Below are 144,179 nucleotides of genomic sequence, written 5' to 3'. Positions count from 1 at the left end.
GGAATGAGTTGATCTTCTTATCAATTTCTATTGTGGATTTCTATTACTTTGGTGATTTTTGTAGTTGGTGCAGGGGAGGTCATGACTTGGGACAAATCAGTGCAGCAACATATTTGTCCCAAATCATACACTTCACACACTGGCTTTATACTCTTGTGAATTTCACCATTAGTGATTTGGCTATTAGCCAGCAGTCAGCCTACTGGAGTAAAAGCTTAGCTCATCAATATTATATGGCCACTTTGCAAAGCAGCCATGTAGCGTTTCAAGAAATGCTCTCAGCACAAGAGGCCCTCTCAGGAAACTGAAAATCTGTTTCTTCCTGCTCACTTTCTCTTTGTCCTGGCAGGATGCCCCAGCTCAGTGAACATTTGGGAGCAGGCTGGAGGCATATGGAGAATAGGAAGGGAGTGTCCTGGGCAATCTTATGTATTGGCAACTTTGTACTGCTGCAAAGACCCACAAGAACCATTGCAGCAGGAGCACAAGTTACAGCAACCTATATGGCTGCTCCCACAGGTGCTCAAGCCAAGCCCCAGCAACCCTGAACAGGGGAGACACAAACTCCTTGATTCCAGTTTCAGACTCAGCATCTTCACAGCAATGCATTCCTCCATCCCCAAGTGCTGGTGCCTGTTTCAATTGTTTGTATTTTTAACAACCTTGTTATTGACTATCCCCAGATCAGTGCACTGGAAGACTTAATCCCATTTAACTAAAGAAAAAAGTAATGTCTGATCCAACATATTTCATGTGCTTAAAATAATTAGAAAAAGAATAGATGAGCCATGTTCCAATCTGGTATCAATTCACACTCAAGATATGGATTAGCTATTTAACATAGTCAAATTAATTAGGGTTAACTTGTTGCTTGCTGTCTTTTGTTAGGAGGGCCCCTTTGAGAATAACATTTGCTGTTTATATTTTATATTGGCATATCATTATGCATCTTTATAGATTCAGAGTGAAATTCTATGTCAGCTGACTTCAGTGGGGCCAAGATTTCACCCTCATTCTTGTTGTATTTGTGGCTTTGACTAGAGGATACAGTGTATAATATTTACATTTACAGAACCCCTTTCATTCTGAGGGATCCCAAAGTTCTTCATAAACATGTACCTACAGTTCGGCACTACAGGTAGTCCCCGGTTTACATGGATCCGACTTACAAACGGATCCCTACTTACAAACGGGGTGAGACAACCCCGCACTAGCTGCTTCCCCCCAGCAGACTAGGGAGATGTGAAGCTAGCGCCCCCCCCCCCCCCAGCAGACCAGGGAGAGGCGGAGCGGCTTTTCTCAGAAGACACCTCAGCTTGAGAATAAAGGACTGAGGGAAGTGAGGTGTGGGAGAATAAAACTGAGCTCTGGAGAAATGTTTGGCTAGAGTTTCCCCTACAATATGTACCAGTTCCGACTTACATACAAATTCAACTTAAGAACAAACCTACAGTCCCTATCTTGTACGTAACCCGGGGACTGCCTGTACTGAAATGGAGCTGCTTCTGGGATGTGGGGCAGCTGCCAGCAGACAAATGAGACACAGTACAACACTGTGAGTGGAAAATACCTGGACTAATTCAGTGCTGTAGGAGTTGATGAAATCCACATGAAACAGACAAGACCTAGGTTTATAAACATCTCTGTAAAATACCCACACACAGTAAGCTTTCAGACACTATTTATCCACTGCAGAAGGATGACAGACTGTGTACCTGCTGCTGAGATTTGAATTGGATGATTAAAGAGAGTCTGTTTCAAAACTGGCCACCAGGTCTTACCTTGTGCTTGACACAGAGAGTGCAATGGATATGTCATTAGTAGATCAACATCCTTTACCTTGAAGTATTAGCTAGCAGTATGCAGAGAGTTTAATATTTTTGTCCTTGCATCGGTTTTTTATTGTATGTCATATTCTGAATATTAAAGGGAGGTTGAGGAGTCCCAGTGAAAAGCAGTAAAATTATGATTTAATATATTTACTCCTGACTGGAACAGCATGGAGTTATAAACCAGGAAGATGATGCACAACAATAATTCCCACATTCAACAAAGATGTTTGAAAAAAACCCAACAAAACCTTCTGGCTCTGTTCCTGTTGCCAGCCAATGCCAGTATAAATGATAATGAACATTTCTATTGTCAGGAAGAAGAAAACATTTACAAATCCTTCTAGGAGAAGGATTTGTGAGGAGCAGACACATGACAAGACTCTTCCGTCTTGTCAGCTGAATACTCAAACTGCTGCTGGTAGCTATGAATAAAAAACAAACATTCCAGAATCTACCACTGTGCTGTGCCAATGAAATCAAGTGTGTACATCACTGCATGTGACACAGGTGCATAAATCTAGTTCACTCACCAAGCAGCTCGGCATCCTGTGCCGAGGGCTCACTGTCGCTGCTCCCTGACTATACACAGGTTTTACTTGCCTGGATATGATGAATTAGAGAAAAGTCACTACTAAACCAGCTGTGGTCAAACGATCCGCATTTGAGTCCTGCCACATTACTTCCTTTTCATAATTGCCCGCATTGGGTTGTAGGAGCTCATCAAATTAGTTCGTCTACTCCCCTTTTCATAGAGCAGATGCCAAGCACTTCTTGCAGAGAGGGGCTCTGCATCAAAGCAATAACCATTCACTTTAAACATTTCTCTAGTAGGAGCAGTTCCAAGGGTACTTCTACACAGCAGGGCTAAAGTCGAATTAAGCTAGGCAACACAGCAGAGGGAGCCACATCAATTATGTAGCTTAAGTCGAAATAGCTTAATTTGGCTTTTGGAACTGTCTACACAGCAGGAAATCGAAGAAAGAACATTCTTCCTTTGACTTCCCTTACTCCTTGTGATATGAGGGTTACCATGAGTCAGAGTGAGAAGTCCTCCAGCTCACCATTATTTTGAAATAACTACCTGCAGTGTAAACATGCTCTTTGTTATTTCGGAATAATGTCAGTTATTCTGAAATGCCACTGCTGTGTAGACATAGCCCAAAAGTTTACAAGCATGGGCCACTTCCACACTGCATTCTTCTTGGAGCTGTGCAGAAACTGTGAGCTCCCTGTTGGGCCTGAGGTAACAATGTCTTGTGGTCTGCATTGGCAGGTATAGGGTGAGACTGTTTGAGAAGTCTCTGCTTATGAAGAAAAGGCCTGTGTTGGCTGTAAACAGACACACATTAGTCCTAGAGTTGGACTGGTATCATCCAGGCTGCCTATGCTTGTCATGACTCTAGTCATATCTGTTTTAATTCAGAAGCTTTCATTTCAATTCCCTTCAAAACACAGACAAATCAGTGACTGCCTCCACACCAAAGGTCAACACTATGAGGAAAAATACTTTGAAGCTTAAAAGTTATTTGTGAACGGGAAGTACTAGTCAAATTTTAAAACGTTTGAAGGACAATAATCTTGTGCCACATTTTCATATAGGCCCATAAGTGAATATCTAAACAGAAGGCTTTTTTAAAAAATAACAGTTAACCCATATGTATTTTTCAGCCAGCATTTGGCTGCTCCCCAACCATTCAAACAAGAATTTGTTCATACAAATATTCTAGCTCCACTAAGATCTATAAAGTCAATATTATTTACTCCATTTCAGGCCAACCTTCAGTACTAAGTTACATCATTGTGTTTGTGAATTCCACTTAGTATGATTTACTGATGGTGATTACCTTAAGCCACTTCAAAGCAGTTCTCTTATCTTAACAGTAATATGTCAGCACTCTCCTTTTTAGATGGAAAAATGCCTTCTGAATATGAGGCAATGCTCAGTAGTGCAGCTGGGTGGATAAAGCAGCAGTAACATATCGAATCATTTTATCCCAAATGTGAACTACCATAAAACTGTAATAACTTGATGGGAAATGGCCATTGAAATCTAAATGAATATATTTTAACATGCCCATCTCTAACTAGAGTATTTTGAGACAGCATGTTACTTATTCCTGTGGGGACATAGATGGTCTAAGTACCGTGCCGGAGACACCAATGGCTTGGCTCTCTCTTTCTGCCTCTTTCCATGGCTTCCTGGTGTATGTGAAACTCTGTGGGCAGGGACTGTCTCTTCCTCTGTGTCTGCATGGTGCCTAACACAGTGAGTCCCCCTTCTCCATTGGCCCCATTCTCATCACTACACTGATAAATAATAAAGATAAATATTCCTTACACCCAGAATCCTTTCCCAACAAACTGCTGTCCCTACCAACATTTCTTTGGATCTGTTGCTGCTCAGAGTAGAGAGAATGATCACATGCCTGAGACTATGTGCAATGGCTGGGGTCATATACCACTGTGCACCAAATCAATGTTTTCGTATGTCTTCTCTCCACATAGTGCAGTACCAGTTAACTAATACATACTAGCATCAGGCCTGAGTTATTGAGTTTATCACTGATGTTTACACACAGAATATGACACATAAAAGAAATTAATTAATTGCCACAAATGACTAGGAGCTTTGAATGTTTGAGCATCAGTTAATAAATGAACCAAGTCAATAAAAATGTGGCACTACAAAATGTACTTTGTACTTTCAGAGCTGGATCCTACTGACTCAGATTATGGAACATCCATTGACTTTCAAAGGGATTTTTTCATATGTGATGTTATTTTGATGAATGCCATTTAGGTTTATTTATTTTTGTATTACTTGCATTATGGTAGCATCTTGGAACTCCAACTGAGCTCAAGGTGCCATTGTGCTAGGTGCCACACAAACCTAGAGTAAGAGGCAGTCCTTGCCCTGAAGAGTTTGCACAGTGTAAACAGGCAAGACTGACAACGGACTGGGGAAAAGGATACATTCAGTGATCAATGGGACGATGGCAAGTAGCATGCAATGGAGCTATGATTTCTTCTTGGTTTGTTACTCCTGCTGATTTTTGGATGGTTCCTCCCAACACCCGCTTTTTTTTTCCTCAAATGCCCATGACCAGGGTGCTCAAATTGGGAGTGAGCCTGCTATGTTCTGGGACTGGGGATGCCCATGGTTTCCTCCAGTTGTATCACAGTTCACTCCTCTTCTAAACACACCCCACATTGGTGTGGCTGTGCTGCTATAGCTGCTTATTTTGGTATTCAGCATTTCCTAGTACACCAGGAAAAACACTTGGGTATATTGTGTGAGAGAAAAAGATCTGAGAAGGAAAGCATGCAGCAGTGCTTTTGTACACCTTTGCTAAGAAGAAACAAGGGGAAAGTATAACGGGGGTAGGAGTAATAGGAATTATTGCGCTTCCAGCACAGTGAAGAGAGTTATTAATGTGAATGGAGACCAGTGTTCATTTCACACATCACTAGAAACAGAATTGTTTAATGTGCAGGCATTTGGGGCAAGATGGCCATTTACTGTACCTAATTTGCTTTCTGTTCTAAGACCAAGTCAGCTAAGCTTGTAAGCCCATGCTTGATTTTAAACTGTTAAACACAATGTTAAACACATGCTTAAAGTGAAGCTCCTGTTTCGACTTGGCTGAATCAGGGACCTGTTGCTGAAAGTTACCACAAATAATTGTTTTATTTCCCTGCTCCCACCCCAACACTCCATCTCTTGTCTCCTTCCTGCCACAGCTGATAGTGGCTGCTGCTCTTTTCAGTTTTCTTTCCCTGCTTCCTTTATTTCCTTTCTCCCTAGCTCTGATCCTCCACTACCTTGCCTTACCTTATCTTTTACTTGCCACACTTGCTCCAGTGTCCCTGTTCTCTCTGCCATCTGTATCTTATCTGATTTCTCCAATGCCTCATTTCCTCCTTTTCCAGAACTGCCTCCTTCCCTACCCCCCTTTTCTGTTCCCTATGCTCCTTCTGACCATGTTTTAATTGCCACCTGAGCTCCAGAAGGGCCACCTGGAGGGACATAGTGGAAAATGTCTGCGGAGCCACAGAGTACACAGCTTTTGAGATTTACAGATCGATTAGCAAACATTTACAAATTCAGATGGTATGAATAAAGATGGGTCTTAACTAAAAGCCTTCATCTGAGCACCCCCAAGCCAGGAAGAAGTTTGGCTCAGGACCTGGTTCCAAATTTGTCATCTGTGCCCAGCGTGCTAAACCAAATCTTCAACCTGAGCACTCCTACACTTTGAGATACTGTTCTCTAATCCAAATCATAACTTTGCCTGGTGGACTTATCCCTACTTAAGTGATGACGGCTGTGGTGTTTACAGTAGTTACGTTTCCTGCAGTCCAGCTGCATGTTCGATGGGTTGTTTGAAAAAACACATTTTAGCCTCTTTAGAATTTGTAAGTACAGTGGTTATGTAAGGAGGACAAAAATGTTTCCTTTACAGATTAGCTTTAGCCAAGTTTTGACTTCAAAAAGAATTTTAAACAAAGCAGTCCTCATAAACATGTGTGTAATGACAGAGATGATAGAACTATGGTAACACTTAATCCACCTTATGTCTTGTTTCCTTTACATATACTGGCAAACTGTATTTCTTGAACTTCTGCTTCAGCCAGTGTAATTGTACTGCCCCATACTTTTCCAGTTACAAGCAAATTACATTAAAAATGCGTATACAGATCGAATCTCTCTAGCCTGTCATTCTTTAGTCCAACAACATCTGTAGTCTGGCATGATTTGGGTTGGCTGAATGTCCATTTATCATGGGTATGGCCAAGTATCCCACAGTCCTGTAAAGTTTTTTACAGCCACCAGTTCTGGTTCCCGTGTTCTGTGCTGTTATTTAGCTCTAATTTACCCTAAGGCTATGTCTAGACTGGCATGATTTTCCGCAAATGCTTTTAATGGAAAAATTTTCCGTTAAAAGCATTTGCGGAAAAGAGCATCTAGATTGGCATGGATGCTTTTCCGCAAAAGCACTTTTTGCGGAAAAGCGTCCATGCCAATCTAGACGTGCTTTTGCGCAAAAAAGCCCCGATCGCCATTTTCGTGATCGGAGCTTTTTTGTGCAAAACAAATCTGAGCTGTCTATACTGGCCCTTTTGCGCAAAAGTATTGCGCAAAAGGACTTTTGCCTGAATGGGAGCAACATAGTATTTCCACAAGAAGCACTGATTTCTTACATGAGATCATCAGTGTTCTTGTGGAAATTCAAGCGGCCAGTGTAGACAGCTAGCAAGTATTTCCACAAAAGCAACTGCTTTTGCGGAAAATCTTGCCAGTCTAGACACAGCCTAAATGTCTTCTAAGAGCACTGGAAGTATTGATAATGCTGCTAGACAATATTGACCCCCCATAGTTTGGCAAATTCTCTGATTCAGCACCAGTCAGGACCCAAGGATGCCGGACTAGAGAGGTTCAACCTGTAGTTTATTGCTTTATTATGTTTACTCCACATGTAAATCTAATGTTTGTGTAACTCAAATGGAAGATGGTAACCACGATCTCCTTGCATGAACCTAATACTGCGGCATCCATAGCAAAAGACAAGTCTGTTGTCAGCTGAGGGAATGGGCAAGACCAAACAATGGGATAGAATATCAGGAAACTTTGTGCTCAAGTACAACAAAGAAGGGTGAAGTATCAATACATTGCAGGTGGATGGATATGGACAGTCTGACTCTCACTATGATGGAAGGACTGCGTTGTTTTCATTAAAACAAGCCCAGACTGTTTCTGACACCGTTGGCTGTGGAAGATAAAGCTGCTTCTGCTTTCTGTGTATTGAATGCACAATTCAAGGTCTAGGTGACATGGGTTAATTGCTGGGCATTCATCATGCAAAGCCAATTTGTTGCTGTACATCAGACATGCCCTGGCATTGCATTAGAATCACAAGCATGTCTTCCCTTTCCACCTCTCTTGAACACACGTTTCTTACCTAATCAGTGTTCTGCACTGGCTCCCTCTCCTGCCTGCAGCCAATGTGCTGTAGTGAATTGTTGTAGGGCGATGACTACTCAAACATTGCTGGTAGTCACCTAGTGGCAGTAAGGTAGCACTGGGAATATGGTGTTTGGGGTTCATGAGGGGGCTCCAGGCTTGGGCTAAGGGGTTAGAGAGCAGGATCATGATCAGGACAGGGTTGGGGTGGGGGGGTTGAGAAGGAGCAAGGCCAGTTAATCTGGCCCTGATAGGGAGTTAAAGACTTAAGTATAGGAGAGGGCTGAGAATAGAGATGAGGATGGGGTGCAAGGTCTGGAAGAGAGTTAAACACTTAGGGTATGTCTACACTACCCCGCTAGTTCGAACTAGCAGGGGTAATGTAGTCATCCGCACTTGCAAATGAAGCCCGGGATTTGAATTTCCCGGGCTTCATTTGCATAAAGCCGGCCGGCGCCATTTTTAAATGCTGGCTAGTTCGAACCCCATGCCGCGCGGCTATATGCGGCATGGAGTAGCTAGTTCAGATTAGGCTTCTAATCCAAACTAGCTGTACTCCTCGTGTAGCCGCGCGGCACGGGGTTCAAACTAGACGGCATTTAAAAATGGCGCCAGCCGGCTTCATGCAAATGAAGCCCGGGAAATTCAAATCCCGGGCTTCATTTGCAATTGCGGATGACTACATTACCCCCGCTAGTTCGAACTAGCGGGGTAGTGTAGACATACCCTTAGAGTGTGAGGTGTGGTCTCAGGGCTGGGCAGGGAGTTGGGCTGCAGGACTCTCACCTGGAACAGCTCTTATTTGGTGGGGAGGACTGGTAGATTCATGCTGTCCCATGCTTGCCTGCAGGCACCATCCCCCACAGCTCCCGTTGGTCGTGATTTTGGGCCAATGGGAGCAGTGGGGGAAGAGCTTCCAGGAGAGGGCAGCACTGGGTCAGAGTTTCCTGGCTCTCACAGCAACACAATTCCAGTCTGGGGGGAGGAATGGCAGCATGTGGAGCCACCTCCCTCCAACACCCAGGCAGGGCTGTCAGGAATGCAGGGGCTTTAATGGCTGCAGCCCAGGGCACTCCTTAGTCCAGGGTCCTGGGCTGCAGTCCCCTAAAACTGCTTTCTTAATCCAGCCCTGTTAAGTCCCACCAGGTTTCCCATGGTGGTAGACTACATCATGCAGTGTAGTTATCATGCTTTAGACACAACACAATGGAGCTCAATCAAGGCTGCCCCTGAGGCCGCTGTAAATTGGCTGTGAACCTGGCAGATTCTAAGATTCAGCAAATTAGCAAATTCCCAGGGCAGCCCAAGACTGCAGATAATTGTGTGTTATTTGTAGGGCAGCTGATAGACCATCGGGTGCTGAGAGCACAACCTTTTTCAGTCCCGCCATGGACAGGTATATGCTCCTTGTAGTTACTAGGTCCTTTGCATAGGTGCTGGAATTACGGTGTTGGAGTGCTGCCCCACTTCCTGGCTTGAAGAGGTTTCCTTCAAATACAAGGTTTACAGTTTGGTTCAATAGCTCTCGGCACCCCCACTATGCCAATTGTTCCAGCCCTCCTGGTCATTTGGTGCTCTGGAACTAGTCAGGGAAAGATAAAGCTTGCTCATTCATTGTGCATGTTTAAGGCAAATTCCTGACTACATATATCAACATGGCACTAGTCTGTAGGGATATTTTGTACTTGTGTTATGGGCAATGTGCAATACAATTGGATCAACATGCTGGATAGCTTACAGCTTGTCATTACAGAAACTATCTTTTGGAACATTTAATTACAGTCAGACTCTTGTCTCTACATTTGTGGGGGCCTTCAGAATATCTTTGGGAAGTACTTAGGTGTCATTTAGTCCCACTGCGAAGTGATCTGAAATTACATGCTTTTGGTGTCTCCTTTGGAGGGTGAAATAGTGTTTCTTTGATAATATGCCACAAATATCTCCAATGGGGTTGTTTGCAAGAATTCCATTTTCAGGCAAATATTCTGAATGGGTGCTGTGGTGATCGTGGTGATTTTAGAGGTGAAACAATAGAGATGACTGTGGGAAGAAAATCTCTGACCAATTATAAGTAGCAGCTGGTATGCAGCACAGAACAAAACTGATGTATTTTTAAGGCTCTGTCCATGACCATGGAAATTACTGACAGTGCCTGGCCAAGAGAGGCATTCTAGCAGAAAATGAAGACACTGCAAAATGAAATGACTGTGCTTTGTGTGAGCACAAACATCAAAGGCAGTCTGGGTGACATGCCACTGCAAATTAAATAAAAACTCCAGAATTTGCTAATATAAATCCTAGTGATAAGGTACATATTTCTATATTATCTCTCACCCCACAGAAATGCAAGAAGCTCTAAGTGCTAGGAGTCGGAGATTACACATCTCTGTCCCAGTGAACTCCAGAAAGGCAGGCATTGGCACAGTCACGTTCCTTTGGTTCATCCATTGGAACAAGAATCAGCTTCGCATCCATCCAGAGGCTCCAAGGGTACTTCTACAGTCTGTTATCCCAAAATAGCATTCTGTGCATCTTAACAGCACGTCCTTTATTTCAAAATACATTCAAAATAACTACCTTGTTATTCTGGTTTCCTGTAGATCTCCTTGACAAGGAAGATGCCAAAATAGCGATTTATTTCAAAATAAGTGCTGTGTTGACAGTGCTAAATTTTGAAATACCGTAAAATCTCAAGTATAATGCACACTTTTTTTCCAAATTTTTCTGGGTCACAGTCGGGGTGCGCATTATACATAGAAGTTATTTGTAAAGTTTTATTTTGGCTCCCAAACAAGGCGAGGAGCTGGCGGTGCCACCAGGCTGCAGTGCCCTGGCTCCTTCAGGCTGTGCCCAGGGGCCCCCGCAGCAGGCTGGGAGTGGAGAGAGAGCCGCAGAGAGTGCCATCCCCCAGCCACAGCAAGGCATGGGAGGAGAAGGCGGTGAGGCACTCTGCTGAGAGGCCGCCAACTGCCCTGGCCTGGGGTGTCCTGGTCGGGCCATCCTCCTACTCTCGGCTGCAGCTGTCAATGATGGCCAGGTCCAGGCTGTGGGTCTGGCGGAGCCCCCACACCCTAATCTCCTGCCCTGACTCCTGCAATCCCAACACCCTAATCTCCTGCCCTGACTCCTGCAATCCTCTACACTACAAGCCCTACACTGAGCTTGTGCATCGCTTCATTTGCTGCCCCATAAGATCACCTTTTTAATAAAGCCTAATCAGAATGAAACTATTCTAGTAGCAGAAAATCAGATTTATCGCTTTAATTCCGTATATTTTACATTCACTAGAAACAAAACAATCCCCTTTTCCATTTTTACTTCTTGTAGTGGGGCTGTGATTTGACAGTATCAGAAATTTAAGGTACTTTCACCCCATAAAGTCTGCCCTCAATCTTCTCTTCTCCAGGGTGAAGAAATTCAGTTTTTTCAGTCTTCCCTCATAGTGGAAGCTTTTTTTCTGGACATGTTTTCTAGACATTTAATATTTTTTGTTGCTCTCCTCTCCAATTTGTCCACATCTTTTCTGAAATGTGGTGCCCAGAGATGGACACAATACTCATCTGGGACTTACTCAGCATGGAGTAGAGTGGAAAAATTATTTCTTGTAAACTAGGATTTATTTACACTTGCTGTGGTGTCCAAGCAGTTCTGAAGCAGTAGCCACTATAATGGCTATTGCTATAGTAAGCTAGCCACACTCACCTGGCCAAATAGTTACACTGTTCAAGCCAACTAGTCACACTCAACCAGCCACGTGTGGCTAGTGGCTAGAGTATTGGACACCATGGCTCTATAGCATCTTTGTTCCAGTCAGATGGGTACTGTTACACTAGTTCATTCTATCAAAATAAAAATAATCTCTCAGTTAAGGATTTAGTTAGTACAAAGGACTAGGCAGTAGGATCTGCCATAAAGTCATGGCCTGATTAAGCAGATTTGCATTGAAATATGCCAGACAGGCCCTGGCAGCCTGCCAGAGAAAGCAAACTCCACACTTAGAGCCCTCTCTCACTGCTTATGAGCAATGAAATTCCAGGAATTTACATCAAAAGCTGCCTATCAAATCTTAATTGTGTGACTGGAGACATACGTTATAGGAAGAGAAAATCTCCAAAGCAACCAGGACCTAAACCATTTACAGATTTGAAAATCATGGGCTCATACCTAAAAGCAAATAAGTAATCCATGCAGAATAATGGACGACTGGTGATATGAGTTTGCAGTGATCCATACAATTTAGGCAGGAAACCATTGTATTATGCCCCCTCTGAATCTTTAAGGCAGGGATGGGGAGCCTAAGGCCTGCAAGCTGGATCTGCTATGGGGAGGGAGAGCCTGGAGCCTCACAGGCTGGATTCCTGCCGGCTCTGCCTGTCAGGAGGGAGGAAGCAGCTTTGTGCATTGCTGTTTCCCCTCTCCCACTCCTGACTGAGGGAACAGCAGTACAGGGAAACAGTCCCTGCATTTGCTTGCAGACTCCATCCCCGTTACTGACCACTGGCCTGAAATCATGGCTAATTGGAGAGGCAGGGGAGCAGTGCCTGCAAATGCAGGGTGGTGTGAGCCACTTTGCTTCCCTGGGAGATGTGCCAGATAGGCACCCTAATCCCCTGTCCCTTCCCACACCCCCAGCCCACTCCTGCACCCTTCTTCCTCCCAGATCTCACACACCCACCCCCAGCCTTTTTCTGCATCCTTCCTCCCACCCTACGCCCTCTCCCCCATCCCACCCAGACCCCTCCACGGCAGCCTCCTCCCATACACCAGATCCTTCATTTTTGGCCCTATTATATCGTTTGGAGTTCCACAGTTTAGAAAGAAATCACTGGAAACAGAGAGCTTGAGCAGTTGCAAGTGCCCATTTATTTCATAATACAGAACTAACTAGAACCAGCCCAAATCGGCTGGGCTGACCTCTATTGACCTAACTCACTTACTATAACAACAAGATCTATATCTACAACCCCAATACATGACAGGCCCTACCCCATAACCTATGGGGCCCCACAAAATCTACTAACCCAGGACCCCAGAAGAGTTAATCCAGTCCTTGGAGAGGAAGCCCTAAGACTCAAGCTCCCAACCCACTCACGAAGCTGGAGCATGAGGTCATGTGAGGTGAACGGTTTCTCTTTTTTTTTTTCTGCCTCTCAGTTGGGGGGGGGGCACATCTGTGAAGGTGGGGTTTTTTCTTCTCACGTGTGTGGCCCCCGACTGATTTTTCTGTGGGTGAATGGCCCTCAACCTATAAAAGGTCCCCACCCCTACTTTAAGGGTATCGCCAAGCACTTATATAGCCAGGAGCTGACACAAGTGAGAATTCATGTAGTAAACTCTGAATTGCAGAGGAGAAGCCAGTCTCCTTGATAAACTTGGATGAAAGACTGCACTAAGAGCCACTGCCATCCTCTGGGTTTCCAGGACCAGAAAGGACTGAATATAGCTCCTATTATGCAGACAATATCGCTAAAGAGTGCCCAAACGTACCCCACAAAGAATATAAGCAAAGCCCCTACCAATTGCTTCCAGTGTTTCTGCTTCTGACTTCCATTTTGCCCTGACTGGCCTTCATCCAGTTTGCTGTCAGCTGCTGCCTCACTGATGTCAGTCACTGGGGTACCTCAAAGATGTCAGTATTCAGCTGCAGCAAGGAAGAAGAGTAGAACTGTGTGCCCCCAGTGTCTCATTTCTGTAGATGAGGGATGGTGTCCAGTCACATTTAGGGGGATGCACTAATTGTAGTATTTTGTACTGATACATGCTCAGACCACTTACCCATGCTTAGTATTGTCATCCTCATTTAAAAGGCAGACACTGAGGCATTAATGGGGTAACTGATTTGCCCAAGCTAATGGCAAAGCCTAAATCAGAATAATGTTCCCTGTAATCTGTGCATGTGTGCAGCTGCTCAGGAAAGATTCAGATGCCACCCAGCTGAATAGCAGAGCACCCACAGCTAAGATGTTTTTCAACTGATGCCTCAGTGCACATACAAAATTTATCCCACACGTGGATGGAAAAGATTAGAAGGAACATTGATCAGAACTACAGGTCTCCCACTTCTCACTCCTGCGCCCTATCTGCTGAGCCACGTTGACTGTCTTTTTCTGCATCTATAAGAAAATGCTATTGACTTTACTTTTCTTGAAAGAATTGCATTGTGCATAATGGAAAAAAAGGAGTCCAGTGAAACATGTATGAATAGGGCCTAAGACAATAAATATAAGGCTCTAAAAATTAGATTTGGCAAAATACATAACAGATAAGTCATTTAAAAAAAGATAAGCACAGCATTTCCTCAGGAAATGGAAAAAGTTTCATAAGAGTAATATTTAACAGGACACGGTTATCTGAAGGGCAAGGAAATATCAGAAATCTCTAACATTGTCCAAAAATGGAAAGAAAAAAAATGGTAATTGCTAAATCAGTTCTGGAAGTAGCTGGAAAGAATTTGTAGTGGAAATCCCCAGGCATCAGAAATCCTGGTCCAAAGCAGTCAGCATCACCTGCCTCTCAGCCTTACTTCCAAAACAAGACCTAGAAAGATGTAATTAAGGCACTAGGTCCCAAGGCCTCCTCCAGGATGGGGAATAACAGCAGCCTCTCATCGTAGTTCATGTGCTCCAGCCCCCTAATTATTTTGGTTGCCTTCCGCTGGACCCTCTCCAATGCATCCACATCCTTTCTACATGGAGGGGGTCCAGAACTGGACACAATACTCCAGATGTGGCCTCACCAGTGCCAAATAAAGGGGGATAATAACTTCTCTGAATCTGCTGAAAATGCTCCTCCTAATGCTTCCCAATATGCCATTAGCCTTCTTGGCTACAAGGGCACACTGTTGACTCATATCCAGCATCTCATCCACTGTAATCCCCAGGTCCTTTTCTGCCTAACTACTACTTAGCCAGTTAGTTCCCAGCCTGTAACAATGCTTAGGATTCTTCCATCCCAAGTGCAGGACTCTACACTTGTCCTTGTTGAATCTCCTCAGATTTCTTTTGTTCCAATCCTTCAATTTGCCTAGGTCACTCAGTGTCATCACAAACTTGCTGAGGGTGCAAAGATAGGGGGAGAGGTAGATACGTTGGAGGGCAGGGATAGAGTCCAATCCATTCCTTCATCCAGGTCATTATAAAGATGTTGAACAAAACTGGCCCTAGAACCAATCCTTGGTACACTCTGCTTGAAAATGAATATGTTTAGCTTATGGCAGTGCAAAGAACCATAGGATATGTATTCAGAAATGTTACCACTACCCATAAGTGAATTCAGGGTTAGTGTGGATACTGCAGCTCACATTTGTTTCACAGTGTGGGTGCACTCACTTAAACAAAGCTAACATGAGCGATATAACTGAAGCATAGATAACAAGCTAACTGTGAAGACATACCTTTATGCTATAAGCTCTTCAGGGCAGAGTCTCTGTTTTCTTCTGTTAGGAATAGTGGTTACTGTGTATTTATATTACTATGTGCCACTTTCCATACATTGCCAACATTCACTCTTTCTCTTATTCCTTTGCCCGCAACCATATGTTATTAGTGATGCCAATGCATTTACACCAGTTTTACTCTAGAACAATTCTTCACACACTTCCAATATGAGTTGAAGATGAAAGTTACGTGGCTTGACCACACCTTTGTAGACTGCATCCATATTCAGCTTCCAGATTAATCCAGTGTAATGCCATTAACGTCTATGGATTTAGTCTGGATTTCATCATCATCATGGCTTGACTTTGCGAATGAAGATTTAGGAAGGGGTTTGTCCACGTCTGATGCAAGCTCGCTGGTGACTAACCAGTCCAATGTGGGACAGGCAGATTCGGCCGCAGTGGCAGCAAGGGAAATTCTGTTCTGAGTTTAGTGCTGCGGTGTCATGATTTTTCCTCCATGTCCTTTTGTCCTCAAGACCAGCCCTACATGTATTCTCGATAGAGGAGACAGCCTGGTGAATGGTGTGTCTCCAGGCCTCTCGTTTCGAGGCTAAAGCAAACCAATGGCGGTGGTCAATATGACAGACGCCAAAGGATTTCTTCAGAGAGTCCTTGTACCTCTTCTTCGGTGCTCCTCTGTCACGGTGGCCAGTGGCGAGTTCGCCATACAGCACAATCTTGGGGAGGCAATGATCCTCCATTCTGGAGATGTGCCCTCCCCAACGCAGCTGTGTCTTCAATAGGATGGCCTCGATGCTGGTAACCTCCGCCTGTTCGAGGACTTCAATGTTGGTGATGAAGTCATTCCAGTGGATGTTTAGGATGGTGCGGAGGCAGCGTTTATGGAAGCGCTCAAGAGACGCAGATGATGCCGGTAGGTGACCCATGACTCAGAACCGTACAAGAGGGTACTCAGTACAACAGCTCTGTACACACCAACCTTGGTGCATTTCTTCAAATGCTTGTTGTTCCAGACTATTTTATAGCCTACCAAATGCACAGTTTGCCTTTGCCAGTCTGTTATCAATCTCTTTATCGACCTCAGTGTCCGAGGAGATGATACACCCCAAATAGCTGAACTGATGAACTTTCTTCAGCTCTGACTCGCCAATGGTGATGCAGGGAGGGTGGTAATCTTCCCGAGGTGCAGGCTGATAGAGAACTTCTGTTTTCTTCAGGCTGACTTCTAGTCCGAAGAGTTTGGCAGCCTCTGCAAAACAGGATGTTATGCGCTGCAGCGCTGTCACCGTGTGAGAAACAAGGGCAGCATCGTCAGTGAAGAGTAATTCTCGGATGAGTTGCTGCACTGTGGGTATGTGTACACTACAGCGCTAATTCAAACTAACTTAATTCGAATTAGTTAATTCGAACTAAGCTAATTCGAACTAACGCATCCAGACTAAAAAACTAGTTCGAATTAGCGTTTTGCTAATTCGAACTAGCATGTCCACATTAAGTGCACCCTGAACAGGGGTTAAGGCTGGCCGGAAGCAGTGCTGGCAGGGCATCAGATGAGGACTTAGAGTGTGGAGCTGCTGTCTCAGGCTAGCCGAGGGCTGTGCTTAAAGGGACCCGACCCCCACCCCGGACAGACAGTTCTCAGGGTTCCTGGCTTGCAAAGCAGTCCTGGCTTGGAGTGCCCTGAGTGCCCACACTGCCATCAGACCGGCTGCACTTGCCGCAGGCTGCCATCTGGGGAGAGGAGGCAATTGGGGGGCTGCAAGAGAGCTTCCATCCCCAGAAGCCAGCAGAGCCAGCCCAGTCCTCCCCATCGGGGGCTCGTGCCCCATTCCTCCCTCACCTTCTTCCACTTACCCTTCCCTAGCCCCCCTTCCTGATGTACAAAATAAAGGACACGTGTGGTCAAAAATAGAATCTCTCTTTATTGAACAAAACTCGGGGAGACTGGGAAAAGGAGATGGGAGAGGGGAAGAGAGAAGGTGGGAGAGGGGAGGGCAACTACAATGATCAGAGGTTTGGAACAGGTCCCATATGAAGAGAGGCTAAAGAGACTGGGACTTTTCAGTTTAGAAAAGAGGAGACTGAGGGGGGATAGGATAGAGGTCTATAAAAGCATCAGTGGGATGGAGAGGGTGCATACAGAAAAGTTCTTCATTAGTTCCCATAATAGAAGGACTAGAGGACACCAAAGGAAAGGAATGGGTAGCAGGCTTCAGACTAGTAACAGAAAGTTGTTCTTCACAAAGCAAAGAGTCAACCTGTGGAACTCCTTGCTGCAGGAGGCGGTGAAGGCTAAAACTAGAACAGAGTTTAAAGAGAAGTGAGATAAAGTGATGGAGGTTGGGTCCATGGAGTGGTATTAGCCAGGGGGTAGGAGTGGTGTCCCTGCCCAAAGTTTGTGGAAGACTGGAGAGGGATGGCACGAGACAAATGGCTTGGTCACTGTCTTCGGTCCATCCCCTCCAGGGTCCCTAGGATTGGCCACTGTCGGCAGACAGGCTACTGGGCTAGATGGACCTTTGGTCTGACCCAGTACGGACATTCTAAGCTCAGGGTCGGGGGTTTCAGTGGACCACCTTGATTTTCATGCACACCTGCTCCCGGGTGGCCATGCTGGCAGCTCTCCTGCCCTAGACGGCCACTTTCCTGTGTCTAGTGCGGAGGTCATGGACGAGGTCCACGATGTCCGCACTAGACCAGGCGGGTGCCCGCCTCTTGAGGTTCCGGGCAAGCTCCCGGGAGCCGCCAGCCTGGTCCCGGGAAGAGGGGGTGGTCTGGGGGGCATCAGGTGGCTGGCTCGAGCCGTGCCAGGTGCAGGGTCTGCTGGCTTGCACCTGGCATGGGCACCGTAGCCAGCCCGTGCCCCTTTAAGGGGTCCGGGGCCAGGAGGGGGGCAATAGAGTTTCCCTGGTGGTGCCCAGAGTGGCCACCAGGGAAAGCTGGGGAGGGCTAGCCTCCCACTAGTTCAAATTAAGGGGCTACACAGCCCTTAATTCGAACTAGTAAGTTCGAACTAGGCTTAGTCCTCGTAGAATGAGGTTTACCTAGTTCGAACTAAGCGCTCCGCTAGTTCAAATTAAGTTCGAACTAGCGGAGCACTAGTGTAGCGCCTATCAAAGTTAATTCGTACTAACATATGTTAGTTCGAATTAACTTTGTAGTGTAGACATAACCTGTCTTAGTATGAGCCTTTAGTCGCCTCAGGTTGAACAGACTGCCATCAGTACTGTATCGGATATAGACACCGTCTTCATCATCAAGTTCTACTGCGGCTCTTTGAAGCATCATACTGAAGAAGATCATGAAGAGAGTCGGCGCGGGGACGCAGCCTTGCTTTACATCGTTGTGTATTGAGAAGGGCTCTGAGAGGTCAGTGCCATGTCTGACTTGGCCACACTGGTCTTCATGTAGCTGGATAATCACATTGAGGAACTTTGGGGGACACCCTAGTCGCTCCATGATTAGCCACAGACTTTTTCTGCTCACAGAGTCGAACGCTTTGGTAAGGTCGACAAAAGTCACGTACAATCCCTTGTTCTGTTCCCTACATTTCTCTTATAGCTGTCAAAGAACGAATACCATATCAATGGTGCTCCTATTAGCTCTGAAGCCACAGTGGCTCTCTGGAAGGAGTTCTTCTACAATGGTGGGCACCAATCTGTTAAGAAGTACTCTTGCAAGAATTTTTCCCGCGACAGAGAGCAGAGTTATCCCCCGGTAGTTGGAACAGTCTGACTCATCCCCCTTGTTTTTGTACAGAGTGACGATGATTGAGTCACAGAGGTCCTGTGGTAGTTTGCCTTCTTCCCAGCAACAGACAAAGAGCTCGTGGAGTCTGGCACTCAGCGCTGGGCCCCCATGCTTCCAAACCTATGGTGGAATTCCATCGACTCCTCTGCCTTGCCACTTTTCAGCTGTTTAATGGCCTTGACAGTCTCCTCTAGAGTAGGAATCTCATCCAGGTCTATTTTCTCTGGCAGTTGTGGAATACGATGGATTGCTGAGTCTTGGACCATGCAGTTGGTGCTAAAGAGAGTCTGGAAATGTTCCGACCACCGGTTCAGGACAGACATCTTGTCTGTGAAGAGCACTTGGCCATCTGCAGAGTGCAAGGGACTCTTGATGTAATGCGAAGGGCCGTACACTGCCTTCAGGACTTCATAAAACAGTATCCACGCAAATCTGAGTTCTCTCTGCAAGTTTGGTCCACCATTCATTCTGAATCTCTCGAAGCTTCCACTGGAGATTGCTGCATACAAAGCAGAAGGCTGCCTTCTTATCAGGACAGGACGGCTGAGCAAGATGCACTTGATGGGTGGATCTCTTCCTCGTCAGCAATTCTTGAATTTCCTGATTGTTTTCATCAAACCAGTCTTTGTTCTTCTTAGAGGAAAACCCTAGGACATCTTCAGAGGTCTGCAAGATGGTCGTTTTAAGGTGTTTCCAAAGAGCTTCTGAAGAGGGATTTGTGGGACAGCTGGGATCCTCAAGCCTTGACTGAAGATTCGCCTGAAAGTGAGCTTTCACTTCAATTGATTGGAGTTTGCCAACATGGAACTTCTTCCTTGGGGAGCTTCCCTTCTTTGGCTTGGCTTTGAAATGGAGATGGAGTTTACAGCACACAAGGCGATGGTCCATATGACACTCCGCACTGGGCATTACTTGGGTGAGTAAAACATCTTGAAGATCTCTCTGGCGCACCAAGATATAGTCTATGAGATGCCAACACTTAGACCGAGGTTGCATCCAGGTTGTCTTCAGGCTGTCTTTTTGTTGGAATATGGTGTTGGTGATGGCAAGTTGCTGCTCCGCACAGAATTCTAACAGGAGGCGCCCATTGTCATTACAGTTTCAGACACCATGCTTGCCAAGCACTCCTTTCCAGGCTTTTGAATCCTTACCTACTCAGGCATTGAAGTCACCAAGGACGACGACCTTGTCATCTACGGAAGCGTTCTGGATGAGGTTGCGCAGATCACTATAGAACTTGTCTTCTTCTGCTGGATCCGTTTGAAGAGTTGGGGCGTACACGCTGAACAGTGTGGCATGCTGCTTGTTTCTAAGTGGGAGGCGCATGGAGATAATGCGATCTGAGTGGCCTGTTGGCAAGTTTGGATGCAATGGAGTTCCTGACCATAAAGCCAATGCCAGAAAGGCGTTTATCAGACTTGCCTGACCAGTAGAGGGTGTAACCTGCACCATGTTCTTGAAGGCTGCCTTCCTTGGACTTCACTAAGAGCAGCGATGTCGACATTCAGTCTTGAAAGTTCGTGGGCAACTAGAGTGGAGTGCCATTCTGAGCGATCACTATGTACTGTATCAATCATAGTTCTAATGTTCCAGCAAGCAAGCTTTAGTCCTGTCACACCTTGTGAGGCAGGTGTGTACCTTATCTTTCTCTTTGTAGTTCGACCGCTTTTGAAGATGCCCGTTGACCGCAGCTAGCCAACTGGGAGAAATGGAAATGAGCTTTGGTTGGACCACCTTTTCTAGGCCCTGCTCCGTCTGGAGCAAGTGCTATCCCTAGAGGAGGCTGCTTGGTCATTCAGGATACTGCCGAATGATGTCGTCGTTTCCGGGGTCAACATCAGACGACCCTTACACCTGAACCGCCTGCATGCAAGATCGGAACTGCGACTTCCAGTGTCACCTTCCACCTGCCATTTTGCCCCTTTCTCATCGCTGCAGGGCTTGATGATGGTGTTGTTGTCGCTCGTAGACATGGACGCGCCCTTCGAATCTGCGCAATGAAGTTTTTAGGTGGAGTGCAGTGTGCGCAGTACTGGTCCCACCTTTTACACCTGGGGTTTATCTGCCATGGCCTAGCAAGCAGGGACAATGACAGCACGGTCCCCGGATCGTAGGTGTTATGTCAGAGTGTCCTTCTCCTAGATGAGTGGCCTGACAGGGCTAACGAGCTCCATCTTCCCGGGTTTGAAATCAGAGTTTTCCTTGTCTTAGGCTGGCTGCCAACCAAGGCTAACGAGCCTAACCTGCCCTTGCTCCATACATTACACTTTAGATAAAACTCCAATTTATAAAAAACAATATGCTGTTGCTTGCCAAGAGTGCCCCTTTCCCAATAGGCCTAAAATCGCCAAAGGTGGCAACAAAAGTTGAAACAATTATGATTAAAAATTACGTGTTCCTTGTTTGCCCATATGTGAACCGAATTTCTTTTTTTGAGCAAATTTACAGCAGATATATGTTGATCCATATGAAGAATTAAGAATGAACATGAATGGGTGGAAGTGCAGTAGGAAGAGGCAGTAATATCCATCTGGTTGAAATGTTCAACTATAACAGGACAGGACAGTCAATTGTTTTGAAAGGCGCTTGTAAACATTGCCTCTCTCTGAGACAGACCCAAGACTGATCAGGACATCCCCTGGTGTCAAATTGTCAATATGAGGAACTGCAATCTTTCTTTTCTTAATTGGTGAAACAAAGAGGCTACAATTTCCCTAATTTTGAAACTTTGTTCGTACAGATATTTTTTGGTTACATCATAAGATCCAATTTTGCAACAACAGATAGGCCAATACTCTGATGACTGCGATTCCAATTAGTTGCAACTGAACACACCTGATGATGGGAATTATGTCCACTTGATAGACTGGGATGAGCTAAATTGGTGAAAAGGCCAATTAACTCATTAGCCCTGGAGGTACAGGCAGAGGCAGGATTAGGATTGCAGAGCCAAAGCCATGAAAGATCTTGCTCCTCCGCATTTCAAGAACTAAGGACTCTATGTTACTCTTGGGATGATGCTGTATAACCTGTAACAGCCTCTCTGGTCTGGGACTCGCCAGAACCAGGGGTCCCTGAACCAGAGAACCCGAGTGGCTGAGGTTGCCAACTGCCAGAGCCTGTGGGGCTGCTGGAGCCTGCAGGGCCCAGTGACTAGGGAAGGGAGCCCCGCAGGGAGGCTGGCACCTCCCGGAGAGCCCAGAGGCCTAACCTCTCCCTTGTTTAGCAAACTTCCCTCATCTTGGACTGGTCAGGTACCAAGGGTTCTGGACCACGGATGTCCATCCAACCTGTAGTGGAGAAGAACACTGTAAATAAATTGCATGATGTATTTTACTAGAAGGTCTCTGCGCCATTTTTTACCTAGATAGCAGCAAAGAATGAGTCTGTCTTTCCCCATCATTACATTAATTTCTGCTACAGCTATTGAACTGAATTCCAAGACCTAGGGTTAGGGTGATTATTTTATCATTGCACTGAGGATGAATTTTGCACTCTACTTTTTTGCAGCTTTTGAACTTGAAGATGAATAATGACTAAGAACTCAGGTTATTGAGAAGGGTTGATATCAGTCTGGATTTATGGTTGTGTAATTAGGCCCAGTTTGTCATCATGCTATTGTTTTCCTAAGGCTGGTTCCAAAAGATTGTCACTGTACTAAGATGTTTCTCAGGAAATTATCTATTCTGCTCAAGCATATGTTCTATTATAAATTTCTCTGAGTAGTATTTTCCATATATATTACATGCAACCATTGCACTATGGGTTTATCTTCCTTTTAATAATTTTAAAGGAGCTGTTGGCACTTCAGAACAAATTTTCCAAATTGATCCCCTATAACTGGTCCCACATGCTTTGCATATGCAAAGTACACAGTCACTGTTGGCATCTAGATATTTGATTGGTGTATGCACAACTTGCAAGCACAATTTTAGATGACATATACAAATTAGTGCATGTATGATATCTTACTTTTGATAGATGCATACTAATCTACAACTCTTTACGAACACTCATTCCAGAATCAAGTGATCCTCAGATCTTCATTTCCAAATCTTCCTGATTTATATCAACTTTATTAATTTTGAATGTATGTATTAATAATCTTCTGGTGAAGATGAACAATTCACCACTTGATGGAATTGTTAGATCAGGTATCTCTTTCTTCTTTTCTAGCATATAGATTAATTTTATGATTAGTTTATTTAATATACTTGTAATAACCAATTACTCTCATTAGTCAATAAAAACTGAAACATGTGATGGGCTTATTCATAAATGATCTAGAAATGGGGTGAACAGTGAGGTGACAAAATTGAAAATGATAAAAAATTACTCAAGATAATTAAGTCCAAAGCTGATTGTGAAACGTTACAAAGAGGTCTGACAAAACTGGGAGACTGAGTAAGAAAATGGCAGGTGAAAGACAATATTGACAAATGCAATTTAATGCACACTGGAAAAGTATACATACAAAATGGTGGAGTCTAAACTAGCTGCTACCACTCAAGAAAGAGATCTTGATGTCATCATGGAAAATTTGCATCTGATCAATATACAGCAACAGTCCAAAAAGCTAACAATATTAGGAACCATTAAGAAAGGGATAATTAATAATACAGAAAATACAGAATCATAATGACACTATATAAATCTATGGTACATCCACATCATGCGGACTGGTCAGCTTGGAAAAGAGATGACTAAGGGTGGGATGGAGGTATGATATCTATAAAATTATGAATATTGTGGAGAAAGTTAATAAGGAAGTGTTATTTACCCCTTAACATAACAAAAGAACTACAAAAGAACTATAGGTCATCCAATGAAAGTAATAAGCAACAGGTTTAGAAAGAAACATAAGGAAATACTTATTCGTACAACATGCAATCAACCTGTGGAATGTGTTGCCAGGGACTATTGTAAAGGCCAAAAGTATAACTGGGTACAAAAAGAGAATTAGATAGGGTAACAGAGGATAGGTCCAAGATGGTTAAGGAAACACCCCATATTTTGGGGTTCCCTAAATCTCTGACTGTTAATAGCTGAGACTGACTGATCAGGGTGAATTGTTCAATAATTGCCCTGTTCTGTTCATTCTCTCAAATATTTGACACCATCCACTATTAGAAAACAGGATACTGAGCTAGATGGACCATAGGTCTGACCTTAGTATGGACATTATTATATGTTCTTATAACTTAAATTGCATCAGAGAACATATAGGTTAAAATATTAGGAAATGTTTTAGCTCTAGTAACAGTAGACTAGTGGAATATGCTGGTAAAGGAGGATGTGGGATCTCATTCACTAAACATATTTACCATTAACACATATTGGTCACAGTTGGTTTAGAAATAATTCAATCAATCTGATTATGATTCTAGAGTAAGGAGCAAATGAGCCAATAGATGTCCTATCCAGTCCAAATGATCATATGAATAACAATTACAGTAGTCACTGCAACTTACGTAACACTACATTAGTCATCGTTCTGTTGAGTTAATTTGCAGTGACGTCCTTCAGATTTGTACTTGTTCTATATCCATTCCCCTGTGTAGACCCCTATGTTTCTGCTCACCTCATTGTATGTCTAATAGTCCTACCTATTTTAGCTATTATGCATCATTTGGCCAACAAACATCTAGCATATTAGAACAAGCTGTTCAGCTACAAGTTCAAAGATCTGCTATTACATGTTTTTTTATCTTCTGTTTTGCTTTTGGAATATGTAATATAATGATAACAAGTTAGAAATGTTTTTCCTGGCTCAAGTCATTTGAAAATTTGTTTAAAGAATCAAATTCTTCATTCTGAATATCTTCAGGAATTTTCAACTGCACTCGGTGCACTTACGTAATTAGCTGTAACTAGCTGGTCAGTGGGTGTTTATATGTCCCTTTTATACCCAATAATTGAGTACGTGATTCTGTTACTGTGTCCAGCTACAGGACCTGGCTTTATAGTCTCAAGCAAGAGACTCATGGGGTCTCCAGTTCATTCCCCAGTATCAGCCAACCTGGTGACCATTACAGAAGTGGGGGCTTTTCTGGGATTTTAACTGTCATGGGCTTCAAATTCTGGAAACGACCATCTTCCATCAAGGAATGGTTTATAATCACCTGTCAGTGAGTGTTGCCCATCTCTTCGCTGACCAATGAACACAAGATCTTAGTCAGTTACAACAACCGCTTGGCATCCTAATGGAAAAACTTTTCCGTTAAAAGCATTTGCGGAAAATCATGCTAGTCTAGACGTAGCCACTGAGTATCAAGTAGGTCTCTTTCATGGAGTGTGTCTGTGACTGGAAGCAAGAATTGGAACATTGGCGTATGTTTTACAAACTCAGATTAAAATCCTTTAATTTTTTTCTTACAAAACACATTTACGAGACAACTGGAAAAAATATACTTCCTGTCTGTTTAACCAATACAGATCAGAATTTTGGAGATAATGTTTAAAGCCTGAAGCGATGAATGTTTAATCTTGTAAAGAGAAGCAGAATGTGTTCAAACATTTTTTGCTATCTTTGAGCCTAATAAAAAGAAATCTACATAGTAACAGTTAATTCAAACTAAGGACTTAGTTCGAATTAACGTTTCACTGCTGCGTGTAGCCGCGCAGTAGTGAGTTCGGGCTAGTGACATTTCAAAATGGCGACCGGACGGGAACATGCAAATAAAGCCTGGGATAATTAAATCCCGGGCTTCATTTGCATCTCCAGTCGCCTCATTTGCCTACCTAGCTCGAATTAATGAGCTAGTGACATACCCTTAGAGAGGGGGGGATCATTGCCAGCTGTTCCCCTTCATGAGGGAGTGAGGGGAAAATATATAGTTTGCTGCATTCCTCACTATGCCTGGGGAGAACATAAGAACATATGAACCTTAGAATGGACATACTGGGTCAGATCAAAAGTCCATCTAGCCCGGTATCCTGTCTGCCAACAGTGTCCAATACCAGATGGCTCAGAGGGAGGGAACACAACAGGTAATCCTCACATGATCCTTCTTCTGCCATCCATTTCCAGACAAACAGAGGTTAGGGATACCACTCCTACCCATCTTGGCAAATAGCCATTGATGGACCTAACCTCCATGAATCTGTCTAGCTCTTTTTTCAATCCTGTTAAAGTCCTAGTCTTCACCACATCCTCTGGCCAGGAGTTCCACACATTGACCGTGCTCTGAGTGAAGAAAAACTTCCTTTTGTTTGTTTGTTTTAAACCTGCTGCCTATTAATTTTATTTGGTGACCCTTAGTTCTTATACTGTGGGAATAAGCAAATAACTTTTCTTTATTTTACTTTTTCCACACCAGTCATGATTTTATAGACCTCTATCTCCCCATAGTCTCCTCTTTTCTAAGATGAAAAGTCCAAGTCTTTTTAATCTCTCTTCATATGGGACCCCCTCCAGCTCCCTCATTTTTGTTGCCCTTTTCTGAACCTTTTTCAATGCCAATATATCTTTTTTGAGATGAAGCAACCACATTTGCATCTAGTACCGTATTCAAGATGTTGGCATACAATAGTTTTATATAGTGGCAATAAGATATTCTCTGTCTTATTCTCTATCCCCTTTTAATGATTTCTAACATTCTATTTGCTTTTTTGACTGCCGCTGCACACTGCGTGGATGTTTTCAGAGAACTCTCCACAATAACTCCAAAATCTCTCTCTTGAGTAGTTGTAGCTAAATGAGTACCCAAGATATGGGATTATATTTTCCAATGTGTATTACTCTACATTTATCAACATTAAATTTCATTTGCCATTTTGTTGCCTAGTCACTTAGTTTGGTGAGATCTTTTTGAAGCTCTTCACAGTCTGCTTTGGTTTTAACTATCTGGAGCAGTTTGGTATCATCTGCAAATGTTGCCACCTCACTGTTTACCCCTTTCTCTAGGTCATTTATAAGTAAGTTGAATAGGATGGGCCCCAGGACAGACCTTTGGGGACCCCACTAGTTACCTGTCTCCACTCTGAAAATGTATTTATTCCTACCCTTTGTTTCCTGTCTTTTAACCAATTATCAATCCATAAAAGGACCTTCCCTCTTATCCCATGACAACTTACTGTCATGTAAGCACAGGGGCAGTTGAAACTGGGCCTGCCTGGGCTGGGGGCCATGTACCACTCCCCTGGCAGTACCTTCTGGGGCTGCAGTGGACATGGAGACAGTAGCTTCTCATCTAGCTCAAGCTGCTGGGATTGTCCTCTCTCCCTGGGGAAGTGTCCATATTGAACCCCTCATCCCTAGTCTCACCCCAAAACAATAAGGAAAAACAAAAATTAATTGAGTTAAGCAATGCCTAGTAGTATACACAAATACAATGGGGGTCTTTGGTTCCTGATCATTTATTTTATTTATATGATTTATACAAATGTAAATGCACTCATCCCTAACACTGCATCCTCTGATGTACTTCAATGTCACAGATGTCAAGCACAATGAACAGATCTTCTCACTATAAAATACACTTCAGCAGGTGAAATAACCCTCACAGCAAGCAACAAAATCTCTCCAACCTTCAACAGAGGGACACTATAATGTAGTGAGACATGGCAAAAGGCCAAAAACAAAGTTTCTATTGGCAGTACTCTAGGAAAACTTATTTTAATGAAATTATACCAGAGAAATGTTCCTTTCCTTCCAGATGTGTACTTTATACAAAAGTGACTAACAATTTCTAAGTAAACATTCACCCACCCACTCATACCACTCCCCACTTCTAGCGGAGCTTTTCCCCCCTCTCTCTTTTAAAAGAACACAGCCTTTCAAATTTAGAACATAAGTAAGTTTTTATTCCATGCTTAAAAAAATAAAACAAATAGTCCTTTATCAGCATACCACCAAATAATGCATTAATATAAGCCTATTTTCTAAACCAATGGTACTTTCTTCCCAAAATGTGATATATGGGCCAAATGGAATTCACTGAAATCCAAGACACAGCTTGTAGGCATAGACATTTTCGGTGCACTACACATTGATTATAAATTCCCTCTTGATATAAACAGGCATGAATTAGATACATGTCAAGTTACCATTTTAGATCTCTATCATGGAAAGCTTTCTGTTAAGTATTGCCAAACAGCATTAGTTTTCTATCCTTTTTTCATGGACAGGCAATAAATCCCTTGAGAGAATACATAACTACTATATAATATGTACAGGGCCAGGAGTTATCTGCAATATTATAATGTCAACTAATTAGTACAGTCTTTACTAATCTTTCTTTTTTTGTTCTTCTTGGAATATTAAAGCAGGACAATGGTGCACACACAAACTATATAGACTATTCATGAATACACACAATAAAGGGGAAAAATACGTACTATTTCACTAACCTAAATTGCTTAACATATTGGTGAGTTAAGGTAACTCTTCCTGTTCTAAATTCACAAAACTAATATAATAATAAGCAGGTGAGAGTATTTCATGTCATAATATCTCCAGGTGTAGATAATTTGGGGGAGCAGTTATTTCAGTCAAGGGATCTCTCTGACTTTGTGGGAAAGCCCTAAATTTACTGCAGAACTTCATTTAATTACATTCTCTGTGTACATTACTTGACATTCTGTTAACTTGTTGGTGTAAAGAGAGTTGTGGGGAAAAAAAAAACGTTCTCTAAGAATATAGAGTAGTCTGCATTTACTAGAAGTTTCCACATTAACAGGACTGTAAGACTTTGTGGGATCACAGCTTTTTGGTACCAGAACAGATTAATTCTTGGGAAGGAATGATATTTTTATTAATAGCTGTCACTATACATTGTGTGGTTTTGATTTTGTAACTGAATCCTAATATCTAATAAAAGTGGGCTGTAGAAGAAACCTGCATGCACGTGCTCGTGTCAAGAGTTTTGGAACACACATTTATGTGAGGTCTGAGTTAGAAAAGTCATTTGTTCTCCTGGTAAAACAAACAATAATTAATTTAATGTTTTCAATTCAGAAGGGTCAGCTGCATTTGTCTTAGATTCTTTCTTTCCATCGATTTTCATTTTGAGAAATACTCCTCCCACAATCAAACCTGAAAGAAAAGAAAAATCAGGGCCTAATTTTAACAAAGGCAATTTTAAAACATTTTTAAAGTATTTAAGCAAGGAATTAATCTTTGTTCATACACAAACTATTCACAATACTTTCTCATTCCTAACTGGAACAAAGTGGATATAGGAATTACCAAACTGGATCAGAATTCTAGTTCTTCTGGTTTAATTGCTTCTCTCTGAGGGTATGTCTACACTACAGGATAAGGTCGAATTAAGATATGCAATTTCAGCTATGTTGATTGCATAGCAGAAGTCAAAGTATCTTAACTCGACTTTCGGTGTTATCTACATTGAAGGAAGTCGAAGGGAGAACACTCTCCCTTCAACTTCCCTTACTCCTTGTAGAAGCAGAACTACCAGAGTACCCCTCTCAGTTTGAATTAGCTGTCTTCACTAGAACCGCTAATTCAAACCCTGGAAGATGAACAGCGGCAGCTTCAAACTTCTCTGTAGTGTAGATATACCATGACTGTGGTCAGGATCAGATATCTCGCAGAGAGGTATAAGATATCTCATACTGGACAATTATGGGATCCCCTGCCTGCAGGGGAAATTTCTTCCTTAATCCCCATCTGTTAGAGCATATTTTACGCCCTGAGGCATGAGGGGTTTCATCCCTTGTCTTTCTTATCCTAACTAGTTAACTGCGTATGTTCTCGTTATCAGTATGAATATTCAGACCTTTTCTAAAATTGTTCTAAGTCCTTTGCCTCAATGATATTTTGTGGCAATTATTCTGCTATTTTTTCCCCATTTTATCAGTTTTAAATGTGTCATCTTTCATTTTCAATGAGGCTATGTCTAGCCTGTGGGCTTTTTTTGGAAGAAGCTTTTCTGGAAGAGATCTTCCAAAAAAACTTCTTCTGAAAGAGAGCGTACACACTGCAAAAGCTCATCGAAAAAGTGATCTGCTTTTTTGAAAGATAGTGTCCAGACTGAATGGACATTATCTTGCATTTATGCTGTGATTACTATGGGCAGAATGGCCACCAAGGCACCTGTGCTTTTTCCTTTTTCCTCTTCTTGCAAAAGAACTCCCTCTTTCCCATCCACACATACCTTTTTCTGAAAGAGCTCTTTTAAAAGGCTTCTTTCTCATAGAAAGAGGTTTACCAATGTTGGAAAAAACCCTCTGTTCTTTCTATTTTTTTCTGAAAGAACATGATTGCAGTGTGTACATAAGTTAATTTTTTTCAGAAAAATGTTCATTTAAAAAAAAAAAAAAAAAACCTCTGCAGTGTAGATATACCCTGAATGGGCCTTTGTTCTTCTCTTCTGAGAAAGCATATAAGAATACCTGAGTTATTCTCTCTATACCATTTATTATTCTGTATATCTTTACTATGTCATCTCTTATTAGTCTCCACTCTGAACTGAACAGTCTTAATCTTTTCAATCTCTCCACACATGAAAGTCTTTTCAGATCTCTCATCCTATTCATTGCCCAGATCCGAACTCCCTGCTAAATCTGTCCGAGCAGCTATGGTTCTTGTTCCTGATTCAAAGGGGGGAAAATCCTTTATGCATGTGAAAGTGAAGCTGTATGTTTGGAACAGTCATTTATTCTAAAAATCATGGGTCATACACAGGGTTTTTTTAAAACTTACTTTCAGTGGCCTCTTTAAACTAGGCCAGTATAGAGCTGGACAAAATATTTTCATTGAGAATGCTGGCAAACCAACAGCAAATAGCAATTTGGTAGTGATGTGAGATTAAATCCTTATGGCTAGACATCATGTGCTGCTATTTCTGTTAATCTAATTTTCCTATCATACACTTGGTCTCCAGTTCATATTAAATGAGGGGTCAGATAAAGGTATTACAGGGAAAATGTGATTTGAATGTAGACCTGATGTAAGGACTTTCTCTGTCAGCCTCAGAATCTGAGCCTGGCCTCTTCCATTCTCAACTTTCTTTTAATCACACTATCTTTGCTTTCCCCCTTTCATCTTTTAAGGTCTAAATTATAGGCATAACTCTTCCAGAGGCTTGTGTATCAGCATTTGATTTCCTGTTCCTAGCTGCAGGGCAAAAAACTTGTTCTCTGATGCCCATTCTTTCTTTCCAGGTATATAGAGAAATTGAAAGCTTCCATACATTCTTTTATATCATCTTATAAGTGTGCCTTACCCCTTTGCATGTCATTGCATTTTATTTAACATCAGCTTTTTTATATTTTCTCCCTCTCTAAATCTGAGTCCTAGTTGTCCAGTCTGCCGACTGTGGTAATGTCATCCAAAAATCACAGACTGTGCTCAGAATTCTTTTGTTTATTTACTTACTGGGCAAAATTGGGCAGGGGACAGGAGACTGGATCTCATCAGGCCGTCATCCTGACTCCTTTTGTGCTTAAGTTAATTAGAAGAATTCCCAAAAAGATTCCATCTTGTTCTTGTTTTCCTGCATACCATCAGCTCAAGCCTATCTAAATAAGACCCAGTGCAAGAAAATCTCACTTTGCACAGTCATGCTTTGTTTGTATAAATGTAGGCATCCCACCACTTGCAGCAGTTAAAACAATGGGTAACACTAAACTGAGAAGTTAAAGTTATCATGTCTGTAAGATTTATCACTTACCAATGAACAGCAATACGCCAAGAAGAATCCCAATCGCCATGCCAATGGTTGGCATCCCCCCGTGGTTCTCTGTTTCTATAAAACATCTATGATCATCGGTACACTTGCAGACATTTACTGCAGTCAATGAGAAATGGAATAAGGTTAGCAGACATGTTTAGCAACTTTATAACATTGCCCATGAATATTGCCTTTCTCTACACCAGTAGCATCCATGCTGTGTAAGACGTACCTTGAACTGTCAGGTTTCCTTCCAAAGGTGGCTTTCCATTGTCATTAATTTTTAATGGAACTATGTAATTCTTTTTCTCTAGGTTGCTCTGCTTCGGGGAAAGGTAAGCGTGGGTGCCTGTCAACATGAAACAAGACATTCAGCTCAGGACAATGAGGAATTGTGAAATGTAGTCAGTTTCGCTCCATGCCACCTGCATGTGCAGATGACCTAGTGACCAGATTCTTGTTTTGTAGGGGGGGTTGTGTTTTTTTAAAGACTGTACAGTCTAGCAGTTCCCCAAATCCATACATTGGAGAGCTGATTACCATTAAAGAATTGAATGAGTGAGAGTTGTATACACAAAACCCCACACTGAGTGAGTACAGTTTACTTTTCCCTACAGCGCCTTTCCTCTGGCAAGCTGCTGTCAAGGGGCTTCAGGGCCAATGCAAGCTTCCCTCTCTAGCCCCACCAGGAATAACACCAGGGGCAGGCAGCTTTTGTGCCAGGCACTTAGCTGCCTCCATTGGCTCTATGCCACCTATGCAGGGACCCCAGGCACAGGGGATATTCTAGGGCAAGCGAGCAATGAGGCAAAAGCAGGGCACAGACAGGCCAGAGCAGGGAGCAGGTGGATGTATGAGAAAGAAACAGATGCTCAGGGATTTCTTTACATGTGATCTATTCCTTCCCCCTGAAAAACCATGTAGGTCCCTTTATAATCATGTAATCTACACTTCTGCAGTACACAGGCAAGACAATCTCACCTAGTGCTTTCTGCATCTTCACTTCAACACTACACCACATCTTATTTGCAGAAGGAATGCCACACTCATGCAGCCATTTCAGAATATCGAAACCGACTGGGTAGGCCATTCTTACATTGCACCCCATGGCAACCTAGCATGGCAGGCTTTCCTATAAAGTGCCCCCAAGGTCACCTAGCGGGACATGCCCACTCTTTTCTGCTTTCAAACTAAGCCAGTGTAGTGGGGAAGCCTTCACAAAATGTACTAGCTAGCCCAGCTACAATACATACCAGATATCTGTAGTCTGATTTTGCACATTGCCACATCCAATATCAGAACATGCCCCTTAAAATGCGATGTCCTGGGGGGAAGTCTCTAATATAGGGTATGTCTACACTAGCCCCCTACTTCGAACTAGGGAGGCTAATGTAGGCATTCAAAGTTGCAAATCAATCCCGCGATATAAATATCCTGCACTTGATTTGCATCTTCTCGGCCGGTTGCCATTTTTTGAAATTTACAAGTCCGGATTAACTGCCCATGTCTACACGCGGCAGGGACCCAGTAGTTCGAATTAAAGCCCCTAAATCGAACTACCTGTTAAACTTCATTCCAGGAGGAATAACAGGTAGTTTGAACTAGGGCTTTAATTCGAACTACCAGGTCCCTGCTGCGTGTAGATGTGGGCAGTTAGTCCGGTCTTGTAAATTGCAAAAAAAAAAAAAAAAAAAAATGGCAACTGGCCAGGAAGATGCAAATCAAGCGCGGGATATTTATGTCCCGGGCTCGATTTGCAACTTCGAATGCCTACATTAGCCTCCCTAGTTCGAACGAGGGGGCTAGTGTAGACATACCCATACTGTTTACTCTAGCTGCTCTGTATCTTTATCTCAAATGAGTTTACACTATTTATACTGAAGTAGACTCACTTAGCATTTTGAGTCATGTGTTTCTTCTCTTCTAAGTGTCAGCAAAAGCCCAGTTTGCTAGCAAACTAAGTAAAAGCATCATCTCTTACAGATAATGTTTTATCAATATAATATCAAGCCAAATATAATTGCCTACAACAACCTAAAATGGTGCAACAATCATGCACTCAAATAGCTATTACTTTCTCAACACTCCTAAATATTTTCATTGTGTGATATATACCACACAAAAGTAAGAATGAAAGAGGAATCCAACCACTTTTTAAATATATACAACAAGTACACGTGCATGTTATTTTTTCCATAAAATTGAAAAACTTACCATCTATTCTAGAAATTTCCCAGACATTCTGTACATTTTCATCACCACCAAGAGAAAAAGTGAAATTTGGAAAATACAGTTGTTCATCGTCATCGGTGGCCTGGATCTCTGCTTTTACTCCGTTCTGGAGCGGATGGCAGAAGAATAGTGAATCACCTTTTACTATCCGGGGAGGATTATCATTCACATCTTTTATGTATAGTGTGAAGTCTGCTGTGGAGCTCTGAGGTTTTTTATCTATAGAATTGAAAACAGGGCAAATTTTTATTTCAGGTCTTGGACTTCAAACTCACAATCACTTAGAACTGGACTGTTACTTTTGCAACCACCGTGATCTTGAAGTGAGTGTGTATGGTGGTGCAACACCAGCAAGACAAGTGCAGGAACTACTCGGTCTGTAGAGTACAGAGGCAGTTTCTGGAGGTACTCCGGGGATGTGGTCAGTCAGAACTGGCTGCTAAAGTCACTTTTTAAACATGTATTTTGATAGTCAGACCAAGCTTTCACATGGCACTGTTATAACTGCTGTTGCAAAGTATTTATGTGCCAGATATGTTAGACAATTGTATGCCCTTTCATGCTTCAACTTGTAGCTTATACTGTCTGTTTTTATCTTTTTTACCGTGCAAATAAATGTAAGAAATAATAATAATCAGCACTTTACACTTCATATTTTATGATGTAATTGAAATCACTATATTTGACAATGTAGAAACATAATCAAAATATTTATAATAAATTTAAATTGGTTTTCTATTGCAGTTCAGTGTGCAATTCAGTAAATTGTGATTAATTGCAACTTTTTAAATTTTGTCATTAATTGAGATTTTTTTTTAATTATTTGACAGCCCTAATTCATATTATCAATCATTTGATGTTTCATTTTACAAGTAATTCCTAAAGGAATATATCAGTCCAAGCATAAACATCATGAAGATGCATCAAAACTAATTTGACAGTGCAGCTGCTATAACTGTATCAGGCATAGTCAAGGTGTTGCAGTTAGCTGTGAATGTAGCCTTGGAAAACATACATGGTGCTTTCATTGCTTACTTTCTTCTGTCGCAATGACTTGTACTCTATATTCATGTTCTACTTCTCGATCCAAAGGAGCAGCAGTATATATCTTTCCAGAAAGTGTATCGATCCGCAGCCAGTTTCTCTTGTCGTTTTTCAACGTGTATCTTCACAAAGCATAAATATATGTATATACATATTTATATATATTCTGTATCAAGCCATAAAGCAAATGTTTCTTCATTAATAATGTTAATCTCTATTGATTGGAAAACTAACAGTAAATAACTTCATTGGTAGAGTAGCTAAAGGACAAGGACGGAATTCCTTTGGGAAAGTTGATAGTCCTTCCACCAAAAAAAGAGATACAACTCAAGAGATACCCTGAGGACTATCCATCAGTTAGGTTTAAATGTAAATGAAACAAAGGTGAGACTAGATATTCCAGAAAATCCTAATACTACAATCTAAAAGCTGTGCCTGGTTTAAATGCAGTTATACTGACTTGTAAATTATTGTTCAATTGTAATTTTTGTAAAGTTCCCAAATAATTGGCTTTTAAATTTTAATATAAAATGTCTCTCAATTCTTAATTTTTAAAGAATCCTTAAAATGTGACCTGAGTATAAACTCAGTTTAAACAGAATATAAACAGGGTTGTTTGACAATTGACTTAGTATACAGGTAACTAGCTCACAGATATGTCTGAGCTGCTTATATTAATTGTAATGGGGTTTTAACTCTGAGGATGAATGAAGATTTAAATATCAACATATAATTCTTTTACTACTGAGTTAGCAAAAGCACCTAGTTAATGTATGTATCCATCACTTGGACACAGTGGCAGATACTGAAGTAATATGAAGTAGGGCAGGTGGTTGCTGTTTGTTTTGCTAGGGAAGACAATAAGGAAATCTCAACAGGGTCACTAAAGCTTAGCATTTTATAACTAGCTTAAATATTATGCCTTGGTTTAAGGATCTGTCACTTACTGGGGGCACTCACAAAACCAATGACAGGCAACCCAGTTGCAGACAATGAAGCCATGACAAACAGCCACAGTGAAAGCCATCTGAATCCATTTCATAAGCTTTACACTTGCTTCATTTAGAAGACAAGCAAGTAGAAGGGCCTTAACCTTACTGCCAAGCAACAGGGAGTATGATGCTCCTTATTATAGGATAGAGACTAAAAAGTGTTTGTACCTGTATATGCTACCAGGGCGGAGGAAGGGTTAGTATGAGGAACAGTAATAGAAGAAACATGTAGAAAAACTAGACAAGGTGGAATCTCTCTATAACGGCAGAGAGTAAGGAGGATCAGGGCAAAACTGGGAGGCAAGGTCAAATCAGTATCTCAGATGCCTATATACAAATGCGAGAAGCATGGGAAATAAGCAGGAAGAACTGGAAGTGCTAATAAATAAGTACAATTATGACATTGTTGGCATCACAGAAACTTGGTGGGATAATACACATGATTGGAATGTTTGTATGGAAGGGTACATCTTGCTCAGGAAGGATAGACAGGGAAAAAAGGGAGGAGGTGTTGCCTTATATATTAAAAATGAACACATTTGGAGTGAGGTGGAGATGGACATAGGAGACGGAAGTGTTGAGAGTCTCTGGGTTAGGCTAAAAGGGATTAAAAACAAGGGTGATATCATGCTAGGAGTCTACTACAGGCCACCTACCCAGGTGGAAGAAGTGGATAAGGTTTTTTTTAAACAAGTAACAATATCATCCAAAGCCCAAGACTTGGTGGTGATGGGGGACTTCAACTATCCAGATAAATGTTGGGAAAATAACATAGCGGGACACAGGCTATCCAATAAGTTCTTGGACTGCATTGGAGACAACTTTTTATTTCAGAAGGTTGAACAAGCTACCAGGGGGAACAAATAGGGAGGAACTGGTTGAGAATTTGAAAGTGGAAGGCAGCTGGGGTGAAAATGATCATGAAATCATAGAGTTCACAATTCTAAGGAAGGGTAGAAGGGAGAACAGCAAAATAGAGACAATGGATTTCAGGAAAACAGATTTTTGGTAAGCTCAGAGAGCTGATAGGTAAGGTCCCATGGGAATCAAGACTGAGGGGAAAAACAGCTGAGGAGAGTTGGTAGTTTTTCCATGGGACATTATTAAGGGCCCAAAAGCAAGCTATTCTGCTATGTTGGAAAGATAGAAAATATGTCAAAAGACCACCTTGGCTTAACCACGAGATCTTTCATGATCTAAATATAAAAAAGGAGTCGTATAAAAAATAGAAAGTAGGACAAATGACAAAGGATGAATATAGGCAAACAACACAGGAATGCAGGGGCAAGATTAGAAAGGCAAAGGCACAAAATTAGCTCAAACTAGCTACAGGAATAAAGGGAAACAAGAAGGCCTTTTATAAATACGTTAGAAGCAAGAGGAAGACCAAGGACAGGGTAGACCCGCTGGTCAGTGAGGAGGGAAAAACAGTATCAGGAAACTTGGAAATGGCAGAGATGCTTAATGACTTCTTTGTTTCAGTCTTCACCAAGAAGTCTGAAGGAATGCCTAACATAGTGAGTGCTAGTGGGAAGAGGGGCATTTGTGTGCGCCCGGCAAGTGCTCGGGGCTGGCCTGGCCCCGGGCACGTGGCGCATGCCTGGTGCCGGAGCCGGCCCCGGGCACATGGCGCACAGTGAGCGCCGGCCCCGGGAGCACCGCGGATTGGCCACCTGCGCTCTGGGCGCGCAGCGCTTTCAGGGGGCGAGCACTGGCCCCGGGCGCGCGGTGCTTGGGGGGGGGAAGAGCACTGGCCCTGGGCGCGTGGCACTTGGCGGGGGGAGCGCCGGCCCTGGGCGCGCGGCACTTGGAGGGGGCACCGGCCCCAGGCACGTGGCTATGGGGGGGCCCCGCCCCCGGGCATGCGGCTATGGGGGGGGCCACACGTGCTCTGGGCGTGCGGCGCTTGGAGGGGGCACCGGCCCCAGACACGCGGCACTTGTGCGGGGGGAGCGCCAGCCCCGGGCGCGCGGCCCTTGGAGGGGGCACCGGCCCCGGGCATGCAGCTATGGGGGGGGCCGCCCATGGGCGCGCAAGTGTCCCCGCCCCCTGGCGCCCTGCGGTCGAACTGCCATGTCCCCTGGCGCCCGGCGGATGAACAGCCACGCCCCCCTGGCGCCCGGCAACCTCAAATGGTTGGGGACCACTGGTTTAGAAGATAAAATAAAAAAAGAACAAGTTAAAAATCACCTAGAAAAGTTAGATGCCTGCAAGTCACCAGGGCCTGATGAAATGAATCCTAGAATACTCAAGGAGCTGATAGAAGAGGTATTGAGCCTCTAGCTATCATCTTTGGAAAATCATGGGAGACAGGAGAGATTCCAGAAGACTAGAAAAGAGCAAATATCATGCCAATTTATAAAAAGGGAAATAAGAACAACCCAGGAAACTACAGACCAGTTAGTTTAACTTCTGTGCCAGGGAAGATAATGGAGCAGGTAATTAAGGAAATCATCTGTAAACACTTGGAAGGTAGCAAGGTGATAGGGAACAGGCAGCATGGATTTGTAAAGAACAAATCATGTCAAACCAATCTGATAGCTTTCTTTGATAGGATAACGAGTCTTGTGGATAAGGGAGAAGCGGTGGATGTGGTATACCTAGACTTTAGTAAGGCATTTGATACGGTCTCGCATGACAGTCTTATCAATAAACTAGGTAAATATAACGTAGATGAGGCTACTATAAGGTGGGTGCATAACTGTCTGGATAACCGTACTCAGCAGTTATTAATGGTTCACAATCCTGCTGGAAAGGTATAACAAGTGGGATTCCACAGGGGTCTGTTTTGGGACCGATTCTCTTCAATATCTTCATCAATGATTTAGATATTGGCATAGAAAGTTCACTTATTAAGTTTGCAGATCATACCAAGCCGGGAGGCGTTACAACTAATCTGGAGGATAGGGTCATAATTCAAAATGATCTGGACAAATTGGAGAAATGGTACCATGTTTACCATGGAAATGAAAATGCCACGGGGGATATTTAAATCCCCCGCAGATTTGCAATTGCGATGTGTCTCATTAGCATCCCTTTTCCGGAAAGGGATGCCAATGTAGACACAGCCAGCGAGTATGGCTACACTATGGGATAAGGTTAAATTAAGATACACAGTTTCAGCTACGTTAATTCCATAGCTGATGTCAATGTACCTTAGCTTGACTTTTGGCACTGTGCACACTGTAGGAAGTCGAAGGAAGAATACTCTCGCTTCAACTTCCCTTACTCCTCATGAAAGCAGGAAGCATTGACCAGGGTGGCCCCTCAATTCAAATTAGCATATCTTCACTAGACCTGCTAATTCAAACCCTGGAAGATCAACAGCGGCAGCTTCGATCTTCTCTGTAGTGTAGACATAACCTAAGGTGCCATAAGGCCACTTGTTTTTAAAGTTACAGACTAACATAGCTACCTTGCTGAGACTTTTTAGACAAGGTGGATGAGGCAATATCTTTTATTGGGCTGCCTTCTGCTGGTGAGAGAAACTTTCAAGCTTACACAAAGCTCTTCTTCAAGTCTGAGAGACCTTCTAAGAGTTTCATGCAAGCTTGAAGGCTTGTCTTTCTCACCAACAGAAGTTGATCCAATAGAAGATTTTGCCTCATCCACCTTATCTCCCTGTATCCTGGGACTGACAGGGCTACACTACTGTCTGTGAAGAGACATGTATTATAGTCACAAGTTCTGATCATCCTGCTTCAGTATTTATAAGTGATTAACAGTGCAGGGCAAAGAGATACCAGCTGTTACCATGAGTGTTTTCCTTCATACTAATCTATCAGGGGCAGAAAGATTGTCAGTCTGTCCTTAAATCCACTCCCCTAAGTGTCATATTGGCATTCCCACTGAGACAAACCAGTGTAACTAATGGAATCGGTGTAAAATATAGAGCATTCATATGTGTGGTTCTGGGGAGACCTAATTTCAGATTTGTCCTTTTTGTTACTCCACTAGCTTGCTTAATGTTTTGCTCAAAACTAGTTAACCAATTTTTTCCCAAAACCCTCAGTACAAATTATGCAAGGGGAGTGAGAGAGCATTTTTTTGCATCCTAAACAAAGTCTAAGGTTCTGAGAACTGAACTGAAGAAGACTGATTGGAAAAAAAATAAAATCTAATGTATTATTGAAGACCTGTCTTAGCTGTGTTAAATTCTTTGTTTAGTTTCTAGGTGTTCTCTATTGGATAAAAAGCACTATCAAGCGCTATAATGAAATGAAAAGAAATCATTGTCCTCTTGTTTATTCTTAGTCTCCAGCTAAGAATATTTTATACCCAACTCATTCATTATTAATCCTATTTGAAACCACAAATCCAAGCAAAAAGGGTTGTTTTCAAGTCAACATTGCCTTTCTCTGGACATTTACTTTCACCTATTTTCCATTATTACTCTCATTAACCTGGAGCTCTATTGGAATTATTCTTGCTATAATACAGATACATATGTAGCCCACATCCTTGCTGGATGTGGTTCACCATCCCATGTAGTGGCATTTAGACTACTTACAGAGACGAAGAATGAATTTGTTCTACAGCTTTAACTGTGAGCCAACTGGATTTTAGCTCAAGCTGTAGCAATTCATGCACAAAGCTCCAGAGAGCCCAGGTTCTGTACCGCCTGTCAGTGTTACAAATGGGGGCTCATCTGGGATTTCAACTGGGATGTCTCTGAAGCTTGGGACATGCTTCCTCGGCTAAGGGAAGTGTGTAACCCACACACCTGCTGGATGTGGTTCACTGTCCCAGCTAGCAGCATTTAGGCCTGGTCTACACTAATACCTTAGTCCAAAATAACCCCCCCCCAAATTCGAATTAGTAAGCTGAACTAAGGGGCCATGGAATTTGAACTCTGTACTTCTGCTTTTCATGAGGAATAACACTAATTCTGAACTTGTAATTCCAAAATAATGTTAGTATGGATGCTCTAGTGCCACTAATTTGAACTCTCACAGACACCCAGAGTGCTTCCTGGGGCTCTGAGTACAAGGCAGTGTGTCCACATTAACAGAGCCTGCCTCGGACTGATTTCAATGCTTCCCCATAGTGAGGACACTCAATTAGAATTTGTTAAATTGGGAGTTCATAAATCAAATTTAATAATGTCTAAATAATTTCTTAGTGTAGACATGGCCTCACAGAGAAATAAGAATGAGTTTTCTATACAGCCTTAACTGAGAGCCAGCTGGCTTTTAGCTCAAGCGACAGAGGCTCATGCACTAAGCTCCAGAGGTCCCAGCTTTGATTCCATCTGGTGGCATTAGTACAAAAGGCTCTATCTTAGCATTAGCTGCAGAGAGGGCCATATATTGCAATAGAACACACCCAAGCATTTCCATTGTATTATCTTCCACAACTAACTGTAAACTATACATACAGGCAGTCCCCGGGTTACGTACAAGATAGGGACTGTAGGTTTGTTCTTAAGTTGAATCTGTATGTAAGTCGGAACTGGCGTCCAGATTCAGCCGCTGCTGAAAGTGACCGCCAGTTCTGACTTACATACAGATTCAACTTAAGAACCCAAAGCGTCCCCAAGTCAGCTGCTGCTGAAACTGATCAGCGGCTGATTCCAGGAAGCCTGGGGCAGAGCAACTCTGCCTCAGGCTTCCTGTAGTCAGCGCTGGTCAGTTTCAGCAGCGGCTGACTTGGGGACGCCTGGGGCAGAGCAGCTGGGGTGCTGCTGGGTTGCTCCATTAGCACCGCTCCTCGCTCCTCGGCGCTACTGGACCAACCCAGCAGCACCCCAGCTGCTCTGCCCCAGGCGTCCTGATTCAGCCACTGCTGAAACTGACCAGCAGCGGCTGAATCAGGACCTGGGGCAGAGCAGCTGGGGTGCTGCCGGGTTGGTCCAGTAGTGCCCAGAGCGGCGCTGCAGGACCAATCGGCAGCGCCCCAGCTGCTCTGCCCCAGGGTCCAAAACAAAAGCCTGGTCTTCTGGGGGGTGGGCACACTAGCTGCGCCCCCATCCCCCCAGCAGACCAGGGACACGGGGAGCAGAGCCGCAGCAGCAGCGGGGTGCCGCGCCTCTGAGGCTTTGCTCTGGCAAAGTCTCAGAGGCGCGGGACCCCGCCGCGACTGCGGCTTCAGTCCCGGTGCCTGTGGTCTGCTGGGGACGGTCCCCAGCAGACCACGGGCACCGGGACTGAAGCCGCAGCCGCGGCGGGGTCCCGCGCCTCTGAGACTTTGCCAGAGCAAAGCCTCAGAGGCGCGGGAACCCGCCACTGCTGCGCCACTGCTGACGGTCCCCAGCAGACCACAGGCACCGGGACTGAAGCCGCAGCAGCGGCAGTTCCTGCGCTTCTGAGGCTTTGCTCTGGCAAAGCCTCAGAAGCGCGGGAACCCGCCCGGTGCCCCTGGTCTGCTGGAGACGGTCTCCAGCAGACCAGGGGCACCGGAGCAGCTTACGAATGGGGCTTTCTCGCCCCAGAGCTCGCAGGTAGCAATCTGCCACCTCGACCTCCGGGGCGAGAAAGCCCCGTTCGTAAGTGCGGATCCGACATAAGTCGGATCCGCGTAAGTCGGGGACTGCCTGTATATACAAAAAATGGTTGCATTTCCTTGTACTCCGTGTTGGAATGTTCCTCTTCCTAGTATATATGTTCTATTACTTTTTGTCACCAAAGGTGTGGGGAGTCACTGAGCCCTCCACCCCCATCTGCAGTCACATGTGACTCTCAGCCAGCCCATGGAACAGAAGGTTTATTAGTTCCCAGGGGCACAGTGTAGAACAGACTTGTCAGCACAGGGACCAGGAGCAGTCCATCTTGGGAAGAGGGGAACCCAAAGCCAGGGCCCTGGGTCCCCACCCTGTATCCTAAGCCAGCCAAGACCAACTCACACACTTAGCAACCAGTCCCAACCCTACAGGCAGCCCCACTTCCTCCTTTGTCCAGCTTTCTGAGTAAAAGGTGTCACCTGGTCACACACCCCTCCCAGGCTCATGTTACAGTGAGCCTGGGCCATGGTGTATGTGCTGGCCTGGGCACACTAGAGCAGTCTTCCCTCAGTGAGAGTCACACCCAAAATTCCCATCCCCATCCAGTCACAGTGCCCAAGGAAACTGAGGTACACACAAACTGTTACTACAGAACAGTATGAGACAGTAGAAATCACATGCAACATAACAAAGTGAACACAGCGAATACAATCCCCACTTCGTCACACTCTCTACCACAGCTTTTCAATCTAAACACTCACTGGCTCAGGCCTAGACGAACAATAGATCTGAGAATCACAGTAAATGCTAAAAATACAAATAAATAGAAGGATGGGTTGGGTTTTTTTGGTTGTGGGTATTTGTGGATTTTGTTTTACCTTATCTTGCTTCCCTCAGGATCATTGGCCGTCACTGTCGTCACCAATGTGCCTACAGTAACATCTTCAAATGTATCTCCTATATAAATGTTCTTGGAGAAAACTGGCGCTTCATCCATGTTCACCACAACTACTCTGAAATAAGCAGTGGAGCTTGAATTATACTGTACTCCATGCACCAAAGGTTCTGGATTTGTGGCATTGACTGTCAGGTTGTACTCTGGAGACATTTCAAAATCAAGAACCTGGGGAAATGCGGAGAGATTGCAATAAACAGTTGTTTCACTGTTCTCTTCAGTAAGATAAATGGTTGAGGAATCTTTCATGTATGCCAATAAGCTCCAGATCATTTGATCATTTTCATCCCTGGTGCAATTAGAAGCAAAATGGAGGGTATTCTCAATGCTGAAGATAAGTTAAGAAGTTAAAAGTAAATCTTTCAAGTAATCTACTGATTATCTCCTAATGCCAAGCCAACAGACACAATGGTAACATCTCCCCCGCATATCTTAGGTAATGAAGAAATATGGTAGACTCATCGGCTGTGTCTACACTGGCATGAATTTCTGGAAATGCTTAAAACGGAATACTATTCCGTTTTCAGTTTTTCCGGAAAAGGAGCATCTACATTGGCAGGCTGCTTTTCCGGAAAAGCCCTTTTTCCGGAAAAGCGTCTGTGGCCAATGTAGACGCGCTGTGTCTACACTGGGCCACTTATTCCAGAAAATCAGCCGCTTTTCCGGAATAAGCTGCGAGCTGTCTACACTGGCCCTTGAATTTCCGGAAAAGCAACAACGCTCTACTGTACAAAATCAGCCACTATTCCAGAAAAGCTACGCTGCTCCCGCTCGGGCATAAGTCCTTATTCCGGAACACTGTTCCGGAAAAGGGCCAGTGTAGACAGCCCAGTAGTCTTTTCCGGAAAAAAGCCCCGATCTCGAAAATGACAATCGGGGCTCTTTTCTGGAAAAGCGCGTCTACATTGGCCACAGATGCTTTTCCGGAAAAAGGGTTTTTCCGGAAAAGCAGCCTGCCAATGTATACGCTCTTTTTCTGGAAATACTTATAACGAAAACTATTCTGTTTTAAGCATTTCCAGAAATTCATGCCAGTGTAGACACAGCCAGCCAGTATGAAGGAGGAGAACAGGATAGTACTAGAAATAATTATTTTTAAAATGATTAGATCATGGGAGTGTAACATTTCCAAATAATGTACAGGTATCGCAATACTATCTACTGTTACATACAAGACGACCCTGGATCATGATTAGGGCCTGGATCATAATTGTCGGGGTCTCCTGACCCAAAAAGGAGTTGTAGGGAGGAACTACAAATTTATTGTGGAGAGATGGCAGGACTGCCACATTTACTGATGTGCTGCTGCTTAGCGGTGGTGCTGCCTTGAGTGCTGGGCAACTGGAGAGTGACAGCTGCTGGCTGAGATCCCAGCTCTGAAAGCAGAGCCACCAGCAGCACAGAAGCGAGTATGGTAATGCCCATCCTTGTGTGCTGCTGCCTGCAGAGCTAGGCCCCCAGTCCGTTGCTGCCAGATGCCCAGCTCAGAAAGGAGAGCAGAAGCAAAGGTGGCAGAAATACACCACCCCCCATATAACCTTGTGACCTCCCCTGCATCTCCCTTTTGGGTCAGGAACCCCAATTTGAGAAATGCAGTCTTTCCTATGAAATCTGTACAGTACAGGGTAAAAGCACTCAAAAATCTAGGGGTTGACCAGATTTCACAGTGACACATTTTTCATGGCTGTGAAGTGGGTAGGGCCTACCTCATGAATGGTTGAGGTTTTGCGGTTAATAAATACAGTTTTAGTGGTTATGTGACGCCAACAGGAAGACTCAAACCTGGGACCTCTAGTGCTTTGTGCATGAGCCCCTACTTCAGTTTTCCAGTGACCTTGTCATGATATTGCACAACATGTAATATAGTGTCTGTATGTAGAACAAAGGCCACAATACAGCAAGCCATCAAAATATCTTGTGATACATTGTAAGGAAACAGAAGAATTGAATTTAGGAAAACTGCATGTTATCAGCATAACTCCACTGACATCAATGTAAGTCCCAAATAAGGAACAAATGATCTTTGTGTGACTATATTAATGTATTGACAAAACAAGTAGTTTATTTAATTCGATGTTCTAATATAGATTAAAATATAATTTTGAAGCTGTACAGCCAGAGTGGGAAACCTAAGGCCTGGGGAGCCAGATGTGACCCCAGCTTGCCTGAATCCAGCCCTTGAGACTTGGGGCTCCTTCCAGCATTGGGAAGCCTGCACTGGCACTCCAGGCTCCCCATCATCCCACCATGGGGCTGGAGCACACAAAATCTACTAGTCTGGGCCTCACTAGGCTCTGGTGTGCAAAGGGAATGTCTTTCTCCTTCTCAGGCTATGTCTACAATACGAGGGTTTTCCAAAGTAACCTGGGAAAACTCAGCCTTGTCCAGGGAACGCATCTGCTCTTCCATTTTGTTTTTTTGTTATTTGTCTGGAAGAGCAGACACGCTCTTTCGGAAGCCCTGTCTTCCTCCTCCCATGAGGAAGAAGGGCTCTTCTGAAAGAGAAGGCTTTTCTGAAATTTGGCCCAGTGTAGATGGGCCAAATTTTGGAAAAGCCTCTTCTGAAAACACTACCAGATAAAGGTATGCAAACTGCGAGGCGCAATTTGCGTACCTTTTTCCAATACATCGGTGTAGTGTAGACATAGCCTCAGTCAGGGTCACATCAGTGAGGGTTTGATTTTTCTTTTTTCCTTCTCACTTCTGTGTAGCCCCTGAGTCTTTTGTGGGTCAGCGGCCCGCAACCGAAAAAAGGTTTCCCATCCTTGCTGTATAGATTTTGCCTCCAATAAAGAGAGATGGATTACAGGTACCATATTTGGTGTAATAGTGATAAAAAATATTCTGATTTTGAAGGACAAAATCCCATCTCTTTGTGGGTAACTTGCCCGGATATCAAGACCCTTTTCTGTGTAGTTCTCTACAAACTATTACCATCTTTTACCAACTATTACCAGCTGACCGCGCGCTCCGCGGCTTGGCTCTGCTTTGCTCTGCTTTGCCCCCCCCATCCCCCTGGTCAGCAGAGCCCCCCGTCCCCCTGGTCTGCAGACCAGGGGAACGGGGGGGGGGGGGGCAAAGCAGAGCCAAGCCGCGGAGCACGCGGCCAGCTGACAGCCCAGACGCAAAGCAGCGTGTTCCGCCGCCTGCGTGTTCCACCGCTTTGCTTCCTCTCCCTGGTCTGCTGGAGACCAGGGAGAGGAAGGGCCCCGTTCGTAACTGCAGATCCGACATAAGTCGGATCCGCGTAACTCGGGGACTGCCTGTATCTTTTTTTGGTTAGTCTCTAAGGTGCTACAGGACTGTTGTTGTTTTTTAAGTTTTTTTAGTTACAGATTGACACGGCTACCCCTCTGAGATTTTTATTACCATTTTTGTTAAATGGTATGTGACACAGAGCTGGGATACACTTAACATTTGAACACACTTTTTGCTATGCCACAGCCATTTTATAAAGAGTTATAGATATTCTTGGAGATTCAGTTACAAGTTTTCATTATATGTTAGGCTTTCACCTATTTCTTTCTCTCCTTTTTTTTCATTTTTCTTAGCATGCGGGTAGTTTAATTATCACTTCTGAACAGGGCTGGATTAAGGTTATGAGTTACCTAAGATTACAAGGAAGGAAGGAGGGGCCTAAGTATGAATTAAATATTACAAAAAATTATGAAGTCATCAAACATTTGTCTATATACATATTTATGTAAAATTAACCCATTTATTCTATTCTCACTACACTCCATTTTTCCCACTTTAGCTGTGGCAAAGTCATAAATGATGCCATCATATTTGACAATTTCATTCTCAGTGCTCTAGAGGGACAAAGCACTGAGATGCTCTTCACTCGTGGTGGATTGGAGGACATTTTTTATCCTTGTTAGAAAAGAAAAGGAATGTTGTCCACTATAATGATGCTTATTAGTGACAAATGCAGCTGTAATGCAGTTTTTACATTTGGGAAACATTCTGTCACACTGGATTCCATGATAACTTGGTACACCCAAATAGATAAGCTTCTGTCATCTTTTCTATCTATATCTGAAAGTGATGTAGCCACAGTTCCCAGCCTAGTTTGAGGAGCTCAGCTGGGGCGTTGTACTACAGGAGGAGGTGAGCGCGCTCCCAGCTGGGCCCCTGGAGCTCTCTTGCAGGCTCCTGTGCTAAGCAGCAGGCAGGTGAAAGGAGATGGCTGGGGGCATGCAGCGCGCTGGTCCAGGGCTCCCTGAGCTCTGCGCCATTCTTCCCCAGAGCCATTTAGGAAGGGCAGAAGTGTCTGAAGCCTTCCTGCCCGATTCCTATCAATGCTGCCTGTTGCTTTCTGTTTCCCGTCCATCACTGTCAGGGGGCGAGAGGGAGCTACTTCTAAGCCACAGGGGGCAGCTTTGCCTTGTCTTTCTTGCTCGCATGAGTGCTCCAGGCTCCAGCAGGACTATGTGAGCAAGCTCACTCATCCTCCCTCACCCGGCCTGGCCCTGCTGCCTGCCTGAGCATGAGGGCCTAAACAGTGGGAGGGCCTAAGGCTATATATAGCCTTATTGACCGAATGGCTAATCTGGCCCTACTTCTGAAGCCACTTTATTGGCAACTTCCTTCCAGGTCAATATTCAAAGCTTTAGATCACTGCCTTATAATGGGTAGGGGAGCTAACACGCTCACTGGACCCCTGGGCAAGCTGCGGGGGGGGGGAGGCAGCTCTGCACAGCTGGAAGGGGCAGGGCCTTGGGCGGAAGCGGCAAGGTAAGCAGCAGGCCCGCAACACTGCCCAGACTCCCCCTGCGGTCCCCCAGTGCTGTCCAGAGTGCACCTCCTGGAGGTCTGGCAGAGATGTAAAGGGCCCAGGGCTCCAGCTGCCACTACTGCTGCAGTAGAGGAGGTGATGGCTAAAAGCCCCATGCCCTTTTAAATGACTACACCCTGAGGCATGTGTCCCTTTTGTCCCCTTCTGTCAGCAGGCCCACAATGGAGGCACCGATGAGACACATTTTAAGTTGTGTTTTCTGGAGATCCCTAATCCCTCAGAAGGCAGTTAAAAGGAAAAAAAATACTGTGTGTTCTTTAAGAACAAAAAATAAAGCTAAAAAAATACCTGTACTGCTGTAATGTAGGAATTAAAGAAATCCACTTACCTTGTTAAGCTTGACGTATCCCCTATTTGTTTGGGGATCTGTCTCTATAATAAAGATTTTGTTCTGGTCTCCCCCTTCAATTTTGTAAATGATTTCAGAGCTCCCAGTGAAAGGTTCATCAGCATCTGCAGCTTGAATTTCCAGTATTACTTTTCCTACTGGAGTATCTTCAGAAATATTCCAAATACCGTACTAAGGAGGAAAAAATAATGGAAACATGCAACATCAGGAACCGTTCAAAGAAATGAGTTTCAGAGCTCCAACTTAGTTATTAATGTGTTCAGCCACACAAGGAAGTAGAGAAATAGTTTCTCTATTTATAGATGAGGCATAAAGAGCGGCATAATGATTCTAAGATTCTCAAAGGTACCTACTAATGAAAGTTAACACTTCCATGTCTTTAAGGGTGTGGGCCTAAATGACTTGACTAAAGTCATACAGAAAAGTTGTGGCAGAACCAGGTATTCCACCCACTCTTCTGAGTCTTAATCCAGTTTCATAAAGACATCCATCCTCCTAGTTTAAGTAAACATCTTCTAAATGATAAACTTCAAGAACTGAGTGATGGCAATCGAACAGCTAAGAGTGTCCCATACAATGAGCAAGAATGGGTAGTGGTTGCTAGACCAGCCCAAAAAAGGGAGCAAGAGGACATCCTTGCATTCTGGTTCTGAGCTAGGTGGGTGCATTCTATCTCCATAATTATTTCAATTATATAAGTCCCAAATGTTTGGGCACTATGTGAAAGAAATTGATTTTTCCCTTAAATCCTCTATTAAACATGATTTTAAATTACTTCTTTGATTTCACCTTAAATCATTCTTTAATTAAAAGTGCCCATTTGAAATTTCTAGGCTCTTGTACAAATCTCATATAAAAGATATATTGGACTAATGTCAACAACAACAACAAAAAATCCTCCTGAATTGCCAACATGCTTCTTTAAGGTTTTTTCCTTAACACTTGAATTAATTTACAAAAATAAGAAATATTTCTCATGCAAGCAGTGTTTAGAGTGATTTTTTTTAATTTATAAAAGATTGTATCTTTTAAATAGATCATAATTATAAATATGTATTTGTATGGTTCATATTGCTATTATTATTTCAGGAAAGAAATTGCAGAATATTATTTAATTGAAATCATGCATCTGAAAAATTGTGTCCAGGAGCTACAAAGTTGCACCAGTTACAGGTGTAACAGATTGGTGTAATCTGGCCTTTGCCTCAAATAACTTGTTACATTTTTTTCAATAATTATTTTATTAAAAACCTTGTAGTCTAGAAACTGAAGAGAGGTTGCCAGGTTCAAATATATATTTACATAACAGTATTTCTATATTACTAGTAGCAATTTAGATTATTAGAATTGAGCAAACTTTCAAAATGTAATGTATTCTTCACCATTCATGCTCTTTGTTCAGTTTTTGCACTTTCCCTTTGCAGAAAGGAGATAGACTGGTCAGTTTCACTTGTAATTACAGTTAATTTGACTTTCTGGTGCATAGGCACTAGTGTTATTTTTGCAATGGTACTGAGGGAAAGCCTTATATCCATTACATTTTTTTACATTAAGACATTTTAATCCATTTCATTTCCACTTTCTCCCCCCCCCCCGTCCCCTTACTAAAACCTAAATTTCAGACCTGAATTCCCAATATTATCTCTTTAAATGAGCAGTATACATGTTAACTTATTTTCGTACTTTAGAATGCACTATCATACAGATTTGTGTATGTCGATCTATTTACTGCAACTATTTAGATCTCATACACAGGCCTTGCTGCCCTATAATAATGTTATCTCTATGCTCACTAGCAGCCTTAACCAATGGCCACTGTAGTTAAAGGCAAGACTCCTAGGGTATGTCTACACTACCCCGCTAGTTCGAACTAGCGGGGTAATGTATGCATACCGCACTTGCAAATGAAGCCCGGGATTTGAATTTCCCGGGCTTCATTTGCATAAGAAGGTGGAGGTGTACCGGTAGTTCGGAATAGGAATCCTAGTCCGAACTACCTAGTTCGAGCCCCGTGTAGCCGCGCTGCACGGGGTTCGAACCAGTGGGGTTTTAAAAATGGCGGCTCCCCGCTTATGCAAATGAAGCCTGGGAAATTCAAATCCCGGGCTTCATTTGCAAGTGTGGTATGCCTACATTACCCTCCTAGTTCGAACTAGGAGGGTAGAGTAGACATACCCTATAGACTTCAGTGGCACTGGGTCTGGCCATAGGTTTACTTAAAGTTTGTCCTTCAACATTGAAAACAATATTGTGAGGAATACTCACGTCCGATTTTTCAAAGATGGGAATCTGATCATTGATGTCAATGACGTTTATTTTCACATCACACAATGTTGTGAACACTACAAAACAGAACAAAGCAGCATCACAAGCAACTTCTTTGCAGAAAACCTGAGAGTTTTTCCCAGGTGTCCACAATGTGACAGACATTGTACAAGCATATAAAGTGGCAATACAATAACGTAGCAATTGAAGCAAAATCCTATAGTTTTCAGAAAGACTGGCCACAAAATATTGAGAGTCACAATTAGTTCACACTTTGAGGCAGATTCCCTCAGTCTCTCCTTGCCTCTTCCTAGTTGTCTCTCAATATTTCCTCTGTCCTTACTCTTATTCCTTTTCCTAAATTTATTTTAACCCAATCCATGATCAGGAACAAGAATATAATGAATTGTCTGTGTTTTTCATAACATGGAGAGTACAAGGAGACTTTCCCTCCCCCACCCAGAGGTCTCAGTCTTGTTTTCCCTATGTGGGTCATCAGAGAGCATTCTGATCTTTGCTTGTAGTTGGCCAAAACCAGCTATAATTAGCAGAATGCTAATCTGAGAACTCAGACAGCAGCAGACCTCACAATCTTGTTTTAAATCCAGGAATGTGCCACAGATGGCAAAAGTACTTAGAAGTTGGTTTTATGGGACCTACAGGTTTGCTCTGGTTGACTATACATTATTCAGACATAGTCAAATCCCAGTATCTTCATCAAGTAACCTAAACCAAGCCTCAGGGAATCTCCTAAACAAAGTAGTTAAGATATCATTAAAAATGAGCTTGCAAAACCAACAACTAAGCATTTTGAAGTTCTGTCATTTGTTTAAACCAGGCTGTTTCACTAAGGTAAGAGAAATGTAATCCTGTTTTCTCTATGTGCTTCTATCTCCCATGGAGGTCAATGCAAATTCTGTAAGTTTTGCTTGGCTAAGAACTTCAGAATGAAGCCCTTAATCTTCAATGGAAAAATGTACGTACTTTCCATTCAGTTAACCATCAGGGATTTCTGAACTCTTGGATAATGGGTCTTGCAAAACCTTTCTGAAGATGAACTTTTGTTCTGAATGTTTGTATAAACCATCTGGACTCTCTGGCCAGCTGCATGGAACTCACTGAAGTTTCTCCAATGAGACATTCGTAGTGGAGATAAGCCCTAATAAGGCTTTCCGGTAAAACCAGTGGAAACATCACAATTTTTGCAGCCCCTTCAAAAATTCCCTTGCAGAAGAAAACCTCTTATGGTAGAATTCTAGTAAACCCTGTGCCTTAGTGCTTGCTGAATTCAGTTCTCTGTGTGTCTTTAAGTAATTAAGTACAATTCAGAAAGAAGAGCAGCCCTCAATACTGCTGCTTGCTGTAATGCAAAACCCTTAATCACTTAACATGAACATCTTGGATACTAAACACTGAAACAGGAAGGCTGCCGGAAAGAAATTATTTCAATGTGTGATGGGCTGTCTCTACTGACCTTTATCTGTCACCTCTACAGTCACAGAATAATTCGAAATTATCCTCTTGTTTAATGAAGCTCTAGTTAACTGGAAAGTCCCAGCTTCTTGCTGGATAATAAAGAGGTTATCAAAAGGGATTTTGGGAATCTGGTCCACAATACGGAACTGCAGGCGAGAATTAAGAGTGTCTTCTTTATCCATGTCTGTTGCATGAAGAGTTCCAATATTACTCCCTATGATCAAGGAAAGAATTAAATCAGTTAAGGTACATCTACACTGTGGCGCTATTTCAGGATACTTCCGCTATTTTGGGATACTTCCAAAATAGCTATTCTGAGTCATTGAAACAAGACCGTTATTTCAAAATATTACAGGCTCACTATTCCAACATTCCCTTATCCCACAAGGATTAAGGGACATTTTGGAATAGTGGTTTATTTAGAAATTGACTTGAAATAAGCTATTCAATGTGTGTAGCTAAAATTACATAGCTTATTTTCAGCTAAAGGAGCAGTGTAGATGCACCTTTAGATAACATCTATCAATGTACATTTGCTTCCCCCTAAATAAAATACTATGGACAATGCTGCTAGTATGACTATTATTGATACCATAAACATGCCAATTGCCTGGGAAATACCATTTGCAGTGTTGTCATAGCTATGTCTGTCCCAAGATATTACACAGACAAGGTGGACGAGTGTGAAGGGCTTCACTCACCACAAAGGGCCCCTCTTTGTGGTCCCACATTGTGGATTAGCTCCACATAGGTCTGATGCCACATTCTTTACAACATGACTTTTTTCCAGAACTCAGGGTGTTCTTTGTGAGACAGCCCTGCAGCCAGGTCACTATACTCCTCCCCTTCTGGAGTAACAAAGTCTTTCCAGAACAGCTTGTCCAGGGAGCATTTTTGCCACTCCTGTGCCACTTCCCAGTGACTGGTAGGAGAACCCAGAACTTCCTTCTACACTGGGTTCCAGCGCAGGGGCCCTACAAGAAGCAGCCCAAGTCTGCATAGTCATAAGAACATACATAAAAATGGCCATACTGGGTCAGACCAATGGTCCATCTAGCCCAGTATCCTGTCTTGCCGACAGGAACCTATACCAGGTGCCCCTGAGGGAGGGAACACAACAGGTAATCCTCACATGATCCTCTTGTTGCTGTTTCCCTGGGCTGTTTCACTAGCCCTCTCAGCTTTCCTTTCCCAATAACTCCTCTGGGGTTGACCCTTCTTCTAGGTCTAGAATCCCAGGGCTCATTATCCCTACTAGGTTTTCATCTTCCATCGTCTCCGCTCCCAGAGGAAGACTGCAGGCTCCCTGCAGCCTCCTACAGCAAACTCCCTGGCTTTATAGCCAGCTGTGATTCTTGTTCATTTAGGCCTGACTGTCCCTCCAGATGCAGCCAAGTACACTAGCTGGCCTCTCAGTCTCATATTAACCCTTTCAAGGCTTGTGTGAGGTAGGCACCCCATCACGGTGACTTATTTTATTGTACCAATTTCTGTTGGTGCAAGATTGGGAACTTAAATTCATAACTTTGCTAAACACTAAAAATCATGGTTTTAATAATTATATCAGCTCTATAGTTTATTGCAACAACCTATAATCCACAAAGCCCCCTCTTTTGTCCTATGACTGCAGAGGTGTTAAGCGGCCACTTCACTTTGACTGGTGCCTTACATATGTGTGAACTATCTGTGCTAAACAATCTGTTCCACACTCTATTTAATTCTGACTCTCTAAATATCTTTCCCAGGCCTGAAGAAGAGCTCTATCTAGTTCAAAAGCTTGTGTCCTTCACCAGCAGAAGTTGGTTCAATAAAAGATGTTACCTGACCCACCTTGACTCTGGAAAACACTGTAAAGAAACACAATACTTTATATTAAAACTATGTATTAGCTCAGTCAACTGTTATGGGGCTGTTGTTGGAATTATGACACGCAATTCTATGGCCTGTATATGCAAGAAGTTAGAGAAAATTATCATAAAGGGCCCTTCAGGCCTTAAAATCTCTGCATAAGTAATGTAGTCTTATGGACAGATTTCACTTACATCGGGGAGATCGGGAGAGATCCCGGATGATTGGAAAAAGACAAATGTAGTGCCCCTCTTCAAAAAAGGGAAGAAGGACGATCCAGGGAACTATAGACCAGTCAGTCTTACCTCAGTTCCTGGAAAAATCAGGGAAGGGATACTTAAGGAATCCATTTTGAGGCACTTGGAAGAGGGGAAAGTGATCAGGAATAGTCAGCATGGATTCACAAGGGGCAAGTCATGCCTGACCAATCTGATTAGCTTCTATGATGAGGTAAATGGCTCTGTAGATGTGGGAAAGTCAGTAGATATCATATACCTTGACTTTAGCAAGGCTTTTGATACAGTCTCCCACAATATTCTTGCCAGCAAGTTAAGAGAATGTGGATTGGATAAATGGACAGTAAGATGGATAGAAAATTGGCTAGAAGGTTGGGCCCAGCGAGTAGTGCTCAACAGCTTGATGTCAGGATGGCGGTCAGTTTCTAGCGGAGTGCCCCAAGGTTCGGTTCTAGGACTGGTTTTGTTCAATATCTTTATTAATGACCTGTATATGGGGATGGATTGCACCTTCAGCAAGTTTGAGGATGACACTAAGCTAGGGAGAGAGGTAGATACACACAAGGGCAGAGATAGGGTCCAGAGAGACTTAGATAAATTGGAGGATTAGGCCACAAAAAATCTAATGAGGTTCAACAAGGACAAGTGCAGAGTCCTGCACTTGGGACGGAAGAATCCCAAGCATTGTTACAGGCTGGAGACCAACCACCTAAGTAGTAGTTCTACAGAAAAGGACCTGGGGATTACAGTGGATGAGAAGCTGGAGATGAGTCAGCAGTGTGCCCTTGTAGCCAAGAAGGCTAATGGCATATTAGGTTGCATTAGGAGGAACATTGCCAGTAGATCCAGAAATGTAATTATTCCCCTTTATTCGGCTCTTGTGAGGCCACATCTGGAGTAGTGTGTCCAGTTCTGGGCCCCCCACTACAAAAAGGATGTGGACGCATTGGAGAGGGTCCAGCGGAGAGCAACCAAAATGATTAGGGGGCTGGAATATATGACCTATGAGGAGAGGCTGAGGGAGTTGGGTCAGTTTAGTCTGCAGAAGCGAAGAGTGAGGGGGGATTTGACAGCAGCCTTCAATTTCCTGCAGGGAGGTTCCAAAGAGGATGGAGAAAGGCTGGTCTCAGTAGTGACAGATGGCAGAACAAGGAACAATGGTCTCAAGTTGTGGTGGGAGTAGTCCAGGTTGAATATTAGGAAAAACTATTTCACTAGGAGAGTGGTGAAGCACCGGAATGGGTTACCTAGGGAAGTAGTGGAGTCTCCATCCCTAGAGATTTTTAAGTCTCGGCTTGACAAAGTCCCAGCTGGGTTGATTTAGTTGGGATTGGTCCTGCCTAGGGCAGGGGGCTGGACTTAATGACCGTCTGAGATCTCTTCCACCTCTATGGTTCTATGATTCTATGGTGTAAATAAGAAGTAACTCCATTGAAGTTAATGGAGTTACACCAATGTACTATACACAACAAGGACAGGAGAATGGAAGCACTTTTCAGTGAGAGCAAACAATATTTTTTATCTTAAAAAAGGGAAGCAAATTCTATTGTTAGCCCTGTAGTTGTAAGGAGAGCATAATGGTTTTTTTAAAATGACATTTCTGTTTTACGCATTGAGTATTTGAGTTTTCTGTGACTAGCTTAGCTTCACTGACAATCCAATTTCTAGTCAGTCAGACAATTTGCATGAGTAAGCACAATTCAAAATAAATAAATTTGGCAGAATTGGGCCCTGAAATTGTCAATTCTAATTTTATCAAATGCAAACAATGTTCAGATGGTGAGAATAATTGATATAATAGGTACTTTCATGATATCTTACCTTCTTTTTCATTCTCCTGAACTTCAAATATAGTCAAAGCCTTCTGACACACAGGAGGATTATCATTAATATCTTGAACCAGAACAGTGACTGACAAAGGTCGGTCCAGGTCCACTCCTCCATCATCTTTTGCCGTTGCAAAAAATGAATACTACAATAAAATTGCAATTAGGAATAATAAACAAAAGAACTACAATAGCTTCCATTTAAATGAATCACAAGGAAAACCTTGCTATCAAATAAAAGCTCTTTCTGTGTGTCTTAATAACATTTTCATCTATTTTAATACTAATTACTTATAGCATCTAATAGGGTACTTAAAGCCAAGTTACCTGAATACCTCACAATTCATCAATGAATTTATTCTCCCAACATCCATGAGAGGCTGGAAAACATTATTCTCTCCATTTCACAAATGACTAATTTGCATTCAGAGAGGTGAAGTGCACAAGAAGTCTGTATGAGAGCTGAAACAGAATCTATGAATGAAATCCTGGCATCAATGAAGTCAATGGCATAATTCCATTGATTTCAATAAACTAGGATTTCAACCTGTATCCCCTTCTAATCCCAGTCCAGTGTCTGTTATAATGACAAGACTATTCTTCCTGTCTAGGGCCACAATTTAGGAATTTAAGAATGTGCCTAACTTTAAGCATAAGAAGTCACATTGAAGTGTTTAAAGTTAGGCATTTACTTATGTTCCTTATACATAGGGCCTATGACTGAATTCCCTCCTGGAAATACTTATTCTGCCTTCAGTGAGAAGTACACAAATGATCACCATTTTATTCATTAAATCTCTTTTTCATGCCCCTTCTGATGATGCAATTTTGTGAGGTCAGGGAATTCCCAAGAAAATGCTGACTGTATAGTTAGAGAAAACACACTTAGATATGTTACGGAAAGTATCATTTTTAAAATTAAACACAAAACGCAAAATGGTGAGGGAGATTAAATCCCTTTAAATATGCTAACTGGTCACTATCTAGTATATTGACAATTCTTTCAGTGCCACAAGATGAGTGATTTATAGCCTGTAGTTTTATACATTTTGCAATGATTTTATTGGCCCAATAAAAAGCACGGTATTATTTTCCTTGTCTAGAAATTTCTTTCATAAAGAAAATGTCTAATATGAAAACAGACTCATTTTAATTACATGATAAACTAATGTCAACATCTCAGACTATTCCTGGGGCTAAGTTAAAAGGCAGCTCTACAATTTTGTCTTTATTCAAGATGACAGGCCAGATCCTGTCTTCTTCAGTGTGTCTATACTGCCATGAAATGCCTACAACTGGCCTATGCCAGGGTCTGTCTCTACACTGTTAATAAATACACACAGCTGGCCTTTGTAAGGGGATGTCTACATTGCCTTTAAAAACCTGTGGCTGGTCTGTGCCAGCTGACTCAGGCTCATGAGGCTCGGCTAGTGAGCTGTTTAACTGCAGCGTAGACACTTAGGATATGTCTAGACTACATGCCTCTGCCGATAGAAGCATGTAAATTAGACTACCTGACATAGTCAATGAAGCGGGGATTTAAATATCCCCCACTTCATTAAAATAAAAATGGCCACCGCATTGTGCTGGCTCAGCTGATTGTCGACAACGCGGCGTCAAGATGCGGATTGGTCGACAAGCAAAGCCTTTGTCGACCGATCCTGTAAACCTCATTTCACAAAGCATAAGGAAGCGGTCGACAATGGCTTTCCTTGTCGACCAATCCGCATCTTGACTGCCGCATTGTGCCGACAATCAGCTGAGCTGGCACAACGCGGTGGCCATTTTTATTTTAATGAAGCGGAGGATATTTAAATCCCTGCTTCATTGGCTATGCCAGGTAGTCTAATTTACATGCCTCTGTCGGCAGAGGCATGTAGTCTAGACATACCCTTAGGCTGGAGCTCAGGTTCTAAGATGCTGTGACATGGGAGGGAGCCAGAGTTCAGGCTGCAGCCTGAGCCTGAACATCTACACTGTAATTAAACAGTCCTTTAGCCCAGGGGTGGGGAACCTTTTCTGAGTTGGGAGGCCAGTGATCCACAGAAAAATCAGTTGGGGGCCACGCACAAGTGAGAAGTAAAAACAAAAAAAATCCCTCACTGATGTGACTCCTGACTGAGAAGCAGAAAGACTCTCCCCACCTTCCGCATGTACACCAGAGCCTAGAGGGGCCCAGACCAGTAGATTTTGTGTGCTCCAGCCCCGCAGGAGGGCAGTGGGATAGCTGGAGTGTCAGCACAGATACCCCAATGCTGGGGAGCGGCTGTGAGCCTTGAGGGCTGGACCCAGGCAAGCCGGAGGCCCTACCCAGCCCCCAGCCCTGAGGTTCCCCACCCCTGCTTTAGCCCAAGTTGCTGGGACAGGCCACACATGGATTTTCAATGGCCATGTAGACATACCCTTAATTCCAGACACAAGCACTGACTCTCAGATCCCCCCGCTTCCCACCCACTGCTGAACAACTGGTTGATGGCAAGCAAGAGGCACTGAGCTGGGGAGGGTGGAGCTGATCAGTAGGGCCCACCAAAGAGCTGATCAGCCAGTGGCTGGTGGGTGCTGAGCACCCTTTATTTTTTCTGTGGGTGCTCCAATTCTGGAACACCCATGGAGTCGGCACCTATAGTTCCATCAAACGGTCATAAGACAGGTGGATATAGTTGTCTCATGATCGCCCCGGCATGGAGGAAAGCCCAGGTGGTGTCAGGCCAGCATACAGCTGCTAACCCCCGACTCATCCTCCCCTCTAGCATAGATCCTAAGGTCCAAGAAAAGGGAGCTTGGCCAATGGGCTGCTTCCCTGCCACTAGACAGACTTCTTAAAGCCCTGGACAACTGATACAACTTGGAGCAGCCTTGGGGCTACATTTGAAGTGTTTTTTTGTATGAACACTTGCTTTTAACTAGTAAAGCACATGCAGGTGTGTGCTGTCAAATCTTAGTCTTAGCCAATGTGATCTACACACAATATACATGATAAAGTTCTTTCCTCTTTGTGGAAAGAACCTATACAAACATATCTAGGGAGAAAGAGAGTCTGATATCTGTTGCTGAGCAAGCTCATTATCTTTTACAGTAACATCATTTCTTCTGTATTGCCTACCGTAAATAAATGCCTCCCCACCCACCTCTTGGAGAAGAAAGGAAGGGAGACTTCAGAGTGCTATGTCTTTTGCCCACCAGCAAAGCCACAGTGCACCATGCAATCAGGTATTGTAATGATGTCTCTGAATAGCACGTGTTCAATGTAATTCAGAATAGGCTGTGAAAACTGCAGTAACTACAGAACTTGTGTTGCTTTAGAAAGAAATGTTGTAAAGTGCTGAATTAAGGGCTGTTGGATGATGAATCTAATCATGGGAATGCCAGCTATTAAAACTGTGTGAGATTCCATGTCTATCAAGTCACTTAGATTCCTCCAGAAACCACATCAAACCAAACCTGTCTTTCCTCTTTCGCTGACCTCTCCCACTACTAACTCTCCTACATTTACACCCACAACCACTATGCAGTCTCAGACTGTGGGTATAGCATCAGTCAGGTTTCTCAGTTTTACTTACCTGTTCCTTTTCTTCCCTATCCAAGGGTTCAGTCACATAAATAGTCCCATTTTGGTCAATTGTAAATGGGAACTTGGACAGCCTCTCCTTTTCCAAAAGTTCATATTTTGCACCTGGCTCATTCCACTGTACCTAAAATTCCCAAAATGAGTTAAGACAAAGGATTAAAGGTGTGGACTGAAATGTAACTGAAGGAAACAGTGGGAATGAAAGAGAAAAGACAGATATCCTACTTTGCATATTATGTTATTTTAGGTCCTAAAACAAACAATTTGGCAGGTTTTGGAACTGGGACTCAGGGGACCCAGATGATGGTCCCAGTTCTGCTACCGGTCTGCTGAATAAACTCTCTCTTTGCTTCTATTTCCTTCTCATTAAAATATAGATAACAACACATGCCTCCTTTTAAAAGAACTTTGAGATCTACAAACAAAAATCACTTGTACAAATGAGGTTTATGATTACAGTATTGGAATGGCAACAAACAACTGTACCAAACAACTTCTGTGATTTCCTTCTTCAGCTTTACCCACCTAAGAACTTTGGGTTCACAGATGAAAATGTGTGCGTGTGTGTGTGTGTGTGTGTGTGTGTGTGTGTAAGCTTTTTTCAAACATTCTAAGACTTTTTCGTACATAATAAAGGAGTAAGAGATGCTGTTTAAAAAGTAGGCTGAGATATAGCACCTACTATTCTCTGCTCCACAGAGACAATATTCACTTGAATGGGAAATTTTCACATACATTATTCCAGAATGTTAATATTATTTTTACTGTCTATTGTTCACAGGGATCTTTCTTTAATCTGCAATCTCACTGGACTTAATCCTACTACCATTGAAATGCATGGCACACTCTCATTATTGCTGGGTGAGTTAGGGGTACCACTGTTGACACCATCAGCTCAGGATTAAACAAAGACTGTGAATGTCTAGCCAATTACAAAAACAGTTCCTCCTCTCTTGGTGTTCACACCTCCAGATCAGCTGCTAGAAGTGGGCCTCATACTCCCTGATTGAATTAACCTCGTTATCTCTAGCCTGATTCTGGCCTGCATATTTATACCTGCCTCTGGAAATTTCCACTACATGGATCTGACGAAGTGGGTCTTTGCCCACGAAAGCTTATGCTCCAATACATCTGTTAGTCTATAGGGGTATGTCTACAGTACAAACTTAATTCGAACTAACAGACGTTAGTTCGAATTAACTTTGATAGGCGCTACACTAGCGCTCCGCTAGTTCGAACTTAATTCAAACTAGCGGAGCGCTTAATTCAAACTAGGTAAACCTCATTTTACGAGGACTAACGCCTAGTTCGAATTAGCTAGTTCAAAGTAAGGGCTGTGTAGCCACTTAATTCAAACTAGTGGGACGCTAGCACTCCCCAGCTTTCCCTGGTGGCCACTCTGGGCACCACCAGGGAAACTCGTCTGCCCCCCTCCTGGCCCCGGAGCCCTTAAAGGGGCACGGGCTGGCTACGGTGCCCGTGCCAGGTGCAAACCTGCCAGCACCCAGCCAGCAGACCCTGCACCTGGCACGGCTCGAAGCAGCCACCTGATGCCACCCAGCCCTCCGCCTCTTCCCGGGACCAGGCTGGCGGCTCCCGGGAGCCTGCCCAGGTCCGCAAGAGGCAGGCGCCCGCCTGGTCTAGTGCAGAGATCGTGGACCTCATCCACGACCTCTGCACTAGGCACAGGAAAGTGGCCGTCTAGGGCAGGATAGCTTCCAGCCTGGCCACCCGGGAGCAGGTTTGCATGAAAATCAAGGTGGTCCACTGAGACCCCCGACCCTGAGCTTAGAATGTCCATACTGGGTCAGACCAAAGGTCCATCTAGCCCAGTAGCCTGTCTGCCGACGGTGGCCAACACTAGGGACCCTGGAGGGGATGGACCGAAACAATGACCAAGCCATTTGTCTCGTGCCATCCATCTCCAGCCTTACACAAACAGAGGCCAGGGACACCATTTCTACCCCCTGGCTAATAGCACTCCATGGACCCAACCTCCATGACTTTATCTAACTTCTCTTTAAACTCTGTTCTAGTTCTAGCCTTCACAGCCTCCTGCAGCAAGGAGTTCCACAGGTTGATTATTTGCTTTGTGAAGAAGAACTTTATGTTATTAGTTTGAAGCCTGCTACCCATTCATTTCATTTGGTGTCCTCTAGTCCTTCTATTATGGGAACTAATGAAGAACTTTTCTTTATGCACCCTCGCCACACCACTCATGTTTTTATAGACCTCTATCATATCCCCCCGCAGTCTCCTCTTTTCTAAGCTGAGAAGTCCCAGTCTCTTTAGCCTCTCTTCATATGGGACCTGTTCCAAACCCCTGATCATTTTAGTTGCCCTCCCCTTTCCCACCCTCTTTCTTCCCCTCTCCCACCTCTTTTTCCCAGTTTCCCCGAGTTTTGTTCAATAAAGAGTTTCTATTTTTGAACACACGTGTCCTTTATTTTGTACATCAGGAAGGGGGGCTAGGGAGGGGTAAGTGGAAGGAGGTGAGGGAGGAATGGGGTACGAGCCCCCGATGGGGAGGACTGGGCTGGCTCTGTGGGCTTCTCGGGGTGGAAGCTCTCCTGAAGCCCCTTGATTGACCAACCCTCCGTATGGCAGCCTGCGGCAAGTGCAGCCGGGTTGATGGCCGAGTGCTGTGATGTGCCGAGTGTGGGCACTCAGGGCACTCCAAGCCAGGACTGCTTTGCAAGCGGGGAACCCCTGAGAACTGTCTGTCCGGGGTGGGGGTCGGGTCCCTTTAAGCACAGCCCTCGGCTAGCCTGAGGCAGCAGCTCCACACTCTAAGTCCTAATCTGATGCCCTGCCGGCACTGCTTCCGGCCATCCTTAACCTCAGTTCAGGGTCCACTCAGTGTGGACATGCTAGTTCGAATTAGCAAAACGCTAATTCGAACTAATTTTTAAGTCTAGATGCACTAGTTCGAATTAGCTTAGTTCGAATTAACTAATTTAGTTCGAATTAGTGATGTAGTGTAAACATACCCTAAGGTGCTACAGGACTCTTTGTCACTCTCATTATGTTCAACAGGAGTAGAATAAGGGTCATTATATGTCATTTTTCAAAACAACTTTCTCAAGAACAAAGTATGAATAATCTTGTAATACCCTAGCTATCAGTACACTGTGTGATCCAATGCCAAGTGAACTTCTAAGCATGACTATTTCAAGGTGTTTGCCTATTAGTTAATATTTACTGGTGTCAGTATTGTTATACCAATTTAATCAGCACAGTCTTCCTTTGTGCTGCAGAACACCAGAGGAAGTAGGTGTTATGATGGGAAATATGGAACCTGAAGGAAGTCAGAAAGCTGATTTTAAGTCCTTTATAGCTATTGTGAAGGTAGCAAGTTGCACTATGTCTCACTACATCTGGTTTAGGCCAAATACTTACTCTTAAAACTCTGTGGACACACTGGGATCCATGGGTGCGTAGTCTGCTTCCCTGCTCCCACATGGAAGGGTAGGGTGGCAGTCTCAGAATTACCTTAAGTGAGGAATGTAGGGGAGCTGTTGACTGGGGAGTGTCTGGTAGCAGGGCTATATTGGAACTGCCAGAGAGCGTAAGGAAGTGGGAACACCAGACCCAGTTAAGAGGAACAAAATCTCTGCAAAGCTTGCCCCTTGACTCCAGCTGGCTTCCCAGGGCTGAACTACTGCTGTTTCCTCATTAATGGAGTGAGGGTGGGCAGACATAACCAACCACACAAGTGAAGGAGTTGGAGAACAATCCATAAGGAGAACTTGGGGGAGTTTTCCTGCCTATTGGACACCCTCCCATAAGTTTTTCTGGGTATGTCTACACTACCACCCTAGTTCGAACTAGGAGTAACGGTAGTTCGGAATAGGAAGCCTAACCCGAACTACCTAGTCTGTGCCGCGTGTAGCCGCAGGGCACGGAGTCCACACTAGCGGACATTTAAAAATGGCAGCACCCGGCAATATGCAAATGAAGCCCGGGAAATTCAAATCCCGGGGTTCATTTGCAACTCTGGTTGCCTACATTACCACCCTAGTTTGAACTAGGGAGGTAGTGTAGACATACCCTCTGTGAGAGAGGCAATCAAGCCCTACATTTACTATTCCCGGTGGTGCTGTTGGGATTAATTTGAGTGCCGCTATGTGCTGATACGGACAGTGCAATCCAACTCCCATTTTGAATTCTCAGTTCCATTTTACCATCTATGAACTATTGGGACTGTTTGACGCAAAGGAACTGGTATGGACTGGATTTTCCTGCCAAAAGAACTGTTGCACCCAGTACTAAAGGTGCACACATCACTTACCATCATTTGCCCATGACACTAAACATCTGCATTCAGCACTAACTGTTTGCACCCTGCACCATCTAACGTGCATACGGCACAAACCTCCTTTTCCTGCCAAGGACTATTTAAAAGGAGGTCTTGTCCTAAGGCTTGGGTTGCTTCTTCCTCAGTTCCTGAGTTCCCCTGTTCCTCGGTTGCTGATTCGTCAGACTCAAGGATGATGAAATTCTCAGGTCTCAGTGACATCTTTCAGAGTAGACTGTAGCAAAGGCTCAGCTACTGTATGTGGGAGTGTCAACTAGAGACTGAGGGTCCCCATCATCACAGCTGGATAACAACTCAGCTGTCCGGGTTCCCGAGTTGTGGTGAATGCCCAAGCATCGGTGAAACTAAAAGCGAGAGTGGCTACTTGTGGACATTTCAGACTGCTGTGGCAAAGGCCCAGGCCTTTCCGGAATTGCTCCATTCTAATATCATCTAGAATCCTCAAGGGACCACTCGGTGTTCCTCCCCAACAGCTATAAGTAGCCCGAAGGTTGAAGGTCCCGAGCAACTTACCCGAACCCTGTCCGGTTCTTCCATTGTACCACCTACCAATTGTAAAGTTGTTTACCTTTTGGGGTTTTCTTTACTATCCTCTATTTCTTTGTTGGTGTGGGTTGGCTTTGTGGTGCAAAGTGTCTGGGGTTGTTGTTTTATGTCATTAACTGCTGTGTGTATTCAAATTTACAATATAATTGAGTTTTAATTTATTCTGGACTCTGGCTGTGTCAATCTTACCGATTATTAGATATGGGAGTGCCAGGCCAAACCTCACTTCTGTGCAGAGACACTCAAAATCATAGTCAGCCCACAGTATCAAGTTTCTTACCTGGGTCTCTGGGGTAACAGTGCTAACTAGCACTACCCATGTTTTTCCCAACTGTTGTATTCCCCATCTGTAACTCCCCCCCCCCCATACACACCCCTTCTTTAAAAGACTAATTCTCTATTTCATCAAAGGGGCTCTGACTTCTGTAATTCATATTGTGCCAAACAGCCTTAAAATGAGTATCCTTTCTGTTTGGTTGAGTTTTCTATATATCAGTAGAATTCCCTATACATTGCCTACAGTTTATAGAATATAGCAAGACCAGCACTTTGTTTAAACTTGAATGGAAAAAATCCTTGTGACACTTTTCAACTGACATTTCTCTGGACTGTACCTTAATCATCTCCCTAGCATCCATTTCATAATAAGAATACATTAGAGAAACCAACACTCTCTTCCAATTAATGTAAAATATTCTCAGGGGACAAAATTTTGAAATCCATATTCCATTTCCTTCCTCAACCCAAACTCCCATTGACAGCAAAATCCAACACAGAGGATGTACAAAAGCCTTGATAACTGGAAGAAGTTCTGCAGCTGACAGGGAAAACTTAGACCTCAGAGATGCACTGATGTTAGTCATTTCTGTGATTTCTAGACCCTACCTGTGTGATAGCGATGGGATGAGGCTCAGTAGAGTTTTCTTTAATATAGACATCTGGAGGTGCCTTCCAAAGATTCTCCTTCACGGTTAGTTCCACATCAGTGTTACTGGTTAAAGCATTCTCTGACATTCCTGCCAAATCCTTTACTGTGACAACAAGAAGGAACATTTCTTGCTTTTGGGGATCTAAGAGATGAAATCCTAGAGACAAAACAAAGAGACACAAGAGAAACTAAGCAAAGTTTCAGTTACTAGTTCATTGTTTAGCTACAGAGGAATCCCATCTCCTGCTCTATATACCTGCATTGGTGTGGCCTGCTTTTACAGCTGTCACTCTAGGCTTCGCTTCATGAACTTAAAGATGAGCCTCTGTGTTGCAACTTGTGAAAATGGTGAAAGCAACACTCCAAGGCTGTGTCCAGACTCGAGGGTTTTTTCGAAAAAACTTCACCTGCGTCTAGACTACAGCCGCGCTCTTTCGAAATTAAATCGAAAGAACGTAGCTTTTCTTTCGACGGCGGAAAACCTCATTTCACAAGGAAGAACGCCTTTTTTCGAAAGTGCTCTTTCGAAAAAAGGCGTTCTTGAATGCAAACAGGGCTTTTTCGAAAGAGAGCATCCAGACTGCCTGGGTGCTCTCTTTCGAAAAAGCAGCTTGCTTTTTCGAAAGTACTGCTTGTAGTCTAGACGCTCTTTTTCGAAAGAGGCTTTTTCGAAAGTATCTTTCGAAAAAGCCTCTTTCGAAAGAGGCTTGCAGTCTAGACGTAGCCCAAGAGAGGCAATGAGTACTGGCTAGAACAGATAGGGCTCGTCTACACTGGCCCCTTTTCCGGAAGGGGCATGTAAATTTCATGAGTCGTAGTAGGGAAATGTGCGGGGGATTTAAATATCCCCCGCGGCATTTAAATAAAAATGTCCGCCGCTTTTTTCCGGCTTTTAAAAAAGCCGGAAAAGAGCGTCTACACTGGCCCCGATCCTCCGGAAAAAGTGCCCTTTTCCGGAGGGTCTTATTCCTACTTCAAAGGAGCACTTTTTCCGGAGGATCGGGGCCAGTGTAGACGCTCTTTTCCGGCTTTTTTAAAAGCCGGAAAAAAGCGGCGGACATTTTTATTTAAATGCCGCGGGGGATATTTAAATCCCCCGCGCATTTCCCTACTACAACTCATGAAATTTACATGCCCCTTCCGGAAAAGGGGCCAGTGTAGACGTAGCCATAATGTTTTAGGATCTGATCAGACTCCCATTGAAATCAACAGGAGTCATTCCATTGATTTCACTGAGGGCGGGATAAGGTTCTTAGCCTGATAAATAGTTACAATTTCCTGAAAAAGTTGAGAATTACAGTTTTGAGAGATATGGTTTGAGAAAAAATTAAAAATCAAATAAAAAAAGAGTGCAGAGAAAACAATTTGACTATAATTTAGATTCTGGGCTTATCTGAGCTACTATCAGATAACATTGTTGCAAAAATGCCTAGTTGGAGATACAACTGTTCATGACAACGTTCTAAACTAGTACTGGTTCCAGCATATTTAGATTGTAATCTCATTAAGTCACAGGCCATCTTTCTTCTGTGTTTGTACAGCATTTAGCACAATGGTGTCCCTGGTGCTACCAAAATAAAAAATAATTAATAAGTAATAACAGCAAATCAGGCCATAGTTTTGTAAATGGTTAAGAACAATTTATTTGTTTCATGGCAGGTTGTTAGGGCGTTGAGTTGGGTTGGATTTTCTCTTTTTGAATTTGTTTTGGTTGCTTGATTTGAGAGTATCTGACACTAGAATTAAGCCAGTCTCTGACACACCAGATACCTAAGGATTGAAGTAGAGCTCTTCCCTTTGCCATGTGGCTACTGAGCATCAGCAGTTCCCACTGATGTCAGTTGGAGTCACAACTGCTCCACCCTTCTCAGTCATCATCATCATCGCCCTTCACGCCCAACTGGCATATAGGGCAGCAACAAAGGTCCTCCACTTGTCTGTCTCTGGCCAGCCTCTACTCTGGAAGGCCGTCATACAGTTGAGAAGGAATTCTTTGTTGCTGTTTCCATAACAAAAGCTTTTTCTAGGTCAGGGTTGTTAACCCTGAGCCAAACCCCCAATCCTGGAGAACTAGTTTGCATGCTTAATCTGGCTCCTCCCCGCTTGACCTTTCCGGCTTGGTTGAACCTACAAGGAGCACTAAACTCCTGCTGGTATAGCTCCTGGTATCATAAGAACATGCAAGCTGTCCCACCTTGACAAGGTACATGCACAAGGGGCAGGAGCAGCTCGAGGAGGGCTGCCGGCAACTGGCGTCTTGGCGAAATGCGCAATTGGCGCCCCCACCTCCATAGCACTCAATTGAGTGATTTCATCACTGGGCGCCTGTGACGGGGCGGCGTCCGGCGCGGCCGCGCCCCGCACTCTGCCCGACCCCGGAGCCCGCGGGGAGAGCCCGGAGACGCGGACGGGCGGGAGCAACGCCGGCATGGCCAGTGAAGGGCGGGGAGGACAAACCCCAGCGCCGGCTGATGACGTCACTGACGTCTCCGCGCCAGGGGCAGGGCCTCCGGACGCTGAGGACGTGGAGGGGGGGGCGGAGCGAGAGGCCGAGGGTGGGTGGTTCAAAAGAGGGCTGGGGAGGACACAGAGGGGAGGGAGGTGGCCGGAGCGAGGGTGGGCCCGGACCCCCTTCCCCTCTCCCTGCCATAAGTGGAGGAGGAGACAAAAGGATCACTCACGGCCGGCGGCCCAGTCTGGGTCAGACTAACCAGACGCCGAGTAGAGACACTCAACGCCCCGGCTCAGCCGGGGTGCCTGACCCCCACAACAGGTGGGGTGAACTCGTGACAGCACCTCATTAAACGTGGTGCCCATGGAAACTGCTGAGGTTGCCTGTATCCACAGGCCACTCCTGAGAAGGGGCAGACACCTCTCAGTATCACACCCTTAATAAACATGTTTGATCGGCTAACTTAATTCTGGAGATTGGTAGGAAAGGAAATTTTTTTCTTTAATCTTAATTAAAGTCCCTCCCAGACCTACTCCTTCAGCAATGATTGCAAGAAGTGGCTTAAATGAATAGTTAAAGAAAACCTGTCCTAAGTTATCTCTCTTCTGTGTTTCCCTGTGCTCTCTGTTTTTTAGTCTATACACTCTTCAAGTCAGGAGGTAACTGCTTTTACTTTGTGTCATGCACAGCATGGAACTCACGGTTGGAGCTTAACATACAAACAATAGCAATTCTAATGATCATTTTACATACCATTCTCACTTGTGGAAATTGCTCCTGTTATGTTATCAATCTGAAAAAGCATCACATTGTAAGGGTTGGGGAAATGGTGGAGAATGCTGTAACTCAGCTGGCCATTGGGAGTTGCAGGATCATCACGGTCAGTGGCGCTGACATACATGAAGGGTTTGCCTGTTTGGATGTAGAAGAAAAGCCAGTAAGAAAATGGAGGAAGAGCCTTGATACTTTAATCCATGCAGGCGCAGCTCAGGTGTAGGGTAGAGGGGGAGACCCACAGCAATCTGCTTACACCTTCCTGATTCAGGAACACATATGCCTGGCACAAATTAGGACTGCATAGAGTCCAACCTTAATGTACATTCCTAGCATATGTAAAGTCTCTCTGGGAACCGTGTCCCCTCTGCCATGTCTCTTATAGGCTACATGAGGCTGATGCTTGGTGTGGAAGTGCCATCTCATCCATCTTTCTACCTGCAGAGTTCCTCAGGAAAGGGTCATTCTCTGACAACTCTCCTTGGTTAGTTTAGAGCCACATTATGCTGCTTCCACAAATAATCCCTCCCAGAGAGTTCGGAGACAATACACCACTGTTACTGCATTCAGAATTGTTACCTGAAAGAGGCAGTTCTGCACTAGACCTGATTGCAGTTTCGAATGGTGGTTTCATGGGAAATTTTGACATAGTAAAATATGGTTTTGTTCCAAAACAAAGAGAAATTACTTTTGGAAATGTCCTGCAAAATGGCAATTTAAAAAAAAATCATTTGGGAAAATTGTCACATCAAAATGAAATGACTTTTGAAATGTATTTTTCCATTTCTACATTGTATCGCTTATATGATTTAATACCAGTGGTAATAGTATATAGTATGACATACATTAGCATACAAAATTATGGCTTAATATAAAATGGCTTGTCCTTTTCTTAAAATTTTTGATCAAAGTGTCTCCTGTTTATAACGTAACATAAGACGGGCCATGTTGAATCAGATCAATGGTCCATCTAGCCCAGCATCTTGTCTGCTGGGCAGCGCTGCACAGGGAATGAACAGAGAAGGGGAACTGAGTGATCCATTCTCTTTTTTGACCCCATTTATCAACCCATTTTTGTCCTTCACAACATTACCTGGCAAGAAGTCACACAGATTGACTGTGCGCTATGTAAAGAAGTACTTCCTTTTGCTTGTTTTAAACCCATTGCCTGTTAATTTCATTGAGTGACTCCTTGTTCTTGCAGAATGAAAGGGAAAAATCACACTTGCTTATTAACATACCATCCATGGTTAATAGACCTCTATTATATCCTCCTAGTAATCTCTTGAAGTTGAACAGTCCCAGACTTTTTAATTTCTCTTTATACTTAACTGAAGCTTTTCTAACCTCTTTACCATTTTGCTGCCTTTTTTTTTTCCCCCTTTTCTAATTCTTAGGTTACTTCTTTGAGACGTGGCAAACAAAACTGCAAGCAGAATTCCAGACATGGGTGCAACATGAATTTATATAGTGGCATTATGATAATTTTAATTTTTATACTCTATCCCTTGCCTGTGGTTTCTAACTTTGTGTTAGCTTTTATGACTGCTGCTGCACATTGAACAGCTGTTTTCAGAGAATGATCTACAATGATTCCCAGATCGCTTTCTTGAATGGTAACAGCTAATTTAGATCTCGTAATTTTGTTAGAATAGTTGGGATAATGTTTTTGTAAGTGCATTACTTTGCATTTGTCAACATTGAATTTCACCTGACATTTTGTTGCCCAGTTTTGTGAAATCCTTTTGTGACTCTCAGCAGTCAGCTTATTCGTCTTGAGTAATTTTATATCATCTGCAAACTTTGTCACCTTTCTGTTTACAAAACAATTTGACCCTTTGCATTACAATACAAACACTTTTTTCTGTATTATGTAGCAGTTGCCATAATTTTTCAAAAAATAAAAGATTTAACTATTATTTTGTCAAAATATGTCATGAAAATATATGAAATGTCATATTATTTACCATTACTACTGATATTCATTAAATAATGTAAACTAATTTAAAAATGAAAAAATAAATTTCAAAATAAAAATTTCATTGTGAAACAAACATTTGAAATTCTTCCAAAACAAAAAATATTTTTTTCTAATTAAAAAAATTTTGCTTTGGGAAACATTTGTCTAATTTGATTTGCTATAATTTCATGAATATTTTCAGTTCAATCAAAATTATATTTTTCAATGGAAAACCTGAACAAAAATTTTCAGACATGCCGTACAATAGCCCTTCTCGGTGAAAAGCATTCTGTGGAGCATTAAGAGATAGTGGAGCATATATAGATGCATGGAACTGTGAACACATTTTTAATCTTTAATTGTTGATCCATTCAACATATAAAAAGCCCTATCACATGGATGAACAAATAAACTCACGAACTATTGCATTTCTTTCTTGCTTGCTTAAGCCATGGATTCCTGTACTTTACTAAATAAAAGCGCCTTTTTGATTCCATGATCACAGTGTTAGTAGCTGGTCATGCCTCTTTTTCCATTCTCTTGGGCTACGTCTAGACTGCAGCGCTTTTCGGAAGCAATGCCACGTCCAAGGAACATGTCTGCTTTTCCGAATTTTTTTTTTGAAAAAGCGGATGTGCTCTTTCACCATCCCTATAAGTCTCGTTTTAAGAGGAAGATGGGATATGTCAAAAGAGGACTTTTTTCTGAAATTTGGTAAACACACCAAATTTCAGAAAAGCCTCTTTCAACAGTAAAGTGGGAAAAGATATGCAATTTGCATATCGCAAATTGCATATCTTTTTCCAATTTAACTCTACAGACTAGACGTAGCCTTAGCTCTCACCACTGGTTTCCCTATCTTTATGACTTCTAAATTATTTACTGCAGTCTGCAATATGAAACTACTTGGAAACTACTGATGGTGCAGCCCACTTCCTGGAGAGTATTTTGCCACAGGACATATAGAGCACCCATTGTTTAACAACTCTAGTGGCATTTAGATACAGTTGATGTTGATCTAAAAAGACCAAGATAAATGTAGATCCCCTATCAACACCAACTTTTGGGTGACCTTGGTCACATTTTTAACTGCTTTTCACTCTAACTTCTGTCTACACAATGGGAATAATGATATTTACACGAATATTTGTAATTTGGTAAGTTCTATGAAACTTTTCAGGTGTGATAGATACACACCACTATTTACCTATAAGCTATTTGTATTATATTGTACAAAGTCATGCCTTTAATTTTGTAACAGCCCTCATGGCAGGATGCTAGTTTTTTAGGATTTTCAATTTACTGCATTGCACAATGCTCATTAAATGGCACGATATAATTTTTAAATAATAACAATAATAATTATTATTAATGATAATGGCTTTTACCTGGACGGGAATTCTGCCTTACTACTCCATAGTATTTTGTCTTGTCAAACTTTGGTGAGTTGTCATTAATATCCTGAACATTGATAGTAATAGAGTAGGGACCTTTCACTTTCTCTCCCTTTTCATTCAGAGCCTCCACCTAATATTGAAAAGAGAAACAAAGGGCCAGGAAAGATTTTCACTTACGTGAGTTGGAAAACCATAAGCAGCATGTTAAAAATGAAGAGTAAAAACAGTGTGAAACTGATCATTTATGATAACCACTGTTGAGGCACACTCAATAAATCTTGGTACCATTTCATTTCAAAGTGAATTTCACTGGAAAAGAGCAACATTAGCATATGCCTTATTATAATTGTGTTTTTTTTCCAAGAGTGATTAGTCATGATGCAATTCATTAGCTGGTTTTCATTGTACAGTACACCAACAACATGTAGTAGCCCTTGATGATAGTGACTTTTTTCAGTAGCAGTTTGATCTCGATGGTGGAGATTAGTTACGTCTTATGTTTGGAAGGTGCTGGACCAGGGCAAAATGCTCAGCACCCTTCAGGAGCAACCCCTTAATGCTTTTGTTCTTCATAAAGAAATGGATGCTTTCCATACCACAATGACAAAAGCATGAGTATGTGTCTGCTTCAAGTGTGCTAGTCTACAAGTGAAAAAATAAACTGAGCTACAGGGTCAGCGTAAAAAATTAGCCACAAAACAATGTGTTAATAGAGCTGTTCAGGAATGGGATTTTCTTTCCATACTAATATTTTTTAGATTTGGGGTGGGGGGTTGTTTTTGGTTTTTTTGTTTGGAGTTTGGTTTTGTGTGTGTGTGTGTGTGTTTGTAGGGGGCCCATTTTGAAAAATCTCAGTAAAATTGTGAAAAGGAGACTCCAAAAAAAAAGTAATTAATAGCGAGGTAGGTTGCCATTCTGTGTCTGAGTCAGGGCTGGAGAGCAATGAGACAACACTTTGCCAGAGGGTTTCACAGATCTTTGCAGACTGTGATGGAATGGTGAGACTCAGGAACTTGGGTTCCATTCCAGGCTCCGGCTTCAAGTATGTTCTTGTGGACACTGACTCTCTTAAATATATATAAAAATAAATGAACATACCTATCTCCTAGAACTGGAAGGGACCTTGAAAGGTCACTGAGTCCAGTCCCCTGCTTTCACAGCAGGACCAAGTGCCCTCCCTGACAGATTTTGCCCCAGATCCCTAAACAGCCTCCTCAAGGATTGAGCTCTTAACCCTGGGTTTAGCAGGGCAGTGCTCAAACCACTGAGCTATCCTTCCCCCCTCTTCTGCCTGTTTTCCAAGCTTCACCCCTTCTGCCTATCCCCTCCAGTCTGTCCCTAACCTAGTCTGGTCTCTTTTCCAGCCTGCCTCTTTGTCCAAGTCCCATTCTCCTGCCTACTCAGGCCCAGTCCAAGTCTCCTTTCCTGTCCAATATTAATCTTCCCCCTCTGTGATCCATGTGTAAGTTTCAATCTCCTCAGTCTCCTCCCTCAGCCAGTCACAGCTCCTCTCTCTCTCAGTTCTTCATCTGCTCTCTCTCTCCCCCGCATACTTCCCCTCAGTCCCAGTGTCCCTCCCCAGGACCCTCATTCAATCTTAGTCTCCCTCACACTTTTTCCCTGGACTCAGACTCTTTTGGTCAGGCAGTCCCAGTTCTCCCCTTGCACCCAGCGCCTTGTGAGATGTCTCCTCTAGCTACTCTTTCCCTTGCCTACTTGTTCCTAGTCTCTGTCTCTTGCCCAGTCATAGCCTCCCCATCCAACTTTTCCAGGCTCTTCCCTCCCTCCCCCACCCCCGGCAACTTTCAGTGCCAGTCTTTTTACCCAGTCAATCCTAGTCTTCCTAACACTCTGTCCCATTTTCTCTCCCCACCTCCAGTCCTGTCTTATCAGACTCCTTGGCCCAATCTACTCAATTCACCCACCTCACCCTATCTAGATCCTTTGTCTTCAGCTGAGACAGCTTCTTCTTCCATGCTGCCTGGACTCCATCAGGGGGCTCAATGAGAGGGCAAGAAAGACAGGATCCCTGCTCTGAGACTGTTATGTCGTGGGGAGTTTCACAGCATAGGAAGAAATCAGTGGAAAGGCAGAGAGCTTGAGTAGGTGTAAGTGTCCATTTTATCGCATAGCACAGAACTCACTAGAACAAGCCCAGACTAGCTGGGCTGACCCCAGTGACCTACTCAGTTACAGTAACAACAAGATCTATATCTACAACCCAATATAGAACATATTCCTCCTCCCTTAATAAAAACGTCCCTTTAAGAAAACAAAAACTAACTATGAAATGACAGTAGGCAGCCTCAAGTTCCCAGCTAACCCTGGAGATTATTTTGCCCCAACTGTGAGTTAATCTCACTAAAGGTTCAGCCGTTGAGGAGGCCTCCTTTCGCTAGGTGGATTACGACGGACATCTGGCGTTCTCGCACCTAAAGATGTTATGGGTGTAGGCCTGACATGGGGCTGGGAACTTGAAGTGTGAACAGGTGAGGCTATGGGATCAGCCTGCTCAGGGAGGGGGTTATTGTTCGCTGCTGGTGGTGAGGGAGGAGAGTCAGGAGCAGGTGATTCTTGACACGGTAGCTCACCAGCAGTGGGAAGGACGGGCAACTCAACTGGAGATGTGCCTTGGGGGCAGGAATAACCTGTCAATAACTGATCTACATGCCGCCACCAGATGAGATCCTTCACAGTCCAGACAGTATTGGAAACAGGTCCTGTTTGAGCAATAATAGTGGCAGGGACCCATTTAGCTCCAGGAGCATAGTACTGAGCCAAAACTGGCTATCCAGGACTAAAGGTTCGGTCTTTTGCTCTGGATGCACGCCTGATGACTTGACCTTGCTGCTGATGTTACACAATTTGTCACGGTTTGCTGACGGTTTCAGCAACTCAAAACACGTGCGTAGCTGATGACCCATCATTAGAAAAGCCGGGGACACTTTGATTGTAGCATGAGGAGTGTTTCTGTAGGATAGTAAGAAGGTGTCCAGACCCTTTTATTCAAGTGAATGTCCTCTAACGGATTTCAAAGCTTGTTTCATTGTCTGGACAAACCTTTCAGCCAATCCATTTGTGGCTGGGTGATACGGTGCTGAAGTGATGTGATGGATCCCGTTTGCTTTCATAAAATTTCCAAACTCCTGAGAGACAAACTGCGGACCATTGTCACTCACAAGTTGTTCAGGAATACCCAAATGACAGAAGATTCCCCGTAATTTTGGATAGTACTCTCAGCAGTAGTGGAAGGCATTATACAGACTTCTGGCCATTTGGAATGAGCATCTACCACCACCAATAACATGCTGCCTTCAAATGGGCCAGCAAAATCAACATGAATACGTTGCCATGGTTTTTCAGGCCAGTCCCATGGGTGTAGAGTTGCCAGTTGAGGTGCATTCCTCACACCCTGGCAAGAAATACAAGCTCTTGACTTCTCTTCAATATCACTGTCCAAGCCAGGCCACCAAAAATAGCTTCATGCAATTTCTTTCATGCGCACCATTCCACAGTGACCTGAATGCAGCTGCTCTAATATCTGTTGTCTCAGTATTTTTGGAATAATGACACGCATTCCTCACAACAAGCACGCCGAATGGGTTGATAACTCTGTTCTCCTGGACATGTAGGGGACAAGGTCAGATGAGACCTGAGAGCTCCGTAGCGATGTTCCACGCATCACTAGTTCCATTACTTGGGAGAGTACTGGGTCAACACGAGTTGCTCTCTTCACTTGTGCAGCAGTGATGGGCATGTTCTCCACCTGGCCACTATCTTGATGTTTGACTGGCAAAGACAGCCTAGAGAGACCATCTGCATTGCCATGTAGAGTGGCTTTCTGATATCTGATCTCATATGTGTGTCCTGAAAGCCACAATGCCCATCGTTGCATACGACTAGTAGCCATTTGTGGAATACCTGAGTGTGGACCAAAAATTGCCATCAGAGGTCGATGGTCAGTGAGAAGTGTAAACTTCCGTCAAAAAAGGTACTGGTGAAATTTCTGAATTCTGAAAACGATTCCCAATGCTTCACGTTAAATTTGCGCATAGTTAGTTTCAGCGTTGCTTAAGGTGCGCGAAGCAAAAGAAATTGGTTTCTCCTCTTCTGAAGGCATAACATGTGACAAGACCGCTCCCAGTCCATATGGGGAGGCATCACAAGCCAACTGTAAAGGTAAAGATGGATCAAAATGCATCAGGACCTCTGCGTTTAGCAATGTACATTTAGCCTTGTTAAATGCAACATCACAGGTGTCAGTCCACTTCCAGACCTTGTTCTGGCCAAGGAGCTCGTGAAGTGGTTTTAATAGTGTGGCTAGCTGTGAAATAAACCTTCCATAACAATTCACTAGTCCTAGAAATGAGCGAAGTTGACTAACAGTTTGAGGGGGTGGAACTTCCACAATAGCCTTAACTTTTGAAGGGGACTTATGAAGACCAGTAGCATCAATGATGTGTCCCAAATATTCAACAGAGGGCTGAAAGAATGCACATTTATCTTTACGGACTCGTAGGCCATACTCTTCCAGTCTTTGTAGGGTCCAGCCTCTAAGTTCTTAAAGTGATCCTCCTCGTTCCCGCCTCTGACCAGGATGTCATCAAGATAGCACTGAACTCCTGGCAAATCACACAAGATCTGGTCCATAGTTCTCTGGAACAAGGCTGGGGCAGAAGTTATTCTGAAGGGTAAGCGACAGTAATGATAAAGCCCTTTATGAGTCACAATAGTCAACAGCTCTTAGGATTCCTCATCAACTTGCATCTGTAAATATGCTTGACTCAGATCAATCTTGCTGAACTTTTGTCCCCCAGCCAGGCCTGCAAAGATGTCATCGATGCGAGGAAGGGGGTATTGCTCTGCACATAAAACAGAGTTAACAGTGACCTTAAAATCCCCACAAATCCGAATAGAACCATCTTTCTTCAACATTGGAACTACTGGAGTTGCCCATGGACTATGGGTAACTGGTATTAGGACTCCATTTTTTACTAGGCGCTCCAGGTTTGCTTCAACTTTTGGCCTGATGGCATATGGCACAGTTCTGGCATTCAGATATTTTGGTTGGCTACCAGGTTTAAAGTTCAGTTTCACGGTGATTCCCCTCATACTTCCCAGATCTTCTCCAAAAACAGCAGCATGTTTCTTTAATATATCAGTCAGACACGTTTCTTCTTTAGTCATCCGGTGCACTTCTGCCAAGTCAAGTGGGATCTTCCTAAGCCATGATCCTCCCATTAAGGCTGGGTAATGGCCTTTCACCACAAACAGTGGTAATTCTGCAGTCCGTCCATTTAGTTCCACCTTAACATCAGTAGTGCCCAATAGGGGTACTGCTTCTCCTCTATATGTCTTCAGAATGATCTTTGTTGCCTTAAGTGGAAGATACTACAACTTTCCCTTATACACCATGTCTGAGACCAATGAAACTGCTGCACCAGTGTCCACTTCCATGCGTACCGGTTTGCCATCCAACAGTGGGGTTACCCAGTATTCATGGGAGCCCCCTTCCAAAGACAAAACATAACATGGCACTTCTTCAGACTGGGTGTCACCTTGATCATCAGGCATCTGCTCGATGGTATGCAGATTTTCCTTTTTGTTCCACCAGACCACGGGCCTCTTTTTCTTTTATTTGCAGGCACGCTCAATGTGTCCTTTTTTTCCACACTGTTGACACACTAGGTTCTTACACCAGCATTCTGATGCATGGTGACCTGTCTTACCACAGCGGTAAAATTCCTGGCTCCTCACAGTTTTGTGGGTAGGTTCTTGGGACATTTTATGCACCCCAGGGGGTGCACTAAGGTATTGAGCCTCCTGTGTGGCCAGTTCCATGGAGATCGCAATATCAATGGCCTTCTGTAGGGTGAGCTGAGCTTCTGTTAACAGACACCTCCATATAGCTTCACTGTGCAGGCCACACACTAACCTGTCACGTATGGCATCATTTAACATCTCCTTAAATTCACCGTGTTCAGCAAGCTTTTTCAAATTGGCTACAAATTGTACAATTGTTTCACTTTCTTTTTGGCCTCTGCTATGGAACCTGTACCTTTCTGCAATTACCAGTGGTTTTGGAGCATAACGTGACCCCAGGATTTCCACAATGTCACTGTAAGATTTGGTCTCTGGCTTAACAGGGAGCAGCAAACTGCGTAGCAGAGAGCAGGTCTTAGCCCCTACAACCCTTAAAAATATTGGCACCTTCTTCTCTTCTTTAATGTCATTCGCAATAACAAAAAGTTCAAAACGCTCAGTATATACGTGCCATTGCTCTAAAGTCTCCTCACAAGGTCCCAGTGGCCCTGTAAGTGTAGCCATGGCTGCTGCGATTCCCCCACCCCCTTTTTTTTTCCTTTTCCAGTCTCTGGCCTCCTTGATCTTAGTTTCAGTTTGCACAATGTAGCAGTCAGTTCTTACCCCACCTTCCAGAACAGCCAAAAAGAGTTTGTTTTCTTACATTGACTTCTTCTTCTTTTGCATCACAGGGATTCCATCCTCGTCGCCACTTGTTATGTCATGGGGAGTTTCACAGTATAGGAAGATATCAGTGGAAAGGCAGAGAGCTTGAGTAGGTGCAAGTGTCCATTTTATTGCATAGCACAGAACTAACTAGAACAAGCCCAGACTAGCTGGGCTGACCCCAGTGACCTACTCAGTTACCATAACAACAAGATCTATATCTACAAACCAATATACAACAGAGACGTACATTAGAATCCGGTTTTGCCTCTGTAGTGCTGGTCTGGTGCATGTCTAGTCACTCTGGGAAGATGGTGTAGATGGAGTGTGGTCAGCACTAGGAGCTATGAAAGGCTTGAACATGAATGGAATCTTCAGCAATTTTAGCTGCTAAAATTGTAGACATCTCTACTGAGCACGTGCAAACTGTATCTTTTCAAAGGCTTTTAACTTGTCCAAATTTGAGCAGATTTTCCAGCCTACAGTTAATCCTTGACACAAAAGCTTTTCCCCTGCTAAATTTCAAATCTTTGCTCCAAATCATGGAATTCCTAGAGCTGTTTAAAGAAAAGAGCAGCAGAAAATTGTAACACGAGCAAAATAATTTCTTTCCTTCCCCTTGTTCTTGGAAAGAGTTGAACCATTTTGGCCTAAATAAAAACAAAAAAAATCAGTTTGTGGCAGACACTCACACTGAAAAATGTCAACCAAAATGGTTAGAATGGGGTAAAGTTATAAGGCCATCGCAGCCATAGTAATATGTGTCTCTGATAGCCCTACTTGCAGTACAGACATACCTGGATCATTTATAAAAAGTTTGTCCAAGTACAAAGCATTCAAAACACATTCTCAGTGTCCCAACCCCTCTCCTTTGATGACAGCAGCCCTCCACTGTAAAAACCAAAACAAGTACTGAAACAAATGAATATAACATCGTTAGCTGTCCCCATGCTGCCAGATGAAGAGAATTGTCCCAGAGTCAAAGTCTCTACTGGCAAAGAATTAGTTGGAAACAAGCAAGTTGGGAAGAAATTTCAACTGACGTGTTAATTTCAAATATTGTCAAAAAAAATGTATAATACCCCTCCTCCTTGTTCTATTTCTCATTTATTTCACCTGTAGCCTGTGGATTGCCTTGTTTTCCCTGTCTAATGACCCGTTGAGATATAGATATCCGTCCCTTAATGCAATCTCAGTGATGCCATCTTTTTCACCAGACAGTCTCAAACTGACAGCAGGCGGCTCAATTGTAAACTGGAGAGGAAAAGAAAAAAAAACAGGGAGAAGAGATTCAGGAATATTCAGAGAATTTAACTTATTTAATTCACAATTTTTAAAATGTATTGTCAACATTGCTCCCTGCTAGAGCTATGCAAATGATATTCAAGCACATGGATGTTTTTCCTGTCTTAAGTTAGTTAATGAATCATTGTTCACATTACTTCCTAGCTCTAAGATGCAGTAAGGGGGAAAGCAAGGTGGCCATTTCTTAAAAATGGGCAAATTGCCCTATATTTTCTGTCTCCTCCCATCAGTACTGGTTGGTGCTGTTGCTGACTGGATCCCTGGGTGCCAGCTGCCCACCGACCAGGAGTGAATGTGCGGGGGGAGGATCCAATGGCTGATCAAGGGGGTGGGCGTGCAAAGCTGGTGATGGGTAAAACTGCAGCATATGAGGCCTGCCACTCCCCTTGCTGGTCCATCAGCACAGCTCCTGCTGCCTCACTTCCATTCCTGTTTCCAGCCGGAAAGGGCTGCATTCTGGCCATTCAGGCAGTGGCTGGTTATGTGTCCCATAACACAAGAACTAGGGGTAGCAGGTTTAAAAAAAACAAAGGAAACATTTCTTCACACAGCACAGTCAACCTGTGGAACTCCTTGCCAGAGGATGTTGTGAAGACCAAGATTGTAACAGGGTTTTTTAAAGAATTAGATACATTCATGGAGGTTAGGTTCATCTACGGCTACTAGCCAGGTTGGGTAGGAATGGTGTTCCTAGATTCTCTTTGTCAGAAGCTGGAAATGGGAAACGGGGTAGATCACTTGATGATTATCTGTTCTATTCATTCCCTCTTGGTCACCTGGAATTGGCCACTTGCAGCAGACAGGATACTGGGCTAGAGGGACCTTTGGTCTAACCCAGTATGGCCCTTCTTATGTCACTTCTGCTGCCCACCCATTGGCCCTTGCATGCTTCCCTTCTCACTGTCTTCTCCCTGCATTGCTCCACTGCTCTTCCATATGCCTCCTCCCCCGGTAGAGTGCACTCTGCTCCCAGTGCTGTGCAGAGAGCCAGCCCCTGGCTGGAGTGCTCAGCCCACCAATAGCCTGGCCAGCAGGCTCCTTTCTTCCCCATTACCACTGACTGGGCTGGCAACCCAGGAAAGCCCAAGACCCTCCACCCTAGGATACTGGCCAGCAGGACCAAGCCCTGCATGTGCCAAAGCCCCACAAAGCACTGGCTCCAAGAAGTCTCGCCGCCCATCAACTAAACTCTGGAATGTTGGGGAGAGGGAATTATTTCTAGCCTGTGTGCACCCTGGCCCTGAAGGCTCCACAGTAGCTGCCTAAGCAGGATCTTAGCATCCTCATCGCACATGCACACGCACACGCACTGGGTCTGCTTTGTCCCCTAGGCATACTCCCCTGCTGAGCACCTCTCCAGCTGCGGTTCACTGAAGCCTCCGTAGTCTGGGTCCGTAGGTCCTGGTTCTCAACCACAATGCATCCTTAGGGCTTAACCCCTTTCTGACCATACTGTAGCCAGGGATAAGAAGTGCCTGGATTATGTTGGTGGCCAGCAGCAGCCTGGAGGTGTTAGCGACACTATGTAGGCAGGAAGAAACAAGCTTTTCCAGGTATGGAGGTTGGGGAGCAGAACAGATGAGTTCTGCAAAGACATGGGCCAGGCCATCTCTTCCCCTCCCTGTCTTCCCCTGAGGCTGGAAGCAGCTCCCCTCCCTTTCCTCCAACATAGGGCAGAAAGGCGGCTGATGGCCACATTCTGGGGTGAACCCTGACAGAAACATGGGGAGAGGACATGTGACTCTGAGTGTCCTCCATGTGTTGCCTAAGGAAGATATGGTGCCAGATACCAAGAGATGTGGGTCCATGCCAGAGACCCAGCCAGACGTGGAGGGCAGACAACACCAGGCAAGGGGGTCAGGTCGGGGTGTGTCTAGACTACAAGGATTTTTCGAAAAAAGTGGCCTTTTTTCGAAAAATCTTTACCTGCATCTAGACTACCGCTGAGTTTGTCAACAATAAATCAAAAGTATGCAGCGATTTTTTCGACGGCGGTAAATCTTGTTTTATGAGGAATAATGCCTTTTTTTGAAAGCGCTCTTTTGGAAAAAGGCACTATGTAATGCAAAATGTGCTTTTTTTGAAAGAGAGCATCCGGACTGCCTGGGTGCTCTCTTTAGAACTGGTTGTAGTCTAGATACTCTTTTTTGAAAGAGGCTTTTTCGAAAGATACTTTTGAAAAAGCCTCTTTCGAAAGAGGCTTGCAGTCTAAACATAGCCTCAGTGTAAAAGAGAGATGTACAGAAATGTGTGAGTGTCACCTCTTCCTCAGGTGAACCCTAACGCCTTAAAGATAATAAGATAAATAAAAGGAATCCAGCTACATGGTCATGGCCCATAGCCTGGAAAGGGTTAAGCATCTTGTAAAATAAAGTAACCTAAATTCAGCCCTTACAAACATTTCAGTCAACTATGTTTGTGTGTTGGAGATTTACATATACATTGTCAGAGGTTTAACATAGGAATCAAATAATTCCTGTCTAGGTTATATTCTATCAATCCAGAGATCAAATGAGATCATATTTAAATGAACTGTAAACATAGTAATGACACTGTATTGTATTCTTTTTGAAGTATATAACTAACCACCTGTTAATGATAATAAAGGGGCAATTGCATTATGCTAACCCATATAGCCAAGTACAAGTCTAGACGTGATTCTCCGGAAAGTAGGAATAAGAAATCCTCCGGAAAAGGCTTTATTTTCCAGAGAATCACGTCTAGATTGGCGCTTTTCTCTGGCTTATCCCCAAGCCGGAAAAAAGCGGCAGCCATGTAAATGCAAATGCCGCAGGGGATATTTAAATCCCCCGCGGATTTGCAATTGCGATGTGTCTCATTAGCATCCATTTTCCGGAAAGGGATGCCAATGTAGACACAGCCTTAATGTTTGGGAAGTAAGTCTCCAGGATTGCCACTTGTTCATTTAATGACTTTATTCAAAACCTGGGCTTCCCTTGACAACTTAAAGAAATCTTGAATCTGATCCTTTTTATCTCATATCTGCTTGGATGCTGGATGAGGAAAGCATCAAGTCAAGCGTCAAGACTGAGATCCCACGAAACCCTGACAGCATTAACATGGGCATTACATTGATAATTCTGGACTGGTGCTGTAAGAACTTTTTTTAATTACAACAGATCTACTATGAATCCTCAACCCAGAATTTTATTATGAGTGTTAAGATACTGATCCCTTAACCAATACTCTCTTTCTCATTTCTTTGTTTTTAATAAATATACATTTAATTAATAAGAATTGTCTGTATGTGTGCATTAGGAGTAAGATCTGAAATATTGATTAATTTGAGGAGCAATGTGTCGGATCCTTTGAGATTGGTAGAGCTTTTCTATGTGATGAATACATTTTCAGTGATCCTCCTCATATCTGACATGAGCATCTGCTGGTGACCTAATGCTGAGCTGCTTTAAAGAAACTGTGTTTTGGGTTCTGAGTAACCAGTAAGATATCCTAGAAGTTGTTTTGTGCTGTCTTGGTAAATCTTAATATTGGAATAGCCATCAGTTTTGGGGAATGGCTCCCCCATTCTTTGCAGTTTGGTCTTATTTGAGCAACCTCAGCTGGCTCCCCTGGGGTGCCAGTCACAGCAGTATTTCTTTTTAACAGGAGCTCAGTAGATATGATGTTAAGTTGAACATTTGGACAGCATAGTTCTGTTGATTGCAGTTGAACTCACTTGAGTACAAGTAATTTTACCAGGTGACCCATATTCAGGACAGAGAAATATGGTCACACTCTGGGAAAACAAACATATATCTTAAACAGAGGCTGGTCTCAGAATAAGAATGGAAAAAAATACAACACACTCATCCACCATCTATTTGAGTATTGGCTCTGCCATTCACCTTTCATTAGAAACAAAGCTTGTGACACTATTGTTGTGGTAAAGGGACTCTCTAAAGAAAAGGAAATTAGGTAGAAAGCAATTCACACATTCATAGATTCCAAGGCCAGAAAAGACCCTTGTGACAATCTACCGGTAATCTGACTTGTATAACATAGGCCATAGAACTTCCCCGATTTCCTTTTGCACTAAAGCAGGGCTGGGCAAAGTATGGCCGGGGAGCTGGATGTGGCCTGCCAAGCCACCAGATCCGGCCCATGGACCACCCTGCTGGGACTCTCAGGCACACAGCTAATGCAGTTTAAAGCATATCCCATGCAGCTCTCTGCTTTGAAGAGAGGGGTAAGGATTTGTGTGATCTCCCAGCCCCCAGCCCTATCCTCAGCTCCTATAGGCTGGAAACAACTAGCCAATAGGAATTGACCCCAGCCAATCTCTCAACTCCTATTGGCTAGAATCAACCAGCCAATAAGAGCTGAGCAATTGGCCTGGGGAATGAGGACAGCACAAGCCTCTTTCCCTTCCTAGAGCTGAAAGCCACATGGAGGTAACAAACCTGCAGTTTAAAGTGATCTGGGGCTGCAGCAGGCTGGGAGCCCATTCTGCCTTGGGTACTGCAGGGCTGCTGGCCAGGAGACACTAAGGTAAGTGCCTCCTAGTCAGAGCCTGCCTATGGTTCCCCAGCCCCTTCTACCTCCCAACTCCCTCCCCAAGATCACCATTCAAACCCTCTGTACCCCCCTGCCCCAGGTCACAACTCCCTCCCAGGCCCTGTACTCTCTCTTACACTCATCCCCCAGCCCTGAATCCTCTCCTGCACCCAAACACCCCATTCCCCTGCCCCAGGTCACCACCCAAATCCTCTGCAATCTGCACCCCTTTTCCCCTTCCTCCCAGGTCACAATTCCCTCCCAGACTTTGTACCTCCTCCTAGAGACCCACCCCTAGGCCAGAATCCTCTCCTGCACCCATACTCCCTCCCTGACCCTATAACCCAATCCCCTGAGGCAGGTCACAACCCCCTCCTTCACCTAAACTTCCTTTCAGACCTCACACCATCTCCTACACCCCAGTCCCTTACCCTGTGCTCCCTTCTGCACCCAACCTCCACCTAAACCCCATACCTCCTCCACAGAAAAGTGTGGCCCTTGACCACTTTCCAAAATCATGGGGTGCCCCCCCCCCACCAAAAATTATTGCCTAATCCTGCACTAGAGCATATCTTTTTCAAAACCAAACAATTTTGAATTTACCACAACCCATCGTTCCATGGTTAATTACACTCACTGTTAAAAGTGTGTTATTTCCAGCCTGAATTTTTCTAGCTTTCATTTTCAGCCATTCGGTCTTATTATACCTTTGTTGAATGGAATGGACACAAACTGAGTGCAATTTCTTAAGTTCATACTCTAGGGATGCTGATTATAGCAACAGCCATTTTAGATTTATCATCAGGTAGCTTATTTGATAGAGACTGATGCTTTGCATTTTATCATTAGACACTACATTATCAGGTAATGAGAGTCAAAGTTTCTATCATAACATATCTTGGGACTGCTACTGCTGTTGAAATCAACAGCAAAATTCTCATTGAGATCATGAGCACAGGATGGATCTTTTGAACAAAGAGCTAACACACAGAGTTAATGATTACCTCGTATATTACACGGACTCCAGTTGTCCCTTCTTGAACAGAGAAAGTCATGTCTTGCAGAGGTCCACGGAGGTCCAATTTCCTCATACCATTACACACAGCCTGTGGGGGAAGGAAGTGGAGGAAGATGATCAATACCTTTTCTATGCTAGCTGTAATTCAGCCGTGGCCGTCGCATCTCTGCAGTATAATGGAGGAGTTTTTTTTTTAAAATGTGTGCACTAAAGTAATGTTAAGTGAAGAATGCTGGGAATGGCTGGCTTGGTTTTTACTGTAGATCCACAGTTTTGAGTTAACATCTTTTCGTATTCCAAACAAATATTTCAATGCTGAGTGTTTCTAAAGTAAATACTTTACTTAATGAAAAGTCACATGCTTAGCTTGCAACAAGAACCAATTTGTATGCACTGAGGCCTAAATTGAGACCATATATCTAGCCAGAGCTGTCATTAAGCATTTTAGCACCTGTCCTGCTCCCCAAGATGGAACCCCTCTGCATGACTGGGTGCTCCCCAGCCAGGGGCAAAGTGGCACCATTCTGAGCTGTGCCCTTCATGCACTCTTGCCTCTGCCCTGAAGAGGCCTAGTGCTGGCCAGTGATGCCTTAGAGCCAACCCCTCTTTGAAGAGAGCCCCACTGCCCTGAAATGTTCCCCGAGGCTCTTGCTCACCACTGCAGAGCAGCCGTGGAGTCATGGGGGCCAGAGCAGCAGCTGGCTCCAAGGGACATGGCCCAGCCAGTACTGGGCTCCTTTGGGGGAGAAGCCTGAGCACATCAAGGGCTGTGTCCAGACTCAGGGGTTTTTTCGAAAAAAGTAGCCTTTTTTCGAAAATACTTCCCCTGCGTCCAGACTCAAGCCGCGTTCTTTCAAAATTAAATCGAAAGAACGCGGCTTTTCTTTCGATGGCGGTAAACCTAATTCTATGAGGAAGAACGCCTTCTTTCGAAAGTTCCTCTTTCGAAAGAAGGCGTTCTTCAATGTAAATAGGGCTTCTTCGAAAGAGAGCATCCAGACTCACTGGATGCTTTCTTTCGAAAAAGCAAGCCGCTTTTTCGAAATTTCTCCGTGCAGTCTAGACGCTCTCTTTCGAAAGAGGCTCTTTCGAAAGAGGCTTGCAGTCTAGACATAGCCAAGGAGAGAACAGCTCAGAGCAGTGCTGCCTGGCCTGCCAAAACAATCCAGGGGGTTGAGCCTAGCAAGTTTCCAAAGGGTGATTCTTAAATTCAGAGTGAGAAAAAAATATTTTCAAAAGGACGACCAATACCCGTCAGAGTGTTTGTTTATGGCTTCTGTCACCTGATTTCGGAGATTCATGTTCTTTATTTCTACTTGTTTAAAACTGACTTGTCTTCATGTTACTGACTGACAAACCTAAACTACAGATTGGTCAGTGCTAGTCTTCCTGCTCACATCTTTTTAATGGAACTTATGTTCATTGTAAATATCAGGGTTCTAGCACAACGTAAGTGGTTATGACCACACCTCCCTAGGGGCAGACCTGCTGTTCATAGTTGGCTTCTTGCTCTAATATCTTGCTATATTAATCAAAACAGTTTCCTGAAGTAACTTTTAACATCCATGCAATAATGTATCAGTAAGCTGCAATTTTTACAGAACATTTTTACAAGTGCTTTTAGTAGATTAATAATGTGAAACCATTAAGAATATCCACAGTGAAAATTATTTCCTTCTCATTAATTTTCTTTTAGTTTTGCCAGGAAAACACAGAACAACAACAGTTCGTCCTAATGGAAGCTGATTAATGTAGGGACATAGTATTTGATGTCAATGCATTGTCCTTAATAAAAACAAACACCCTGGTAGTTGTTAATATGAAATTACACACAAAAAACTATGTAAAAAGACATTCAAAAATTTGGAACTGCCAGAATAAAAGTTGCCTGGCAGCCACGATTCAATCCTTTTGTGGATATGCATTAGATTCACCCTGATTTCATGATTACATATTGGTATTTCCACAGGATCAGTGCACAGTCTGGATCTGCTTTGGGAATGAATAAGAATTGTGTAGGGAAGGTGGATGTTGTCTATAGAACCCTCTGATGCATTTGTTGCAGAAGTTGGAAAGTGAGTAGTGAATGAGGCAGGGATTACAGGAAGAAAAAGATAGGTCTCATAATTAAGGCATTTGAATGCCACCCTGGAAAACAGATTGCTAGCCCTGTCTCTGCCACAGAATTCTTGTGTGGTGCTAAACAAGGCACTTAAACCACATTTTTCACAGGTGGTCATTAATTCCATGTTCATTCTTTTCCGGGTGCCCAATTTGAGACCCTGAGGCTTGACTTGAGGTTTTGAGCACTCAGCTGCAACTGAAGACAGTGGAAGTTGCGTTTTGATCATATTAAGTGCTGAAAAATAATAACTCAGATTGGTATCTCTGTCCTTAGTCTCATAGAATCATAGAACTGGAAGAGATCTCAGAAGGTCATCAAGTCCAGCCCCCTGCTCTAGGCAGGACCAATTCCAACTAAATCAACCCAGCCAGGACTTTGTCAAGCCGAGACTTAAACACCTCTAGGGATGGAGACTCTACTACTTCCCTAAGTAACCCATTCCAGTGCTTCACCACACTCCTAGGCTACGTCTACACTGGCCCCTTTTCCGGAAGGGGCATGTAAATTTCATCAGTCGTCGTAGGGAAATCCGCGGGGGATTTAAATATCCCCCGCGGCATTTAAATAAAAATGTCCGCCGCTTTTTTCCGGCTTTTAAAAAAGCCGGAAAAGAGCGTCTAGACTGGCCCCGATCCTCCGGAAAAAGTGCCCTTTTCCGGAGGGTCTTATTCCTACTTCGAAGTAAGACCCTCCGGAAAAGGGCACTTTTTCCGGAGGATCGGGGCCAGTCTAGACGCTCTTTTCCGGCTTTTTTAAAAGCCGGAAAAAAGCGGCGGACATTTTTATTTAAATGCCGCGGGGGATATTTAAATCCCCCGCGGATTTCCCTACGACGACTCGTGAAATTTACATGCCCCTTCCGGAAGAGGGGCCAGTGTAGACGTAGCCCTGGTGAAATCGTTTTTCTTCCCTATGCCTCAGTTCTTCCACTACATCTCACCAGGGTGTTGTGAAGCATCAGTGCCATACAAAAGCCTATGAAAAAATTAATAATTCTGTCTTCAGAGCAGAGTTTCAACATTGAGAATAAATCAAAATATTGATCATTAAGTAGGCACTGCCATCCTATGCACTAAACGATGCAGGGAAAATAGTATGTGATTGTTTAATTAAAGATTGCATCATAATATTATGCATTAACCTAAGTAATTATAGTGGAATAAAATCACTTTTATTCCAGAACAGAGTGTTTGCCTGAGAAATTATACCAGCATAGCTATAGCAGTATAATTATACCGCTGTGTGCCACAGGTCTATTTCCCTATAGCAGAGGTGGGCAAGAGGCAGCTAGCAGGGTCACTGCAGAGCTGCTGGCTAGGAGCAGCCTAGGTAAGCACCTCCCAGCCAGAGCCTGCCTCTGGCACCCCACCCCTTGTCTTCCCCCCAACTACCTGCTCCAGGCCACCACCCATCTGTATCCCCTCTCCTCACCCCCTCCAGTTAACAACCCCTTCCCAGACCCTGTGCCCCCTCCAACACCCCTCTCCCAGGCCAGAATCCTCTCCTGTACCTATACCCCTCCCTGATCCTGCACCCCATTCCCCAGTCCCACATCAACACCCAAACTCTCTGCACCCTCTTTGCCCCCTTCTCTCAGGTCACAACTCACAAGGTTAGCTCGTTTTATCAATAAAAAAGAGATATGCACGGTGGTGGCTCCCCACCTCAGTAACACTTGTTTAAACAGGACTTGATAATAAACAAAAGTGTTTTTATTAAGTACAGAGAGTGTGATTTAAGTGGTTGCAAATGAAAACAGTCAGATCAAAGTAAGTTACCAAATTAAAATAAATAGAAAAATGCACGGCTAATTCTAAGCCACTAACAAACTTGTTACATACAAATTCTTACTTTAAATAGCTGTTCTTATTTCAGGTAAAAGAACATCAAATCAGAATTGATTTTTACTCTGACTTGGGTCTACAGCTTCTGCAGAGTTCTTTGTCTCCTCTAGAGTGTATCAGGTAGTTTCAAAAGCCAGCTAAAGACAAGGGCTGATTGCTTCCCGTTGTTTAAACCAGTGGTCCCCAACGCGGTGCCCGCTGGGGCATTTATGTGCGCCCGCCGAAGCATCTGGGCAGGCCCCGCCCCCGGCGCGCAGCGCATGCGTATTGCCAGCCCCGGGCACGTGGCGCATGGGCAGCCCCTGCCCCGGGCACGCAGCACATGCGCGGTGCCGGCCCTGGGCTCAGGGCGCGTGGGCGGTCCCCACCCCCAGGTGCACGGCACATGCATGGCCCCACCCCTGGAAGCGCGGCGCATGAGCGGCCCCACCCCTGGACACCTGGCAGCCACGAAAAGTTGGGGACCACTGGTTTAAACAGACTTTTCCCCAGGGTGGGAATCCTTTGTTTCTCATTCCCAATCCCCATGGAAAATTACCAGGACCAGGATGGATTTCAGTACCAGGTGCTATGGTCACTTGTCTTTCTGGGACCAGCCATAGTCCGGGTTCACAGGACAAGCAAAGCTATTCACAACAAGTAGCTCTGTAGCACCTAAGAGACTAACAAGATTGGATAGATAGATAGATAGATAGATAGATAGATAGATAGATAGATAGATAGATAGATAGATAGATAGATAGATAGATAGATAGATAGATAGATGAAAACCCACTTCCTCAGATGAGCAGAATGCAAAGAAAAGCTATTCACAGGTCATCAATTTGATCTCTGAGTCATTAAGTTTCCAGAGCACCAGTAATGGCCCTCATTAACTCATTTAGAACTATAAACAGATCCATACTTTATATTTTTAACTTCACATACAAGAACGATACATGCATAAAAACAGGGTATACAGATCCATCCAATTGTAACATGAAAATTGGTAGGTTACATAAGGTATTTTTTCTAAAGCATCTTCGAGTTATGCATATGCATATTCACAAGCCAGTTCTCAGAAGGCATTGGGGGAGAGGGGCGTCACGCATGCTTCCATCAAGAGAAAGAATTTATACAGGCTATGACAGAGGATTTGCAAGGCTCAGTACCATTTGCCATGATGTGCAACTGTACTATCCTTTAGGTCAGGTTCAGATGACACTGGATCCTACTGTGACAGAATGATGAGTATAGAACGGCTGCCTTAAATTACATAGTGTTTGTACCCATTGTGCAAGTCATCACAGAGAGTTCAGAAGGGCTATTCAGGAAGCAATATCCAAGTACGTAGAATCCAGCCTTAAAGATTGTAAACTGCTTTGTTGTTAAGCCTCAGAGGGGTGGCCATGTTAGTCTGTGTCTGCAAAAACAACGAGGAGTCCTATGGCACCTTAAAGACTAACAGCTTAAGCCCAAATAAATCTTAGTCTTTAAAGTGCCACCCAGGTTCCTTGTTGTTGTTGTTGGCTTTTTTTTTTTTTTTTTTTTTTTTGAGGGATTTCCATATTTTATAGGGTGACTTGTCTATTCTGAAGACACAAATCCTAACACTATACAGACTAACTGCTGGGTTCAAAGTTTAGCTCTTGTATCAAGCACCAGCTATCTCTTCCTGTCTGTTCAAATGGCTTTATGTGAGCCATAAACATTTCCTAATGCACAATATGTTGTGAATCATTATTTATGAACCAACAAAGGAGAGCTGTTTGACTCTTTGGGTTCAGTTTCTGTTGGGCAGTTGCTACACCATTGCAGTACAATTTCAACAGATCTAAAAGTGCACACGTTGGCAATATAATTTTGAAGTTCAACAAGGAACAAAGGGTGGGTCTCGCAATCCCACGTTCACCCAAGTAATCTACTCAGGATAGTAGGATTTATCAGAGTAATGATTATGCTAGTCTCCATATTGGGGAACATTGTTTTATTATCGGTTTGGACCTGACTTTTTTATACTTTATGTAAGATACAAATGCATCTTAGAGCCTGTATACATATCAGTAATTTCATTGACTTTAGTAGGCCTGCTCCCCTAAGTGAGGGTTACTCATATCTGCGAAGGCTTTAGCCCCTAGATAATCCACTGAAAATGTATTTAAATAGATAAATGAAGCTAAGTAAAATAAAAAATGTGTGATTTAAATGATATAGCACAGTATAGGCTAGGAAAATGCATTCATATAGTAACACAAGTGTAAATTATAATAGAAAGAACAACACTGAGTTAGTGTAAAAAGTCATCACTGTTTGACGATGTAGGACGGTATCATTTCAAATCTTTATTAATGTGAGGTTGAGCAACAGCAAAGAGAAATATGACCTATTGTTTTACTCTTTCTCTCTTAGCAGATTCAGCTACTATAGGAGAAGCATAAGATCTTTTTAAAAACTTGTTATTGAACTTTTTTTTAAATGACTGACATTCATTCTAAACTTTTGAAAGACATGACTGTCCAGGATTTATGTCCACAAGCGGCTGACAGTCTGGCCAAGCCCTTGGGCAAGGCAGAGAAAACCCTGCTTCACACCCCAGAAGGGTTAGCTAGGGCTGGGGCAGGGCAACCCTCAGCACCACCCAGAGAGTGCCATGCCTCCCTCAACAGCCCTCAAGGCTGCCCAGAGTATGTGTGAGTGGTGCTTCAGAAGTGATTTAAAGGGCCAGGAGCTCTGGGTCCTTTTATATCGTCGAGCTCTGGGGCATTTACATCTTTGCCCCCTCCCATTGGCAGGCTTGATTTCCACTGTTAGTATTACAAATATTTTATACAGAATATGCTGACATCCTACTTTTATACTGAAAAGCCATATATACAAAAGATAGCTTAAAGGCCAAGATACATATGTTGATATTCATAGGCTTTTACCAAGTAAACAAAAGAAAACAAAAATCACTCACCAGGTAAAATACCAGAAGATAGAATAGATCAGATCCACAGAGCTTAAACATCTTGATGATTTCTTTTATTTTGACTCCTGCAAATGATTATATAATAGTTTACCATTCATTCATCTTAGTCCATCAGAATTAACCCAAACTTTTAAAACCTGGGTGCCAAAAGCTAAGCTCCCAAATCCATATATAGGCACCTAAAATAAAGTCTCTTGCATTTCAAAAGGACTGAGCCCTCATAGCTTTTCTACGTGCTTACATTTAAGGTCGCTGTTCAGGAGCCCATTATAAGGAAGTCAGCTCTGAAACCTGTGGGCTCAGTTGTGTGAATCGTTTCCTGTCATTAATCTAACGGGAAATTCTCTTCTCCTTGGGTTAGAACACTTCACCTACAGGCCTAGAGTGATTCTGGCACATCCTGAAAGTTAATGCTGCAAAAAGCAGTGGCAGCCTCCTCCCTGATAATCCATGTTGTAGTCAGGAGTGCTCAGCAGCTCTGCCTCTTGGCTCTCCCCCATTCCCCAGCACACAACCTTAAACTACCCAGCCACAGAGGGGGGAAGAACATATTGTGGAATCAGAGAGTCCCTTCTTTTAGGGCTTTTCATCCTATTTAACTCCTTCTTTCTTCACCACAACTCACAGGAGAAGAGAGTTCCTGGACTTGTGCATGTGAATTATATAATTATTACACAGCACTGGAGCCCAGCACTCTTCCATGGACGGCTGCATTTGTTTCACTGCCCCCAATCCAGGCTATGCATGAGGAGCTTGATTTAGCCCTCCCAGCAGGCATTAGTGATACAAGTAATTCAGCTGTGCTTAGGGGGGCTATTTGCATGAACAAGACCTAACTGAAGAGGCATAGAAAGACAGCACTCCACTGAAAGTAGCAGGAAGCAGTTAGTAAGACAAACAAAGAATTAGCAGCTTCTGCTGATACCATTATTGGACCTAACCAAGTGAGTTATAAGATCAAGAACACATATTCCTGCGCATCCAGAAATATAATCTATGCTATCATGTGCCGAAAGTGTCCGTCTGCTATGTACATTGGACAAACATCTCAGACACTTCGCCAAAGGATTAATGCCCACAAAACAGATATCAGACAAGATCACAAAGAAAAAACAGTTTCTTGCCATTTTAACCAGTAAGGACACTCTCTCAATGACTTAACCACCTGCATTCTGCTACAAAGACCTTTTACATCTGCACTTGAAAGGGAATCCTCTGAACTGTCATTCATGTTAAAATTCGACACTCTCCAAAGAGGATTGAACAAACACTTGAACTATCTTACACATTATTAAGATAGCTTTCCCAATTATCACCTCTAACACCATTAACTCACAGTGATAGAGACGTAGCCATGTTAGTCTGGTGTAGCTGAAACAAAATACAGGACTATGTAGCACTTTAAAGACTAACAAGATGGTTTATTAGATGATGAGCTTTCGTGGGCCAGACCCACTTCCTCAGATCAAATCCCAAACTCACAAACATCCCACTCTCCCCACCTCTAATATCGTCAATTCACAGACACTTACCTTCCTTCCTCCCCCTCCCCCCCCCCCGCATTCCCCTCCTGTTCTGAAATGTGATTTGTCCTTTTCATATGTGTTCATTTTTTTAATTGTATCCTTTGGTATATATGGTTGTGACTATTTTCTTCCACTATTTGATCTGAGGAAGTGGGTCTGGCCCACGAAAGCTCATCATCTAATAAACCATCTTGTTAGTCTTTAAAGTGCTACATTGTCCTGCATTTTGCTTCAGCTTCAGGGGGTAGTCGAGTTAGTCTGTTACAAAAAAAACAGCAAATGGTCTGGTAGCACTCTATAGACTAATGAAACATGTAGATCATATCATGAGCTTTCGTGGGCATAGCCCAGTTTGCCAGGAAACAGGATTACATCCCACCCAGTTGTCAGGTGTCAATTCTCCTGACAAAAGGATAAGTGAGGAAGGTGACTCACTATTGCATGTGGGGCAAGAGGGCCTGGGGTGTGGACTGAGCAATACTGACAGAGAAACCTAGGAGCAGCCAAACCTGGAAAGATAGTTTCATCTGTGATAGTAGAGTAAGTTGGCAAAAGCATCCACCCGCACAGCAAGTTACATGTATCTTTGTCCACTATCCCAGCTTGATTGAGAAACACAGTCTTGTGAGGGTTTGTTAAGTTACAATTTGGGGAAGGCCTATTTTTTCCAAATTTAATATAATTCCCTATAAAAAATATTTAGAAAATGAACCACTGTAACAGTTGATAAAACCTAGAACAGAGGTTTGATCAGTGCTAATTTCTCACAATAACCTTGCACACTGTGAGGTGAAACCCGTATTTCTCAGGTGGCTAAAGGTTCTTACCAGATCTCTTACACACCAGTATTCCCAGGGGTCAGAAGCTTCTGAAAGGAACAACCTCCTGATGCCCAGGAAACCTCAAGACTCATGAGTCCAACTGATTCAATTCCAGCTGATGAGAACGCAAAACCCACTGAGACCCAGAAAAGGGTTTTAACTAGCAAACCTGATCAGCTTAGGGTTAAGCAGGAGGAGCAATATCTACCTAAGCTCTTTCTACCACACACATACAAATTGAGTGTTTGACAGCTGATATCCAGGCTGAGGGTTGAACCAATTCATTGTCCCCTGCTTCTCTTTTCCTAACTTGTTTATAGATCCCTAATTATCTTTTTATGGATTCTTTGTCTAAAACCACTTAAAAATGAAATCTATAGGACTCTAGGATATCCAATATGCAAATATACAAACAACTTTTGGTAATAAACACTCTGTGGGGATAGTACATATTTGTAGACGAAGAGTTAAAAGTACCTGGTTAGATGAACAGTTTAAAAAAATATTTTAAATGCCTGCTTTATATATTTTTGTTTTAGAGATTCAAGTTTTAAGGTATAAACCACATTGTCTTGAAGCAGAAAATTAATCTGCGTCAGATACAAACCACTCTTATCACTGGCAATACAACCATTGCTTTTCCAAGAAAAGGAATATGTGGGCCATCATGTTGCTAACATCACCAAAAACCCAACTCTCTTGCTTCAGCACTTAAAATGTTTTCAAAGAAATGTATGTTAGATCACCCCTTACCTTTAGTAAGAAAATGTTGTTTCTGTAAAATACATTTCCTTCCTTAAGCCTTTGGAATCACCTGCCGCAGTTAATGTCTGTTTGCGTATCTCTGTACAGTTTATGGTTTCTCAGATTCTTCCTACAAGTTGGGTGAAACATTAACTACATTGATTGATTATTGATCCATAATGACTAGGCGTGGCATGCAATGCCAGCTACGAAAGCAAGTAGCATAGCCATGAAATAACATACTCCTCTTTGAGCATTTTTCTTTACCTTTGGATTTTCAAACTGAACTCCACTTTTGAATAAGAGTTCAAGGAGCTAAGGCTAACTAGTTGCATAGATAGGAAGGATTTCTCCTCTCAGCCTCTATCCGTAAGAGAGGCATCAGAAAGGCCAGGGCAAAAGGCACTGTCCTGGCCTGTCTCTGTCACTTTGTGAGTAACGCTGATGACTCAAAATCAGAAGACACGAACTCGAACATGAAGATGACTTGTCTTTGTGCCTGTTGATCAATGTCAATTGGAAGAGAATCTGTTCACTGGGAATAGTGCACCGGACTGGGACTTTGGATATTTGGGTTCAGTTCTTAGCTCTGCCACAGATTTCCAGGGGCTTGATTTTGGGCGAGTCATTTACTTCCATGTGGAACTGGGGATAATATTTATTTCCTCTCACCTTTTGCCTTTCATGGCTGTGTAGCTTATAAGTTTTTCCAGTCAAGAAATATCATTTACTTTTCGTATGTACAATGTCTCATACAATGACGTGCTGAGTTCAGTTTGGGCTTCTAGCTATTATTGCAATACAAATAAAATAATACATCAAATAGCCTTGAAACTTCACTCAGGAAGAACAGCAGTTTTTAAATTCTATCATGTTTAAATTCTATCATGTGTTCCTGGGTTCTTTTTATTCTAATTTCTTAATTTGCTTTTCATTTCATATATTTTGAGTCTACAGTAGTTTTACTTTCTTATCCAATATTTTAAAACAAATATGCAGATGTTAACCCTTATCTAGATTTTAAACTTCTAGCTTACCTTTGCTAAATATCCTAACCTTCTCTTTCTTGTTGCTTTATCATTTCTGTAATGCCTGAAACATTTCCTGAGTTCCTATTGCATGTTTTCAAAAAATAAATTTTAAATCAATTGTAACTTTATAGTGTACAGTGCTATAAAATATTAGTTTTCTGTTTGGACTCCAGATCACACTCTCAACCTGACATTAATATGTTATGTAAGTGGGACAAATCCATTACTGATGCAAATGGTTTGAAGTCAAATGTCTTACACCAAGTTTTAGTGTTTTTTATTGCAGTCACAAGTGAATAAAGCAGTACAGTTATGTTCAGTATACTGCATTATATGTCAAAACAATAAAGTCTCGTAAAAGCAAAAGACTGATTATCCAAATTAATTCACTTTTATGATCATACAAAATCAGAAAAACGGTTGAATTAACTGGTGTAAATGAGAGTCAGCTTTGGCCCTAGAATTCTAAGATGCTTATTAAGAGCTACAAGTTGATGCTATTCCAGAGGCTTAAGTTGCAAATTCTGTTTAACCAAATGCATCCGTGACAGCTTAGAATAATGTTCATTGTTGGTTGTGATGTACTTTTTAGATGTCATGGCATCTTGCCAGGAAAGTGTTCACCCCCTTTGTCTTTCTCAGACTGGTTTAATTTCTTGGGTGCAAAGTACTGCCTCCTTGTTGTACCCACATAAGAAAAAAATGTCACAATGTCAACAACATTACAAAGTCCAGAGCACCTATGGCTTTTTAGCAGTCATATAACATGGTGCTACAGATTAAATTGCAACAAGGAGAAACTCGGTACAGAGGGTGATTTCTTGATCCAGCTGTTTCTTTCAGCAAATGTGATGAAAAAAAAGCCAAGCGTTCAGGTATTTATGATGTGATTCATTGTTAAGTGAGTCAGTTTTTCCAGAGACAGCACTTCCCACCTCTTTGCTCATATCCTCCTCACCCTATCCATTTCTCACCGTTGACGTTTCTCCCACTCCTCTACTTCTCTTTTGCTGTTCTGTTTTCTTTTTTAATTTTACTCATCTCCTCGGTGAAGTTGATATCATTGTGGTACATATTCCTCTTGCATAATTGGATGGACCTCTATAGCCACAGCATTGTTTCCTGTCTGATTATTGTTACTTTTCTGAAACCTTTTCAAAATGTGTTGTGGAGCATACTTCTTTTATAGTAGCATCATCATGATTTGCAGTGAGCCAGTACCAAAGAAGGAGTTGATAGACTTTAGTTAATCTTATTATCCATGTAGGTTGTCATGTAATGGAGCCAAATAATTCTTTTGGAATAAATAGTGCATGTTCCAGTGACTGCTGTTATTTACACTGTTTATTGTAAGAGTGCCAAAAGAGATTAAAAGCTTGTGTTTCCGACTGAAGTTGCACAGAACAGCAGCACTGTGCTTTAGAGAAATTCATATTCTTGAAACATTCTTGCGACCCCTGTCTACCTCTAGTCCGGAATTGGAGGGACATATGCTATCAAAAGTCTCAGAGGGGTAGCTGTGTTAGTCTGTAACTTTAAATACAATAAACTGTCTATTTCTAAGTTTATTACCGTCTTATATTTCCAAACCATGATATTTTTCATTCCTAAAAAAGCTGGAGAGGCAGCTTTTTGCAATTATTGGGCATTTTTCATTTATCATCTCCAAATGTTGTGAGATTCAAAACGGATCATGAAACAATACAGCATCAGAACAAAATAGAGGGGCAGTTTCTGCTTCCAGTTACATGGGGTTAATCCTGGTTAGAAAGCAGAGAAATTATATTATAACCAGAAATGATGTAGTGAAGTGAGATTGGCATGTTTATATTTAATTGATTATGATAATGTGTGCCGGTTAAAATGAAAGGGCTGTGAAGCGTTTTCTCCTTATGGTTAAACACATTGCCAATCATTCTAAGTTACTTTGAATTATTAATTTAAAATGGTTAAGAAGATAAGGAATATCTCACAAATATAGCATTCTCATCTGCAACACTATCTAGATATATTGCTCCGTGAGCCTGATTATATGAATGCAAAATAGTTCCCTAGGACTTGGTGTGAAACTGCTAATGAACCACAGTGTAAACAAATACATCGCCTTCTAACATTGCTTCCATGCCTGCTTTTTAAGAGCCTAATGGGTGCTCAAGGAGTTCAGCACTTTGTAGGATCATGCCTTAATTGTTTTTCAAGGAATTAAACTTTGTCAGAGGGTATGTCTACACTACAGAGTTTTGTCAGAAAAAAAGCCATTTTTCCAACAAAACTTGAAGAACATCCACACTGCAATTGCATTCTTTTGATAGTAAATCAAAAGAACAGAGGGCTTTTTCTGACGGTGGTAATCCTCATTCTACGAGGAAGAAGCGTTTTTGCAAAAGAGTTCTTTCACAAAAAGGTGTATGTGGACGGGGAGGAGGGGTTTTTTTTTGTTGTTTTTTAGGGTTGTTTTTTTTTTTTTTTCGAAAGAAGAGGCCTCCAGGAAAAAGCACAAGTGCCCTGGTGGACACTGCTTACAAAGTAATCACAACTCTATAGTTCCTGTTTCCTGTCCCCTCTTAAAGCTGCAGGCACCCTGGACAAGCCTAGTGGTAGAAAGCCGGTCAGACAGCAGCACCCTGACCACATGGTTCTCCCTGCCACAGGCCTTGCAAGCCATGTCTGCACCTCAAGCCCCCCACGTCCGCGTTGGCCCTCGCCAGGAGCAGCCCCAGCAACTGGTAGCTGTCGAGGTGGCGAGCTTCCAGAGGGCGATGGCGACCTGCTTCTCCAGGTTGATGGCAAGCCACAGGTGGGTGTGATGTCACTGGAGGGCAGAAACGAGCCAGGCACACAGCTCCAAAAAGGTGTCTTTCCGCATGCAGGAGTTTTGGCACCACTGCTGGTTGTCCCACCTCTCCGGTCCTACCAGAGACCTCCAGAAACGCCTCTGCACTGTGGGGTGCGGTTGCCAGAGTGGAGCAACCACAGCCACAGAGAGGGTCCCCAGAATGAACTTGGGGTTCTGGTCATACAGGATCAGGAAGGCAACTGGAAAAAAAGTACTGCAAAAACTGCTTTTTTGCTTTTTCAATGGGTTTTTGTGTGTGAATGCACGCTTTCGCAAGAAGTTTTTTCAGAAGATCTCTTCCGAAAAAAGCTTCTTGCAAAAGAAGCCTGCAGTCTAAACATAGACAGATTGTCTCCCTGTTTGCAAACATGTGGCTCAGTCCCGTGAACACTGACTAGTGGGATCAACACAGTCTTTAGATCACAGGTATTTGTAGGATCAGGCCCATGTGCTTTATGTTCTAACCACATGGGACAGCTTTATGGTAAGCTAAGAAACAGTTTATAAAACCTCAGTTTGTGACTTTCTAACGTGTCATGGTCCCTGTAAAAACCACGCCATGCCAACAGACAGAACCACTGAGACCTTACCCAGTTCCACAAAGGACTTATGAGAAGGTCGGCAGTGAGTTGACTTGTTTGCCTGGCAATCAAAGTATTATTTAATCATCACAGATTATTCTCTGTATCCAGAAATTTGTACACTGCACAGTACTAACAGTCAGTCAATGAAGCATTTAGAATGTTGTCTCCCTCCTGGCCTCACTGAAGTAAATAGTAAAACTATTGGAGGGGGGAGGAGGTGGAAGTTCAATTGTCGCCCATGAGATTATGCACTGGATTTTCAGTGCTCCATCGCATTCTGACATGCACTTTTTGATGAAGCGATAGCACCACAGAATTTCTACACGTACCAGAAGTTATAAATACACTGACATGACTGCCTCTTAAAGAGTCATTTATACTGAAAATAAAATTACCTAAATGCTAAAAATAAATAGTTTAAAATAAAGGAAGTGTGTTGCCTCAGTCAGTCAATTACTATCGATATTATGGTGTGACTCAAATGGTATGTGGTTCAGGTTTGTTTATTATTAAGTACACTCCCATGGTTTTATTGTCATAGCTTCCTCATCTAACAGTCAACTGTTGCTCCAGAGCAGTTAAAAATATGTGAGTGGATGGTATGTTGAGCTTCAGTAGTATAGGACAAAAAGCCATTCGTTTCAGGACACTCTAAATGTGACTCTAAGGAGGAAAAGGTAGGTGAAGTTTATTGGCCCAACTTCTGTTGGTAAGAAAGACAAGCTTTCAAGCTACACAGAGTTCTTCAGCTCTGGGAAACTAACTCAAAGTGTCACTGCTTATCTTTGGTCCAGTAAAAGACATTACCTTCCCCACCTTGCCTCTCTAATATACAGTACTGGGATTAACATGACTAGAAAAACACCACAGACTCAGGAGGAGACATTTTAGTTTCCTTTAACTGAGCACAATTTGCTTTTATATAGTGCCTGATACTTTAAAGGTGTTTTCAGAGAGAGAATAATTAAAGTGAGGTTAGGATACATTTGGAAATTTCAACTTGCTTAGGTCACATCTTAACTAATATGATGTAAAACGCTCAAAGCAGACACAGACTGTGATATTTAAAAATATGTCAGTTGGTCATTGAAAGGGTCTGCAACCACTTGACATGATTTAAAAACAGCAGTCCTTGTTGACACTGAGTACTAAACGATTGTGTTTGCAACATGTAATTTCCCCACTTAGAAAAACTCTGAATGAGCCAAGTTCTGCCCTGACTTACCTTAACTGAGGAAACTTCCCTTAGATCAGCAGAGTTAACAGGAAATAAGTCAGGGTAGAAAGTGGCCCTTCTATTATTGAAGGTAGAGCCCTGTGTGAATCCACATCTGCATCTGCATCAACAAAAAGTGATCTGCGGATGAGGTTACCTGCCAATATAAAGCAGATAACCCTGGATTTACAGGACTCTAATTGTAGGATTAAATAAGCAATCATTATTTAATATTATTATTTATTTCAGTATTGTTTGTTAAGAACCAGCAACATGCTCAGGAGAAACTTTCTATCCAAATAGATAATAGCATTTCTCGGCCTCGTATGCACTCAGACAGGGGTGGGCAATAATTTTCACTGGGGGGCCATTTAATGAATTTTGGTATCTGGTCAAGGGCCAGCTCCATCCCCTGGAAGGGGTGGGGCTTGGGGCAGGGCTGGGGATTAGCCTCCCCTTGCCCCCAGAATTTCTGGGACCTGGAGGCTTTGAATTAAAAACACAGCAGAGGACTCACCGTTCCCTGCCTCACTGCTAACACATTGCCTGGCAGCCAACTGGGGTTGCTGCAGTTATTTAAATGGCTCGCAGCTCCAGCCCCAGTTAGGGTAGCACTGTAACCAGAAGCCATGAGGCATTTCAATAGGATCCTGCTGCCTGAGCCATCTCCTGGAAATTTGGTAGCACAGGCAGCAGGATATAAATTGAAAATGGCCAGTTGCAGTCCGGGGGCTGGATCCAAATGGTTAGCAGGTCGGATCTAGCCCCCAGCTGCATCTTACCCAGCCTTGCATTAGGATAGCCAAAGCAAAGACCTACCCCAGAGCTTTGTCTTGATTTTGTATTTTGATTGTGGGGTGGAGGGTGACAGCATGTATAGATTAATGTCTATAGTGAGTTATAACCTATACAATCCCAGTTTCCTCAGTAGAGTTGAATGGGGTGCCTACTCAGCATAAAATGTGTCTTTGTCTATATACACCAGCTCGGGACATCACCTATGTTAGTAACAGATAACACTTGAGTTATCCCATAAGCTGTTTGGTTCTTCTCAGGGCTCCATAACACCCACCTAAACAACTGTGAGACCCAGAACCAGGACCCTGAGTTAACATCTCCTCTGAAGGACATTACCTTTTACAGTATGTCTACACCGTAATAATGGACCCACGGGTGGCCTATGCCAGTGGACTCAAACTCACGGGGCTCAGGCTAAGGGGCAGGTCAACTGCAGTACATGTGTTCAGGTCCTGGCAGGAGCCTGGACACAAAGGATCCTGTGAGGTGAGAGGTCCCAGAGCTTGGGCTGCCACCCTCTGTACCACAATTAAACAGCTCTTTAGATTTAGCCCTGTGGACATGAATCAGCAGGCACAGGCCACTTGCAGGTGTCTAATTGCAAGCGTAGACATACCCTATCCAGCACTGCACTGCTACAGCTGCAGGGCCAACAGTGGTATCAGCATACTCACTGTTATAAGGAAGTCAGGCTCCATCTCCCAGAGCTATGCACCCAGGTGGCACATACCAGCCTGGTATGTACGACTAGCAAAGGAAAACCCGTAGCTGGCCCATGCCAGCTGACTTGGGCTCTAGGCACTTGGGCTTGGGGCTGTTTCATTGCTGTGTAGACTTCTAGGCTCAGACTGGAGCCAGAGCTTAGGGATCTTCCATTTTTATAATCTATATCTCATGCTTCCCTAAATGTTATCAATAATCCTTACAAGACCATGTGTGCAATTTAATATGCTACAGATGCTTGTGCTGTCACCTGCACAGAGATACCGTCATTGCTTTAGGTAGGATATCAGCTGGGAGCCTATTGACCTTCATAGTTATTCCCTAAAGCTTTAATAAAGAAACCTTTCCTCTTGCATTAAATCTGTCAAGATGAAAGTAATTGAAAGTAGAACTTTCTCCCTAATTCATGTCACAGATCAAGTCTCCCTTTTTAAGAGGGCTATTATTGTAATAATTAGTCATTTCACATGATCATAGACTTTTTTGTTGCTCTGTTTATTTTATTTTATCCAGGCTTCATTAATGTCATTGTTATTGCATTGGATCTATCAGTCTTATGACTCAACAATTCCACAGTTATTGCCAGATCTCTGTGGCCAATGGCACAATTATCTTATTAGCTTTTATTATTGTAGCCCGGACTTCATGATTAACTAACACAGTGGTTTGAGTCCTGAGGAGAAATATAGAAAAGTTGTTAGAGAATAGAAAATTTGTTTTTTGTCCCAGTTTGCCCCCCTCCTGATAGCTTAGTTAGTTCACTTCGTTCCAGATTAAAAAAAAAAAAGAGAAGAGTTATGTACATAGTTCTTCAGTCTCTCAACTGAGTTCATAGAGATTGTACCGGAGGCACTCCCCTCACGATTATCACCATCGTAGCCGACGTTACACTTATTACTACTGTGATCATCCACGCTCGTGCAGTACAGTGCACTCAGCATCCAGGTCACCTAGACCAGCTCAATCCCGATCTCCACACCATTTGGCCCTGAGCATTCTGCCTCCTGAGCAAGCTCTGCCGATACCCACAGGTGCTGCACCCTCTACTTCTAGCCACCATGAGGGGGATGACAGTCTACCTCCCACCCGGGAGCAACAACACAGGGACTTCCCCACAGATCAATTGTCCTCCTCACCGGACGATGCAGTTTTTCAGGGTGACTCTTCCCCTGAAGATGATTATAAACAGTTCCAGGAGCTATTTAAAAGGGTAGCCCAGTCTCAAGAACTACACACAATGGACATGTCACAAAAACAACACCGTCTCCTGAAAATTTTACAGCCATCCCAGAAATCTAAATTGGCTCTCCCCTTTGATGAAGCCATCCTGGAAATTGCCAATGATATATGGCAGACTCCAGCTTCTGCGCCACCTACCAATAAACATGCAGATAAGAAGTATTTTGTTGCCGCTAAAGACACAGAATTCTTATTCACGCATCCTCAGCCCAATTCCATCATTATGGATGCCGCACAACAAAGATCGAAGACGGGACAGGACAGGAGCGCAGCGCCTGACGAGGATGCAAAACGGCTGGACTTGTTGGGTAGAAAAGTCTATTCTTCTACCACGGCAACCCTTAGGATGGCTAATTATGTGGCTCAACTTGCCAGTCATGATTTCGACAATTACTCCAAGCTTGTCGCCCTCATAGAATACTTGCCTGGGGCTAAGAGGCAAATCTTGAAAGCTGTGGTGCAGAAAGGCTACACAGCAGCCTGTACAGCACTGCAAACTGCCCTCGATATTGCTGACACGGCCTCTCAGACTATGGCAACATAGTCTTATTATCAACCTCCCAACGTCTTCCCTAGCTTCTTCTCAGTCTCTCGAGTTCATCAGGGCGAGGCTGGACTCCACAACCGCGACCGCGTACTTACCTCTTGACAGGTCGCTTACCATCCAAGACCTAGGGAATACTCTACTCACTGCCCACAAAACACCCATACTCACCTGCCTGAAACTGCTGGGGCACATGGCAGCCACCACTTACGTGGTTCCCCATGCGAGACTCCATTTGAGGTGCCTTCAGCATTGGGTGCTCACGATATATACACCGGGTACCCAGAGTACACAAAAGTCTGTGGTTGTTCCCAAACACGTGAGAGACTCATTACCTCGTTGGCTCATCCCGAAGAATACCCTAGCGGGTGTCCCCTTTCATGGCTAGAAACCAGCAGTACAAATCACCACGGACCCGTCTTTAATCGGTTGGGGAGCCCACATACACCATTACCAGACTCAGGGACTATGGACACATCAGGAGTCACATAAGCTTTTTAGAGTTGCGAGCAGTATTCAACGCCTGCAAACATTTCCTGCACACAATATGAGGAATCACAGTACAGATCCTCACCGACAACATTTGCACCATCTACTACATCAACTGGCAGGGCAGTGCCAGATCCCGAACCCTCTGTGCCGAATCCATCTGTTTATGGACTTGGGCTACCTGGCATGGAATCACACTCAATGCTGCGTACCTCCCTGGCAAGAGCAATACTATTGCCGATGCTCTCAGCAGGTCCTTCCCTCTACAGCACGAGTGGGAATTGCTAGACGAAGTAGTCCGCAGCCTCTTCGAGTACTGGGGATACCCCGCCATAGACCTTTTTGCCACTCAGGACAACAGAAAGTGCCGCCTGTACTACTCGAGAGCAGGCATGGGGACAACTTCTCAGGGGGATGCCTTAACACAGAGGAACTCTGTGTTAACAACACACACATTTCAAATGCAACTTTAGGCGTCAGACCACCAAAAGACCTACCTTCGCAAATGGCATCAGTTCCAGTCGTGGTGTGAGGCAAGAGGTGTCGATCCTCTATCTATACCTATCAAGCAGATTCTTGATTATATTCTTCACCTGAAGTCAGAGGATCTGGTGATGTCCTCACTTAAGGTCCACTTGGCAGCAATTTCCACCTTCCGTCTCCCATTGAAAGCAGCTCAGTTTTTGTGCATCTGCTGACCAAAAGATTTTTGAAAGGTGTCGCAAATCTATACCCTCCTCACAGACCACCTCCGGAGCCTTGGGACCTAGGCCTAGCCCTGGACATGCTGACTCATTCCCCTTTCGATCCCTAGCGACATGCAACCTGCACATGCTCATCATGAAAATGGCATTCCTGCTTGCCATCACTTCCGCACGATGTGTGAGTGGGCTGGCAGCACTCTCCGCTGATCCCCCCTATACCTTATTTACTGAGTGGGGAGTGACACTTCGCATTCACCCAGCCTTTCTGCCAAAGGTTAATTCGGAACCTATAAGTTTACCTACCTTTTACCCAAAACCACATTCCACCACGGGGAAGATGCGCCTACATATGCTGGACGTAAGGAGAGCACTTGCCTTTTATCTAGAGAGGACACACCCTTTTCGAAAATTGGAGAATCTCTTATTATCTGTAGCAGACCATTCTAAGGGCCAGCAACTTTCCTCACAACGTATTTCCACTCTCATCGTTGCCTGCATCCCTCTTTGTGTAACAGATCATTACTTTACAGACCGAAGGCACATTCTGCTAGAAGCATTGCTACTTCCACAACCTTTCTCAAGTGTGTACCATTACATGACATATGCTGTGCTGCTACCTGGTCCTCTACCTTGACCTTTGCCAGACATTATGCCCTTGCAAGCACGCTAGCGACCAACACAACAGTGGCTCAGACAGCCTCTCCACCGTGTAGAGACCTTGATTCCAAAGCACCATACTACTGCCGAGCCACTGCTTCATACTCACCTTTAGTGGAGCACCCACGGGGACACTACTCTACGAAAAAGAAAGAGTTACTCATCTGTGCAGTAACGTCTGTTCTTCAAGATGTGTGTCCCCAAGGGTGCTCCACGACCCGCCCTCCTCCCTGCTTCAGAACTACTGTCTTTGTGTTTTTCAGATGGTTCCGGCTAGGAAGAACTGACGGGCTGGACCGTGCGTCACAGAAAGGGCGCGAACGGCATAAGACAGCGTCTGCGCATGTGCAGTCCGGCGGAGGGCAAGCGGCAAGCCCAACACCTTTAGTGGAGCACCCATGGGGACACACATCTCAAAGAACAGACATTACTGCACAGGTGAGTAACTCTTTCTTTCCTCTCAGCTCATCCTCTCTGTATTACCCTGAGACATTACTTTGCATAACTTCAGTATACAGTAGTGCCTGCTCTGCTGTCCATTCCCCTATGACTCACTTGAGCTAAGGGGTTGTAAACATGTCTGAAATTAGGGTATGTCTACACTACCCCCCTAGTTCGAACTAGGGGGGGTAATGCAGTCATACGGAGTTGCAAATGAAGCCCGGGATTTGACTACACGCGGCACGAAATAGCCGGCATTTAAAAATGGTGCCGGCCGGCTTTATGCAAATGAAGCCCGGGAAATTCAAATCCCGGGCTTCATTTGCAACTCCGTATGACTACATTACCCCCCCTAGTTCGAACTAGGGGAGTACTGTAGACATACCCACAGAGAGTTGTCTCTAGCCCACAGTATGTTCAGAGGTGCCAATTCAAAGTTTCTAGTGGTCTTGATTGCAAGAGAAAAGTTTGAAAAAAAAAAGTTTGAGCACCCCAATGGCTCTGAAGTTGAAAACAAATAAAAAGAACCCCCATTTTTAATTTAAAAAAACTCTCGTAATTTTTAAGCCACTATTTTTGTGGCCCTGACTTGATTTATGTAGTATTTGGAGTTGGCGACACTGTTTAATGTCCCAGCCAACTGTGCTGTAGAAAATGTTTGGCATCCACTCTTAATACCTCTGTTTAGAAAATTAGGACTAAGAACGGTATAGATTCAAAGCCCTGTTTGATTTGGGATTATAAAGTACCATGGCTTGACTGAAATGGGAACAGGCCAAGAAACTTCCCCCTTGCTCCTCCAGCAATTTGAGGACATTAATTCAATGAAGCACATATGACAGAGGAAAATAACTAATGGCTTATAAGTTTTGCCTGCTTCTTTCTGCTGCAAGTTCTGACTGTCACTACAGTAGCTCTAAAATGTGATATTGTAATGAATATTGCTGTCTGGGCTGCTATTCAGTGACCAAATCTTAAATTGTATCCAGGCCATTCTTTCCTCAGGAATTCATAGACTCACGTAGTGCTCCTGTCTCTTCTGTGTTCCAAGGACCAAATTATATTGTTTCAAGAAAATTGCTGGGTAATATACTCTAGAGCAGAAGTATCATATTTTTGGGGGAAATGAATTCTGCATAGTTTGCTCATTCCCTGATCGGCAGTACTAAACCTGGAGGCCATGTAGACTCATTCTGTACTCCCCCCACATGTCAACTTTTCATCCTACCTGGTGTGTCAGTACAGCTGGTTTGTCCAAACATTTAGCAAGCTGCTTCCAGTCGGAATTAGATCAGGTCTCTCATAAATAAATCCTGTACAACGGCTATGGCATTCACTTCTGTCTAGGTAATTATATGCCTGAGCTACTAGGGTGTCCATTTGGTCCATCATAGTCACCTGTTTGCATGTTAGAACTGTGCACATCTGCCCTGACCTTGAAGTTATGTGCCCAGTGTCCGTGACTATCCTAATCCAGAGATGAACTCTGTGTTAACAACACACATGTTTCAAATGCAACTTTAGGCATTGGACGCTGGACGGAGATTTTCCCACTGTATTCCAGTGACTTGCCTTGTGACATTGAACAAGATACTTCACTTCTTTGCCTCTGTTTCCCTATCTGTAAAATGGAGATAATGATGCTTCTCTTTCTTTGTGGAGTGCTTGAAATCTATGGACAAAATATGCATATAAAACTATTATCATCTTTATCACCTTAGTGCCACTCTGGGTATAAGGAATTTTGAGCATTAAGAGCACTCTAAGATATCTTGGATACTTTTGCTTTGCAACTCTAAATTGCTAAGAAGTCTGTAGTCAAAGATACTTGTTAAATATTGTCAATGTATACACACATAAGATGCCTTCCAACAACCTAAATCTTTTCTTTAACTTACAATAAAATATTTGCAATTTCTTGTTGGAACTCAAAGGCAGTCCAAATATTTTGTTTATTTTATTACAAGGCATGTAAGTAAAAACTTGCATATTCTATAAAAGCTATTAAAATAGTATTAACGTGTTTTTCATAAGAAATAAATACATTTTCATCCCCAATACTAAAAATGCTAATTGCTTTGCAATGAAATAAATACAGCACAACTCCAGCATATGTAAGTCTGGGTATAAAAAAAATCCATGTGGTTTCTTAGAAAAGAACAGGTGGTTTTACAGTTTGGCATCTCTCATTTGATGCATTTTACATTTTAATCTGTTGTTGACAGGCTTAGCATATGAAAATCAGAGGGGAAAATGGTTTGGCTATGAGTTTTTCCATTTAATATTAAATTTTCAAAAGAAAAAGATGTGTATGTTCAGAGGTGCTACTCCTGGAAACAAGACAGTGTCTCAGTGGTCATTCTCCAGAAATGCAGATTTTGGGTGAATAAGAAAATCAGACCATCTAATTGGCAAAGAATCAGTTCCCAGTGAATTGATCATTTCATTACACATTTTTCCAAAAATAATAATAATTAGAGAAATGAGAGGGTGTGATTCGTTTCCCAGATTGAGTGATATCCAAAGGCAACAAGAGAAACAAGAAATACATTTTAAAACACACCCTGCTTAACTTTAGGATGCTCTGGTGTGTAAGAGAAAGCTTTTTTAAAAACTACTGAAAAAATTAAGACAGACTTGTTTTCCATGCATTGTGCTGTGCTAATTGCCAGCACATTTTGTCACAATCACAACTGTGAATCCAAGTAAAAATGTTTTCCTTGAAGTCCAATCTAATATAGATTGATTATTTCCACAATGTAGTTAAATAATGTCCACAGAAGAGAATCTGTCTCAGTCCAGCCTTCTTAAAGTACTGATAGGTCGTGGCATGACTTGGACTTAAGTTTGAAGGCCATATTCTTATTGTTCTTGGCAACTATTTTGCCCCAGAACCTCCTGGCTTTCTTAGGAATACTCTCTCTCCTCTTCTGATATGCCAGCCTCCTCTGGTTCTTTTCCTTGCTGTCCCTCCTTAGCCGGACTTGCCGCACAATTCCTTCAAACAGTTCCTTCACGTTGTGTTGGACAGCTGCAGAGGTCTCAATGAATTTACAGTCGAACACAACAGCACAAGCTCGGCCCTCTGTAAAATTGTAAGGATTGATATCAGTTGGCATCGCGTTCAGATAGTGCACATATTCCCAAAGCCACTGAACACAGTGCCACGCACAATGCAGCATCTGAGCTATCTGTAAGTGCCCTAAATAGAGTCACTTGCACTTCAGGGAAACCTCAGTGGCTGATGTTCCAAGCAGTGAGCTTACCATTATTGAGAGCAAGATATTGCTTGATCTATTTACAGTCATATTTTCAAAATGCAGCATTTAAGATTGCAGGCATAATTTTGCACATGCCAAACCTCAGGTATCTACATGCACACTTAGGGTATGTCTACACTGAAGTAGAAACCTGCAGAGCCCAGGTCAACTGACTCAGACCCACAGGGTTAGGGCTGCATAGCTATACAATTGCTGTATAGATGTTCAGGCTTCAGGTGGAGCTTTGAGTCTCCACCTTGCAGTCTCACAGCCTAGGCTCCCCCAAGTCCAAACATCCCATTGCAATTTGATAACCCTGCAGACTGGGCCTCAGTGCATTGTGACAGGGACCAGAATGTGGGATTAAGTCCAGATCAGCTTTCCTTTTCCCCTCCATGCATGGGGACCTGGAAAAAGATCTGTTGGAGAGACTTCTTTGAAGAGAGAAGAGAGGATGTACCTTTGGAAAGGTCAAGCTCTACAATCATTGGCCATGGGACTGGGTTGAAACCTGAGCTGGAGGAGTTTCCACCCCTTTCTGGTTGTATTATGCTGACCTATTGTGTTATGCTGTTGTAGACACTGCACATCTGACACTCAAGGATACAATTCCAGGAAGAGACTTGATCTGTCTCCCATTAAAGTCAATGAGAATCTATTAATTTACGTTTATGGGAGTTGAATCAGGATCTTAAACTGAGGGGGTGGAGGTCCGCACTGGAGGACGTTTGAGGATGGCGGCGCCCGGCTATATGCGGGTGGGGCCCGGGAGGTTCAAGTCCCGGGCTTCATTTGCGGCTCCAGTTGCCTACATTGCCACCCTGGTTCGAACTGGGGTGGTGGTGTAGACATACCCTGAGACATAGGTGACAGGATTATTCTAGGAGGGGTGGGTGAGATTCTGTGGTCTGCACTGTGCAGGGGGTCAGACTAGATGATCATAATGGTCCCTTCTGACCCTAAAGTCTATGAGTCTATGAGGTTAAGGGTTTTTTGTTTGTTTTTTTGCTGTCAAACCATTCCACCCATTCTCAGATGTAGAGAATTCCTGCCATCAGTGGGAATTTGGCATGCAGGCCTGGAACAGTATCCGGCTCTTAAAGTTATAAAGTGGCTGTCGTAGTATTACTTCATACCTGCCACAGAGACTTCACGGCACCTGACAAGATCGCTTTTGTTGCCCACTAAAATAATGGGAATATCTTCTGTTTGGCGTGCCTTACGGAGCTGAATTCTGAGTTCAGAGGCTTTCTCAAAGCTCACTCGGTCTGTGATGGAGTAGACAATCAAATATGCATCTCCTATTTGCATGCAGTGATCCTGAATCCATTCATTTTCACTCTGGTAAAATAAAATAGATATAGCCAGGATTAGCTAATGCATGGCTTTCTTAACTGGAAGCCTTACTAAGAGTTTACCAAAAAAATGTAGCATTACTCAGTTCAAATTCAACCATAGTATAACTGCTGGGTATGATTCTGATCACAGTTACACAGTATAAAACCAAAGTAACATGGATATATACCCACACACATCAGGGCAAAAATTGGCCAATAGACTTCATTAGATTTGTGTTTGTTAGATTAAATTTAGCTCTGATGAGGTTTCCAGCATTTTTGTTTTTAATAATAAATCAAACAAAGGAATAGCTGCTTTTTCAAACTTACATGGAGGAGCCTAGGCATTTTTAAGGAGCCATGCTTTCACTGAGTACAGAATTATGGGTCACATTTCCCTACTTGTTCAGCAAAGGCATGCTCCTAGCAAATCTATAGTATTATAACTGCTCCTTCATACTGAATTTCCCTTTGGCGCTCAAATAGAATGGCTGGAATGGAGTACTGTACCTTATTTTCCCACATGTCAAGCAGGATAATGGTTGTGCTTTCACCATCTACCATCAAGGTTCGTTCATATGTGTCTTCTAGGATAAAAATCCACAATGTTAGTAATACAGCCCTTCCTGTTGTCATACAAGTAGCAATAAAGAAAAATAGCCATGTGCTTATAATATAAGTTGAATTCAGTGAGCCCAGTTCACTGTTGGTGCAAGACCATTGATTTCAATGGAGTTATATCCATTTCCACAGGGAGTGCATCCGGCTCTATGTCTCTCTACTGCATTTTTTTCTTCATTTTCATGATAAATGAACAAGTCCGAAAGATTTTGCAACTAATGTGCATTATTTTGGCTCAAAAGCTTTTTATCCTACATGGGGGATGGGGAAGAGGAATATAATCAGTGAAAGAAGCAAATCAAATTCTGAACAGTTGACCCCCCTGGGAGCAGCCGACAGACGTACAGACTCCAGCAAGGCTTAGTAATGGAAAATATTTGTTTTCACTCCAGCAGGGACCCTTTATGGGTGAACAATCACTGCTGCTCCAAGCAGTTCAGCCATCAAGCAGCTCTAGCAACAGGCAGTGGTGTGTTCGGCAAAGGCTGTTGGGCTCTATAAAATAGATGCTGCTGTTGTAATAAAGACCTCTGAACTGACCCTAGATCCCCTGACTCTAGTTTGTCCCATGGGAGCGCTTCTCACTGAATGTTCGCCTATGGACATTAAAGAGAGGATGAAAGCATTTCATGGTAGTTTCATAGGTTGCAGCAGAGCCTTCCTAAACCTGGGCAAGGACCTGCAAAATTCATATCTGGATTTTAAACCCCACAATGTTCAGAGGCATTTAGATCTGAGGTTCATGGTAAACTCTTATAAAGACCAAGAACCATTGTGAAATTTGTATCCAGACCCAGATTTGGATTCCAATCCCCATCCTTTCACTCCCTCTGAGTTTGGGGTATTTAAATGCTTGGCTTTGGTTTGGGCCCATCTCTACTGATGTATTCCTGCCAGCAGCAATACAAGACAACATTGGGGCAAACAGCTTCTGAACTGCTTTAGATTCATCACCATGCCGTTCAGAGGACCTATCCAAACCATTCCAATAGAAGATATTACTATAGTTTAAATAAAGGCTTTTGCCTCATAAGGTGCCACTGTGCTTTTCTGAAGTCATCTTTTCCCAAGTCCTAACCCTGAAAGCCAGAAAACAGTGAGTCCGTGGAGTAGAACAGTGCTGCTCAACTTTGGAAGCCCCGGGGGCCACAATGATACTCACAGCACATGTCGAGGGCTGCAACTTAAGTGTGGTTGCATATACATGTAAATATATACACAAATAGCTTTTTTCACACTGACGGGCATGAATACAAAGATTAAGGCAAAACTATACAACTCGCAGGACCCATTTAAGTCAGTTCTGCTGATATTAATAAAATGCAATATGTATCCAATTTCCACCCATATGACAGCTCTTTTAATGAGCAATGACAGTCCAGGAATTTAACTACTAAAATGCACATCAACAGAAGCCCATTATATTGACTACTTTTTTGTTTTGGCTCCCACCTGCAGGACGCGTGTTGAGTAGCCCTGGAGTAGAATGAACCAAGGGCACTAAAGATAAAGCCATATGTGGGTGTGTTTTTTTTAAATCAGTTCTACCACAGAAACTTTAAAATAGAAAACCCTTTGTAAACACAAAGGCACTGGGCTGACAAAGTTGGTAACCAAGGAATAGATGGGTCTAAATAGAGGAAAGCAAAAAGAAAACACTGACCCTCAGTTTCACTCCTAGCCCCAATAGGTTCTCCTTGGTGCTTGTGCTTCACATTAATACCAAAACAGCACCCAGCATATAGCATAAGCTATTTTCTCTCTCTGTACTGGGTATGGCTATTGCATTCTTGACTTTCTGCAACAGTTTTCCAATTTGCAGGCTACATTTTCAAGTGTAGCTTCTTCAGTTGTACATGCAAGTATGTGTGAATGGGAGCAAAGGGGTAACTGGATACATAAACAACTGCATGCAGAGGGGGAGCACTAGACAGCCATTTCTGAAAATCTACCTGCCTCTAAATGTATAGGAGCTACACATAATTAATCAAGTTACTTGAAAATGCTATGCATAGCGGGCAAGATTCAATGCCAATTTATAGCCCAGACAATCCTAACAAAGCTAATGGCCTTGCCCAGGATGGAAGGCAGCGCTAAATGTGACCCATGGGGTGAATAAGTCATTCCAAAACTACTTCAAAGCTGACACTAACAAAGACGAAATATAATAACTGCAAGTGTTCTAGTATCTCAGCGCGCTTGGTTTTGAGATTCTGTCATTGCCTTACTGCAAGCAGCACTGATAGCAAACTGAATGCAAAGAAGCAGCATATCATTTAAACTGAGGGGCATGAAATGTGCGGCGTGGAAAGTGGAATGTACAAAGCAAGAGAACTGTACTTTGGGAAAATGTCTGAGTCCAGCAGAGGTGAACAGATTGCAGGCTGTAGAAGGCATAAAGCTCATCTTCACACGCTCCCCTCATCTTGGGGGCTGCTCTTCGGAGGACTGGCCCTCTGGAGTAAGTTCAGAGCAGCTTGAAGGCTGCTCTAGCTTACTCTGGCTGCTGGCACCTCCCAGTATTTGGAACAATAGCATAGGTGGAGCTTGGTCCTGCCTTGAGGGCGGGGGGCTGGACTCGACCTCTTGAGGTCCCTTCCAGTCCTATGATTCTATGATTCTATGAGTTCTCAGGGGTGCCCCGCTTGCAAAGCAGTCCTGGCTTGGAGTGCCCGGAGTGCCCACACTGGGCACATCACACCACTCGGCCATCAGACCGGCTGCACTTGCCGCAGGCTGCCATCTGGGGAGAGGGGGCAATTGGGGGGCTGCAAGAGAGCTTCCACCCCCAGAAGCCCACAGAGTCAGCCCAGTCCTCCCCATCGGGGGCTCGTACCCCATTCCTCCCTCACCTCCTTCCACTTACCCTTCCCTAGCCCCTTTTCTTGATGTACAAAATAAAGGACAATTGTGGTCAAAAATGGAATCTGTCTTTATTGAACAAAACTGGGGGAGACTGGGAAAAGGAGGTGGGAGGGGGAAGAGAGAGGCTGGGAGAGGGGAGGGCAACTACAATGATCAGGGGTTGGGAACAGGTCCCATATGAAGAGAGGCTAAAGAGACTGGGACTTTTCAGCTTAGAAAAGAATCAGACAGAGGGGGGACAGGATAGAGGTCTCTAAAAGCAGGAGTTGGGTGGAGAGGGTGCATACAGAAAAGTTCTTCTTTAGTTCCCATAAAGAAGGACTAGAGGACACCAAAGGAAAGGAATGGGTAGCAGGCTTCAAACTAGTAACAGAAAGTTCTTCTTCACAAAGCAAAGAGTCAACCTGTGGAACTCCTTGCTGCAGGAGGCTGTGAAGGCTACAACTAGAACAGAGTTGAAAGGGAAGTGAGATCAAGTCATGGAGGTTGGGTCCATGGAGTGCTATTAGCCAGAGGGTAGGAGTGGTGTCCCTGCCCACGGTTTGTGGAAGGCTGGAGAGGGATGGCACGAGACAAATGGCTTGGTCACTGTCTTCGGTCCATCCCCTCCAGGGTCCCTAGGGTTGGCCGCTGTCGGCAGACAGGCTACTGGGCTAGATGGACCTTTGGTCTGACCCAGGACGGCCATTGTAAGCTCAGGGTCGGGGTCTCAGTGGACCCCCTTGATTTTCATGCACACCTGCTCCTGGGTGGCCAGGCTGGCAGCTCTCCTGCCCTAGACGGCCACTTTCCTGTGCCTAGTGCGGAGATCGTGGACGAGGTCCACGATGTCCGCACTAGCCCAGGCGGGTGCCCGCCTCTTGCGGTCCCGGGCAAGCTCCCGGGAGCCGCCAGCCTGGTCCCGGGAAGAGGAAGAGGGCTGGGGGGGCATCGGGTGGGTGGCTTGAGCCGTGCCAGGTGCAGGGTCTGCTGGCTGGGTGCTGGCAGGCTTGCACCTGGCACGGGCACTGTAGCCAGCCCGTGCCCCTTTAAGGGGTCCGGGGCCGGGAGGGGGTAATAGAGTTTCCCTGGTGTTGGCCAGAGTGGCCACCAGGGAAACCTGGGGAGGGCTAGGCTCCCACTAGTTCGAATTAAGGGGCTACACACCCCTTAATTCAAACTAGCTAGTTCGAACTAGGCTTAATCCTCCTAAAATGAGGTTTTCCTAGTTCGAACTAAGCGCTCCGCTAGTTCGAATTAAGTTCGAACTAGCGGAGCGCTAGTGTAGCGCCTATGAAAGTTAGTTCGAACTAACGTCCGTTAGTTCGAACTAACTCTGTAGTGTAGACATACCCTAATTTAGGATCTGATGCATTTACAGCACAGTTAAGAATTAATCAGACTTCAAAAGGCTCAGATGCTATATTTTCCTCTGTATTTCAGCAGAGGTAAGTCTTTGTCAGTGAGGGTTTTTTGTGTTTTCATAGCCCCTAATTTTTATACAGGATATACTGGAATCAGCTTTGAAAATAAGGGCCAAGTGTGTATTATCTCAGTTTCAGGGCTGCCAGATTAAACAACCTCAGTAGTTTTCTGTGTTATTACTGATGACTATTGACAAGAAAGGCTTTAAGAAAACATAGACTATGCAGAATGTAATGACCTACCTCCTAGCACATCGCAGTCACTGTCCATACTGTCATGTACGCCTGCAAAGATATTGGCCAAGGTAGATTTTCCCACTCCATGCTCCCCAATCAATACCACCCTGTAGTAGGGACTCCCGGACTCAGAGGAAATGACCGAATCAGAAGACTCTGATGACCAACTCCTTCGGTAATAATCTTCGGGGTTCATAGTGTATCTCTTGCGCATGTAGTACTCATGGGGGTCCTTGTGGACAGTCAGGTGTCGTCCATCGGCAGGGATGCTCCAGCGTTGCTGTTGCGCATGCAGCACACTGCTGCTGTGACGCATGGTGACGTTATTCAGAGTCATGGTTTTTACCTAGTAAAAAATAGCGAAGTTGCAAATGTTAGACCCCCAAAATTAGCAATGGTCACCATGTTTAAATAAAACACCTGGTGTGCAGACAAAAGAAGAATTAGAATGGTTGCCTCTTTCATTTGCCTCTAACGTTTCTAATTAGCAAGCCATCGTCATGGCTTTAGGATTCAGGTTGAAATCAGCATTACATACTAACCTATATGTTTGACTCCCCTGAGTTGTGAATGTTAAGCACTGTTTTGGGGATGGTGTGGAGCTGCACTGCCCTGAAGGGTACCATCGAAGGCAGACTGCCTTTCCTAGCAGCCCATCATGTGAGTAGGAGGGGGGCGGTGCACGCTGCTGTGTCCTTTCAAAGAGCACGTAATTCCCGGTGAGCTCGTCCCTGCCCATTCTGGGGCGCTGTGAAACTCTAGGGGTGTGCAGAGGGAGAACTACAGCGAATGCAGTTGTGCCTGTCCCTTACACAGATTAAGCAATGGAGCGAATGTTTGTTGCACCCTCCCCATCACTGCATATGCATGTAAAGTCCAGCGGAGTCCGCTCGCACTTTGTTAAACAAGAAATCATTCTTTGCCTGCAAAGTATCATGCTTAGTCTCAACTGAGAGTTGACTCTGTTTTGAGAGCTACAAACATTAAACAATGCACATATAGTGCAGAACCACAGCAACAAGTTTTGGTATAGTGGGCTTGATTTTGCTCTCAGCTATATCAGTGTAAAAAAAAAAAAGGAACACAGTGGAATTAAGCTGGTATCAAATTGGTGTAATAGAGCAGAATGAGGTCTAATGGGATCCCAGAGTATGTACCTGATCATGCCACTAGAGTAGAAATTACAGGGAGAAAATAGCTCAAATTTGCAGTCTTTAAATAAACAACTTAATTTGACTGAGGAGCAACTAGCCAGGTTAGCTCCTCTTGTCTAAACATGGCTTTTAATTATATTTGACTTTTGAATGTATTTTGCCTTGGTTGGAGGCAGAATATTATGATGTCATTCCTAGTGGTCCCACAGCTACCATTTTTAGGAAAGTTACTTTGATGCTCTCCAGCTCCCAAGGTGACAGTTATTTATACATTTTGCTTTTGTAGGAGTAACTCTGATGGTTCTCCATTCTCTTCTGCATATTAACAAAGAGAGCGTCTGCTATTAAAACATCACAGACCGTTTTCAAACTTTATTCCTCATTTGTGTTTGCAAGAAGTGCCCCATCTCCTCAAATAGCACACTAGCAATTATTTTTTCTAACTTAAGCAACCACTGAAAACATTTTAGAGACGGTACAGTGCCGGTCAAACAAATGTGCTGAAAAACAGTAAACTGTACCTGGAATTTGAATAGCTGCCTTTACCGAGCCTATTGCCTCTGCTCTACAACTTGTCACCTATGCCATTTTCCTATCTGTAATTATAGCATTTGTTGCAAAATAAGTGCATGTGTATTCTATAGTTCACAAACTTTTGCCAGCAAGAAATGAATTTAGCTGGAGAGGAGGCACCAAAGAAACACCGTTTCACAAACAAAATCAAATATTTTCACTTTCAAGTATCTATTTTGACTGTCAAAAAGACAGAATAAGAAATGTTAACTTTGATTTGGTTAAATAATAAACAGTCTACTTTGCTAGTAGTGCCTTCTTAAGGAATTTCCATGCTAAGCAAAACTTTAGAACTTACTGTAATACATTCAATTCCAAATTCACATGCCACATTTCATTTATCTACTTATTACCATCATTTCCCTTCACAAAAGCAATACATTCAAACTAACACTTTTCAGCCAGCACTCCTTACTTTGCACAGTTTCTTCCAAACACAGTCAGCTCCTTTGGTCAGTGGAGTGTGATATATTGAACTGGTCTGCTGGAATAATTCCTCTCCTGTTGAGTGGCTGCCTCTCTAATTCCTTCTCAGCAGACCCGGTTTATATTAAGACCATCTGATCAGAGACAGGGCTTTTCCGTGACGTCGTTGGCCTGTCCACACGAAAGCCAGCCCCCAGCTGGGAGGAAGCAGGCATACAGAGAAGCAAAACCTTACAGTAACACTAACAAAATCCCTTACTTGCAGTCATATGATTCTTTTCTTCGTTAATGATGCCAGTAAACCTTTTGTCTTTTTGCAGGGGGAAACAGGAGAGTGGAAAAATGCAATAAATTCTTATTTCATAACACGTGTCTTTCAGCTCTGCATGCAAGTGCTCTTGAAATCAGTGATGGCTAAAGAATTGCTTGTGCTGTTCTAATGTCTCAAGTGCGACAAATATATTTCACTATCCAATTACAAAATGGAAGGGGCACCATCCTGGAACCTCTTAACGCCTGTATGTGGTCATAGGTCAAGAATTTATAAATACCTGAAAATTAGGAATTTTGTTCTATTTTTTCAGTATAAGACTGATGAATGCACAAGATCCCATTTTTCACTTTCTTTACAACCTATAAGCCACTGAACAGTTTGCTCATGTTTACATGTGTTTTAGATGCACAGAATCTTATTCGCTGTGGTGTTATTCCAGTTTGGCGCTAATGGAATTCCACTGATCTCAAAGGTGTTATAGTCTCATAAAAGAGAAGCAGCACAAGGCTGCATAGTTTTCAAAAACTATATTGTGTGTTACAAAATACGCGCTTGGTCCTTAAATCTTTACTCTTTTAAGCCTCATTAGCTGTAAGGCGTTTTGCCAGAGAAAGCACTGCATTATCACACTCCTGTCCTGATAGTTTTAAGGATGAATGGAAAATTTTAATTGATAGAGACAAGTATGTTTACCCTGCAGTCCTCTTTCGAGAGAGGAATGCAAATGCAGCTGAGCAAAATTGCAAATGAAGCGCGGATTTTAATTTCCCATGCTTCATTTGCATAATCACATCCAGGCGCTATTTCGAAATACCCTATTTCAAAAAAAGAAACGCTGTCTAGATGCGGTTATTTAGAAAGAAAACCCTTCTTTCAAAATTACCCGTACTCCATATAAAATGATGTTTAAGGGTAATTTTGAAAGGAGGGTTTTCTTTCAAAATAACCATGTTTAGACAGTGTTTTTTTTTCGAAATAGGTTATTTCAAAATAGTGCCTGGACGCGATTATGCAAATGAATCACAAGAAATTCAAATCCGTGCTTCATTTGCAATTTCGCTCAGCTGCATTTGCATTCCTCTCTCGAAGGAGGAATGCAGTGTAGACATATCCAAGGAAGATCCCTTACCAACAGTGTATACTGTCTCCAAGTGTTTTATAAAGTCATATAACATTTTTACTAATAAAAAACTAAAGAAATCTGAACAGATGAACTCAAATCCATTTCTGAACACGGACACAATGTCTTTGTGGGCAGCATGATTCACTGCTGTAAATCAGGAATAGCTGTGTTCTAGGTAATGACCCGGTACCATTGAACTATAGTGCTAAGAAAAGATGGAATTTACAAAACTCTTCGACAGAAACACGTTAATTTTTTCTTTTGGCAGGGATCCTTTCTGTGCTCCTTTTCCAACATATAAAGACAAAAACATTCTCCAAAATAATATTCTCCTATAAAGGCAATGGAAGTCACTCAAACTTGGCAAGAATTGGAGAAGCAGAATAAGCCCTTATTTTCACCTGCTCATGTCTCCGAATGCAAAGTTGCATGACAAACACAGAGCTTCATCACAACTTGGAGTATCAACTAGCTTTCCAGGATGACTGAATCACCAGCCAGTCCTGTGTTTGCAATATTAAGGTTAAATATCAATAAGAAGCTTATACCATAAGAAGCAGCCGTTTGGTCTATGGCCATAGGGAATCGCTATGAATACTGGTTTGCATAGCACTGCAAAGTCCTATCATACAGAATTGACTATTCTCTTGTTGGAAGAACAGCTTCATGCCCCAAAGGCCATGTGTGACGGAGTGCGGTTACAGACGACCCTTCGGGGGTGACTCCCGGGGTGCTGACACGGCCACTGTCACTCACCCATTTGACTTCCCGCTCTCTGGGGCTCCTCACCACCTGGTCCTGCTAGGCCAGCTCTGCTGGTCTCCCCCAGACAAGACCCCGAGCTGGGGTCCCTGCCCCCACCGAGAAGCAGTACAGACACTGAACCTCTTCAGGTCCAAGGAGAGTGCGGTTTAGTGCCCAGCTTCCTGGGATGTCGCTCCCCAGATGGGATCAAACCCCAAAGAATTAGATAAGGGTAAGCCACCTTTAACAAAGAAAGGGGGAATGTACACCCTAGTTGCCCCCCCCCCCCCCAGGTAATGATTATTTACACTGGGTTTGATAGAAAATAAAAATGATTTTGTTACATAGAAGCAGTAGGATTTAAGTGGTAATAAGAGAGAACAGGCAGCGCAAAGTAGGTTACAAATCAAAAGAAACAAAAACACTTGGCTAATTCTACACTGAAACCTCAATACAGATTTACTCAAACTCACCCTAAAGCCTCTTTTCCAGCTGCGCTCCAAACCAGGGCTGTCTCTTCACTCTGGGGTCTTCGGTTGCTTTCCTTCAGGTGCAGCCCAGCCAAAAGACCAAGGCCTCTGCTTTCCTCTTCTTTTTGTTAAAGAATTGAGGCCACTCCAACTAACCCCTGCTCAGCCTTAAGGACAAAAGAGATTGTTACCCAACTGTTAAACACCCTCCTTGTCTCTTATTCACACATTTAAAATCCACAAAGTATTCCCCGCTCCCCAATTTTACACTAAAAAAATGATACACATGTAGTCCCCTTACTAAAAGGGCCTGTTTTATTCTGAAAAGACCCTGTGTGCTACAATCCAGACTACAATTCCCATGAGCCCTTGGGAAAAAAAACAGGAAGGGAGGACTCTGGGGGGAGAGAGGACTGTTCTCTCCCATGTGCTTGAAGAAAGAGGCCTAGCAGTCTGGGACTCTGCCTTGGAGTTTGGAACCAGAGGGGGAGCCAGGCTGCTGCCAAGGACATTGACCCAGTGCAGGGGCTGTTGGAGTGCAGCTACTGGATGCCTGTTGGAACTGGGAGTTAGCAGGCTGCCTCCAATAGGCACAGCATGAGGCAGTAAGTTTGGGCCTTGTTGGAAAAGTGCTGCCTGGAACAGAGCTGCTGTTTAGCCTGGACCAAATCCTCACTACAGCCGCAACATCAGCGCGCCAACGCAAGCACGTGTCTGGGACTGAGTCTAGGGGTGTGCACACTCTGGGGTGGGGTCACTGTTGTCGAGCTATATAAGCTTCAGTTATTGTTATGTGTTTGTTAATGCTATTCATTGCTAATCTTTTAATCCCTGTTTATTCAAATTAAGTAAAGATTGTTTATTTTAAAGTGTTCTATTAGATATAAATGATTTGTAGTTGTTCTGGAATTAGATCCAGATGTATGTTGGAATGAGTATATTCCTGGAGGCTCTCAAGGCACACCAGTGTGTGTTCAAGGCCAGCCAGGTGGAGGCACTGCCATTTTACATTCATTGCCAGCAAGGGACTGCAGTAAGGGGGTGGATAGGGCTTTCCCCAACTAGACACCATCACCACTGGGGTGCTCAGGATCTCTTTTGGGTTAAAACACCAGGCGCCCAGGCACACCTGTGAGTGTGACCTGCTCCCCAGTAACCCGGGGAGGAAAAAGGGGGTTACACACACATCAAAGTAAGATAAATAGAACCAGCAGATCATGACATGAAGATTGATGGGTTACACAAAATAATTCACTTAAAGCACCATTGAGTTATGTATATTCATGTCCATAAGTCCATTTCATAAAGCTTGGGGAGGGAGGGGGGGAGTCTGTCATACCATGCTCAGATTTTACAGAAAGGACACCAGTTCTTTGGCAGGCCTATTCATTTGGCTTCACTTTTCATCTTGCTGGTGGCTGTGGAACTATCCAGAGGTTATGCAGCTGGCTAAGTGCCTGGAGTGCCCTGTTCTGTAGCGCATGTTCATTTGGCTCATTGTAAATTATCATTTGTAGTTCTAAATGTGAAAACAACTTTTCTCTGCCACAGGAATGAAAGGGTTTATGCCCAGACTGATCAAGCAAAGTCAGAGGCGATGATGGATTCACTGGAAAATTGTAAATAGATAATACTGAAAAGCACAGACGGTAGCACTATATGTAGAAATAAACTCAGAGACACTAAAGCATTCAGATATCATTAAGGTTAGTGTTAAACCCACACTTGGGCATATATTTTTCATAACAGTCAATGGTCTTTTTAGGGTGGGAGAAGAAAACACCGCTCTGGAGTGACCAGGCAGTACATCTCTTCCATAAAACTGTCTGTAAGGACCACCCTAACCCAGTATGTGACGCTGGTATTTGGGAAACTTGCACGCACATTTTTCCTTTTGGCTTTTTTTCCCTTTTAAGAGCCTATTTACCACTGTTTCTGATGTGACACTTAACCCTTTTGTTTCTCATTCTAGGCTAGATTCTGCCACCTTTATACATGTGAAGTAAAACTTCATTTCTCAAGCAACTTCTGTGATCTCAGCAGTGCAATCCTATGTAAAGAAGGGTGGCAGAATCTGGATCTCACTATTTTTAATTGTGTGAAAGTAGAGGCAATGTGCCACATACACATACTGTAGTTACACAGACACAAAACAGAGCAAGAGGGATAACTAGTTAAACATACTAATCAAATCCTACTACATGCGTAGATTTCCAAATATGAGCCAATGGACTTTTGCAAGGCCATGTGATCTTGACTGCTTTGCCCTCTTGATGTCCCAGGCAGTCAGTAGTTTTGCAACCCAAAAGTCACTGAACAGCTAACAACTGATGAGAAGAGAGTCACATACATGATCATGTTACTTAGATGACAGAAACCTTCGGCCAAGGAGCTGTTATACTTAGGGCTTTCGTTCTCAGTTCATATTTTATTTAATTTTTCACTGGAATTTATTAGTGTTTATTATCGCAACAACAAAACCAGGTGAAAATAAATGCAAAAAACAATTAATTTTTCTGGGTAAATCAGTGTTTATGTTGGTGAACAGTTATACAGGGGAGAAAGTATTCAGTAGATTAATGCTTTAAATTCCGTTCATTCATGTGATTTGCTGCAGAACTAAAACAAAACTCAAAGCACAATGCAAACTGTGAATTTATCTCTAATCCTCAAATAAAACTTCCATTTGGATAAACTGTTTACTGTTGTAGACATAGAACTTTTAGCTGATATTTACATTCATACACTCATTGTCATCTTTTTCTCCTGTTTTTGTTTTTTAAAACTTTTGAATACAGGCAGTTCCCGACTTACGCGGATCCGTCTTATGTCGGATCCACACTTATGAACGGGGCTTTTCTCGCCCCAGAGCTCACGGGCGGCGGGTCACCACCCGTGTCCTCCGGGGCGAGAAAAGCTTCTCCCGGTCTCCCTGGTCTGCTGGGGGGGGGGTCCAGCAAAGCCGCTGGACCCCCCCAGCAGACCAGGGACACCAGAGCAAAGCCGCCACCTGGGCGGCTTTGCTCGTTTGCCCGGGAGCAGAGCCGCCCAGGCAGCGGGACCCCCTCCGCCTGGGCGGCTTTGCTCCTGTCCCCCTGGTCTGCTGGGGGGGTCCAGCAAAGCCGCTGGACCCCCCCAGCAGACCAGGGGGACAGGAGCAAAGCCGCCCAGGCGGCACGGGTCCCGCCACCTGGGCGGCTTTGCTTGGGTCTCCCTGGTCTGCTGGGAGGGAGGGGGCGCAGCTAGTGCGCCCGCCTCCCCCTCCAGCAGACCAGGCTTTTGTTGCGGGACGCCTCGGGTAGAGCAGCTGGGGTGCTGCCGGGTTGGTCCTGTGGGAACCTACCGGGGAAGCCCCAGCTGTTCTGTCCCAGGCTCCAGATTCAGCCGCTGTTGAAACTGATCAGGCTGATTCCAGGAAGCTGGGGGCAGAGTAACTGCCTCCAGCTTCCTGTAGTCAGCCCCTGGTCAGTTTCAGTGGCAGCAGCTGAATCTGGAGCCAGTTCCGACTTACATACAAATTCAACTTAAGAACAAACCTATAGTCTCTATCTTGTACGTAACCCGGGGACTGCCTGTACTTCTTTGTGTTCTGAAGCAGATTCTGATACAGAGTTTCATTTTCTTCCCATTTTAGAGTGTCAAATCTTTAAACCATTATCTGCTAATGGTGGGCATGAGATTCCCCATTATGTTCAGAGCCATGCCCATTTCAGAGCTCACGTGAATGCCTTTTTGTTCATTGTGTGTATCTTCTAAAATAATACATAGCCTTCCTTTGGAAGGCAGCTTTGCATATACACACAGACTAATGTACAATGATAATACGCCTATATCTAATGTATTGTATTTTCCTAATAAAACATGTTATTTTTATATATATTTGAATGACACAAAAGTAGAATAAAAATCAGGAAAATAAATATTTTATATAAAACCTGGGACTTTATGGATAAAAATAAGTTTACGATGGAAATGAAAGTGCTTGGTTATATTGCAGCACATTTGGTCAAAAAGAGCCCATGGTTGAGCCATTTGAATTTAGTGCATCATTTGGAACACACAAATCCTCCGATGCCACAAATGGGAGCCATACAAGAACTGTAGATTGTTTTGTTCTCCTACTGCTTTTCAAGCTTCTTCACTGGGCTGAAATAAAAATTGTGATGTGACAGCTTCCAGTCCCTTTATGGGCACCTGGCTGCACAGTGCAATCAGGCAGATATTTGCAATACAAAATAAAATATTTTTGTCTGCCACTAAGTTAACCCCTATGTTCACTGTTCAATTGCTAGGGGTAAGACATCTCCTTATTTCTAAGATTGAGTAGCCTGCCTTGAAGGCAGATCCATTAGATTATATTTTCCCTATTATACACTTTGACTGTGGCAAGACATTAGGAGCCATTAGGAAGATCTATACCCCTCCAGTCAGCTGAGCAACAAACATAGTGCACTGTCTAGGTACAATGGACAATGCCGTATTACCCGACTCCCTAGGTGGAACCCTGGCGGGATTGCACATCTCCCAGCTGCGTCTCTGCTTTTAAGTGGCACAGCTGCCATGTGGGGAGCTGGCTCCTGGGAGCATTGGCATCACACTCCACTCCTTCACCCACAGTGTCTCCTGGGAGTAGAGGCCAGGATCAGCAGATACTGATTTCTATCCATGGATACTTGAATCCACAGGTAGACATCTGTATCCATGCAGGGGTCTATTGATTGGACCAAGTGCTACTGGTGAAAGAGACAATTGTTTGAGCTATACAGAGCTTTTCCTCAGGTCTGGGAAACTTAACTCAGAGGGTCACAGTTAACTACCAGGTGGAACAAACAGTTTGGCATAAGTAGTTAACACATTTCAGGAGACCATTCAAAGTGAAATGGCCCACTAACATCCCTCCAGTCACAGGCAGGAAAGAAAGGGTGGGGGAGAAGCAGTGGAAGTTGTTAGTCGTTTACAGATTGTTGTAATCAGCCATAAATCCGGTGTCTCTACGTAGTCCATGAATTTTCGTGTCTAGCAGATTGTTGTAATCAGCCATAAATCCGGTGTCTCTACGTAGTCCATGAATTTTCATGTCTAGCAAAGTTAAGCATTTAAGCTCCAAGGCTCATCTGTTGCAAATGTTGTGCAGGTTCTCTTTGAGGATCAGGACTGATAGTTCAGATAGGGTGATGGCTTTGTGAAAAGTGTTCACCCACAACTGATAGTGTTTTTGTCTTTGTCCTGGATGAGTTCATTCAAGAGCATAATGATTGTCTGGTTTCATCCACAGAGTTGATTTTGGACCACTGATAACTGTCAAGGGAACAGGATTTAGTTGTGTGACACAAATAAGTTTATTTTGGTAGAAGAATCAATGCAAAGAAAAAGGTAAAATTCTAGTAAAAGGAGGAGTGAGGTTAGGAAAAATAATTACTAAGACCTAAAATAATCCTGCTGTATACCATGTGGGTGCTCCCTGCAGCTGGGTGTGCCTTCATATGATCTTAAATTTCATATTGAAATCAGGCTGCTTAGTTGTGGCCACATTTTCAACCAGAAAACTCGTAAGTGGGGTTATGACATTATAACGTGACTGTAAACTCTCGATGGCCATCTCTTGTATTAATCTCAGTGATAGATATTTAGCTTTTTATTCACATTTTCTGGAGATGACAGTGTATTGCACTTGGTCCAAGGGTCATGAAAGTCACAAAAAGAGTATTTTTCTGCAGTCATTATCAAGACACCTGCTGAAAGTTAACAGATAAGAAGCCATTGGGAGGAATTAAAATAGTTGCATCCAAACTAACATGAGGAATGTTTCATGTAATAACCAGAGATTTAACTTTCAAAGCCACATCTCCATGACAGTGGGTACATGATGGTGTTTCAAATGATCTCTGGTGAGGTTTTTAATATTCTTCATTTGCCAATGAGCCTTGCTCCCCCTGTCAACTTGCATTGTTATTTTCTTCAAGTCACAATGTTCATTGTACAGGGCTCATTCATTTCCCTGTTGTATTTACTCACATGATACGCTTACCTGAAAAACCAGCAGACTGCCGTTGTACATACACATATTGCCCTGCTTCGTACACATATGGTCTGCAACCCATATAAACAAAAGATTGTAAAATTCCTCTTGGTATTATCACAAGAGTGCTGTGAGCTCCTTATCAAGTTAGAGGAACTTTGACCATGTAGTTCTGGAGTGAGCTTATAGCATATTTAAGCATTTTAACCCTTAAAATGTTCATTAAAGGATGCCTGTCAGGGGGTACATACCCCCAGTGTGCCTCAGTGCCCCCTGACTGTCCTCATATAGCCCCTCTCAGGGCAAGTTACAGTCTGTATGGGTTACTCATCATAGGCATTTGTCTCACCGGCTCTGCTTACCTAGTCGGCCTCATGCTCAGCCCGCAAACCAGCGGGCTTTGTCTCCAGACCCTAGCCAGGGGAAGTCTTGGCTGGCCCTCCTCCAGCCTTTGCTGGTCATCCCCAGCTTGTCTCCCTCCAAGGAGCTCCTGCTTCCTCTGCCGCCAGGCCTCCACTGGCTCTCCTCTCTAGCAAACTGTGCTCCTCCCTTTATAGCTGACAGCTAGGCTCGCCTAGCCCCCCGGGCTTCTCTGGATCTCTGACAGCTGGGCTCTCATTAGCCCAACCGCTTCAGCTGGGTTCTTCCAGCCACCCTAAGGCTCAAGGCCTGAGCCTTGGGCTTAAAGGCCCAGTGCAGGTCAGGCGCCCTGTCACACACCTTCCCCTTCGGCTCGTGCTTCCCTTCTTCCACCAGCCCCAGCCGGGCCTCTCCTATTCCTTCCCTCGGGGTCTGGTTTCCCCTGGAGGCCTTAACTGCCTTCAGGCTTGCCCTTGCTGCCTCTGAGCATGTGCCGCAACGTCGGCGGGTCGGCAGGCGTGCTCCCCAGAGGGTCACCCCGCCAATGTTGGTATGGGACGCCACTGCCCCATTGTTCACCCCTCTTCCCAGGGCTCCATCCCCTTCCGCCGCCTCGCTATTGGCTAGGGACCTAGAAAAAAAGTCTGCATTGTTATGGGTTCTCCCCGGCCTGTGACAGACCTCAAACTTATAAGGCTGTAAGGCCAAGTACCATCTCATGATCCGAGGATTGGTTTCCTTCATCGTCTGGATCCATCGTAATGGTGCGTGGTCTGTTATCAAGGTGAAGGTCCCCCCTAGCAGGTAATAGCGCAGTGCCTCTATGGCCCACTTAGCTGCCAGGGCCTCCTTCTTGATCGTGGCATATTGTTGCTCCCGTGGTAGTAATTTCCTGCTTAAATACAGGATTGGGTGTTCCTCCCCTTCCTGCTCCTGCGAGGGGACAGCTCCTAGCCCTCTGACGCGTCTGTCTGTACTATAAATGGTTTAGTAAAGTCAGGTTGATGGAGAACTGGTGTCTGCGTCAACCGGTGCTTTAACACCTGGAACGCTTTCCCGCATTGAGCGGTCCACTGGTCTCTTTGGGGTCGTGTATTTTGGGTCAAGTCTGTCAAGGGCACCGCAATCGTGGCAAAATCGGGGATGAATCGCCGATAGTAACCGGCTAATCCCAGGAACTGGCGGACTTGCCTTTTTGTGGTGGGGGCTTTGTAGCTTCTTAGGGCCTCTACCTTGTCCACCTGAGGCTTGATCCTTCCCCGTCCCACCACATAACCTAAATAGGATACTTCCCTTTGTCCAAAGTGGCACTTACCGGGGTTAGCCGTGAGCTTGGCGTCGGCCAGGGCTCCGAGGACCGCCTTTAGACGGTGCAGATGTTCCGGCCAGGTTTCACTATAAATGACAATGTCATCAATATATGCAGCAGCATACTCCCAATGTTTGCATAATACCTTGTCCATCAGCCTCTGGAACGTCGCTGCCGCCCCGTTCAATCCGAATGGCATTGTGATGAACTGGTACAGGCCAAATGGTGTAGCAAATGCGGTCTTGTCCTTGGAGGCTGGCGTCAGGGGGATCTGCCAATACCCCCTAGTGAGATCGAGTGTAGATATGTAGTGTGCTTTACCCAGCCGTTCCAACAGTTCATTTACTCTGGGCATAGGATACGCGTCAAATCGTGAAATTGCGTTGACTTTCCGGAAGTCTATGCAGAACCGCATTGTGCCGTCGGGCTTAGGCACCAATACGATGGGACTGCGCCACTCGCTTCCCTGATCACCCCCATTTGTAACATCTGTTGCAGCTCTTCCTGAACGGGCTCCCACATTTTCCTTGGGAGGGGCCGTATGTGGTCCCGGATCTTTTTACCTGGGGTTGTCGCGATATGGTGGCTCGTCAAGGGGGTCTTACCCGGTTGTGTAGTTAGGACCTGTTTGTATTCCCGAAGAAGGGCGTTCATCTCTCGGTGTTGTTCCTCCGTCAACTCCGCCCCGATATGCGTTGCCCCTTCTGCCTCCAAGTCACCTCCCCAGGGTCCAAGCTCCGGTTCTGGTGGCTGTAAGGTGATAAGTATACCCTCCCGTGCGTTCCACTTCTTTAGTAAATTGACATGATAGATCTGCTTGTCTTTCCATTTTCCTGATAATTTGATCTCGTAATCAACTAGTCCTACCTGTCGTATGACCTCGAAGGGCCCTTGCCATTTGGCCAATAATTTTGAGTCTGGCGCCGGTAATAGCAGGAGTACCCTGTCTCCAGGTTGAAATGTCCTGGACTTGGTCCCTCTGTTATAATACTGGGCTTGCTTATTTTGGGCCTGAAGGAGGTTCTCCCTAGCCAGCTCCCCAACTGTCCGGAGTCGCTGTTGCAAGTCCAAGATATAGGGTACTGTACCCTTCACCCTGGAGTCCTGCTCCTCCCATGTTTCCCGCAATAAGTCCAGTATCCCCTGTGGTTGTCGGCCATAAAGTAATTCAAATGGGGAGAATCCCGTTGAGGCTTGGGGCACCTCTCGCACCGCAAACAACAGTGCCGGTAGTAATAAGTCCCAATCCTTAGGGTCGAGCTCCACAAACCGCTGCAACATGCCTTTTAATGTCTTATTGAAGCGTTCAACCAGTCCATCTGTTTGCGGGTGGTAAACTGAGGTACGCATGGTCTTAATGTTTAAGAGGCGGCAAAGTTCCGCCATCAGTTTGGAAGTCACATTGGTCCCTTGATCAGTTAGTATCTCCCTGGGGATTCCCACCCGGGAGAATACCTGCACCAATTCACGCGCCAGCGTTGCCGCCGTCGTGTTCTTAAGTGGGACAGCCTCGGGGTATCGGGTGGCATAGTCAATTATGACCATTATATACTGGTGCCCTCTTCGGGACCTCTCCAGGGGCCCTACCAGATCTAAAGCCACCCGGTCGAATGGCACCTCTACCACGGGGAGAGGGACTAGAGGGGCTTTCGGCACCCCTCCCTGAGCCGTCCTTTGGCACTCAGGGCAGGACTCACAGAAGTCTCTGACCTCCTTATAAATCCCTGGCCAAAAGAACCTCTGCGTTATGCGCTGTAGGGTCTTCTCTCGCCCCAAATGTCCGGCCCAGGGATTCGCATGTGCCAGGTCTAATACCTGTCTACGGTACCGTGCGGGGACCAACAACTGGCTAACCTCTGTCTGCCCGTCGGCCGACCGTGCGATCCGATATAATCGATCGGCTCTTACCTCGAATCGCGGTGTTGGTCGAACAGCTGCCCCCGTGCCGTGGTCCCCAGTCTCTCCTGCCCCTTGTTCCCAGGCATGGGTTAAGGAGGGATCTTCCCGTTGGTCTCTTGTGAAGTCCTCATCCCCTCCTATTTCCTCCGAACTGAGGGTTTTCTCAAGGTCCGGTTCCTCCTCCGGGCCTTGGGATGTTCCCCTTTTCCAGTCCTCCATCCCTGCTGGTGGCGGTTGCCCCTGCTTCTCCCAGTCACGCAGGATGCATCTGAAACCCAGCCAGTCCTGGCCCAGTAGTACTGGATACACAAGCTTTGGGGCTAACGCTACCCTGCAGATCACCTCATCTACCCCATCCGACAGACGGACCCACCCCGTGGGGTAGGCGCTAACATCCCCATGGATGCATTGCATCGAGATGGTTCCCCCGGCCGCCTCCCACTCTGGGACCAGCTCTGTTCATACCATTGTCTGGCTGCACCCAGAATCCACCAGGGCGGTCACTGGCCTTCCCTCTAGCCATACCTGCAGGGTAATCTTTGTCCTGTCCCGCGGTCTCGCCCGTAGGTCAGCAGCCATCACCTGGCCATACGCACCCTCTGTGTGGGTGTTGCCCCCTCGATGGCCTCTTGTTTGTCCCGGCCCCTCACGCTTCGGGGCAGGACTCCAGTCTGGGCTCCCTTGCGCGTTGGTTTCGCCCAGGTCCAAACCACCTTCCACCCGCCCTCTGGTTTCTCTTACCATCCTGGGTCAGTGGTCCTGAGTCTTTTCCCTGGCGGTTTGTCGCCGCCACCTTCCCCCCGTGCTAGCCGGGGCTCCCTGGGTCCGCTTAGGGCACAGCCTCCGGATGTGGCCCGGCTCCCCGCAGGCCCAACATGTCCGTGCCTCCCCTGTTGCCTTCACAGAGGCTGCTCTCCCTTTGTCCCTATTAGCTGGGTGGGGCCTCCTGGCTCCCACCCCGTAGGGGCACTCCCTCCTCAGGTGTCCCCTGGGCCCACAGGCAAAACAAGTTTTCAGGCTCGGCCCCTGCCCCCAACTCTTGGAGCCTGGTTTACTATGGAGTCCAAGGTCACCCCTTTGTCATGGCCGGCTCCCCTTTTCCCACAGCCCAGCCTGTAGGGTACTCCCAGGCCCTCCAATACTTATTCATTGTTATCTACCTCTTTTTTTTTTTTCTTTCTTTTTTTCCCCAACTCCCCGTTCTACTCTTGTGGCTTACCGACCACTATTTCTTCACAATAACCCCCTTTTTACCTCAGGGTGGGGTTACACTGCCCACATTCTCCACCATCTGTCAGGGGGTGCACACCCCCAGTGTGCCTCAGTGCCCCCTGACTGTCCTCATATAGCCCCTCTCAGGGCAAGTTACAGTCTGTATGGGTTGCTCATCATAGGCATTTGTCTCACCGGCTCTGCTTACCTAGTCGGCCTCATGCTCAGCCCGCAAACCTGGGGGTTTTGTCTCCAGCCCCTAGCCAGGGGAAGTCTTGGCTGGCCCTCCTCCAGCCTTTGCTGGTCATCCCCAGCTTGTCTCCCTCCAAGGAGCTCCTGCTTCCTCTGCCGCCAGCCCTCCACTGGCTCTCCTCTCTAGCAAACTGTGCTCCTCCCTTTATAGCTGACAGCTAGGCTCGCCTAGCCACCCGGGCTTCTCTGGATCTCTGACTGCTGGGCTCTCATTAGCCCAACTGCTTCAGCTGGGTTCTTCCAGCCACCCTAAGGCTCAAGGCCTGAGCCTTGGGCTTAAAGGCCCAGTGCAGGGCAGGCACCCTGTCACAATGCCCAATGAAAGAAATTGTAATAGTTACCTCATCTTTTCTTAGACCAGTTGCATCCTCCTTTCATCATGGTGGTTTTTTGTTGTTGTGTGGATGAGGGGTTTGGGGGTTTGTTTTTTTTCAATTTCCCACTTTAGAGTCCTTGAATCTGGGATTGTGGTTTCCTCTCCGCCCCCCCCCCTCCCCCCCGATATCCCTATAGTCTGGTGTTCTGCATAAATTATTATTATATGCTGATGTAAACTAACTGAGCTCCAGTGTCAATTTACCCTAGCAGAAAATTGGGCCTATATTTTCAAATCCATGCTGCACTTACTTTCAGGAGCTTTGCCTTGATTAAGACAACTAGTTTTGGTCAGCCGGCATATGTAATTTGATATAGATGATCAGATTTTAAGCTATGTCTTCACCAGCACATCTGTCTGGAACATTTTTGTTGGTCAGGGATGTGAAAAAAACCCACACTCCTGATTGCTATAAGTTTAAAAAAAACCACACTCCTGATTGCTATATTCATCCAAGGGTTCTAAAAGAACTCAAATAGGAAATTGCAGAACTATTATCTGAGGTTTGTAACCTATCCTTTAAATCGGCTTCTGTACCTAAAAACTGGAAGGTAGCCAACGTGACACCAATATTTAAAAAGGGCTCTAGAGGCGATCCTGGCAATTACAGACCGGTAAGTCTAACTTCAGTACCGGACAAATTAGTCAAAACAATAGTAAAGAATAAAATTGTCAGGCATGTAGAAGAACATAATTTGTTGGACAAAAGTCAGCATGGTTTCTGTACAGGGAAATCATGTCTTACTAATCTATCAGAGTTCTTTGAAGGGGTTAACAAACATGCGGACAAGGGGTATCCAGTAGATATAGTATACTTAGATTTTCAGAAAGCCTTTGACAAGGTCCCTCACCAAAGGCTCTTGTGTAAATTACATTGCCATGGGATAAGAGGGAAGGTCCTTTCTTGGATTGAGAACTGGTTAAAAGACAGGAAACAAAGGATAGGAATAAATGGTAAATTTTCAGAATGGAGAGGGATAACTAGTGGTGTCCCCCAAGGGTCAGTCCTGGGACCAATCCTTTTCAACTTATTCATAAATGATCTGGAGAAAGGGGTAAGCAGTGAGGTGGTAAAGTTTGCGGATGATACCAAACTGTTTAGGATAGTTAAGACAGAAGCAGACTGTGAGGGACTCCAAAAAGATCTCATCAAACTGAGTGATTGAGCAACAAAATGGCAAATGAAATTTAATGTGGATAAGTGTAAAGTAATGCACATCGGGAAAAATAACCCCAACTATACGTACAGTATGATGGGGGCTAATTTGGCTACCACAAATCAGGAAAGAGATCTTGGAGTTATCGTGGATAGTTCTCTGAAAACCTCCACACAGTGTGCAGCGGCGGTCAAAAAGGCAAATAGGATGCTAGGAATTATTAAGAAAGGGATAGAAAATAAGACACAGAATATCTTACTGCCCCTGTATAAAACTATGGTATGCCCACATCTTGAATACTGTGTACAGATGTGGTCTTCTCACCTCAGAAAAGATATTTTGGCCTTGGAAAGGGTTCAGAAAAGTGCAGCTAAAATGATTAGGGGTTTGGAATGGGTCCTATTTGAAGAGAGGTTAAAGCGACTGGGACTTTTCAGTTTAGCAAAGAGGAGATTGAGGGGGGTTATAGTAGAGGTATATAAAATCATGAGTGGTGTGGAGAGAGCGGATAAAGAAAAGTTATTTATTAGTTCCTATAATAGAAGAACTAGAGGACACCAAATGAAGTTAATGGGTAGCAGGTTTAAAACTAATAAAAGAAAGTTCTTCTTCACACAGCGTGTAGTCAATCTGTGGAACTCCTTGCCACAGGAGGCTGTGAAGGCTAGGACTATAACAGAGTTTAAAGAGAAGCTAGATAATTTCATGGAGGTTAGGTCCATAAAAGGCTATTAGCCAGGGGATAGAAATGGTGTCCCTGGCCTCTGTTTGTCAGAGGCTGGAGAAGGATAGCAGGAGACAAATCGCTTGATCATTGTTTTCGGTCCACCCTCTCTGGGGCACCTGGTGATGGCCACTGTCGGCAGACAGGATACTGGGTAGATGGACCTTTGGTCTGACCCAGTACGGCCGTTCTTATGTTTCATCAAGGGAAGTGCTAGTGTGAGCAACATGGTGCTGGCTGGAGAGCTCTCTCCCATTGGCAGAGAACCGCTACACAGGAGACCTTACTGCAGTGCAGCTGCTTCAAGATCTGTATTGTAAATATAATCTTAGATCCACTAAAATTGAGCTGAAAGATGTTACCCCTCATCCGCACTCAGGCTATGTCAACACTGCCAGCTTTGCTGGCAGTGCCTATGCAAATGAAGCATGGATTAGCATTTTGCCATGCTTCATTTGCATAATTTATTCAAACCGTTTTTGTACAAGGGGTTTTTGCACAAAAACAAGCAGGGTGGACTTCTTCACAATTCACGGTGTGCTCTCTAACTCCCTACTCTCGCGTGCCTCCACCCTCTACCTTTTAGCACAGAGGTGGGCAATAATTTTGGCGGGGGGGGGCATTTAATATATTTTGGTATGTGGTCATAGGACAGCTCTACCCCCAGAAGGGGTAGGACCTGGGGAGGAAGGTGGAGGCTGGGGACTAGCCTCCCCCCGAGTTGTCTGGGGCAAGAGGCTCTGAATAAAAAACACAAAAAAGGGCTCACAGCTCACAACCCTGATGCTACCACATTGCCTGGCAACCGCCTGAGGTTGCTGCCACTATTTAAAAGGCTGTGGCTCCAGACCCTTCCAGGGTAGTGCCACAACCATAAGCCATTTCAGTAGGATCCTGCTGCCTGAGCCACTGCCTGGAAATTCGGTGGCATGGGCAGCAGGATATAAATAGAAAGTGGCCAGATACAGTCCGGGAGCCTGATCAAAGTGTTAGGTGGGCCAGATCCAGCCCCCAGGCCATATATTGCCCTGTTTTAGCAAATGCTTGGGCTTCATTAATATACATTAATCCTTGGAGGATGGCACATCTCCATTAACTTATATACTCCTATTTCTTTGCCAATTGGTGCACAGTCAAGTGCAGTTGATTAGAGCAAAGTCTACTGTTCTCAAATAAAATAGAGGAGAATCAACACATAACGGCTGTGTCTACACAGGGCCACTTATCAGCCGCTTTTCCGGAATAAGCTGCAAGCTGTCTACACTGGCCCTTGAATTTCCGGAAAAGCAACAATGCTCTACTGTTCAAAATCAACTGCTATTCCGGAAAAACTATTCTGCTCCCGCTCAGGCATAAGTCCTTATTCCGGAACACTGTTCCGGAAAAGGGCCAGTGTAGACAGCCCAGTAGTCTTTTCCGGAAAAAAGCCCCGATCACGAAAATGGCGATCGGGGCTCTTTTCCGGAAAAGCGCGTTCACATTGGCCACAGACACTTTTCCGGAAAAAGGGCTTTTCCAGAAAAGCAGCCTGCCAATGTAGACGCTCCTTTTCCGGAAAAACTGAAAACGGAATAGTATTCCATTTTAAGCATTTCCGGAAATTCATGCCAGTGTAGAGACAGCCACAGAGTTTTAAGGGCCTGGTTCTGCCTTTTGTTTCATCAGTTTGGGGCCAGTATAACGGAACAGAGAATCAGGCTAAATCCTGCCTGTGTCTGAAATGAGTCTGAAAAGCAGCAGATGCCCAGACAGTACCCTGCATTGATGTATAAGAGTGCACTAGCACATACTCCAGCCAGCACAACTTGAGCACAACACATGAGTAAGAACTGGTTTGTCTAGTCCAAAGTCTCTGAACGCAAAGGCTGCCATTCTCACAGCGACTAGCACATACATTGCTTGGGCAGAAAGGAGCAGTAAAATATCCCTGGCATGCTGAGACGCCTTGCAGGAGGCATCTGACTGAGGATCATAGAGAGTCAGGGTATTGGCTGTGCCTTGTAATATGTGTGCTATTTCTCTTGCAACTTGGCCATTCATGATGTCACCCTAAGAGTCCATCCTTTAAAAAGCATATGTCCGAACAGTACAACGTGTTATCCTGGTTCTGTATTAATAGCTGCAAGTCAGCACTGCAGGCCAAAGGAAACAGAGAGAAGCCTTAAATAAAATGGGGGAAGGGCTAGAGCACTATAATACTGTCTACAGTCTGTACAGAAATCCTGGCATCCTCTTTCCCCTACAAGGGGTGATCACAGCCAGTACTTTTTACAGGAGACATAGCTCACACAATGCCAATAGCTACAGGGCTCTTGGCGTCACTCCCTCTTTGTATTACCAAGGGGTGCCACAGCTAGAAAGGCCTAGGATGGAGTAGTGTGAGCGCAACCCACACACAGAGGTGTTGGGCACCCCTTTCATGCACAGTCCTTTTGTCTTTTCCTGTCTCGCTCTTCCTCACAGAAATCTATTGGTTTTTGAAACCAGACAATGAAGAAGAGCAGAGGACTTGTAGGTAACAAAAATATTATCATTGCATCTTCTAAAGCAGCATGGCAGTGCAGAGGCTTTTCTATGCATATGATCACTTTTCAGTGCAAAAGTTCAGTCGAAGGGATGCCCGAGGCAGCGCGTGCGACAGTGGTGTGTCTCTCTTTGAGGCACGGCCATACAATGGGTCAAGGAAGATTCTGCATTAACAGTGGTGTCTTCTACACAGTAATTAACAAAGTATCCAGTGAGGTACATTTTCTTCACTGACCCTTTCCACTTTTAGGGGCTTTGCATGTTTCACATTAATGAGAGGGACAGTTCATGTGAAGTTAATTGAAGTTGAGAGTACAGAGCACCATGGGTGGTAGGTATTGTAGGCAGGGAAAAACAACGCCTTCCCAAGCTACCTTGCCTTGCCCCACCCATGCGTCACCAGAGTCCCCCAGATCCCCTCCCTCAGCCTGCTGTTGTAATGCCAGAGGCTGGGGCAAACAGACTAAGGCCACACTGTGCTGCTGGGACCACTCTGGCAGACCAGACCCAGGGCTGGCAGCTTGGATGGGATGGGAGCGCTTGCTGGTCAAGGGTGCAGGTAGCGCAGCCCCAGCCTCCCCATGCCATACCTGTCAGATGGCTCTACAAAGCTTTAAAGTTGGGGCAGGCTGCAGCCACGCTGCCCTCTGGCTCTCTGGAGCAGGCTGGGGCCACACTGCACGTCACTACCCTGGGAGAGGGAGGAAACAAGGGCCAGTGGCCACATAGCGGGGAGGAGGCTGGCTCTGGTGGCTGTGAAAGGGGTGGGGATGGAAAGGGAATGACTTCTCAACGCATGAGGTCACCCACTACCCATGCTGAGTACCTTACAGGCCCAGGCCCAGGCAGGGGATCATTAATACAAAGAGGAAACAAAGTGTTTCAGCAGTTGTTCAAACATGGTGCTTACTTGGACATGATGCATTTCTAATGCAGCCTCATGAGAATGGTGCATAAAGTTCAGTTGTAGAAAATCTACCCTTAAAGACCAAGTTTGGAGAAATAGGCAAGCGCAAGCCTTGAATTCTTGGCACTATCGAAGCAGCTGCATGTCCTGCTTTTAGAGCTCCCTTTTGCCTCTAGCCATTCAAGAAATGGCCTGGGGAAAGGCTTAGAAACAAAGAGGAAAGAGATAACCCAAAGTCAGAAGCATGTGGAGCATAATTTTCAGATCTGCTTGCAGAGTCACTGCAAAACTTGATTGTATTGCAACTTAGTTATTCAAACACTTCCTGGCAGCATCATTCAAGGCAGAGGTGACTCATGGTAGCACTTAGGAGGGGCACTGCCCCCCATGTTCCCTCCAACATTTTAATTGCTAAATAGGGTATCCCTTCATTGCCCTTCTGGGTGGCTCTGCCCCCACAGGCTCTAGGCATACATAGACTAAAGGAGAAGATGATAAACATCATTGTGAACAAATAGGAAAGCTAGGAAGCAAAACATACTGTAGACATATCCCATTGCACAAGGGAGGGAAAATATTTTGATTTCTAGTTATGAGCCCCACTTGTTTGATATGTAACTGAAAACTACCCCAGTACCAATCACATCATCCCTGCTAGGCAAAGGGTGCTGTTTCCAAACACTCCCTGGATCTTCGTGGACAAACTTATAGAATCACACAGCAGAAACTTGGTGCCAATTCTGTCCTCAGAGCTGCAACTTTTGAAATCAATGATAAACAAGCCAGGGGAGAGGGAGGGAAGATATCCAAAGTGTTTACTTGGCTGATAGCAGTCACTTCTCTTAACTGACGGCTTACCAGCCCTGTGACTAGCCCTGTAACTCAGGTCCATCTCTTTTAAATATGTAGACAAAGAACATCATTTAGAAAAAACTCAATATGCATGAGCAAAGCAGACATTCAGTTTGGCATCTGCAACCATGCGCATTTCTGACAGACTCTTTGGGTATTTGCATGGCTACGTTAGGCGTAGACTAATATACCCAAGTAATTAATTGCACATGCCTACCTTTGCCACTCTGGCCGAAGAGATATAACGTTACCTCACTTTGTTGTGGCATTGTTCAAAGCCTCGTAAGTGCAGATTTACTGAAGTGTGCCTGTGTGGAACCAAATGGTAGTAACAGATTCCAAACGTATGAACTAAAATACCATCTCATCTATCCACTAGAAGCCCATTTAGCTCTGTGCTGAAACTAGAGAACAAAGGTCTCTGCCCCTCACTTCCACGCCCAGGTGTCTCCCAGTAAGTACAGGCAGGGCAGTCTCTGTAGAAATCCTGGCTGGGTGGTTCATCCTTGGAGTGTTCTTTCTCTGTGTATAGGGAAGATGGGAGGAGGTGAGTAGCAGAAGGTGCTGGCAAAAATAGGAAATGAGGATGGGGGGTCCAGGAGCAAGCTCTTCGCCCACAGAAATATACTCACTGACTTTGAGGAAGAGACTCCAATGCAACTTGGGGAAACCCCAGACAGTCACATTTAACTGGTTTTCTGCCTGCTTTGTACTGCTGGAGCAGCCCAAATCCAGCCTGAGATCTGCCCCCTTTTCTGTGTAGGTTATAGAGACCTTTACTTTTATTTATTTTTTACCATAATATTTGCACTGGTGAATTAATATTCAAAATATATGTTCAGAACAGTACAGACACGCTGTCAAGAAATGTTCTCACTATTTATTGTAGCTTTCTACTGAGAACTACTTTGCACTGTGGAAGGAAACATGTAGTTGCAAAACTCTCTTTGGGAAAGCGGGTTTCTTCTTTCAAAACAGTAAAGTTAAAGGGCCATGTTTTGCACAAGGATACAATAAAGTAGGGCGTGTGTTAGTAAGGTTTTACTCTCCATTTTAGCTGCTTGATGCACTCTGCCTGGGGCCTCGCGCCTCTCACCCAAACCATACACCAGAGGCTTGTTAATGTAGGCTCTGGCATGGCTTGGTGCTACAATGTAACACCTTGGCTGTGTTAGCAATGCAGTATTAGTACGTTGGCTGTATTAATAGTATCAAGAAATCCTGACCTCCTGTGCTAAGGGGTTAACTCATCTCTGGCCTTGCCTGAAGCACAGAAAGGCACAGTGGGCATGCATGGTCCTAATTTGAATCCTTAGATCACATGCTAGAGAAGGAAAATGCTGTTTTCATGAAGTAAGCAATCTTAAGAAACTGACCAATGGCCATTGATTCTAAAGGCAAGAAAGCAAGAGATGATGTGTTGTATAATCAACATCCCATGTACTCTGTAATAGTATTAACTGCTAATTCCATTAGGAAAAAGGAGGTTCCCAAATCGCCATGTAGTAACTTTGTGTGTACATCCTTTTCCAAGTGATAAGATGGAGTTTGCATCACCAGATTAGAAACAGCCTTTTTTTAATGTGCTTGAAGGGAGTACATGTCATAGCAAGTCAGGCAGCAAGAAGCAAAAGCTTTGCTATCTACCAAATCCCCTCCAATTTAACTGCACACATTTTACTCACTATATTTCAGAGGTAAGTAAACTCAGGACAAATAATTTAATGCAAGAATATATGTTAACTCTTCCATCAGTTGAACAGAACATCTTGGGTTGCTAGCACATTACCAGTTTTGGGGGAAAAACTGCAGTGGGAAAACACTGAGTTCAAAATGTCATTGGGAAATATTTGGTATTGCCATAAAATATGTCTGCTTAATGGCACAGGCAAATGAATGACTTGAGCATCCAACAAAGTTTGAGATTACAATGGAGCCATTTCAGACTGTGAGAGTTGCTGCTTGTCACATGTTGTTTTATATTTATAGCTGTCAAGGCTGCTCCCCGCTCTGGCACTATGAATGCAGATGTTGGGGGTCCGCAAGAGTGCTCCAAAACCTTGCCACTATAGGCACTGGTTACAAAAACTTTCCCCCAAAATCCTAATACCCACATTTTGGGGAATTTGCTGCTAGCCATGTGGCTTCAAGTGATAACAAGCATAATAAAGCTTGGTTAAAGCTTTTATTAAACACAGTTAAGTCTGAAACATCTTAGTGACATAAATAACCGCTGTTTATACCTAGTGTTACCCAACTGCTGAACTAGGTTAAGGTATTCTTCGGCTTAGCTAGGGATATCCCAGTATATAAATAGCTGTGTTTATGTTTAGCTAGGCAGAAGGACTACTACAAGGGCTACTGTAGCATACAGAAGAGATATTCATAGACTGCCCCACAGCTATAGAAAGAGACAGTGGAGATGCTAAACCTAAGTACGTGAGTGTCATCAAAATCAGGATGTTTACCAATCACAGTGGTTAAAATTATTGTGGTATTTGGGGAACTCCCTTAAATGCCACAGATACAGCTGGCAAGATAATACCACTCTGTAATAAATATTAAGGGCTGAATTATGGCTAGCACTGAAGAAGCACATTGGGACATAGAAGGTACAGGCTTTCCTCCTTCCTCTGGCTTGCTCTCTGTCTATCAAGGTCATCACAGTGATATCTGAGTGCTTGGTTTGCAGTGCTCCCTGCTGTCTTTGTGAGCCACCATGCATAAATCATTAACATCTGTGGGCCTCAGATTGTAAAACAAGTGTAATGATGCCTGCATCACAGGGTATATCTACACAGCACTGTAGGCTCAGGATTTGTTGTGATTTCAAGTCAGCAGTCCCTGGTTTTGAGAGCCCAGGACTTGAACATCTACATCGACTGCTAGTTCTGGCTGTGGTCCCCAAAACCCCCTTTGCCCTGTCCACAACCTCCCAGAGCCAGGGCCAGTGTTTGGTGTAGGGGCAGCACACAGCACCCCCATGGCCACCCCTACACCTAGGATCTGGAGGGACAAGCTGGCTGCTTCTTAGATGGAGGGTCAAGAGCCACAAATGCAGCTGAGGGGGTGGGACTGGACCAGCACTGCAAGTGGGGAGGGGCTGGATGGTGCTCCCTTCCCACCCCCGTGGGAGTTGGCCCAGGCCCTGCTGCCTCTCCCTCCCCCAGACTTTCCTCCACCTCCCACTAGGAGGGTACACTCCACACTTTGGGCACTTTTGCTCTATGTTAATAATGTTTTAACCCAGGCCTAGACCTGGGGCTCCCGCACCTACATTGCAGTGCACACACCCAAGTCCAAAAAACCAATACCCCACACTTCCTAGTGCCCTCCCAAGATGCAGTGTGGGAAAAGTCAACTGCCATACCCCAACATTATGGGACGTTTGAACAGCCCACGAAAACGTCCTGCCGAGCCATCATCTTGATCTGCACTCTCCAGCAATCACAGCCAGCAACATGGAGGAGTTATCATTTCAAAAACGTCCCTTGCTTGGGCTTTCGCTTCTGGGTCAGGAAGAGGGCATCGCTTCCATGAGATGCTCCTGGGGAGTTCAGTGGCATCTTGTGACCCACTGAAGGCACCCGCCAGCTGATGACAAGGCAGTAGGAGAATACCCAGGCATGGCAGACTCAAACTGCTTGACACCTCTCATGACACTTGGAACAGCTACTGATAACCTCTGTGTAGACTGGTGTGTGGGAAGTAGGGCCACAAGCACTGACTGGGTCGACCGCATCATCTTGCAGCCTGGGAATGATGCATGAAGAAATCTACATTTCTGGAGCATTGTGAGTATCTTGCCCTGACCCTGCAGTATAAAAATATGGGCATGAGGGTGGCCATGCTGGTCCAGAAGCAGGCAGCTGTAACCATCTGGAAGCAGGCTACCCCAGACTGTAAATGGTGCATTGCCAACCTGTTTGACACAACTGCTCATTAGTCTGGATTTTACTCTGATACATCACTGCACTAAGGATTTCATAGGCACATTTGTCCTCTCCAGCTACTCATACTGCCAGACTGCATGGGCCCTTCACCCATGGAGTTGTCCATGCTGTTCCTGGAATTCAGGCCAGGGTACTGCAAAGCCGACGCAGCCCTTGGTCTCTATTTGCCCCCCTTAGCAACCATTCCTCTTCCAGTAACTGCAAAGCAAGTGCCTGCTCCCACGCAGCTACCCTGTCCTCAAGATGCAAAGCCAGCCTGAGCCTTTCATCTTGCCTTTTCTGCGTGCCCCTTTGCATTGGGCACTCCACCTGCTCTTTGCCAGATCTTCAGGCATAGGTTCATCACAGAAATTTGTAATCTTAAGCAAATTCAAAACCTACCAGGGTCGTCAATTATAATAATATTGCAAATACAAAAGTTTCTATGTCAGTACAGGCCATCCTCACTATAAGTCTAAGATACGTTCCAAAAAACTTGGACTTATAGAGAAGCAACTTAAAGCAGGGAATTTTTTTCCCACAGCTAACTTCCATTTGCACAATTTTTTTATTTTTATTTTTTTTTTTGGCATGACTTAAGAGTCAGGAATGGGGGGGACTCATAACACATCAGTTCCTACAAACGTCAACGACCTTAGTGTGAAATGAATGTATACCAGGACGACTTATAGCGGGCACGCCCTGTATTCTATACAGTGGAACCCCATTTATCTGGTCTCATTGGGACCAGGGCCAGATCAGCCAGAGTCCAGCCTGAGCTGCCTGGGGCTGAGAGCCCAAGACCTGCCTGCCAGGGCTCAGACTGTCAGCCGCCATTCAGATCATATGGAAAGGCCGACAATGGAGGCTCCGATAAAGGAGGTTTTCCTATACAGTTTTATTTTTTTCACAGAATGTAAAAACAATAAGATTCTCTGGCACATGGATTTCTAGGATCCTTGCTGAATGGTACATCTATGAGTGCAGTGGGATGATGAGCTACTGAGGTGGCTTGAAAAATACACATTTCCCTGGTGCCTCCAGCTCCACCTCAGGGGGAGCTGCCTAGAGTTACCTAGACACAGTAACAATGCCACTTTTAACAGGCTGCGAGGTGAGTTCCACTATGTGGCCAACCAAGCCTAATCCGAACTAGCTAGTCCGTGCCGCGTGTAGCTGCGCGGCACGGGGTCCGAACTAGCTGGCATTTAAAAATGGCGCCGGCCGGCTTTATGCAAATGAAGCCCGGGAAATTCAAATCCCGGGCTTCATTTGCAACTCCGTATGACTACATTACCCCCCCTAGTTCGAACTAGGGGGGTAGTGTAGACATACCCTAAATTAGTAGGTCTCAGTAACTCTTATCAAAAGAGTGGACAATCAGACATGGCATGTACCAAACTGCTGAGAATGAACACTGGGACTGAGAAGTGCTTTCTTAAAGGAATCAGAAAGACAGCAAATAAATACACTGGAAACCAAAAAGACAGCAAGAGGCAACTAATCACTCTGGGAGTACTTGGGAAAAGCAGGGGTGAATCACTGAAGAAAAGAATAGGATTAGAGTGGTGGCAGAGTAGAACGGTCACATTGAACCTTCAGCTACCA

At 44.0% G+C, this 144,179-nt stretch overlaps 2 protein-coding genes and 1 long non-coding RNA gene across 3 annotated transcripts; all 3 read right to left on the bottom strand.

Moving 5' to 3' along the window:
- Positions 1-27,138: 27,138 nt before the first annotated feature.
- Positions 27,139-95,416, bottom strand: CDH17 (cadherin 17). The gene is made up of 18 exons (XM_006111011.5): positions 95,307-95,416; positions 92,195-92,271; positions 85,274-85,375; positions 79,566-79,703; positions 71,973-72,111; positions 68,604-68,762; positions 65,356-65,555; positions 59,599-59,730; positions 56,034-56,184; positions 52,127-52,342; positions 50,653-50,729; positions 48,367-48,558; positions 43,164-43,408; positions 34,846-34,976; positions 33,793-34,029; positions 31,811-31,927; positions 31,579-31,695; positions 27,139-28,979 (listed from the first exon to the last, which is right to left on the bottom strand). The coding sequence occupies exons 2-18, from the start codon at positions 92,243-92,245 to the stop codon at positions 28,879-28,881; spliced, it is 2,505 nt and encodes an 834-aa protein (XP_006111073.3). The 5' UTR covers positions 92,246-92,271; positions 95,307-95,416; the 3' UTR covers positions 27,139-28,878.
- A 13,076-nt stretch (positions 95,417-108,492) lies between these two features.
- Positions 108,493-118,575, bottom strand: GEM (GTP binding protein overexpressed in skeletal muscle). Its single transcript, XM_006111009.5, has 5 exons — positions 118,425-118,575; positions 116,289-116,628; positions 111,667-111,743; positions 110,956-111,160; positions 108,493-109,644 (listed from the first exon to the last, which is right to left on the bottom strand). Exons 2-5 carry the CDS (start codon positions 116,617-116,619, stop codon positions 109,367-109,369), a joined length of 891 nt encoding a protein of 296 aa, XP_006111071.1. The 5' UTR covers positions 116,620-116,628; positions 118,425-118,575; the 3' UTR covers positions 108,493-109,366.
- A 2,472-nt stretch (positions 118,576-121,047) lies between these two features.
- On the bottom strand, positions 121,048-128,202 carry LOC142826996 (uncharacterized). The gene is made up of 2 exons (XR_012901316.2): positions 127,428-128,202; positions 121,048-121,213 (listed from the first exon to the last, which is right to left on the bottom strand). It is a non-coding gene; the product is annotated as an uncharacterized LOC142826996 (long non-coding RNA).
- Positions 128,203-144,179: the final 15,977 nt, after the last annotated feature.

The sequence above is a fragment of the Pelodiscus sinensis genome, chromosome 2 (assembly GCF_052426305.1).
Source record: "Pelodiscus sinensis isolate ZL-2025 chromosome 2, ASM5242630v1, whole genome shotgun sequence".
Lineage (NCBI taxonomy): Eukaryota > Metazoa > Chordata > Testudines > Trionychidae > Pelodiscus > Pelodiscus sinensis.
The sequence above is the reverse complement of the archived record's forward strand: the minus strand, read 5'-3'. Positions and strand labels throughout refer to the sequence as shown.

Bases quoted from the DNA above. Each gene is read 5' to 3' on its own strand.
- CDH17 (XM_006111011.5), bottom strand. From the start codon at position 92,245: ATGTTTAAGCTCTGTGGATCTGATCTATTCTATCTTCTGGTATTTTAC. The intron at 85,376-92,194 runs GTGAGTGATTTT...CTTCCCCCACAG, and splicing joins ATCTTCTGGTATTTTACCTG to GCTGTGTGTAATGGTATGAG. The intron at 48,559-50,652 runs GTGAGTATTCCT...TTTCCTCCTTAG, and splicing joins CCATCTTTGAAAAATCGGAC to TACGGTATTTGGAATATTTC.
- GEM (XM_006111009.5), bottom strand. From the start codon at position 116,619: ATGACTCTGAATAACGTCACCATGCGTCACAGCAGCAGTGTGCTGCAT. The intron at 111,161-111,666 runs GTACAGTACTCC...TTATTTTACCAG, and splicing joins TTGACATGTGGGAAAATAAG to AGTGAAAATGAATGGATTCA. The intron at 109,645-110,955 runs GTATGAAGTAAT...ACAATTTTACAG, and splicing joins CCGTGAAGTCTCTGTGGCAG to AGGGCCGAGCTTGTGCTGTT.